The sequence below is a fragment of the Phalacrocorax carbo genome (assembly GCF_963921805.1).
Source record: "Phalacrocorax carbo chromosome 31 unlocalized genomic scaffold, bPhaCar2.1 SUPER_31_unloc_1, whole genome shotgun sequence".
In the NCBI taxonomy this organism is placed as follows: Eukaryota; Metazoa; Chordata; class Aves; order Suliformes; family Phalacrocoracidae; genus Phalacrocorax; species Phalacrocorax carbo.
The window spans coordinates 1,907-133,583 of NW_026990239.1; the positions used below are offsets into that span (position 1 = coordinate 1,907).

Sequence of the window (131,677 nt, forward strand, 5' to 3'; positions counted from 1 at the left end):
GCCCCCCCCTTGCTTTTGGGGGGGGGATTGTTATGTCGAATCAACCAGTTTTAGGGTTTAATTATTAATTTGGGGGGGGGTTTTATACCTTAAAGGGGTTGGGTTTTTTTTCCTCAATAAAGGGAGTTGTGAACCACCCTCTGGGGGGGGGCTCAGGATTCTTGGGGTCGGTGGGGGGGCACCCCAAAAGCGCCTGGGTTGGGGGGCTGATGGGCTCAAACCGTGGGGGGGAGCTGTTTGGGGCTGGGGACCCCCCCCAAGCCTGGATGAGGCCCCTTTTTGGGGAGGGATGTGGTGAAATTGGGTGCCCAGGGCCCTGTAGGTGTTGGGGGGGGGCGGGGGGAGGGCACTCCTGCATGTGTCACACCCCCCCCCCCCCCCAGCACCCCAATCTGCAAGGACAAACCCCACAGGTGGGGGGGGGGAATTGGGGTCCCCTCCATCTCCTGGGGAGAGCTGGGGTGTCGGGGGGTGGGGGGGTTGGGGTTAGAACTGTCCCTGTTTAAGGGGGGGGGGGGGGGGAGGGGAGGCCTGAACCTTGCTCCCCGCGGCCCCACCCCAAATATTGGGGCGCCACCCAGGGCAAGGTCCCCCCCAGACCCCGCCCCCACCCCCATAAAAGCTGGGGAGGCCGGGGTGAGGCCGCAGCCGCTCCCCCGCCCCCCCCCCCCGCCATGGACAAGCAGCACCACAAGGAGCCGGGCAAGAAGCACAAGGTGAGGGGCTGCGTGGGCCCCCCCGGGACCCCCGAACCCCTGGGACATCCCCCTGCCCCCCCCGGCCTGGGGGCCCCGGGACCCCCACACCCCTGGGACATCCCCTCCCCCCCCCCCAGCCTGGGGGCCCCCGGGACCCCCACACCCCTGCGACATCCCCCTCCCCCCCCCGGCCTGGGGACCCCTGGAACCCCCAAACTCCTGAGACCCACACCCCCCCAGCCCTGGCACCCCATAGCCTTGGGTGCCCCAATACCCCCCCCCCCCCCCCAACCTGGGGACCCCCATGCCCTGGAACCCCAAACACTGGCACCCCATATCCCTGGGACTCCCTGCCCCCCCCACCCCGGCCTGGGGACCCCCACATGCTGACACCCCAAAATTCCACGACCCCCCCCACCCTGAAACCCCAAAATCATGGGACACCCCCCTCCCGGCACCCCAAAACCCCTGGACCCCCTCTGCTCTAGGGGTACCCATGACATCAGGGACCCCCCTTCCTGCTCTGGTGACCCCCCCCAAGGTCCCATGGGACCCCTCAGCTCGGGGGGGGCACCCCAGGGCCCCCCCAACTTCCCCCCTCCCCCCCCAGGACGGCCACTCGTCCGACAGCTCCAGCTCCAGCTCCGACAATGAGGGCAAGGTAAGGACAGAGCCCCCCCCCCCGCCGCCCCCCCATGTCCCCTGCACCCCAAAACCCTCCCGGGCTGGCCCCTGTGCCCCCCCCCGCACCCCATTAACCCCCTGCACCCCATTAACCCCCCCCAGCACCACGAGCACAAGAAAAAGGACAAACTGCCCAAGAAATCCAAGGAGAAGAAGAAGGAGGAGAAGAAAAGTCACTGAGGGGGGGTGAAAAGGGGGTGACAAGGGGTGACAACACCCCCCCCATGGGGTGACAACACCCCCCCCATGGGGTGACAACACCCCCCCCGCCCCCCCCCCATGGGGTGTCACCCCCCCTCCCCTCCCCCTCCCCGCTAATAAAGAGCTCAAAGGCATCACCGGAGCGAAGTCCGTGGGTGGGGACGCGGGTGACAACGCTCTGGGGGTGGCCCCCCCGCACCCCAAAACCGGGGAGGGGGGGGGGGTGACACAGCAGCTCCCCAAGGGGGAGGGGCTGGAAGGAGACCCCAAAACCTGGTGGATTTAATTTGGGGGGGGAACACCCCCAAAACCGCTTCTTCCCACACCCCAATGGACTCTGCACCCCTAAACACAACTGCTGTGACACTGGGGAGGGGCTCCCCGCTGTCCCACCCCCACCCCAAGTGGGGGCGTGCCCCCCCCAAAAAAAGTGGGGCAACACCCCCAAAAACGGGGTAATACACCCCAAAAAAACAGGGTGCAGAGGCCAGGCGTGCTCCCCGGGCAGCGTTTATTGAAGCAGCTGCGGGCAAAGGGAGGGTTGGGGAGGGGGGTAAAGGCGGGGGGGGTTTGGGGGGGTTTGGGGGGGGGTTTGGGGGAGCGGGGGGGGTTTGGGGGCCCCCCCCTCACCTGAGCAGGTGGTAGGTGAGCCAGTACATGAGGAGGGGCTGGGCGGCGGCGATGGCCACGGTCAGGTACATCCGCAGCCGGTTTTTGGACCCTCGCACCAGCACCCCCTCGGCCGCCGCCTCCGAGAGCAGCTTCAGCCGCAGCGTCTTGATCTGGGGAGGGGGGACAGAAAAAAGGCGGTGAACCCCCCCCCCCAAAAACCACACAGCCCCCCCCGCCCTTTTTCCCCCCCTTTTTCGCTCTATTTTTTACCATAAACACGAAAATGCTGAGGCAGCACCAGCTCAGCACCACGTAGTAACCGCTGCGGCCGAAAACGAGCCCGGCGATGAGGCCCAGATTCATCCTGCCGGGAACAAGGGTGGGGGGATTATTGGGGTGCAAACCCCCCCCCCCTTTTTCTAACCCACCCCCCCTAAAAAAACCAACCCTCTCACCCCACATATTTGTAGCCGCCGAAGGCGATGAGGTCGATGGTGGTGAGGTCGGTGTTGACGGCGAGGAGGTAGAGGCTGAGGAGGATGGCCAGAACCTCCACGATGAGCCAGGCCAGCGCCGAGCTCGCCTGCAAGCCCAGGCTGTCGGGGGAGAACCTGGGGGGGGGCCGCGCCCCAAATTGGGTGGGGGGTGCCCCACAGCCTTGCCTGCACCCCCCACCCTTCGTTTTTAGGGTAGGGACCCGCCCCCCCCCCCCCGGCTGCCCCAGGGCGGGGAGAAGGGCCTGACCTGTTTTGGGTGCCCAGCGCCAAGCCGGCGACGAGGATGTAGGTGATGAAGGCCATCGCTGCGGGGGGGGACACGGGGATGTCATTGGGGGGGGTCCCCCGGGGGGGAAATGGGGGGCTGGGGGGGGAAATGGGGGTCCCCCGGGAGGGAAATGGGGGGCTGGGGGGGCGGGACGTACTTGGGATGTAGAGATCGGGGGCGTTGACGTCGAAGCGGGGGGCGACGGGGGTGTCCTGCTGGTACCGCACCTGCCAGTCCTGGGGGGGGAGACCCACTGTTAGGGACCCCCCCGCGCCCAATACCAGACCCCCAGCCCCCCCAGTACTGCACCCCAAAACCCCCAAACCGGCCCCCCACGCCCCAATACTGCCCCCCCGACCCGCAATACCAGCCCCCCTACGCCAGTAGGAGCCCCCCAGGCTCCCATAGCACACCCCAAACCCCCAATACCGGCCCCCCCGACCCCCAAATCCCCAAAACCGGCCCCCCAGACCCCCACCCTCCAACCCCATAGAAGACCCCCGACACCGGACCCCCCCCCCGCCCCCGATACCGGGGCCCCCCCTCACCTGATGCGCGAAGGGAAAGATGAGAAGCCCCAGTTTCCTCCCCACGTACGCGGTGTCCACGGCGAAATAATACTTCAGCCGCCCCACGGGGATGAACCGGTCGAGCTACAGGCGGCGGAGAGTTAAAGGGCCGTGAGGGGTCCCGGTAACCGGCCACGGAGCCCCCCCGTGTCGCGTCCCCCCCCCACTCACGTTACGGTCCATGATGTCGCGGCCCTGGCTGGCCAAGCTGCTCCCGTAGGCCATGGCCAGGCTGGACACCGGCTCGCCCAGGAAGGCCGCGGCCGGTGGGTACGGGGAGGAGGCGGCGGCGGCGGCCGGGGGAGCCCCGTAACCCCGGCCCGGTTGGGCCCCGCCGCCCCCCGCCGCGCTGGTATCATCGAAGAGAGGGTGTGGATCCGCCATACGAGGCGCCGTGGCCGGTAACCGGCGTTTGGGGGCTGCGGGGAGAGGAGGGGAGAGGAGGGGTGAGGGCGGGTGGGGGAGAGCGGCGGCGGGACCGGGGCCGGCACCGATCGCCCCCCCCTCCCCCGCCGCGCTCACGGTGCCGTGTCGCCCCGTCGGGCTCCATCTCCACGTCTCCTACTTCCGCTTCCGCGTCACGTGGCTCCCCGCAGCCGCCGCCACGATTGGCCAACTCGCCGGAAGTCGCTGGCGCGCCGCCCGAATGATTGGCAGGTGACCGGAAGCGAGGGGGCTGGAAAGGGGGAGGAGACGAGGCCGCTGTGCCCAGTCTTAAGATGGCGTCGCCTGCCCGGCCTGGTGTTGCCATGGCGACGGAGGAGGCCCGGGCGGGGCCTGGTGTCATGGCCACGGGGACCGCGGTGTCCCCAGAGCCGCGGTGTCACAGCCATGGGGCTGGCTGTGGTGGCCATGGTGTCCCCAGGGTGTCCCCAGGGCCATGGTGTCACAGCCATGGGGCTGGCTGTGGTGGCCATGGTGTCCCCAGGGTGTCCCCAGGGCCGTGGTGTCACAGCCATGGGGCTGGCTGTGGTGGCCATGGTGTCCCCAGGGTGTCCCCAGGGCCGCGGTGTCACAGCCATGGGCTGGTCGTGGTGGCCATGGTGTCCCCAGGGTGTCCCCAGGGCCGTGGTGTCACAGCCATGGGGCTGGCTGTGGTGGCCATGGTGTCCCCAGGGTGTCCCCAGGGCCGTGGTGTCACAGCCATGGGGCTGGCTGTGGTGGCCATGGTGTCCCCAGGGTGTCCCCAGGGCCATGGTGTTACAGCCATGGGCTGGTCATGGTGGCCATGGTGTCCCCACGGTGTCCCCAGGGCCGTGGTGTCACAGCCATGGGGCTGGCTGTGGTGGCCATGGTGTCCCCAGGGTGTCCCCAGGGCCACGGTGTCACAGCCATGGGCTGGTCACGGTGGCCATGGTGTCCCCAGGGTGTCCCCAGGGCCGTGGTGTCACAGCCATGGGCTGGTCATGGTGGCCATGGTGTCCCCAGGGTGTCCCCAGGGCCATGGTGTCACAGCCATGGGGCTGGCTGTGGTGGCCATGGTGTCCCCAGGGTGTCCCCAGGGGTGAACCCAGGGATGTCCCCGGGGTGTCCCCAGGGATGTCCCCAGGACCATGGGGCTGGTCGTGGTGGCCATGGTGTCCCCAGGGTGTCCCCAGGGCCATGGGGGTGTCTGTGGTGACTGGGGCATCCCCAGGGTGTCCCCATGGGTGTCCCCATGGCCAGGGTGTCACGGCCACGGGCCTGGCCATGGTGTCCCCATGACCACGAGGACCCCACGGTGTCCCCACAGCCACGGTGTCCCAGGTCAGGCCCTGGGGGGGGTCCCTGGTGTCCCCCTGTGTCATCGTCCCCGTCCCTGCACCCCACGGAACCCCAGGGGGGCCAGGCGGGGTCTGCCACATCCCCATCGCCCCCCCGGCGGGACCCCCCGTGGGTGTCACCCTCGTGTGTCCCCCCATCTGTGCCCCCCCGTGGGTGTCACCCCCGTGCCCCCCCCCCCCGCAGACGTCACCAGGGTGGCCACGGCAGGAACCCGCGGGTCCCGTGGGAGCGCGTGACGGTCCCGTGACTGATACGGGGGGGGACGGACAAACAGACACCCCATCTGTCCGTCCGTCCCTGGGGGGGGGCCCGCCTTGGCCTGGGACCTGCTGACCAGCCACCCCAGTTGCACCCCGGTACTGGGCACCCCACTAGGACCCCAATTTCACAGTTGTCCCCCAGTACCAGCCACCCCAGTTGCTCCCCAAGTTCCCAGTTACCCCCGTTACTGGTCACCCCAGTTGCCCCCTGTTACTGGTCACCCCAGTTGCACCCCCCCGTTACTGGTCTCCCCAGTTGCCCCCCCGTTACTGGTCACCCCAGTTGCCCCCGTTACTGGTCACCCCAGTTACCCCCCCCGTTACTGGTCACCCCAGTTACCCCCCGTTACTGGTCACCCCAGTTGCACACCCCCGTTACTGGTCTCCCCAGTTACCCCCCGTTACTGGTCACCCCAGTTGCCCCCGTTACTGGTCTCCCCAGTTACCCCCCCGTAACTGGTTTCCCCAGTTACCCCCCGTTACTGGTCACCCCAGTTACCCCCCCGTTACTGGTCTCCCCAGTTACCCGCCCGTTACTGGTTTCCCCAGTTACCCCCCGTTACTGGTCACCCCAGTTGCCCCCCATTTCCCGGCGGGGGCGGGGGCGCCGCCCTGCCCACCCCCCCTCCCGGTGCCGCCCCCCCGGGGCGGGTCCCGCTGCGCCCAGAGGGCGCGGGGGGGGCTGAGGCCGCGCTGAGGGGCGCGGGGGGGGCTGAGGCCGCGGTGTGGGGCGCGGGGGGGGCCATGGGGCGCGGTGCGGTGCTGGTGGCCGTCGCCTACGCGGGGCTGCTGCTCCTGGGCGCGCTGGGGCTGCGGGCGCTGGAGGGGAGCCCCGGGACCCCCCGAAACCCCGGGACCCCCAACGCCTCTGAGTGGGACCTCGCCACCGCCCTCCTCTTCGTCACCACCCTCCTCACCACCGTGGGTAAGGCCGGGCCCCCCCCCCCCCCCCGCCCCGGGACCCCCCCGGGACCCCCCGGAGGTCTGGGACCCCCCCAGGACCCCCCTCTGCACCCCAGGACCCCCGTGCACCTCCTGATCCCCAGAACCCCACCCCACACCCCAAACCCCCCCCTACACCCCAGGACTGCCCCCTGCACCCCAAACCACCCCCCTGCACCCCATGTACCCCAGGACCCACATGCAACCCCTGATCCCCAGGACCCCCCAAATCCCCAGGACCCCCCCGCACCCCAGGACCCCCTGATCCCCAGAACCCCCATGGACCCCAGGACCCCCAGAACCCCCAAATCCCCAGGACCCCCTCTGCACCCCAGGACCCCCAGGACCCCCTGATCCCCAGAACCCCCAAAATCCCCAGGACCCACATGGACCCCTCCAATCCCCAGGACCCCCTTCTGCACCCCAGGACCCCAAGGACCCCCTGATCCCCAGAACCCCCAAAATCCCCACGACCCCCACGAGTCCCCCTTCACCGCAGGACCCCCAAATCCCCAGGACCCCCAGGACCCCTCAAATCCCCAGGACCCCCAGGATCCCCTGATCCCCAGGATCCCCCAAATCCCCAGGACCCCCAGGACCCCCTTCTGCACCCCAGGACCCCCAGGACCCCCTGATCCCCAGGACCCCCAAAATCCCTATGACCCCTACGAGTCCCCCTTCACCCCACAACCCCCAAATCCCCACGACCCCCCTCTGCACCCCAGGAACCCCAGGACCCCCTGATCCCCAGGACCCCCAGGACCCCCTTCTGCACCCCAGGACCCCCAGGACCCCCTGATCCCCAGGACCCCCACAATCCCCCTTCACCCCAGAACCCCCCAAATCCCCAGCACCCCCCCCGCACCCCATCCCTCCCCTTACACCCCATCCCCCCCCATTCACCCCAGAATGCCCCCAACCCCCAAGCCTAGCCTGGGCATTGGGGTCCAGCAGGTTGAAAGGTGTCACCCCACTTCAAACCACCCCCCCCCCACCCCCCGCCCCCCAGGGTACGGCTCGGTGGCCCCCCTCTCGGCGGGGGGCAGAGCCTTCTGCGCCGCCTACGCCGCGGTGGGCGTCCCCGCCACCATGCTGACGTTGACGGCGGCGGTGGGACGCTTGACGGGTCCTTTGGTCGACCGCCCCCGGTTGTACCTCCAGGCGCGTTGGGGTTACAGCCGGCGGGGGGCCGCCCGCGCCCACTGCCTGGCGACGGCGGGGCTGGTTTTGGGGGGGCTGGTGCTTCTCCCCGCCGCCGGCTTCTACCTCGCCGAAGGCGACTGGACCTACTTGGACGCCGTCTACTTTTGCGTCATCTCCCTTTGCACCATCGGCTTGGGGGACCTCGTCCCGGCCGAGCGACCGGGTCACCCGTTGAGGCAACTCTACCAAATCGCCGTAGCCGGTGAGCGGAGTTTTGGGGCGCCCCCGTCACCCCCACCCCCACAAACCCTTCCGACGGGGCGTCGAGGCTGACCCCTTGCCACCCGCCGCCCCCACCCCGCCGCCAGCGTACCTGCTCTTGGGCTTGGTGGGCGTCTTGCTGTTGGCTCAAGCCTTCCGGCGGTTGGCCGAGCTCCACGGCGTCGCCGGCGTGTCGCCGCCGGCTGCCGGCGCCGGAGAAGGCGCCGCGTTGTTGGAGGGGGCGAGGGACGGGCTGAAAGCGGTTCGGGGCCGGGGGGCGGTCAACGGGTAGGACCGAAGGTACCCCCCCGCCCCCCCCACTGATGGGGTGGGGGGGGGGCACCGGGGGGCACCGCGAGGCACCGGGGGGCACCGGGGGGCACCGTGAGGCACCGGGGGCACTGGAGGGCACCGGGGGGCACTGGGGGGCACTGGGGGACACTGGGGGGCACTGGGGGACACCGTGAGGCCCAACGAGGGCTCGCAAGACACTGGGGGGCACTGGGGGACACAATGAGGCCCCACGAAGGCCTGCAAGACACTGGGGGGCACTGGGGGGACACTGGGGGGCACCGCAAGGCCCCACGAGACACTGGGGGGCACTGGGGGACACCGCGAGGCCCCACGAGACACTGGGGGGCACTGGGGGGGCACTGGGGGGCACCGCGAGGCCCCACGAGGCCCCACGCGACACTGGGGGGCACCGGGGGGCACCATGGGGTGGGGCTGGGGGGGCATTAAAAGGGCGCCCAAAGCACGTTGGCGTCACCCAATGGTTGGCTTTTCTTTGGGGGGGGGGGGGAGGGAAGGACCCGGGGGTCCGGTTTCCGATGGCGACCACCCATTTTTGGGGGGGTGGGAGGGGCGTGGGGTGGTATTTGGGGGGGGCCAGACTGAGGTGGGGGGCCCAATTCTATGATGGGGTGTCTCAGTGCTGGGGGGGGTGTCCCTAAACCCATGGGGGGGGTCTCAAGGCCATGGGGGGCATCCTAGTGCCAAGGGGGGTCCCAATCCCATGGGGGGGTCCGAAGGCCATGGGGGGGGTCCCCATCTTAAAGGGGGGGTCCCCAGTGCCAGGGGGGGTCGTAAACCCATCAGGGGGGTCCCTAATCCCATGGGGGGGTCCCAGTGTTGAGGGGGGTCCCAAGCCCATGGGGGGGGGTCCCAGGGCTGGGGCGGGGTCCCAGTCCCATTGGAGGGGGTCTAAATCCTAAGGGGGGGGTCCTAATCCCAAGGAGGGGGGGTCCTAGTCCCGACGGGGGGCACCAGTGCCGCATGAGACAACCCCACTGGGTCCAACACCCTTTGGGGGGGGGGGCGGTCCTGGGGGCACCCAAATACCCCCAAAAATGGAGGGGAGGGGCTAAAGACACCCCCCGCCCAGGCACCCTGATTTTATAGAAAACCTTTATTCTGTAAAAGTAGGTGGGGGGGGGTGTGTGTCCCCAAACCACGCCGCCCCCCCGGGGGTGGGGGCGATGCATTACCACGGCACCCCAGTGGGGTGGCGGGGCGGGGGGGGGGGGCGCGACACACAGCTGGGTGCCACTGAGCACCCATGGGTGCCCCCGCAGTGGTCCGGGAGGGGGGCAGGATGCCCCCCCGCCCCCTCCCCCCCCCCGGATCCTATATATATATATATATATATATACAGAGACAATAAATAGAGGCGGGGGTCCTCAGGCGCGGGGGGGCGCGGGCAGGCAGCGGGGGGGGGGCAGCGCCGGCGCGTGCCCGGGGGGGCAGAGGCAGCGGAAGGAGCCGGGGGTGTTCAGGCAGCGGCTGGGCAGGCACAGGGGGGCCTGCGAGCACTCGTCGATGTCTGGGGGGGGGTCGTGGGGGGGTGTTATGGGTGTGGGGTGGGGGGGGGTATGGGGAGGGGGAGGGCTGGGGAAGGGGGTTTGGGGCTGGGGAGGGGGTCTGGGGGCAGGGTAGGGGGTCGAGGTGCTGGGGAGGGGGTCTGGGGAGGGGGTCTGGGGGCAGGGTAGGGGGTCTGGGTGCCCAGGAGGGAGCCTGTGGGCAAGGAGGGGGTCTGGGGGCAGGGGAAAGGGTCAGGGTGCTGGGGAGGGGGTCTGGGGTCAGGGGAAGGGGTCAGGGTGCTGGGGAGGGGGTCTGGGGTCAGGGGAAGGGGTCAGGGTGCTGGGGGGGGGGGGTATGGGTGCAGGTGCGGGGTATCAGGGTGCAGGGGGTTCCGGGTGCAGGGTATCAGGGTGCTGGGTGTCATAAATTGAGACCACAATGGATCAGAATCCAATTAGAATTTTATTAATTGTAGCAAGTAGAATATGAGCAAATACAGCGCTGGACGGCAGGGGAGTCTGCGCTCCGCCAACTGCCGCACTGAGCAGTTCAAACAGTCTCTCTTTATACATCTTTACTTCCATGTTCAATGAGATAGTGGAGGTGCTCTTCGCATGCTTCAGTTGTTGTTAGGGGGTCGTTTCCTGCTTCCTGGTGAAATGGGGTTGCTTGTCCTATCTCTGTCGGTAAGTTTGGACATCTGATGGTTATCTTGCATAAGCACGCCTGGGAGGTATTCTTCGCATGCTTTACATTGAGCTTAACAGAAGTCTTAATAAACAATACCTTAGTTCAGTTTCTCACAATCCCCCCTTTTTCTTTTTATCCTATTATTGTTTATTAGACACTACTTTCATTTTCGGCACTGCAGGCAAATCTTCTTCCACAATCCCGACATTTATCATAACACTCACAAGGTAATATCTCACAATTACAATCATAGTTCTTATGTGGCATAACGCATTCACAACAATCGTCATCTTCATTAATAGATACACTCTTATATTTTGCCTCAGACTTCATAGTCAAAATAAGCAATTTAGCTGGGTCAAACCGTTCTTTAATAAAATGTAAAATACAGCGTAATATACAAGGTCCAAATATAAGTCCCAGAATCAACATAATAAGCGGTCCTGCTAAAGCAGACAACAAAGTGGTTAGCCAAGGTGAAGCATTAAACCAGCTTTCATACCATGACTTGCTTGCTTCACGATCTTTTTTACGTTGATCTAACCTTTTCCGGAGTTCAGACATGGTGTCTTGGACTACTCCCGTATGGTCAGCAAACGAACAACATTCTTCATTGAGAGCTATGCATAACCCTCCTTCCTTTAAGAACAATAGGTCTAATCCTCTCCTATTTTGCAGCACCACTTCTGATAAAGATTTTACTGAAGTGGCTAAATTTTGAATAGATTGCTCTATTTTTATTAAATCCTCATCTACAGCCACCTGCAAACTTTGTAACTCCTGACCTTTCACCAGGGAGGCTATGCCTGTACCTGCTCCAACTCCACCTGCTATCAGCAGTGTAGCTAGGGTTATCGCCGTAATTGGCTCTCGTTTTTGTCTATTCAGGTTTCCTTCAAAGTGGCGCAGCACCTCCTCAGAGGTGTGATAGATTAGGCGAGGAACAATAATCACCTGTATGCAAAACTGAGATTCATTAAACACGTTTAAGGATAGGCAAGGCGTTATTCCGATGTCTGAACAAACCCATTTAGCTCCTGGTGTCGGGATAGCCCATTTGTCCTTTTTATCTTTGTGTTTCTTTATATTGGTGTTAGTGACTGTTCGGCTGCACAAAGGCTGATACTTTTCGGGCACTGTGCCTATACATCTCCCCTGACCTGTTACTAATTGAATAGTAATTCCTTGCGTATGATTCCTCTGGTCATCCCATGGACATTCTCGTGGGTTTGAACCATTAGACCATTGAATCATACCTGGTTTTCCAACTGCCTCTAAATATGGTGGTCTAATATTATAACATAACCAGCATTCTTCAGTTAAATTTGGTTTGCTTTCATTAAGGGCACGATAAGAGGCTTGCATTAGATCCCATAAGGGGTCCCTGGATTCTGACAACTCTAGATCTCTGGATAAAGAGAATTCAGTCACAGCGTCATTAGTTGTTTTCAAAGGAGAGCCTGAGGAAGGGATTCTGACGATTACGGGGGCCATCTTTTCTTCAGAGGAAGTGGGCGGATTCAGGACCAAATTTGGTCCTATTGGCAAAGGATCGTGGGGCATCGGTTTCTTCATAATTTGAAAAATACCCCCTCTATCTACACCTTGTTCGTAATATCTAATTCCCCAAAATTTTCCTACAAGCCAGAAGTCCTGACTAGGATCTTTTATGGTTATATTAATGCCTGTACATCCAATATCTTTATGATTACATGCACCATTATAGTAACTATCTGCGTAGCTCCAATTTCTCCTTTGACATATTTGTGGTGACCATTTAATTTCTAGATTTTGATCTCCAGATGCAGACCATTCAGAGGCCCATGTTTCGCATCCCCAGTATGCACAATAATAATGGTCTGGAGGATTACAGTATGATTTACCAGGGTTCGATGCTGGGCATATATAAATTGGCTTGCAATTCTTATCCGTTTCTCCATCGATTAAGTAACGCAAACTTATATTGAAACTAACTGTTCCCCCCTCCATAATTTGTGCTTGGATTGGCTTATTTGGATATTGTATGTTTGTTATTGTCCAGTTCATGGGTTCATGAGGGTTTCCTTTTCCATTTGCTTGGGCTATTATCAATAATAAAACTAACGATATACCAGGAAAAAGGGTGTCTGTCAATTTTTCCAATTTAAGTACACTTTTACCAGTCTTGGGGAAGTTCGACCATAGCTGCTGTCGCGTCCCATTGTTCTGGCTCTTTTCTCCACAGTTTGTTCCTCCTCTGCCTCGCCCGTCGACTCGGTTGCTTCGAGCCACGGGGTGTACCATCTTCTCGGCAGCAAGGGAAATCTTCAGGAGAACAGCTGTTTCGGGTTTTCTGCCTGTTTATATAGGCCTCCCACTTTGCAGCTTTGACTAATGGGACAAAGCAAGACACAGTTAGTCCTTCCCTTCTGCACTTTGTAGCCAAAATTTCAACTACAAAGGGGACTGGTTCGTTGGAATGGTAACAATAATACTGAGGGTTTATTCCTTTGGCAAAACTTTCCACCATTCATGGGATCCTCGAATAATTTCTTGTTCCAACTCTAATTGTTTTTAATTTCCACTCAGTGAGAGTTCTTTGGATTTTCCAACACTGTGTGCAAACTCTTATCGGAGGGTATCCATATTCACAGCGTGTCCACCATTTATCCTGGCATACCTTACACTTGCAACAAGCAAATGGATAACAATCGCAGTTCAAATGATTGCATCTGATTCGTATATCTAGAGTGCTTATTAGCTTTTCCTCTATATTCAATATTGTGTTACTACATAAGTTTAGCAATTTCCTTCAACACACTTTGTACGCTTCCATATATAATAGATTAAAAAAAGATAATTATAGCAAATATAAACAGCAATATACACTTTATACCAAAAGGTAATGCGGCAAAATAATCAACTAAAGTTCTTATCATTACGTTATCTTTTCAGAGTTATCTTGGTGTCACCTGGAGTACTGATTACTTTCCAGTGGGGTCTCGTCACTGGGCCTTTAATGCGACTGGCATGAGTCCATCCACGCTCAGCAGTCCGGACAGCTGTTTCTGTTGTAAGCAAAACAAGATAAGGTCCCTCCCAATTGGGTTTTAGGGTTTCTTCTTTCCACGTTTTAACCAATATCCAGTCCCCAGGTTTAAAATTGTGAATTTTTAAGTCCAACGGGGGTCGTTGCACAATCAGTCCATGTTCCCAAAGCTTGTTACGATGTTCTGCTAATTGTGAAACATATTCATTAATCACATGATCTCGAATTAAAACATTTGTTTGTGGACTTTCGACTCTATAGGGCATTCCATACACCAGTTCAAACGCTGATATCCCTACATCTGCTCGGGGCCTGGTTCTGAGAATTAATAGTGCCATGGGTAGGCACTTAACCCATGATAATTTGGTTTCTATCATTAATTTAGTCAAAATAGTTTTGATTTCTCCGTTCATCCTTTCAACTTTTCCCGAGCTTTGTGGATGCCATGGTGTATGGTATTCCCACTTAATACCCAAACTTCCTGTTAGATCTCTAACAATTTTTGACACAAAGTGTGTTCCTCTGTCCGAGTCGATTACATATCGAGGTATAATATGTTCAAGTAATACCTTAGTAACTTGGTTAGCAGTTGCCTTAGAGGTAGGAAAAGCCTCAACATAATGTGTTAAATGATCCACCATTACTAATAAATATTTGTAACGCCCTACCCTGGGCAGTTCAGTAAAATCCACTTGTATGTGTGAGAAAGGTCTGTATGCTGGGGAGCGTCCTCCAAGAGGTTTTTGTCTCGTGTTGTTTCGATTAACCTTTTGACAGGTCTCGCAGGCTGCCGTGACTGCCTTTGCTATGTTATATACGCTTATACAGGCAAACTGTTGATTGAAATGATCAACTAACGCCTGGGTTCCCCAGTGTGTTTTACTGTGTATTTTTGAAAAGATTTCGAGTGCTATGCCCTTCGGCAAGACTTCTCTCCCATCTGGCAATATGTACTTACCATCTTGTTCCTTAGCTCCCATTTGTTCTAGTTTTTCCTTTTCTGCAGACTCAAAACTCAAATTATTACTAACAGGTACTTGTTGCATAGTCAAAATCGTACTATAATTGCCTGCTACTCGTTTTGCTTCTGTATCGGCTGCATTATTTCCTCTAACTTGATAACTCGTGCCTCGCTGGTGTCCCTTTATATGTACAACTGCTATTTTATTTGGCATTTTCAATGCCCCCAGAACTCGCCGAATTAATTCTGGGTGTATCAGTTCTTTTCCCTGTGAGTTAACAAATCCTCTTTCCTCCCATATTTTCCCAAAGGTATGTACTACTCCGAACGCATAGCGTGAGTCTGTATATATAGTTCCATCCTTTCCCTTCAGTGACACTAAGGCTTTCCACAATGCGTACAGCTCACAGGCTTGAGCCGACCAGCTGGCACTCAGGGGGCCCGATTCTATTGTCTTAAATTCTCCTTTCTCCAACTTAACGATGGCATCCCCTGACAATCGTTTACCTTCCACTATTCGAGATGACCCATCTATAAAAATTATTTCTCCATGTTGTAATTCCTCTTCTTCTAGATCTGGTCGAATTCGTGTTTGTTGTTCAATCGTTTGGAGACAATCGTGTATTAACTCAGTACTTTCCCCTGGGTATAGAAATTCTGCAGGGTTAACCGCTCCGACAGTCCTTAGGGACAGTTTTGGAGATTCTATGAGTATTCCCTCATACTTTAGCAGTCGGCTATCTGTAAGCCATTTTTCTGCTTTTTGTTGAAGCACCCCCCTTATGTTATGAGGCGCATATAGGACAACTTCTCCATTGAAGGTAATACGATTCGTTTCTTCAAGTAATAAGGCAGCAGCAACAATGATTTGTAAACAACTTGGCCAACCCCTGCTCACAGGATCTAACAGCTTTGATAAGTATGCCACCGGTTTCTTTTGTCCAGCCCATTCCTGAGTTAATACTCCGAATGCTGTTCCTTCATGTATGTTAACGAATAAATGGAATGGCCGCTTTAGATCTGGGAGGCTTAAAACCGGTGCTTGACTTAACTCCCTTTTGAGGCTGGCAAACTGCTCTTGATCCTGAGGGGTCCACTTGGGTATTTTGTCTTTAGACAGTTGTTCATACAAAAATTTAACTTTAAAGCTGTAATTCTCTATCCACTGCCTACAATACCCAAATAGCCCTAATGCTTGCCGAATTTGCCTCTTAGTGACAGGCATAGGTAATTCTAGAATTCCCTTAATGCGCTCCGGATCCAATATCTTCTTGCCGTTAAACAAATAATGCCCCAAATATTTCACTTTTTCCTCCACAAATTGTAACTTTTCTTGTGATACCCGTAGTCCCTGTTGTGCAAGAAAGTTTAGAAGTCGAATGGTTTCTTTTCTTACATCCTTCTTATTATTCCCTGCTATGAGCAGATCATCTACATACTGTAACAGCACATTTCCCGTTTGTACCCGGTATTCTTTTAAGAGCTCTTCCAGGGCCTGTCCAAACAGATTAGGGGACTCAGTGAACCCTTGGGGGAGCACCGTCCATCTTAATTGCTGTCTACGGCCTGTCTCTATGTCTTCCCATTCAAAGGCAAAATAATCACGGCATTCTTCTGCCAGTGGACAGGCCCAAAAGGCATCCTTTAAATCAATCACACTATACCAGGAGTTATGGGGTCCTAGCTTGCTTAGCAGTGTGTATGGATTTGCTACTACAGGGAACCGGGTGATAGTTCTTTTGTTTATTTCCCTTAAATCATGTACGAGCCGATATTTCCCATTTGGCTTTCTCACAGGCAAAATGGGAGTGTTAAAGGGTGACATACAAGGCTCTAAGATTCCTTGTGCTAACAATCGATCAATTTCTGGCTTTAATCCTCTCCGTCCTTCTAGGGATATGGGATATTGCCTTACCCTCACAGGTATGTGGGGTTCGGAAATTTGAATTTTAATCGGTGGGATTTCCAGTTTACTTATTGTGTCCGGAGAGTACCAGGCATCGGGGTTAATTTGTTTTTGATCATCCACGGTCAAAGGATAAGCAGACACCGTTAGCTCTTGATTTTTTACTTTAATTTCTAATTGCAATTCAACAATTAAATCCCGTCCTAACAGATTAAATTCTGCTTCAGGGACGAGCAAGAGTTCACCCATTCCAAATTTATTTTCAGTTTCGAACACTACATTTTTGATTTTGCTTACTTTAAAGGGTTCTCCTTTTGCCCCAATTACTTGTACTTTTTCAGGGGAAACTTTACATCCCTCAGGTATTTGCCTAATAGTCGATTTCTCAGCCCCAGTGTCTACTAAAAAGGTGAACTCTTGTTTATGGGGACCTATTTTTAATTTTATCAAGGGCTCATGATGACTCCGGTCCCCTAAGATATAGAGCCCCCGACTCTCCTATTCCGTTTTTAATATTTCCTCATCCCTGATCCTTTCTCTGCAATTCTTCTTTATATGTCCCTTCTTTCCACAGTAAAAACAACATCTCTGTTCCTTCTTTACTACTACATTCCCTTGTTTCGCTCCAGCAGATCTGTGTTCACCAGTCTGCCCTTTGCGATCCTCTCTGACTGCTGCTACCATCATTTTTACTTGTCGCTTGCTGCTCTCTTCTTCCCGCCTTACGTAGACTTTCTGAGCTTCTCTCAATAATTCATCCAACCCTCTATTCTGCCAGTCTTCTAACTTTTCAATCTTCTTTCTGATATCTTCCCATGATTTTGCCACAAACGGAGTTTTGAGGAGCGCTTGCCCTAAAGGGTCGTCTGGATTTACCCCAGAGTACAGCTGAAGGGCTTTCCTCAGTCGTTCCAGCCACTCAGTAGGGCTCTCATTTTTCTTTTGCATTTCATTAAATGCTTTATTGATATTCTGGCCACGGGGTACTGCTTCTCTAATCCCTTGAATTACTAGAGTTCTCAGGTCCTGCATATGAGTTCTATGCACCGGATCCTGATTATCCCAATTAGGTCTTTGGAGTGGCCATTTAATATCTGCTTGGGGTCCCTGGGCATGCTGAGCATCCCACAGTTTCATTCCTGCTCGTCTGATCATATCTCTTTCCTCGGTAGTAAATAATTGACCAAGGATAGATTGCATCTCATCCCAAGTATAAAGGTTTGGTCCCAAAAATTGATCTAATCTTTCTGCCACTCCGAGTGGGTCCTCAATTAGGTTTCCCATCTCGGTTCTTTTAAAATCTCGTAGGTCAGCCGAGCTTAGGGGTACAGAAATATATCCAATCACAGGTTGGGGTCCCCCCATGGGCATTTCCCTTAGAGGATACATCTGAGCTGCCCCTTTTTGACTCCTAGTCATGCGTCTAGGAGGAGGGGGAGACCCTTGTTCCGATTCTGGTGGGGGGGTGGGCGCTCTGGGGACCTCTGGAGGGGCTGTGGGAGCAGGAGGAGGAATGTAAGGAGGGGGGGTTAGAAGGGTTTCATCTAACTCTTCCTTCTTTTTCTTTTGTTCAGTTTTTACTTCATTCAGTGGATAAAGTCTAGCTCTCGGTCTTTCTAGCCACGCTTCCGCATACTGACTCTCTTCCGGGTTAAGGGGTTTTTTATTGTTAACCCAGAGGTTTAATTGTTGTCTGACCCAATCCTCTTCTGACCCATAGACTGGCCAAACGACATCTTTAGAAATCTTCTTCCCTCCCCATATCCTAGTACAATATTCTATCATTTTCTGTTTATCTCTCCCTAGGGTTCCAGGGAAATATCTCCAATTGTCTAGGATATATGCCAGAGGGGTATTCTTAGGTACAGTGGGTACCCTTCCCATGGGAGTCGAAGGCTTGCTGCCCTTCGCCCCCATCTTCTGGAATATCCACAAACATACACTCACTCGTTCCCCTTGTTCCTGGCCCAGTCCCTCGCGGGAGATGGGAAACGCAGTACTTAAGGGTCCGCACTCGCCTGGTTCAATATAGCGAACCTCTCACTTGTTATATTCCAGGAAACCCAATCCCGCCCGAACGGCAAACCCACGAACAAATTCGCCATATACTTACGCACCCTGCGTCTTCGTCCGGACTCCCGTGCACAGAATTTTTATGGGATTTTACCGGTTTCCCCTTTGCTCATCATTCTAGAATTTAGGTTCGTCGGTAAGGTTGAGGTAAGCTGTCGGTCGCGGGGCCGCGGATTGCCGCGGGGCGCCTCCCCGGAGGACAGAAGCTCACCGTTCCTTATCCGAGTCACGGCACCAAATTGTCATAAATTGAGACCACAACGGATCAGAATCCAATTAGAATTTTATTAATTGTAGCAAGTAGAATATGAGCAAATACAGCGCTGGACGGCAGGGGAGTCTGCGCTCCGCCAACTGCCGCACTGAGCAGTTCAAACAGTCTCTCTTTATACATCTTTACTTCCATGTTCAATGAGATAGTGGAGGTGCTCTTCGCATGCTTCAGTTGTTGTTAGGGGGTCGTTTCCTGCTTCCTGGTGAAATGGGGTTGCTTGTCCTATGTCTGTCGGTAAGTTTGGACATCTGATGGTTATCTTGCATAAGCACGCCTGGGAGGTATTCTTCGCATGCTTTACATTGAGCTTAACATAAGTCTTAATAAACAATACCTTAGTTCAGTTTCTCACACTGGGGGTGGGTCCGGGGGCGGGGGTCCGGGGGCGGGGGTCTCACCGACGCAGTCCAGCCGGGCGGGGTCCAGCCGATACCCCGCGTCGCAGTCGCAGGTGAAGCCGTCGGGCACCCGCACGCAGCGCCCGTGGTGGCACCCGCTGAGCACCCCGCACTCCTCCGCCCCCCCTGCGGCGGGGAGGGGGCGTCAGGGCGGGGGGTCGCCCCCTTCCCCCCCCCCCCGCGCCCCGAAAACTCACCAGCATCCTCCTCCTCCTCCTCCTCCTCCTCCTCCTCCTCCTCGCTGAACCCCCCCGTCCCGTGGGGTTGGTAGGACCAGGGGGAGCCGGGGGGGGGGGTCGGGGGGCTCGTAGCGGGGTCCCCGGGGTCGGTGGGCGAGGGGGCGCCGGGGGTCCTCGAAATCCTCGCCTTCATAGCGGGGGGGGGCGTAGAGAGCGTCCCCCCGGGGGTCGTAACCCCCCGCCAGCCCCCCGAAACCGTAAGGGTCGTAGTCGGAACGGAGAGCCGGGGGGGGCACGCGGGGCCCCCCGAAAACGTCGGGGCCGTAAGGGAGGCCGTAAGGGGGGGCGAAGTCGGGGGCGTATTCGTAGGAAGGGGGGGCGCGGGGGGGGCCGTAGCTGGGGGGGCGCAGCACGTTGCAGAGGAACTCGAAGTCATCGGGGGGGGGGTAAAAGGAGAAGGTGGTTTTGGGGGACCCCCCCCCGATGCAGGCTGCGGGGGGGATGGGGGTTCTCCATCACCTGGGACCCCCCCCCTCCAATAACCAGGGGGGGCTACAAGGGAAAACTTCCCCCCCCCATCCTTGTGGGGCTGTAGGGATGCAAAGGGGGCCCGTTATTGGGGGGCTACAAGGGGTCCCCCCATCACTGAGGGGCTACAAGGGGCCCCCCCCATCATTGAGGGGCTGTGGGGATACAGGGGGCCTCAATAATTGGGGGGGCTACGAGGGGTCCCCCCCATCCTCACGCCCCCCATTCCCATGGGGTCAATGGGGCTGCAGGAGGGTCTCCCATCACAGAGCTGCTGGGCGGGGGGGGTCCCACACTGCAGGGAGGGGGATGCCACCCCGGCACCCACCAGTATGGGGGTGGGGGGGGTTCTGGGGTGCGGGGGGGGTCACCTGAGTGGCGGGCGGGGCAGAGGGCGCAGTCCATGCCCCAGGCCTGCCCGTACAGGCAGCAGCACTCGGTGTAGGTGACCTGCCTGTCCAGCCGGGGTCTGCCGCACACCAGGTCGACCCCCACCTCCTGCCAACACACCGCCTGCGCAGCATCTGTTTCGGGGGGGAGGGAGGGGGGCACAGTCAGGCCGGGTCCCACAGACACCCCCCCACCCCCCCCAAAGCCCATCCCGTGGGTGGCAGCCTCACCCCGGTGGGTGTCGTTGGCGACGCAGCGGCGCTGGGAGCCGTCCAGGACCAGGGGCGGGGGGCACGAGCAGTAGTAGGAGCCCACCGTGTTGACGCAGCGACCCCCCACGCAGGGCTCGGCATCCTCCGCCCCACACTCGTCGTTATCTGGGGGGCAGCGGTCAGGGGCAGGCAGGGGTCGGGGGGCAGGCAGGGGGTCGGGGGGCAGGCAGGGGTCGGGGGGCAGGCAGGGGCTCAGGGGCAGGCAGGGGCTCAGGGGCAGGCAGGGGCAGGCAGGGACTTAGGGGCAGGCAGGGGCAGGCAGGGGCTCAGGGGCAGGCAGGGGCTCAGGGGCTCAGGGGCAGGCAGGGGCAGGCAGGGGCTCAGGGGCTCAGGGGCAGGCAGGGGCTCAGGGGCAGGCAGGGGCAGGCAGGGGCAGGCAGGGGCAGGCAGGGGCTCAGGGGCAGGCAGGGGCAGGCAGGGGCAGGCAGGGGCTCAGGGGCAGGCAGGGGCAGGCAGGGGCTCAGGGGCAGGCAGGGGCAGGCAGGCGCAGGCAGGGGCTCAGGGGCAGGCAGGGGCAGGCAGGGGCAGGCAGGGGCTCAGGGGCAGGCAGGGGCAGGCAGGGGCAGGCAGGGGCTCAGGGGCAGGCAGGGGCAGGCAGGGGCAGGCAGGGGCAGGCAGGGGCGCAGGGGCAGGCAGGGGCAGGCAGGGGCAGGCAGGGGCTCAGGGGCAGGCAGGGGCTCAGGGGCAGGCAGGGGCAGGCAGGGGCAGGCAGGGGCGCAGGGGCAGGCAGGGGCTCAGGGGCAGGCAGGGGCAGGCAGGGGCAGGCAGGGGCTCAGGGGCAGGCAGGGGCAGGCAGGGGCTCAGGGGCAGGCAGGGGCGCAGGGGCAGGCAGGGGCTCAGGGGCAGGCAGGGGCAGGCAGGGGCGCAGGGGCAGGCAGGGGCTCAGGGGCAGGCAGGGGCAGGCAGGGGCAGGCAGGGGGTCAGGGGCAGGCAGGGGCTCAGGGGCAGGCAGGGGCAGGCAGGGGCAGGCAGGGGCTCAGGGGCAGGCAGGGGCAGGCAGGGGCTCAGGGGCAGGCAGGGGCAGGCAGGGGCAGGCAGGGGCTCAAGGGCAGGCAGGGGCAGGCAGGGGCAGGCAGGGGCAGGCAGGGGCTCAGGGGCAGGCAGGGGCAGGCAGGGGCAGGCAGGGGCAGGCAGGGGCTCAGGGGCAGGCAGGGGCAGGCAGGGGCAGGCAGGGGCAGGCAGGGGCTCAGGGGCAGGCAGGGGCAGGCAGGGGCAGGCAGGGGCGCAGGGGCAGGCAGGGGCAGGCAGGGGCAGGCAGGGGCTCAGGGGCAGGCAGGGGCAGGCAGGGGCAGGCAGGGGCAGGCAGGGGCTCAGGGGCAGGCAGGGGCAGGCAGGGGCTCAGGGGCAGGCAGGGGCTCAGGGGTAGGCAGGGGCAGGCAGGGGCAGGCAGGGGCAGGCAGGGGCAGGCAGGGGCTCAGGGGCAGGCAGGGGCAGGCAGGGGCAGGCAGGGGCAGGCAGGGGCTCAGGGGCAGGCAGGGGCTCAGGGGCAGGCAGGGGCAGGCAGGGGCAGGCAGGGGCAGGCAGGGGCTCAGGGGCAGGCAGGGGCAGGCAGGGGCAGGCAGGGGCTCAGGGGCAGGCAGGGGCAGGCAGGGGCTCAGGGGCAGGCAGGGGCAGGCAGGGGCAGGCAGGGGCAGGCAGGGGCAGGCAGGGGCTCACCCACGCACTGCAGGTGCTCCTGCTCGTAGTAGTAGCCGCTGGGGCAGTAGCAGCTGAAGCCGGGGGCGGCGTTGAGGCAAACCCCCCCCCGGCAGAGCTGGGGCCCGAAGAGCTGGCACTCGTCCACGTCTGGGGGCACGGGGGGCGTCAGGGGGGCCCCGCGGGACGGGGGGCCCCGGGGGGACCCCGGCGGGCGCGGGGGGGCCGCGGCGGGCAGCACTCACCTGCCGGCGAGCCCTGGGGACCCTCGGCGGTGCGGCCCTGCCCGTGCGGGCAGATGGCGAGGTGGGCCTCTGGGGTGGGGGGCGTCAGCGACGGGGGTCCTGCCGGGGCCCCCCCGAACCCTGCCGGCGGCCCCCGACCCCCGCCGTGCACCCCAAGCCATCAAGGGGCACCCCAAACCCTGCCGGGGCACCCTGACCCCTGCCCATGCACCCCATACCCTGCCCATGCACCCCATACCCTGCCGGGGGCCCCCGACCCCCGCCGTGCACCCCAAGCCATCAAGGGGCACCACGACCCCCGCCGTGCACCCCATACCCTTAATGGGCACCCCAAACCCTGCTGGGGCACCCTGACCCCTGCCCATGCACCCCATACCCTGCCGGGGGCCCCCGACCCCCGCCGTGCAACCCAAACCCTCTCGGGGCACCCTGACCCCCACTGTGCACCCCAATCCCTGCCCGAGCACCCCAATCCCTGCCCGAGCACCCCAATCCCCGCCCAAGCACCCCAATCCCTGCCCGTGCCCCCCAATCCCTGCCCGAGCACCCCAAACCCTGCCCGTGACCCCCAACCCTGCCCGAGCACCCCAAACCCTGCCCGTACCCCCCAACCCTGCCCTAGCCCCCAACCCTGCCCGTGCCCTCCAATCCCCGCCCGTGCCCCCCAACCCTGCCCAAGCACCCCCAACCCTGCCCGAGCACCCCAATCCCTGCCCGTGCCCCCCAACCCTGCCCAAGCACCCCCAACCCTGCCCGAGCACCCCAATCCCCGCCCAAGCACCCCAATCCCTGCCCGTGCCCCCCAACCCTGCCCAAGCACCCCAACCCTGCCCGTGCCCCCCAACCCTGCCCAAGCACCCCCAACCCTGCCCGAGCACCCCAATCCCTGCCCGTGCCCCCCAACCCTGCCCAAGCACCCCAATCCCTGCCCATGCCCCCCAACCCTGCCCGTGCCCCCCAAACTCTCCCATGCACCCCCCAACCACGCCCGGGACCCCCCCCCCCGCGCACCCATACATAGGGCCGAACCCCCCGGAGGCGCGGGGGCCGCCCCGCGGAGGGGCCGGCTGGGTGCGGGGCGGGGGCGCGGGGGGGTCCCGTACCGGTGCCGGGGGTCGGGCAGGGCCGCGCGGGGCAGTGGGTGCCCCACGCCCAGCCCAGGCTGCAGCAGCAGCGCTCCCGGCTGACGTTGGGTGCCAGCACCCCGCAAGCCCTGCTGAAGCAGGCGGCGCCTTCGGGGGGGGCCCGCGGCGGGCTTTGGGGGGCCGGGGGGGTCACGCATCGCCCCGGCACGGGGTCGAACTCGTCGCGGGTGTCGGGGCAGAGGCAGAGGAAGGAGCCTTCCACGTTCTCGCACCGTTCGGCCCCGCAGACGCCCCGCAGCGTCTCGCACTCGTCCACATCTCCAAAAACGCATTGGGGGTTTCTGTTAATTTTTTCTCTTTTTTGGGGGGCGGGGGCGGGTTTTTGGGGGTCCCCCCCCGTTATAATTAATTTAGCCTTCAACGGCATTTCAATCAAAGTGTACAATTTATTGAGTAGAGACAAGCAAGCAGCGCTGGATGCACGGGGGATCCTTCCGCCTAACGCGCATCCCGTCATACAAAATTACAGGGTTTATATTCAGTTACTTAATTAATAACAATTAGTAAAAACACGCCTAAGTTTACGCTCACTGGTCAGTGATGAGCATCCCACTTGCCGTTGGGCAGCCGTAGTTAAATTAGCCACGCTTGCCATGTAGATTAGCCCGCGTGCTCTTTACGGGTGTGGGGGGCAAGTCTTTTTGGTCACCCCCCTTTGCAGCAGGGTGCCTCCGCTGTTAGTCCCTGAAGGTCAACTGAATTGTATCTTTTTGAGGAGGACGCCCTCCCGACCGGCCCAAGCACCATCTCAGGCGCCAGCCCCCCCAGTTATCTGATCAATTTTGGGTCGCGCTTTTGTCTTCACCATCAACCCAAACCGCCAGTCAACATTGCAACCACTCAGACAGGTAACAAGTCAATTGTCCGGCCCTCGGTTACACCAGCACCAACAGACCGGTCAGATGCTAGAGGGTCACACTTCCCCGTGTGACTCTAGCATTGCTCCATATTGACACGAATCAGATGAGCACATTTTACACCCCCCGCCCCCCAGGACCCGCCCGCACCCACGCAGCCGTGGCCGTGGCGGGCGCTCTCGTAGCCGGGGTCGCAGACGCACTGGAAGGAGCCCGGCAGGTTGCGGCAGGCGGCGTGAGCCCCGCACAGCGTCCCGTTGGAGCGCTCGTCCGCGTCTGTGGGGCACAAACGGGGGGGGGTTGGGGAGGGGGGGGTCCCCCGGGGGTGACACACACGCCCCCCGCCCCCCCCGCAACACCCCAAATACCCGCAACACCCCGCCCCGGCGCGGGGCTCCGGGCTCTCTGCTCTGCTGTGCGATGGGGCAGTGGGGGGCTGCGCCCTCCCCCCCTCCCCCCGACCCACGGACACCCCGTGCCCCACGGACCCCCCGCGACCCATGGACGCCCCATGGACGCCCCGCGCCCCAAGGACCCCCCTGCGCCCCCCGGCCCCTCCGCGCCCCCTGGCTCCCTTGAGACCCTCGGCCCCCTGCCCCCCCGGCCCCTCTGCGCCCCCCGTCTCCCCTGTGCCCCCGGCGCCTTTGCACCCCCCGGCCCCTCCACGCCCCCCGGCGCCTTTGCACCCCCCGGCCCCTCTACGACCCTCGACCCCTGCACCCCCCGGCCCCTTTGTGCCCCCCGGCTCCCTTGAGACCCTCGGCCCCCTGCCCCCCCGCGCCCCCCTGCAACCTCCAGCCCCTTTGTGCCCCCCGGCCCCTCTGCGCACAGCGCAGGCGTGCAACCGCGCGCGTGCACCGTCGCGTGCAGGCGTGCAACCGCACGCGTGCATCATGGCATGCCGACACGCCGCGGCGCGTGCTTGCACCCCCACACGCACTCAGCCTTCCGTGCGACCACACGCGTGTGCACACCCCGCCCTGCCCCCACCCGCTGAGACACCCACCCCCCCCCACCCCCCTGCCCCAAAACCCCCCCATACCTGGGCCTGGCCCCTCGCGGGGGGGCACGGTGGGGAGGGGGGCCAGCAGCCCCTGCGTGGGTCGTGGCACCACAATGACCTCGGGGGCGGGGGGGCCTCTCGGGGACCGACGGTGGCCTCTCGGGGACCAGCGCCCCAATGGACTCTGCACCCCTAAACACAGCCGCTGTGACACTGGGGAGGGGCTCCCCGCTGTCCCACCCCCACCCCAAGTGGGGGCGTGCCCCCCCCCCCCCAAAACCACACAGCCCCCCCCGCCCTTTTTCACTCTATTTTTTACCATAAACACGAAAATGCTGAGGCAGCACCAGCTCAGCACCACGTAGTAACCTCTGCGGCCGAAAACGAGCCCGGCGATGAGGCCCAGATTCATCCTGCCGGGAACAAGGGGGGGGGGATTATTGGGGTGCAAACCCCCCCCCTTTTTCTAACCCACCCCCCCTAAAAAAACCAATCCTCTCACCCCACATATTTGTAGCCGACGAAGGCGATGAGGTCGATGGTGGTGAGGCTGGTGTTGATGGCGAGGAGGTAGAGGCTGAGGAGGATGGCCAGAACCTCCACGATGAGCCAGGCCAGCGCCGAGCTCGCCTGCAAGCCCAGGCTGTCGGGGGAGAACCTGGGGGGGGGCCGCGCCCCAAATTGGGTGGGGGGGTGCCCCACAGCCTTGCCTGCACCCCCCACCCTTCGTTTTTAGGGTAGGGACCCGCCCCCCCCCCCCGGCTGCCCCAGGGCGGGGAGAAGGGCCTGACCTGTTTTGGGTGCCCAGCACCAAGCAGGCGACGAGGATGTAGGTGATGAAGGCCATCGCTGCGGGGGGGGACACGGGGATGTCATTGGGGGGGGTCCCCCGGGGGGGAAATGGGGGGCTGGGGGGGGAAATGGGGGTCCCCCGGGAGGGAAATGGGGGGCTGGGGGGGCGGGACGTACTTGGGATGTAGAGATCGGGGGCGTTGACGTCGAAGCGGGGGGCGACGGGGGTGTCCTGCTGGTACCGCACCTGCCAGTCCTGGGGGGGGAGACACACTGTTAGGGACCCCCCCGCGCCCAATACCAGACCCCCAGCCCCCCCAGTACTGCACCCCAAAACCCCCATACCGGCCCCCCACGCCCCAATACTGCCCCCCCGACCCGCAATACCAGCCCCCCTACTCCAGTAGGAGCCCCCCAGGCTCCCATAGCACACCCCAAACCCCCAATACCGGCCCCCCCGACCCCCAAATCCCCAAAACCGGCCCCCCAGACCCCCACCCTCCAACCCCATAGAAGACCCCCGACACCGGACCCCCCCCCCGCCCCCGATACCGGGGCCCCCCCTCACCTGATGCGCGAAGGGAAAGATGAGAAGCCCCAGTTTCCTCCCCACGTACGCGGTGTCCACGGCGAAATAATACTTCAGCCGCCCCACGGGGATGAACCGGTCGAGCAACAGGCGGCGGAGAGTTAAAGGGCCGTGAGGGGTCCCGGTAACCGGCCACGGAGCCCCCCCGTGTCGCGTCCCCCCCCCACTCACGTTACGGTCCATGATGTCGCGGGCCTGGCTGGCCAAGCTGCTCCCGTAGGCCATGGCCAGGCTGGACACCGGCTCGCCCAGGAAGGCCGCGGCCGGTGGGTCCCGGGAGGCGGCGGCGGCGGCCGGGGGAGCCCCGTAACCCCGGCCCGGTTGGGCCCCGCCGCCCCCCGCCGCGCTGGTATCACCGAAGAGAGGGTGTGGATCCGCCATACGAGGCGCCGTGGCCGGTAACCGGCGTTTGGGGGCTGCGGGGAGAGGAGGGGAGAGGAGGGGTGAGGGCGGGTGGGGGGGAGCGGCGGCGGGACCGGGGCCGGCACCGATCGCTACGCGCCGCGCCGCGCGCACGGTGCCGTGTCGCCCCGTCCGGCTCCATCTCCACGTCTCCTACTTCCGCTTCCGCGTCACGTGGCTCCCCGCAGCCGCCGCCACGATTGGCCACCTCGCCGGAAGTCGCTGGCGCGCCGCCCGAATGATTGGCAGGTGACCGGAAGCGAGGGGGCTGGAAAGGGGGAGGAGACGAGGCCGCTGTGCCCGGTCTTAAGATGGCGTCGCCTGCCCGGCCTGGTGTTGCCATGGCGACGGAGGAGGCCCGGGCGGGGCCTGGTGTCATGGCCACGGGGACCGCGGTGTCCCCAGAGCCGCGGTGTCACAGCCATGGGGCTGGCTGTGGTGGCCATGGTGTCCCCAGGGCCATGGTGTCACAGCCATGGGGCTGGCTGTGGTGGCCATGGTGTCCCCAGGGTGTCCCCAGGGCCATGGTGTCACAGCCATGGGGCTGGCTGTGGTGGCCATGGTGTCCCCAGGGTGTCCCCAGGGCCACGGTGTCACAGCCATGGGCTGGTCGTGGTGGCCATGGTGTCCCCAGGGTGTCCCCAGGGCCATGGTGTCACAGCCATGGGGCTGGCTGTGGTGGCCATGGTGTCCCCAGGGTGTCCCCAGGGCCATGGTGTCACAGCCATGGGCTGGTCGTGGTGGCCATGGTGTCCCCAGGGTGTCCCCAGGGCCGTGGTGTCACAGCCATGGGGCTGGCTGTGGTGGCCATGGTGTCCCCAGGGTGTCCCCAGGGCCATGGTGTCACAGCCATGGGCTGGTCATGGTGGCCATGATGTCCCCAGGGTGTCCCCAGGGCCATGGTGTCACAGCCATGGGGCTGGCTGTGGTGGCCATGGTGTCCCCAGGGTGTCCCCAGGGCCATGGTGTCACAGCCATGGGCTGGTCACGGTGGCCATGGTGTCCCCAGGGTGTCCCCAGGGCCATGGTGTCACAGCCATGGGGCTGGCTGTGGTGGCCATGGTGTCCCCAGGGTGTCCCCAGGGCCGCGGTGTCACAGCCATGGGGCTGGTCGTGGTGGCTATGGTGTCCCCAGGGTGTCCCCAGGGCCATGGGGGTGTCTGTGGTGACTGGGGCATCCCCAGGGTGTCCCCATGGGTGTCCCCATGGCCAGGGTGTCACGGCCACGGGCCTGGCCATGGTGTCCCCATGACCACGAGGACCCCACGGTGTCCCCACAGCCACGGTGTCCCAGGGCTGGCCCTGGGGGGGGGGTCCCTGGTGTCCCCCGGTGTCATCGTCCCCGTCCCTGCACCCCACGGAGCCCCAGGGGGGCCAGGCGGGGTCTGCCACATCCCCATCGCCCCCCCGGCGGGACCCCCCGTGGGTGTCACCCTCGTGTGTCCCCCCATCTGTGCCCCCCCGTGGGTGTCACCCCCGTGCCCCCCCCCCCCGCAGACGTCACCAGGGTGGCCACGGCAGGAACCCGCGGGTCCCGTGGGAGCGCGTGACGGTCCCGTGACTGATACGGGGGGGGACGGACAAACAGACACCCCATCTGTCCGTCCGTCCCGGGGGGGGGCCCGCCTTGGCCTGGGACCTGCTGACCAGCCACCCCAGTTGCACCCCGGTACTGGGCACCCCAGTTACCCGCCCCGTTACTGGTTTCCCCAGTTACCCCCCGTTACTGGTCACCCCAGTTAACCCCCGTTACTGGTCTCCCCAGTTACCCCCCCGTTACTGGTTTCCCCAGTTACCCCCCGTTACTGGTCACCCCAGTTGCCCCCCATTTCCCGGCGGGGGCGGGGGCGCCGCCCTGCCCACCCCCCCTCCCGGTGCCGCCCCCCCGGGGCGGGTCCCGCTGCGCCCAGAGGCTGCGGTGAGGGGCGCGGGGGGGGGGCTGAGGGGCGCGGGGGGGGCTGAGGCCGCGGTGTGGGGCGCGGGGGGGGCCCAGAGGCTGCGGTGTGGGGCGCGGGGGGGGCTGAGGGGCGCGGGGGGGGCTGAGGCCGCGGTGAGGGGCGCGGGGGGTGCTGAGGCCGCGGTGTGGGGCGCGGGGGGGGCCATGGGGCGCGGTGCGGTGCTGGTGGCCGTCGCCTACGCGGGGCTGCTGCTCCTGGGCGCGCTGGGGCTGCGGGCGCTGGAGGGGAGCCCCGGGACCCCCCGAAACCCCGGGACCCCCAACGCCTCTGAGTGGGACCTCGCCACCGCCCTCCTCTTCGTCACCACCCTCCTCACCACCGTGGGTAAGGCCGGGCCCCCCCCCCCGCCCCGGGACCCCCCCGGGACCCCCCGGAGGTCTGGGACCCCCCCAGGACTCCCCTCTGCACCCCAGGACCCCCGTGCACCTCCTGATCCCCAGAACCCCACCCCACACCCCAAACCCCCCCCTACACCCCAGGACTGCCCCCTGCACCCCAAACCACCCCCCTGCACCCCATGTACCCCAGGACCCACATGCAACCCCTGATCCCCAGGACCCCCCAAATCCCCAGGACCCCCCCGCACCCCAGGACCCCCAGGACCCCCTGATCCCCAGGACCCCCAAAATCCCTATGACCCCTACGAGTCCCCCTTCACCCCAGGACCCCCAAATCCCCACGACCCCCCTCTGCACACCAGGACCCCCATAGACCCCCTCATCCCCAGAACCCCCCAAATCCCCAGGACCCCCAGGACCCCCCAAATCCCCAGGACCCCCCCTCTGCACCCCAGGACCCACATGGACCCCCTGATCCCCAGAACCCCAAAATCCCCACAACCCCCACGAGTCCCCCTTCACCGCAGGACCCCCCAAATCCCCAGGACCCCCCCCGCACCCCAGGACCCACATGGACCCCCTGATCCCCAGGACCCCTCCAATCCCCAGGACCCCCAGCATCCCCTGATCCCCAGGATCCCCCAAATCCCCAGGACCCCCAAGACCCCCTGATCCCCAGAACCCCCAAAATCCCTATGAACCCCACGAGTCCCCCTTCACCCCACAACCCCCAAATCCCCACGACCCCCCTCTGCACCCCAGGAACCCCATGGACCCCCTGATCCCCAGAACCCCCAAATCCCCAGGACCCCCCCTCCGCACCCCAGGACCCCCAGGACCCCCTGATCCCCAGGACCCCCACAATCCCCAGGACCCCCAGGAGCCCCCAAATCCCCAGGACCCCCAGGACCCCCTGATCCCCAGAACCCCCAAAATCCCCAGGACCCCCAGGACCCCTCCAATCCCCAGGACCCCCTTCTGCACCCCAGGACCCCAAGGACCCCCTGATCCCCAGAACCCCCAAAATCCCCACGACCCCCACGAGTCCCCCTTCACCGCAGGACCCCCAAATCCCCAGGACCCCCAGGACCCCTCAAATCCCCAGGACCCCCAGGATCCCCTGATCCCCAGGATCCCCCAAATCCCCAGGACCCCCTTCTGCACCCCAGGACCCCCAGGACCCCCTGATCCCCAGGACCCCCAAAATCCCTATGACCCCTACGAGTCCCCCTTCACCCCACAACCCCCAAATCCCCACGACCCCCCTCTGCACCCCAGGAACCCCAGGACCCCCTGATCCCCAGGACCCCCAGGACCCCCTTCTGCACCCCAGGACCCCCAGGACCCCCTGATCCCCAGGACCCCCACAACCCCCAGAACCCCCACGATCCCCCTTCACCCCAGAACCCCCCAAATCCCCAGCACCCCCCCCGCACCCCATCCCTCCCCTTACACCCCATCCCCCCCCATTCACCCCAGAACGCCCCCAACCCCCAAGCCTAGCCTGGGCATTGGGGTCCAGCAGGTTGAAAGGTGTCACCCCACTTCAAACCACCCCCCCCCCACCCCCCGCCCCCCAGGGTACGGCTCGGTGGCCCCCCTCTCGGCGGGGGGCAGAGCCTTCTGCGCCGCCTACGCCGCGGTGGGCGTCCCCGCCACCATGCTGACGTTGACGGCGGCGGTGGGACGCTTGACGGGTCCTTTGGTCGACCGCCCCCGGTTGTACCTCCAGGCGCGTTGGGGTTACAGCCGGCGGGGGGCCGCCCGCGCCCACTGCCTGGCGACGGCGGGGCTGGTTTTGGGGGGGCTGGTGCTTCTCCCCGCCGCCGGCTTCTACCTCGCCGAAGGCGACTGGACCTACTTGGACGCCGTCTACTTTTGCGTCATCTCCCTTTGCACCATCGGCTTGGGGGACCTCGTCCCGGCCGAGCGACCGGGTCACCCGTTGAGGCAACTCTACCAAATCGCCATAGCCGGTGAGCGGAGTTTTGGGGCGCCCCCGTCACCCCCACCCCCACAAACCCTTCCGACGGGGCGTCGAGGCTGACCCCTTGCCACCCGCCGCCCCCACCCCGCCGCCAGCGTACCTGCTCTTGGGCTTGGTGGGCGTCTTGCTGTTGGCTCAAGCCTTCCGGCGGTTGGCCGAGCTCCACGGCGTCGCCGGCGTGTCGCCGCCGGCTGCCGGCGCCGGAGAAGGCGCCGCGTTGTTGGAGGGGGCGAGGGACGGGCTGAAAGCGGTTCGGGGCCGGGGGGCGGTCAACGGGTAGGACCGAAGGTACCCCCCCGCCCCCCCCACTGATGGGGTGGGGGGGGGCACCGCGAGGCACTGGGGGACACTGGGGGGCACTGGGGGACACCGTGAGGCCCAACGAGGGCTCGCAAGACACTGGGGGTCACTGGGGGACGCCATGAGGCCCCACGAAGGCCTGCAAGACACTGGGGGGCACTGGGGGGACACTGGGGGGCACCGCAAGGCCCCACGAGACACTGGGGGGCACAGGGGGGCACTGGGGGAGACCGCGAGGCCCCACGAGACACTGGGGGGCACTGGGGGGCACCGCGAGGCCCCACGAGACACTGGGGGGCACTGGGGGGGCACGGGGGGGCACCGCGAGGCCCCACGAGACACTGGGGGACACTGGGGGGGCACTTGGGGGGGCACTGGGGGGCACCGTGAGGCCCCACGAGACACTGGGGGAGCACTGGGGGGGCACTGGGGGGCACCGCGAGGCCCCACGAGACACTGGGGGGCACCGGGGGGCACCACAAGGCCCCATGAGACACTGGGGGGCACTGGGGGACACTGGGGGCACTGGGGGACACCGTGAGGCCCAACGAGGGCTCGCAAGACACTGGGGGTCACTGGGGGACGCCATGAGGCCCCACGAAGGCCTGCAAGACACTGGGGGGCACTGGGGGTCACTGGGGGGCACCGCAAGGCCCCACGAGACACTGGGGGGCACAGGGGGGCACTGGGGGACACCGCGAGGCCCCACGAGACACTGGGGGGCACTGGGGGGGCACTGGGGGGCACTGGGGGGCACCGCGAGGCCCCACGAGACACTGGGGGGGCACTGGGGGGCACTGGGGGGCACCGCGAGGCCCCACGAGACACTGGGGGGCACTGGGGGGCACTGGGGGGCACCGTGAGGCCCCACGAGACACTGGGGGGGCACTGGGGGGCACCGCGAGGCCCCACGAGACACTGGGGGGCACTGGGGGGCACCGCGAGGCCCCACGCGACACTGGGGGGCACCGGGGGGCACCATGGGGTGGGGCTGGGGGGGCATTAAAAGGGCGCCCAAAGCACGTTGGCGTCACCCAATGGTTGGCTTTTCTTTGGGGGGGGGGGGGGAGGGAAGGACCCAGGGGTCCGGTTTCCGATGGCGACCACCCATTTTTGGGGGGCTGGGAGGGGCGTGGGGTGGTATTTGGGGGGGCCAGACTGAGGTGGGGGGCCCAATTCTATGATGGGGTGTCTCAGTGCTGGGGGGGGGGTCGCTAAACCCATGGGGGGGTCTCAAGGCCGTGGGGGGCGTCCTAGTGCCAAGGGGGGTCCCAATCCCATGGGGGGGGTCCGAAGCCCATGGGGGGGTCCCCATCTTAAAGGGGGGGTCCCCAGTGCCAGGGGGGTTGTAAACCCATCAGGGGGGTCCCTAATCCCATGGGGGGGGTCCCAGTGTTGAGGGGGGTCCCAAGCCCATGGGGGGGGGGGTCCCAGGGCTGGGGGAGGGGTCCCAGTCCCATTGGAGGGGGTCTAAATTCTAAGGGGGGGGTCCTAATCCCAAGGAGGGGGGGTCCTAGTCCCGACGGGGGACACCAGTGCCGCATGAGACAACCCCACTGGGTCCAACACCCTTTGGGGGGGGCGGTCCTGGGGGCACCCAAATACCCCCAAAAATGGAGGGGAGGGGCTAAAGACACCCCCCGCCCAGGCACCCTGATTTTATAGAAAACCTTTATTCTGTAAAAGTAGGTGGGGGGGGGGGGGTGTGTCCCCAAACCACGCCGCCCCCCCGGGGGTGGGGGGGATGCATTACCACGGCACCCCAGTGGGGTGGCGGGGCGGGGGGGGGGCGCGACACACAGCTGGGTGCCACTGAGCACCCATGGGTGCCCCCGCAGTGGTCCGGGAGGGGGGCAGGATGCCCCCCCGCCCCCTCCCCCCCCCCCCGGATCATATATATATATATATATATATATATATATATATATATATATATATATACAGAGACAATAAATAGAGGCGGGGGCCCTCAGGCGCGGGGGGGCGCGGGCAGGCAGCGGGGGGGGGCAGCGCCGGCGCGTGCCCGGGGGGGCAGAGGCAGCGGAAGGAGCCGGGGGTGTTCAGGCAGCGGCCGGGCAGGCACAGGGGGGCCTGCGAGCACTCGTCGATGTCTGGGGGGGGGTCGTGGGGGGGTGTTATGGGTGTGGGGTGGGGGGGTATGGGGAGGGGGAGGGCTGGGGAAGGGGGTTTGGGGCTGGGGAGGGGGACTGGGGGCAGAGGAGGGGGGCTGGGGAGGGGGGCTGGGGGCAGGGGAGGGGGTCGAGGTGCTGGGGAGGGGGGCTGGGGGCAAGGGAGGGGGTCTGGGGGCAGGGGAAGGGGTCAGGGTGCTGGGGGGGGGGGGTACGGGTGCAGGTGCGGGGTATCAGGGTGGTGAGGGGGGGTCCGGGTGCGGGGTGGGGTGTCAGGGTGCTGGGGGGGGGTCCGGGGGCGGGGGTCCGGGGGCGGGGGGTCTCACCGACGCAGTCCAGCCGGGCGGGGTCCAGCCGATACCCCGCGTCGCAGTCGCAGGTGAAGCCGTCGGGCACCCGCACGCAGCGCCCGTGGTGGCACCCGCTGAGCACCCCGCACTCCTCCGCCCCCCCTGCGGCGGGGAGGGGGCGTCAGGGCGGGGGGTCGCCCCCTTCACCCCCCCCCCGCGCCCCGAAAACTCACCGGCATCCTCCTCCTCCTCCTCCTCCTCCTCCTCCTCCTCCTCCTCCTCGCTGAACCCCCCCGTCCCGTGGGGTTGGTAGGACCAGGGGGAGCCGGGGGGGGGGTCGGGGGGCTCGTAGCGGGGTCCCCGGGGTCGGTGGGCGAGGGGGCGCCGGGGGTCCTCGAAATCCTCGCCTTCATAGCGGGGGGGGGCGTAGAGAGCGTCCCCCCGGGGGTCGTAACCCCCCGCCAGCCCCCCGAAACCGTAAGGGTCGTAGTCGGAACGGAGAGCCGGGGGGGGCACGCGGGGCCCCCCGAAAACGTCGGGGCCGTAAGGGAGGCCGTAAGGGGGGGCGAAGTCGGGGGCGTATTCGTAGGAAGGGGGGGCGCGGGGGGGGCCGTAGCTGGGGGGGCGCAGCACGTTGCAGAGGAACTCGAAGTCATCGGGGGGGGGGTAAAAGGAGAAGGTGGTTTTGGGGGACCCCCCCCCGATGCAGGCTGCGGGGGGGATGGGGGTTCTCCATCACCTGGGACCCCCCCCCTCCAATAACCAGGGGGGGCTACAAGGGAAAACTTCCCCCCCCCATCCTTGTGGGGCTGTAGGGATGCAAAGGGGGCCCGTTATTGGGGGGCTACAAGGGGTCCCCCCATCACTGAGGGGCTACAAGGGGCCCCCCCCATCATTGAGGGGCTGTGGGGATACAGGGGGCCTCAATAATTGGGGGGGCTACGAGGGGTCCCCCCCATCCTCACGCCCCCCATTCCCATGGGGTCAATGGGGCTGCAGGAGGGTCTCCCATCACAGAGCTGCTGGGCGGGGGGGGTCCCACACTGCAGGGAGGGGGATGCCACCCCGGCACCCACCAGTATGGGGGTGGGGGGGGTTCTGGGGTGCGGGGGGGGTCACCTGAGTGGCGGGCGGGGCAGAGGGCGCAGTCCATGCCCCAGGCCTGCCCGTACAGGCAGCAGCACTCGGTGTAGGTGACCTGCCTGTCCAGCCGGGGTCTGCCGCACACCAGGTCGACCCCCACCTCCTGCCAACACACCGCCTGCGCAGCATCTGTTTCGGGGGGGAGGGAGGGGGGCACAGTCAGGCCGGGGCTCAGGGGCAGGCAGGGGCAGGCAGGGGCTCAGGGGCAGGCAGGGGCTCAGGGGCAGGCAGGGGCAGGCAGGGGCAGGCAGGGGCTCAGGGGCAGGCAGGGGCAGGCAGGGGCAGGCAGGGGCAGGCAGGGGCAGGCAGGGGCAGGCAGGGGCTCAGGGGCAGGCAGGGGCAGGCAGGGGCTCAGGGGCAGGCAGGGGCAGGCAGGGGCAGGCAGGGGCAGGCAGGGGCTCAGGGGCTCAGGGGCAGGCAGGGGCTCAGGGGCAGGCAGGGGCAGGCAGGGGCAGGCAGGGGCAGGCAGGGGCTCACCCACGCACTGCAGGTGCTCCTGCTCGTAGTAGTAGCCGCTGGGGCAGTAGCAGCTGAAGCCGGGGGCGGCGTTGAGGCAAACCCCCCCCCGGCAGAGCTGGGGCCCGAAGAGCTGGCACTCGTCCACGTCTGGGGGCACGGGGGGCGTCAGGGGGGCCCCGCGGGACGGGGGGCCCCGGGGGGACCCCGGCGGGCGCGGGGGGGCCGCGGCGGGCAGCACTCACCTGCCGGCGAGCCCTGGGGACCCTCGGCGGTGCGGCCCTGCCCGTGCGGGCAGATGGCGAGGTGGGCCTCTGGGGTGGGGGGCGTCAGCGACGGGGGTCCTGCCGGGGCCCCCCCGAACCCTGCCGGCGGCCCCCGACCCCCGCCGTGCACCCCAAGCCATCAAGGGGCACCCCAAACCCTGCCGGGGCACCCTGACCCCTGCCCATGCACCCCATACCCTGCCCATGCACCCCATACCCTGCCGGGGGCCCCCGACCCCCGCCGTGCACCCCAAGCCATCAAGGGGCACCACGACCCCCGCCGTGCACCCCATACCCTTAATGGGCACCCCAAACCCTGCTGGGGCACCCTGACCCCTGCCCATGCACCCCATACCCTGCCGGGGGCCCCCGACCCCCGCCGTGCACCCCAAACCCTCTCGGGGCACCCTGACCCCCACTGTGCACCCCAATCCCCGCCCGAGCACCCCAATCCCCACCCGAGCACCCCAATCCCCGCCCAAGCACCCCAATCCCTGCCCGTGCCCCCCAATCCCTGCCCGAGCACCCCAAACCCTGCCCGTGACCCCCAACCCTGCCCGAGCACCCCAAACCCTGCCCGTACCCCCCAACCCTGCCCTAGCCCCCAACCCTGCCCGTGCCCTCCAATCCTGCCCGTGCCCCCCAACCCTGCCCAAGCACCCCCAACCCTGCCCGAGCACCCCAATCCCTGCCCGTGCCCCCCAACCCTGCCCAAGCACCCCAACCCTGCCCGTGCCCCCCAAACTCTCCCATGCACCCCCCAACCACGCCCGGGACCCCCCCCCCGCGCACCCATACATAGGGCCGAACCCCCCGGAGGCGCAGGGGCCGCCCCGCGGAGGGGCCGGCTGGGTGCGGGGCGGGGGCGCGGGGGGGTCCCGTACCGGTGCCGGGGGTCGGGCAGGGCCGCGCGGGGCAGTGGGTGCCCCACGCCCAGCCCAGGCTGCAGCAGCAGCGCTCCCGGCTGACGTTGGGTGCCAGCACCCCGCAAGCCCTGCTGAAGCAGGCGGCGCCTTCGGGGGGGGCCCGCGGCGGGCTTTGGGGGGCCGGGGGGGTCACGCATCGCCCCGGCACGGGGTCGAACTCGTCGCGGGTGTCGGGGCAGAGGCAGAGGAAGGAGCCTTCCACGTTCTCGCACCGTTCGGCCCCGCAGACGCCCCGCAGCGTCTCGCACTCGTCCACATCTCCAAAAACGCATCGGGGGTTTCTGTTAATTTTTTCTCTTTTTTGGGGGGCGGGGGCGGGTTTTTGGGGGTCCCCCCCCGCTATAATTAATTTAGCCTTCAACGGCATTTCAATCAAAGTGTACAATTTATTGAGTAGAGACAAGCAAGCAGCGCTGGATGCACGGGGGATCCTTCCGCCTAACGCGCATCCCGTCATACAAAATTACAGGGTTTATATTCAGTTACTTAATTAATAACAATTAGTAAAAACACGCCTAAGTTTACGCTCACTGGTCAGTGATGAGCATCCCACTTGCCGTTGGGCAGCCGTAGTTAAATTAGCCACGCTTGCCATGTAGATTAGCCCGCGTGCTCTTTACGGGTGTGGGGGGCAAGTCTTTTTGGTCACCCCCCTTTGCAGCAGGGTGCCTCCGCTGTTAGTCCCTGAAGGTCAACTGAATTGTATCTTTTTGAGGAGGACGCCCTCCCGACCGGCCCAAGCACCATCTCAGGCGCCAGCCCCCCCAGTTATCTGATCAATTTTGGGTCGCGCTTTTGTCTTCACCATCAACCCAAACCGCCAGTCAACACTGCAACCACTCAGACAGGTAACAAGTCAATTGTCCGGCCCTCGGTTACACCAGCACCAACAGACCGGTCAGATGCTAGAGGGTCACACTTCCCCGTGTGACTCTAGCATTGCTCCATATTGACACGAATCAGATGAGCACATTTTACACCCCCCGCCCCCCAGGACCCGCCCGCACCCACGCAGCCGTGGCCGTGGCGGGCGCTCTCGTAGCCGGGGTCGCAGACGCACTGGAAGGAGCCCGGCAGGTTGCGGCAGGCGGCGTGAGCCCCGCACAGCGTCCCGTTGGAGCACTCGTCCGCGTCTGTGGGGCACAAACGGGGGGGGGTTGGGGAGGGGGGGGTCCCCCGGGGGTGACACACACGCCCCCCGCCCCCCCCGCAACACCCCAAATACCCGCAACACCCCGCCCCGGCGCGGGGCTCCGGGCTCTCTGCTCTGCTGTGCGATGGGGCAGTGGGGGGCTGCGCCCTCCCCCCCTCCCCCCAACCCACGGACACCCCGTGCCCCACGGACCCCCCGCGACCCATGGACGCCCCATGGACGCCCCGCGCCCCAAGGACCCCCCTGCGCCCCCTGGCTCCCTTGAGACCCTCGGCCCCCTGCCCCCCCGGCCCCTCTGCGCCCCCCGTCTCCCCTGTGCCCCCGGCGCCTTTGCACCCCCCGGCCCCTCCACGCCCCCCGGCGCCTTTGCACCCCCCAGCCCCTCTACGACCCTCGACCCCTGCACCCCCCGGCCCCTTTGTGCCCCCCGGCTCCCTTGAGACCCTCGGCCCCCTGCCCACCCGCGCCCCCCTGCAACCTCCAGCCCCTTTGTGCCCCCCGGCCCCTCTGCGCACAGCGCAGGCGTGCAACCGCGCGCGTGCACCGTCGCGTGCAGGCGTGCAACCGCACGCGTGCATCATGGCATGCCGACACGCCGCGGCGCGTGCTTGCACCCCCACACGCACTCAGCCTTCCGTGCGACCACACGCGTGTGCACACCCCGCCCCGCCCCCACCCGCTGAGACACCCACCCCCCCCCAACCCCCTGCCCCAAAACCCCCCATACCTGGGCCTGGCCCCTCGTGGGGGGGCACGGTGGGGAGGGGGGCCAGCAGCCCCTGCGTGGGTCGTGGCGCCACAATGACCTCAGGGGCGGGGGGGCCTCTCGGGGACCGACGGTGGCCTCTCGGGGACCAGCGCCCCAATGGACTCTGCACCCCTAAACACAGCCGCTGTGACACTGGGGAGGGGCTCCCCGCTGTCCCACCCCCACCCCAAGTGGGGGCGTGCCCCCCCCCCCCAAAACCACACAGCCCCCCCCGCCCTTTTATTCCCCCCTTTTTCACTCTAGTTTTTACCATAAACACGAAAATGCTGAGGCAGCACCAGCTCAGCACCACGTAGTAAGCGCTGCGGCCGAAAACGAGCCCGGCGATGAGGCCCAGATTCATCCTGCCGGGAACAAGGGGGGGGGGATTATTGGGGTGCAACCCCCCCCCCTTTTTCTAACCCACCCCCCCTAAAAAAACCAACCCTCTCACCCCACATATTTGTAGCCGCCGAAGGCGATGAGGTCGATGGTGGTGAGGTCGGTGTTGACGGCGAGGAGGTAGAGGCTGAGGAGGATGGCCAGAACCTCCACGATGAGCCAGGCCAGCGCCGAGCTCGCCTGCAAGCCCAGGCTGTCGGGGGAGAACCTGGGGGGGGGCCGCGCCCCAAATTGGGTGGGGGGTGCCCCACAGCCTTGCCTGCACCCCCCACCCTTCGTTTTTAGGGTAGGGACCCGCCCCCCCCCCGGCTGCCCCAGGGCGGGGAGAAGGGCCTGACCTGTTTTGGGTGCCCAGCACCAAGCAGGCGACGAGGATGTAGGTGATGAAGGCCATCGCTGCGGGGGGGGACACGGGGATGTCATTGGGGGGGGTCCCCCGGGGGGGAAATGGGGGGCTGGGGGGGGAAATGGGGGTCCCCCGGGAGGGAAATGGGGGGCTGGGGGGGCGGGACGTACTTGGGATGTAGAGATCGGGGGCGTTGACGTCGAAGCGGGGGGCGACGGGGGTGTCCTGCTGGTACCGCACCTGCCAGTCCTGGGGGGGGAGACACACTGTTAGGGACCCCCCACGCCCAACACCAGAGCCCCAGCCCCCCCAGTACTGCACCCCAAAACCCCCATACCGGCCCCCCACGTCCCAATACTGCCCCCCCGACCCGCAATACCAGCCCCCCTACTCCAGTAGGAGCCCCCCAGGCTCCCATAGCACACCCCAAACCCCCAATACCGGCCCCCCCGACCCCCAAATCCCCAAAACCGGCCCCCCAGACCCCCACCCTCCAACCCCATAGAAGACCCCCGACACCGGACGCCCCCCCCGCCCCCGATACCGGGGCCCCCCCCTCACCTGATGCGCGAAGGGAAAGATGAGAAGCCCCAGTTTCCTCCCCACGTACGCGGTGTCCACGGCGAAATAATACTTCAGCCGCCCCACGGGGATGAACCGGTCGAGCTACAGGCGGCGGAGAGTTAAAGGGCCGTGAGGGGTCCCGGTAACCGGCCACGGAGCCCCCCCGTGTCGCGTCCCCCCCCACTCACGTTACGGTCCATGATGTCGCGGCCCTGGCTGGCCAAGCTGCTCCCGTAGGCCATGGCCAGGCTGGACACCGGCTCGCCCAGGAAGGCCGCGGCCGGTGGGTACGGGGAGGAGGCGGCGGCGGCGGCCGGGGGAGCCCCGTAACCCCGGCCCGGTTGGGCCCCGCCGCCCCCCGCCGCGCTGGTATCACCGAAGAGAGGGTGTGGATCCGCCATACGAGGCGCCGTGGCCGGTAACCGGCGTTTGGGGGCTGCGGGGAGAGGAGGGGAGAGGAGGGGTGAGGGCGGGTGGGGGGGAGCGGCGGCGGGACCGGGGCCGGCACCGATCGCTACGCGCCGCGCCGCGCGCACGGTGCCGTGTCGCCCCGTCCGGCTCCATCTCCACGTCTCCTACTTCCGCTTCCGCGTCACGTGGCTCCCCGCAGCCGCCGCCACGATTGGCCACCTCGCCGGAAGTCGCTGGCGCGCCGCCCGAATGATTGGCAGGTGACCGGAAGCGAGGGGGCTGGAAAGGGGGAGGAGACGAGGCCGCTGTGCCCGGTCTTAAGATGGCGTCGCCTGCCCGGCCTGGTGTTGCCATGGCGACGGAGGAGGCCCGGGCGGGGCCTGGTGTCATGGCCACGGGGACCGCGGTGTCCCCAGAGCCGCGGTGTCACAGCCATGGGGCTGGCTGTGGTGGCCATGGTGTCCCCAGGGTGTCCCCAGGGCCATGGTGTCACAGCCATGGGGCTGGCTGTGGTGGCCATGGTGTCCCCAGGGTGTCCCCAGGGCCACGGTGTCACAGCCATGGGCTGGCTGTGGTGGCCATGGTGTCCCCAGGGTGTCCCCAGGGCCATGGTGTCACAGCCATGGGGCTGGCTGTGGTGGCCATGGTGTCCCCAGGGTGTCCCCAGGGCCATGGTGTCACAGCCATGGGGCTGGCTGTGGTGGCCATGGTGTCCCCAGGGTGTCCCCAGGGCCATGGTGTCACAGCCATGGGCTGGTCATGGTGGCCATGGTGTCCCCAGGGTGTCCCCAGGGCCATGGTGTCACAGCCATGGGCTGGTCATGGTGGCCATGATGTCCCCAGGGTGTCCCCAGGGCCATGGTGTCACAGCCATGGGGCTGGCTGTGGTGGCCATGGTGTCCCCAGGGTGTCCCCAGGGCCATGGTGTCACAGCCATGGGCTGGTCACGGTGGCCATGGTGTCCCCAGGGTGTCCCCAGGGCCGTGGTGTCACAGCCATGGGGCTGGCTGTGGTGGCCATGGTGTCCCCAGGGTGTCCCCAGGGCCATGGTGTCACAGCCATGGGGCTGGCTGTGGTGGCCATGGTGTCCCCAGGGTGTCCCCAGGGGTGAACCCAGGGATGTCCCCGGGGTGTCCCCAGGGATGTCCCCAGGGCCATGGGGCTGGTCGTGGTGGCCATGGTGTCCCCAGGGTGTCCCCAGGGCCATGGGGGTGTCTGTGGTGACTGGGGCATCCCCAGGGTGTCCCCATGGGTGTCCCCATGGCCAGGGTGACACGGCCACGGGCCTGGCCATGGTGTCCCCATGACCACGAGGACCCCACGGTGTCCCCACAGCCACGGTGTCCCAGGGCAGGCCCTGGGGGGGGTCCCTGGTGTCCCCCTGTGTCATCGTCCCCGTCCCTGCACCCCACGGAGCCCCAGGGGGGCCAGGCGGGGTCTGCCACATCCCCATCGCCCCCCCGGCGGGACCCCCCGTGGGTGTCACCCTCGTGTGTCCCCCCATCTGTGCCCCCCCGTGGGTGTCACCCCCGTGCCCCCCCCCCCCCCGCAGACGTCACCAGGGTGGCCACGGCAGGAACCCGCGGGTCCCGTGGGAGCGCGTGACGGTCCCGTGACTGATACGGGGGGGGACGGACAAACAGACACCCCATCTGTCCGTCCGTCCCTGGGGGGGGGCCCGCCTTGGCCTGGGACCTGCTGACCAGCCACCCCAGTTGCACCCCGGTACTGGGCACCCCACTAGGACCCCAATTTCCCAGTTGTCCCCCAGTACCAGCCACCCCAGTTGCTCCCCAAGTTCCCAGTTACCCCCGTTACTGGTCACCCCAGTTGCTCCCCGTTACTGGTCACCCCAGTTGCACCCCCCGTTACTGGTCTCCCCAGTTGCCCCCTGTTACTGGTCACCCCAGTTGCACCCCCCCGTTACTGGACTCCCCAGTTGCACCCCCCCGTTACTGGTCACCCCAGTTGCCCCCGTTACTGGTCACCCCAGTTACCCCCCGTTACTGGTCACCCCAGTTGCACCCCCCCGTTACTGGTCTCCCCAGTTACCACCCGTTACTGGTCACCCCAGTTGCCCCCGTTACTGGTCTCCCCAGTTACCACCCGTTACTGGTCACCCCAGTTGCCCCCGTTACTGGTCACCCCAGTTGCACCCCCCCGTTACTGGACTCCCCAGTTGCCCCCCCGTTACTGGTCACCCCAGTTGCCCCCGTTACTGGTCACCCCAGTTACCCCCCGTTACTGGTCACCCCAGTTACCCCCCCGTTACTGGTCACCCCAGTTGCACCCCCCCGTTACTGGTCTCCCCAGTTACCCCCCGTTACTGGTCACCCCAGTTACCCCCCCGTTACTGGTCTCCCCAGTTACCCCCCGTTACTGGTCACCCCAGTTACCCCCCCGTTACTGGTCTCCCCAGTTACCCCCCATTACTGGTCACCCCAGTTACCCCTGTTACTGGTCTCCCCAGTTACCCCCCCGTTACTGGTTTCCCCAGTTACCCCCCGTTACTGGTCACCCCAGTTGCACCCCCCCGTTACTGGTCTCCCCAGTTACCCCCCGTTACTGGTCACCCCAGTTAACCCCCGTTACTGGTCTCCCCAGTTACCCCCCCGTTACTGGTCACCCCAGTTGCCCCCCATTTCCCGGCGGGGGCGGGGGCGCCGCCCTGCCCACCCCCCCTCCCGGTGCCGCCCCCCCGGGGCGGGTCCCGCTGCGCCCAGAGGCTGCGGTGAGGGGCGCGGGGGGGGCTGAGGGGCGCGGGGGGGGCTGAGGCTGCGGTGAGGGGCGCGGGGGGGGGCGCTGAGGGGCGCGGGGGGGCGCTGAGGGGCGCGCTGGGGGGTGCTGAGGCCGCGGTGAGGGGCGCGGGGGGGGGGCTGAGGGGCGCGGGGGGGGGCTGAGGCTGCGGTGAGGGGCGCGGGGGGCGCCCAGAGGCCGCGGTGTGGGGCGCGGGGGGGCCATGGGGCGCGGTGCGGTGCTGGTGGCCGTCGCCTACGCGGGGCTGCTGCTCCTGGGCGCGCTGGGGCTGCGGGCGCTGGAGGGGAGCCCCGGGACCCCCCGAAACCCCGGGACCCCCAACGCCTCTGAGTGGGACCTCGCCACCGCCCTCCTCTTCGTCACCACCCTCCTCACCACCGTGGGTAAGGCCGGGGCCCCCCCCCCGCCCCGGGACCCCCCCGGGACCCCCCGGAGGTCTGGGACCCCCCCAGGACTCCCCTCTGCACCCCAGGACCCCCGTGCACCTCCTGATCCCCAGAACCCCACCCCACACCCCAAACCCCCCCTACACCCCAGGACTGCCCCCTGCACCCCAAACCACCCCCCTGCACCCCATGTACCCCAGGACCCACATGCAACCCCTGATCCCCAGGACCCCCCAAATCCCCAGGACCCCCCCGCACCCCAGGACCCCCAGGACCCCCTGATCCCCAGGACCCCCAAAATCCCTATGACCCCTACGAGTCCCCCTTCACCCCAGGACCCCCAAATCCCCACGACCCCCCTCTGCACCCCAGGACCCCCATAGACCCCCTCATCCCCAGAACCCCCCAAATCCCCAGGACCCCCAGGACCCCCCAAATCCCCAGGACCCCCCCTCTGCACCCCAGGACCCACATGGACCCCCTGATCCCCAGAACCCCAAAATCCCCACAACCCCCACGAGTCCCCCTTCACCGCAGGACCCCCCAAATCCCCAGGACCCCCCCCGCACCCCAGGACCCACATGCACCCCCTGATCCCCAGGACCCCCAAAATCCCTATGACCCCTACGAGTCCCCCTTCACCCCACAACCCCCAAATCCCCACGACCCCCCTCTGCACCCCAGGAACCCCGTGCAGCCCCTGATCCCCAGAACCCCCAAACCCCCAGGACCCCCCCTCCGCACCCCAGGACCCCCAGGACCCCCTGATCCCCAGGACCCCCACAATCCCCCTTCACCCCAGAACCCCCCAAATCCCCAGCACCCCCCCCGCACCCCATCCCTCCCCTTACACCCCATCCCCCCCCATTCACCCCAGAACGCCCCCAACCCCCAAGCCTAGCCTGGGCATTGGGGTCCAGCAGGTTGAAAGGTGTCACCCCACTTCAAACCACCCCCCCCCACCCCCCGCCCCCCAGGGTACGGCTCGGTGGCCCCCCTCTCGGCGGGGGGCAGAGCCTTCTGCGCCGCCTACGCCGCGGTGGGCGTCCCCGCCACCATGCTGACGTTGACGGCGGCGGTGGGACGCTTGACGGGTCCTTTGGTCGACCGCCCCCGGTTGTACCTCCAGGCGCGTTGGGGTTACAGCCGGCGGGGGGCCGCCCGCGCCCACTGCCTGGCGACGGCGGGGCTGGTTTTGGGGGGGCTGGTGCTTCTCCCCGCCGCCGGCTTCTACCTCGCCGAAGGCGACTGGACCTACTTGGACGCCGTCTACTTTTGCGTCATCTCCCTTTGCACCATCGGCTTGGGGGACCTCGTCCCGGCCGAGCGACCGGGTCACCCGTTGAGGCAACTCTACCAAATCGCCGTAGCCGGTGAGCGGAGTTTTGGGGCGCCCCCGTCACCCCCACCCCCACAAACCCTTCCGACGGGGCGTCGAGGCTGACCCCTTGCCACCCGCCGCCCCCACCCCGCCGCCAGCGTACCTGCTCTTGGGCTTGGTGGGCGTCTTGCTGTTGGCTCAAGCCTTCCGGCGGTTGGCCGAGCTCCACGGCGTCGCCGGCGTGTCGCCGCCGGCTGCCGGCGCCGGAGAAGGCGCCGCGTTGTTGGAGGGGGCGAGGGACGGGCTGAAAGCGGTTCGGGGCCGGGGGGCGGTCAACGGGTAGGACCGAAGGTACCCCCCCGCCCCCCCCACTGATGGGGTGGGGGGGGGCACCGCGAGGCACTGGGGGACACTGGGGGGCACTGGGGGACACCGTGAGGCCCAACGAGGGCTCGCAAGACACTGGGGGTCACTGGGGGACGCCATGAGGCCCCACGAAGGCCTGCAAGACACTGGGGGGCACTGGGGGGACACTGGGGGGCACCGCAAGGCCCCACGAGACACTGGGGGGCACAGGGGGACACTGGGGGACACCGCGAGGCCCCACGAGACACTGGGGGACACTGGGGGGGCACTGGGGGGCACTGGGGGGCACCGCGAGGCCCCACGAGACACTGGGGGGCACTGGGGGGGCACTGGGGGGCACCGCGAGGCCCCACGAGGCCCCACGCGACACTGGGGGGCACCGGGGGGCACCATGGGGTGGGGCTGGGGGGGCATTAAAAGGGCGCCCAAAGCACGTTGGCGTCACCCAATGGTTGGCTTTTCTTTGGGGGGGGGGGGAGGGAAGGACCCAGGGGTCCGGTTTCCGATGGCGACCACCCATTTTTGGGGGGGTGGGAGGGGCGTGGGGTGGTATTTGGGGGGGGCCAGACTGAGGTGGGGGGCCCAATTCTATGATGGGGTGTCTCAGTGCTGGGGGGGGTGTCCCTAAACCCATGGGGGGGGTCTCAAGGCCATGGGGGGCATCCTAGTGCCAAGGGGGGTCCCAATCCCATGGGGGGGTCCGAAGCCCATGGGGGGGGTCCCCATCTTAAAGGGGGGGTCCCCAGTGCCAGGGGGGGTCGTAAACCCATCAGGGGGGTCCCTAATCCCATGGGGGGGTCCCAGTGTTGAGGGGGGTCCCAAGCCCATGGGGGGGGGTCCCAGGGCTGGGGCGGGGTCCCAGTCCCATTGGAGGGGGTCTAAATCCTAAGGGGGGGGTCCTAATCCCAAGGAGGGGGGGTCCTAGTCCCGACGGGGGACACCAGTGCCGCATGAGACAACCCCACTGGGTCCAACACCCTTTGGGGGGGGGGGGCGGTCCTGGGGGCACCCAAATACCCCCAAAAATGGAGGGGAGGGGCTAAAGACACCCCCCGCCCAGGCACCCTGATTTTATAGAAAACCTTTATTCTGTAAAAGTAGGTGGGGGGGGGGGGGTGTGTCCCCAAACCACGCCGCCCCCCCGGGGGTGGGGGGGATGCATTACCACGGCACCCCAGTGGGGTGGCGGGGCGGGGGGGGGGGCGCGACACACAGCTGGGTGCCACTGAGCACCCATGGGTGCCCCCGCAGTGGTCCGGGAGGGGGGCAGGATGCCCCCCCGCCCCCTCCCCCCCCCCGGATCCTATATATATATATATATATATATACAGAGACAATAAATAGAGGCGGGGGTCCTCAGGCGCGGGGGGGCGCGGGCAGGCAGCGGGGGGGGGGCAGCGCCGGCGCGTGCCCGGGGGGGCACAGGCAGCGGAAGGAGCCGGGGGTGTTCAGGCAGCGGCCGGGCAGGCACAGGGGGGCCTGCGAGCACTCGTCGATGTCTGGGGGGGGGTCGTGGGGGGGTGTTATGGGTGTGGGGTGGGGGGGGGTATGGGGAGGGGGAGGGCTGGGGAAGGGGGTTTGGGGCTGGGGAGGGGGTCTGGGGGCAGAGGAGGGGGGCTGGGGAGGGGGTCTGGGGGCAGGGTAGGGGGTCGAGGTGCTGGGGAGGGGGTCTGGGGAGGGGGTCTGGGGGCAGGGTAGGGGGTCTGGGGGCAGGGGAAGGGGTCAGGGTGCTGGGGGGGGGGTATGGGTGCAGGTGCGGGGTATCAGGGTGCAGGGGGTTCCGGGTGCAGGGTATCAGGGTGCTGGGTGTCATAAATTGAGACCACAATGGATCAGAATCCAATTAGAATTTTATTAATTGTAGCAAGTAGAATATGAGCAAATACAGCGCTGGACGGCAGGGGAGTCTGCGCTCCGCCAACTGCCGCACTGAGCAGTTCAAACAGTCTCTCTTTATACATCTTTACTTCCATGTTCAATGAGATAGTGGAGGTGCTCTTCGCATGCTTCAGTTGTTGTTAGGGGGTCGTTTCCTGCTTCCTGGTGAAATGGGGTTGCTTGTCCTATGTCTGTCGGTAAGTTTGGACATCTGATGGTTATCTTGCATAAGCACGCCTGGGAGGTATTCTTCGCATGCTTTACATTGAGCTTAACATAAGTCTTAATAAACAATACCTTAGTTCAGTTTCTCACAATCCCCCCTTTTTCTTTTTATCCTATTATTGTTTATTAGACACTACTTTCATTTTCGGCACTGCAGGCAAATCTTCTTCCACAATCCCGACATTTATCATAACACTCACAAGGTAATATCTCACAATTACAATCATAGTTCTTATGTGGCATAACGCATTCACAACAATCGTCATCTTCATTAATAGATACACTCTTATATTTTGCCTCAGACTTCATAGTCAAAATAAGCAATTTAGCTGGGTCAAACCGTTCTTTAATAAAATGTAAAATACAGCGTAATATACAAGGTCCAAATATAAGTCCCAGAATCAACATAATAAGCGGTCCTGCTAAAGCAGACAACAAAGTGGTTAGCCAAGGTGAAGCATTAAACCAGCTTTCATACCATGACTTGCTTGCTTCACGATCTTTTTTACGTTGATCTAACCTTTTCCGGAGTTCAGACATGGTGTCTTGGACTACTCCCGTATGGTCAGCAAACGAACAACATTCTTCATTGAGAGCTATGCATAACCCTCCTTCCTTTAAGAACAATAGGTCTAATCCTCTCCTATTTTGCAGCACCACTTCTGATAAAGATTTTACTGAAGTGGCTAAATTTTGAATAGATTGCTCTATTTTTATTAAATCCTCATCTACAGCCACCTGCAAACTTTGTAACTCCTGACCTTTCACCAGGGAGGCTATGCCTGTACCTGCTCCAACTCCACCCGCTATCAGCAGTGTAGCTAGGGTTATCGCCGTAATTGGCTCTCGTTTTTGTCTATTCAGGTTTCCTTCAAAGTGGCGCAGCACCTCCTCAGAGGTGTGATAGATTAGGCGAGGAACAATAATCACCTGTATGCAAAACTGAGATTCATTAAACACGTTTAAGGATAGGCAAGGCGTTATTCCGATGTCTGAACAAACCCATTTAGCTCCTGGTGTCGGGATAGCCCATTTGTCCTTTTTATCTTTGTGTTTCTTTATATTGGTGTTAGTGACTGTTCGGCTGCACAAAGGCTGATACTTTTCGGGCACTGTGCCTATACATCTCCCCTGACCTGTTACTAATTGAATAGTAATTCCTTGCGTATGATTCCTCTGGTCATCCCATGGACATTCTCGTGGGTTTGAACCATTAGACCATTGAATCATACCTGGTTTTCCAACTGCCTCTAAATATGGTGGTCTAATATTATAACATAACCAGCATTCTTCAGTTAAATTTGGTTTGCTTTCATTAAGGGCACGATAAGAGGCTTGCATTAGATCCCATAAGGGGTCCCTGGATTCTGACAACTCTAGATCTCTGGATAAAGAGAATTCAGTCACAGCGTCATTAGTTGTTTTCAAAGGAGAGCCTGAGGAAGGGATTCTGACGATTACGGGGGCCATCTTTTCTTCAGAGGAAGTGGGCGGATTCAGGACCAAATTTGGTCCTATTGGCAAAGGATCGTGGGGCATCGGTTTCTTCATAATTTGAAAAATACCCCCTCTATCTACACCTTGTTCGTAATATCTAATTCCCCAAAATTTTCCTACAAGCCAGAAGTCCTGACTAGGATCTTTTATGGTTATATTAATGCCTGTACATCCAATATCTTTATGATTACATGCACCATTATAGTAACTATCTGCGTAGCTCCAATTTCTCCTTTGACATATTTGTGGTGACCATTTAATTTCTAGATTTTGATCTCCAGATGCAGACCATTCAGAGGCCCATGTTTCGCATCCCCAGTATGCACAATAATAATGGTCTGGAGGATTACAGTATGATTTACCAGGGTTCGATGCTGGGCATATATAAATTGGCTTGCAATTCTTATCCGTTTCTCCATCGATTAAGTAACGCAAACTTATATTGAAACTAACTGTTCCCCCCTCCATAATTTGTGCTTGGATTGGCTTATTTGGATATTGTATGTTTGTTATTGTCCAGTTCATGGGTTCATGAGGGTTTCCTTTTCCATTTGCTTGGGCTATTATCAATAATAAAACTAACGATATACCAGGAAAAAGGGTGTCTGTCAATTTTTCCAATTTAAGTACACTTTTACCAGTCTTGGGGAAGTTCGACCATAGCTGCTGTCGCGTCCCATTGTTCTGGCTCTTTTCTCCACAGTTTGTTCCTCCTCTGCCTCGCCCGTCGACTCGGTTGCTTCGAGCCACGGGGTGTACCATCTTCTCGGCAGCAAGGGAAATCTTCAGGAGAACAGCTGTTTCGGGTTTTCTGCCTGTTTATATAGGCCTCCCACTTTGCAGCTTTGACTAATGGGACAAAGCAAGACACAGTTAGTCCTTCCCTTCTGCACTTTGTAGCCAAAATTTCAACTACAAAGGGGACTGGTTCGTTGGAATGGTAACAATAATACTGAGGGTTTATTCCTTTGGCAAAACTTTCCACCATTCATGGGATCCTCGAATAATTTCTTGTTCCAACTCTAATTGTTTTTAATTTCCACTCAGTGAGAGTTCTTTGGATTTTCCAACACTGTGTGCAAACTCTTATCGGAGGGTATCCATATTCACAGCGTGTCCACCATTTATCCTGGCATACCTTACACTTGCAACAAGCAAATGGATAACAATCGCAGTTCAAATGATTGCATCTGATTCGTATATCTAGAGTGCTTATTAGCTTTTCCTCTATATTCAATATTGTGTTACTACATAAGTTTAGCAATTTCCTTCAACACACTTTGTACGCTTCCATATATAATAGATTAAAAAAAGATAATTATAGCAAATATAAACAGCAATATACACTTTATACCAAAAGGTAATGCGGCAAAATAATCAACTAAAGTTCTTATCATTACGTTATCTTTTCAGAGTTATCTTGGTGTCACCTGGAGTACTGATTACTTTCCAGTGGGGTCTCGTCACTGGGCCTTTAATGCGACTGGCATGAGTCCATCCACGCTCAGCAGTCCGGACAGCTGTTTCTGTTGTAAGCAAAACAAGATAAGGTCCCTCCCAATTGGGTTTTAGGGTTTCTTCTTTCCACGTTTTAACCAATATCCAGTCCCCAGGTTTAAAATTGTGAATTTTTAAGTCCAACGGGGGTCGTTGCACAATCAGTCCATGTTCCCAAAGCTTGTTATGATGTTCTGCTAATTGTGAAACATATTCATTAATCACATGATCTCGAATTAAAACATTTGTTTGTGGACTTTCGACTCTATAGGGCATTCCATACACCAGTTCAAATGCTGATATCCCTACATCTGCTCGGGGCCTGGTTCTGAGAATTAATAGTGCCATGGGTAGGCACTTAACCCATGATAATTTGGTTTCTATCATTAATTTAGTCAAAATAGTTTTGATTTCTCCGTTCATCCTTTCAACTTTTCCCGAGCTTTGTGGATGCCATGGTGTATGGTATTCCCACTTAATACCCAAACTTCCTGTTAGATCTCTAACAATTTTTGACACAAAGTGTGTTCCTCTGTCCGAGTCGATTACATATCGAGGTATAATATGTTCAAGTAATACCTTAGTAACTTGGTTAGCAGTTGCCTTAGAGGTAGGAAAAGCCTCAACATAATGTGTTAAATGATCCACCATTACTAATAAATATTTGTAACGCCCTACCCTGGGCAGTTCAGTAAAATCCACTTGTATGTGTGAGAAAGGTCTGTATGCTGGGGAGCGTCCTCCAAGAGGTTTTTGTCTCGTGTTGTTTCGATTAACCTTTTGACAGGTCTCGCAGGCTGCCGTGACTGCCTTTGCTATGTTATATACGCTTATACAGGCAAACTGTTGATTGAAATGATCAACTAACGCCTGGGTTCCCCAGTGTGTTTTACTGTGTATTTTTGAAAAGATTTCGAGTGCTATGCCCTTCGGCAAGACTTCTCTCCCATCTGGCAATATGTACTTACCATCTTGTTCCTTAGCTCCCATTTGTTCTAGTTTTTCCTTTTCTGCAGACTCAAAACTCAAATTATTACTAACAGGTACTTGTTGCATAGTCAAAATCGTACTATAATTGCCTGCTACTTGTTTTGCTTCTGTATCGGCTGCATTATTTCCTCTAACTTGATAACTCGTGCCTCGCTGGTGTCCCTTTATATGTACAACTGCTATTTTATTTGGCATTTTCAATGCCCCCAGAACTCGCCGAATTAATTCTGGGTGTATCAGTTCTTTTCCCTGTGAGTTAACAAATCCTCTTTCCTCCCATATTTTCCCAAAGGTATGTACTACTCCGAACGCATAGCGTGAGTCTGTATATATAGTTCCATCCTTTCCCTTCAGTGACACTAAGGCTTTCCACAATGCGTACAGCTCACAGGCTTGAGCCGACCAGCTGGCACTCAGGGGGCCCGATTCTATTGTCTTAAATTCTCCTTTCTCCAACTTAACGATGGCATCCCCTGACAATCGTTTACCTTCCACTATTTGAGATGACCCATCTATAAAAATTATTTCTCCATGTTGTAATTCCTCTTCTTCTAGATCTGGTCAAATTCGTGTTTGTTGTTCAATCGTTTGGAGACAATCGTGTATTAACTCAGTACTTTCCCCTGGGTATAGAAATTCTGCAGGGTTAACCGCTCCGACAGTCCTTAGGGACAGTTTTGGAGATTCTATGAGTATTCCCTCATACTTTAGCAGTCGGCTATCTGTAAGCCATTTTTCTGCTTTTTGTTGAAGCACCCCCCTTATGTTATGAGGCGCATATAGGACAACTTCTCCATTGAAGGTAATACGATTCGTTTCTTCAAGTAATAAGGCAGCAGCAACAATGATTTGTAAACAACTTGGCCAACCCCTGCTCACAGGATCTAACAGCTTTGATAAGTATGCCACCGGTTTCTTTTGTCCAGCCCATTCCTGAGTTAATACTCCGAATGCTGTTCCTTCATGTATGTTAACGAATAAATGGAATGGCCGCTTTAGATCTGGGAGGCTTAAAACCGGTGCTTGACTTAACTCCCTTTTGAGGCTGGCAAACTGCTCTTGATCCTGAGGGGTCCACTTGGGTATTTTGTCTTTAGACAGTTGTTCATACAAAAATTTAACTTTAAAGCTGTAATTCTCTATCCACTGCCTACAATACCCAAATAGCCCTAATGCTTGCCGAATTTGCCTCTTAGTGACAGGCATAGGTAATTCTAGAATTCCCTTAATGCGCTCCGGATCCAATATCTTCTTGCCGTTAAACAAATAATGCCCCAAATATTTCACTTTTTCCTCCACAAATTGTAACTTTTCTTGTGATACCCGTAGTCCCTGTTGTGCAAGAAAGTTTAGAAGTCGAATGGTTTCTTTTCTTACATCCTTCTTATTATTCCCTGCTATGAGCAGATCATCTACATACTGTAACAGCACATTTCCCGTTTGTACCCGGTATTCTTTTAAGAGCTCTTCCAGGGCCTGTCCAAACAGATTAGGGGACTCAGTGAACCCTTGGGGGAGCACCGTCCATCTTAATTGCTGTCTACGGCCTGTCTCTATGTCTTCCCATTCAAAGGCAAAATAATCACGGCATTCTTCTGCCAGTGGACAGGCCCAAAAGGCATCCTTTAAATCAATCACACTATACCAGGAGTTATGGGGTCCTAGCTTGCTTAGCAGTGTGTATGGATTTGCTACTACAGGGAACCGGGTGATAGTTCTTTTGTTTATTTCCCTTAAATCATGTACGAGCCGATATTTCCCATTTGGCTTTCTCACAGGCAAAATGGGAGTGTTAAAGGGTGACATACAAGGCTCTAAGATTCCTTGTGCTAACAATCGATCAATTTCTGGCTTTAATCCTCTCCGTCCTTCTAGGGATATGGGATATTGCCTTACCCTCACAGGTATGTGGGGTTCGGAAATTTGAATTTTAATCGGTGGGATTTCCAGTTTACTTATTGTGTCCGGAGAGTACCAGGCATCGGGGTTAATTTGTTTTTGATCATCCACGGTCAAAGGATAAGCAGACACCGTTAGCTCTTGATTTTTTACTTTAATTTCTAATTGCAATTCAACAATTAAATCCCGTCCTAACAGATTAAATTCTGCTTCAGGGACGAGCAAGAGTTCACCCATTCCAAATTTATTTTCAGTTTCGAACACTACATTTTTGATTTTGCTTACTTTAAAGGGTTCTCCTTTTGCCCCAATTACTTGTACTTTTTCAGGGGAAACTTTACATCCCTCAGGTATTTGCCTAATAGTCGATTTCTCAGCCCCAGTGTCTACTAAAAAGGTGAACTCTTGTTTATGGGGACCTATTTTTAATTTTATCAAGGGCTCATGATGACTCCGGTCCCCTAAGATATAGAGCCCCCGACTCTCCTATTCCGTTTTTAATATTTCCTCATCCCTGATCCTTTCTCTGCAATTCTTCTTTATATGTCCCTTCTTTCCACAGTAAAAACAACATCTCTGTTCCTTCTTTACTACCACGTTCCCTTGTTTCGCTCCAGCAGATCTGTGTTCACCAGTCTGCCCTTTGCGATCCTCTCTGACTGCTGCTACCATCATTTTTACTTGTCGCTTGCTGCTCTCTTCTTCCCGCCTTACGTAGACTTTCTGAGCTTCCCTCAATAATTCATCCAACCCTCTATTCTGCCAGTCTTCTAACTTTTCAATCTTCTTTCTGATATCTTCCCATGATTTTGCCACAAACGGAGTTTTGAGGAGCGCTTGCCCTAAAGGGTCGTCTGGATTTACCCCAGAGTACAGCTGAAGGGCTTTCCTCAGTCGTTCCAGCCACTCAGTAGGGCTCTCATTTTTCTTTTGCATTTCATTAAATGCTTTATTGATATTCTGGCCACGGGGTACTGCTTCTCTAATCCCTTGAATTACTAGAGTTCTCAGGTCCTGCATATGAGTTCTATGCACCGGATCCTGATTATCCCAATTAGGTCTTTGGAGTGGCCATTTAATATCTGCTTGGGGTCCCTGGGCATGCTGAGCATCCCACAGTTTCATTCCTGCTCGTCTGATCATATCTCTTTCCTCGGTAGTAAATAATTGACCAAGGATAGATTGCATCTCATCTCAAGTATAAAGGTTTGGTCCCAAAAATTGATCTAATCTTTCTGCCACTCCGAGTGGGTCCTCAATTAGGTTTCCCATCTCGGTTCTTTTAAAATCTCGTAGGTCAGCCGAGCTTAGGGGTACAGAAATATATCCAATCACAGGTTGGGGTCCCCCCATGGGCATTTCCCTTAGAGGATACATCTGAGCTGCCCCTTTTTGACTCCTAGTCATGCGTCTAGGAGGAGGGGGAGACCCTTGTTCCGATTCTGGTGGGGGGGTGGGCGCTCTGGGGACCTCTGGAGGGGCTGTGGGAGCAGGAGGAGGAATGTAAGGAGGGGGGGTTAGAAGGGTTTCATCTAACTCTTCCTTCTTTTTCTTTTGTTCAGTTTTTACTTCATTCAGTGGATAAAGTCTAGCTCTCGGTCTTTCTAGCCACGCTTCCGCATACTGACTCTCTTCCGGGTTAAGGGGTTTTTTATTGTTAACCCAGAGGTTTAATTGTTGTCTGACCCAGTCTTTTTCTGACCCATAGACTGGCCAAACGACATCTTTAGAAATCTTCTTCCCTCCCCATATCCTAGTACAATATTCTATCATTTTCTGTTTATCTCTCCCTAGGGTTCCAGGGAAATATCTCCAATTGTCTAGGATATATGCCAGAGGGGTATTCTTAGGTACAGTGGGTACCCTTCCCATGGGAGTCGAAGGCTTGCTGCCCTTCGCCCCCATCTTCTGGAATATCCACAAACATACACTCACTCGTTCCCCTTGTTCCTGGCCCAGTCCCTCGCGGGAGATGGGAAACGCAGTACTTAAGGGTCCGCACTCGCCTGGTTCAATATAGCGAACCTCTCACTTGTTATATTCCAGGAAACCCAATCCCGCCCGAACGGCAAACCCGCGAACAAATTCGCCATATACTTACGCACCCTGCGTCTTCGTCCGGACTCCCGTGCACAGAATTTTTATGGGATTTTACCGGTTTCCCCTTTGCTCATCATTCTAGAATTTAGGTTCGTCGGTAAGGTTGAGGTAAGCTGTCGGTCGCGGGGCCGCGGATTGCCGCGGGGCGCCTCCCCGGAGGACAGAAGCTCACCGTTCCTTATCCGAGTCACGGCACCAAATTGTCATAAATTGAGACCAGAATGGATCAGAATCCAATTAGAATTTTATTAATTGTAGCAAGTAGAATATGAGCAAATACAGCGCTGGACGGCAGGGGAGTCTGCGCTCCGCCAACTGCCGCACTGAGCAGTTCAAACAGTCTCTCTTTATACATCTTTACTTCCATGTTCAATGAGATAGTGGAGGTGCTCTTCGCATGCTTCAGTTGTTGTTAGGGGGTCGTTTCCTGCTTCCTGGTGATATGGGGTTGCTTGTCCTATGTCTGTCGGTAAGTTTGGACATCTGATGGTTATCTTGCATAAGCACGCCTGGGAGGTATTCTTCGCATGCTTTACATTGAGCTTAACATAAGTCTTAATAAACAATACCTTAGTTCAGTTTCTCACACTGGGGGTGGATCCGGGGGCGGGGGTCCGGGGGCGGGGGTCTCACCGACGCAGTCCAGCCGGGCGGGGTCCAGCCGATACCCCGCGTCGCAGTCGCAGGTGAAGCCGTCGGGCACCCGCACGCAGCGCCCGTGGTGGCACCCGCTGAGCACCCCGCACTCCTCCGCCCCCCCTGCGGCGGGGAGGGGGCGTCAGGGCGGGGGGTCGCCCCCTTCACCCCCCCCCCGCGCCCCGAAAACTCACCAGCATCCTCCTCCTCCTCCTCCTCCTCCTCCTCCTCCTCCTCCTCCTCCTCCTCGCTGAACCCCCCCGTCCCGTGGGGTTGGTAGGACCAGGGGGAGCCGGGGGGGGGGTCGGGGGGCTCGTAGCGGGGTCCCCGGGGTCGGTGGGCGAGGGGGCGCCGGGGGTCCTCGAAATCCTCGCCTTCATAGCGGGGGGGGGCGTAGAGAGCGTCCCCCCGGGGGTCGTAACCCCCCGCCAGCCCCCCGAAACCGTAAGGGTCGTAGTCGGAACGGAGAGCCGGGGGGGGCACGCGGGGCCCCCCGAAAACGTCAGGGCCGTAAGGGAGGCCGTAAGGGGGGGCGAAGTCGGGAGCGTATTCGTAGGAAGGGGGGGCGCGGGGGGGGCCGTAGCTGGGGGGGCGCAGCACGTTGCAGAGGAACTCGAAGTCATCTGGGGGGGGGGTAAAAGGAGAAGGTGGTTTTGGGGGACCCCCCCCCGATGCAGGCTGCGGGGGGGATGGGGGTTCTCCATCACCTGGGACCCCCCCCCTCCAATAACCGGGGGGGGCTACAAGGGAAAACTTCCCCCCCCATCCTTGTGGGGCTGTAGGGATGCAAAGGGGGCCCGTTATTGGGGGGCTACAAGGGGTCCCCCCATCACTGAGGGGCTACAAGGGGCCCCCCCCCATCATTGAGGGGCTGTGGGGATACAGGGGGCCTCAATAATTGGGGGGGCTACGAGGGGTCCCCCCCATCATTGAGGGGATGTGGGGATACAGGGGGGCCTCAATAATTGGGGGGGCTACGAGGGGTCCCCCCCATCACTGAGGGGCTACAAGGGACCCCCCCCCATCATTGAGGGGCTGTGGGGATACAGGGGGGCCTCAATAATTGGGGGGGGCTACGAGGGGTCCCCCCCATCCTCACGCCCCCCATTCCCATGGGGTCAATGGGGCTGCAGGAAGGTCTCCCATCACAGAGCTGCTGGGCGGGGGGGGTCCCACACTGCAGGGAGGGGGATGCCACCCCGGCACCCACCAGTATGGGGGTGGGGGGGGTTCTGGGGTGCGGGGGGGGTCACCTGAGTGGCGGGCGGGGCAGAGGGCGCAGTCCATGCCCCAGGCCTGCCCGTACAGGCAGCAGCACTCGGTGTAGGTGACCTGCCTGTCCAGCCGGGGTCTGCCGCACACCAGGTCGACCCCCACCTCCTGCCAACACACCGCCTGCGCAGCATCTGTTTCGGGGGGGAGGGAGGGGGGCACAGTCAGGCCGGGTCCCACAGACACCCCCCCACCCCCCCCAAAGCCCACCCCGTGGGTGGCAGCCTCACCCCGGTGGGTGTCGTTGGCGACGCAGCGGCGCTGGGAGCCGTCCAGGACCAGGGGCGGGGGGCACGAGCAGTAGTAGGAGCCCACCGTGTTGACGCAGCGACCCCCCACGCAGGGCTCGGCATCCTCCGCCCCACACTCGTCGTTATCTGGGGGGCAGCGGTCAGGGGCAGGCAGGGGTCGGGGGGCAGGCAGGGGGTCGGGGGGCAGGCAGGGGTCGGGGGGCAGGCAGGGGCTCAGGGGCAGGCAGGGGCAGGCAGGGGCAGGCAGGGGCAGGCAGGGGCTCAGGGGCAGGCAGGGGCTCAGGGGCTCAGGGGCAGGCAGGGGCTCAGGGGCAGGCAGGGGCAGGCAGGGGCAGGCAGGGGCAGGCAGGGGCAGGCAGGGGCTCAGGGGCAGGCAGGGGCAGGCAGGGGCAGGCAGGGGCTCAGGGGCTCAGGGGCTCAGGGGCAGGCAGGGGCAGGCAGGGGCTCAGGGGCAGGCAGGGGCAGGCAGGGGCTCAGGGGCTCAGGGGCAGGCAGGGGCAGGCAGGGGCTCAGGGGCAGGCAGGGGCAGGCAGGGGCAGGCAGGGGCAGGCAGGGGCAGGCAGGGGCAGGCAGGGGCTCAGGGGCAGGCAGGGGCAGGCAGGGGCAGGCAGGGGCAGGCAGGGGCTCAGGGGCAGGCAGGGGCAGGCAGGGGCAGGCAGGGGCAGGCAGGGGCTCAGGGGCAGGCAGGGGCTCAGGGGCTCAGGGGCAGGCAGGGGCAGGCAGGGGCAGGCAGGGGCAGGCAGGGGCAGGCAGGGGCTCACCCACGCACTGCAGGTGCTCCTGCTCGTAGTAGTAGCCGCTGGGGCAGTAGCAGCTGAAGCCGGGGGCGGCGTTGAGGCAACCCCCCCCCCGGCAGAGCTGGGGCCCGAAGAGCTGGCACTCGTCCACGTCTGGGGGCACGGGGGGCGTCAGGGGGGCCCCGCGGGACGGGGGGCCCCGGGGGGACCCCGGCGGGCGCGGGGGGGCCGCGGCGGGCAGCACTCACCTGCCGGCGAGCCCTGGGGACCCTCGGCGGTGCGGCCCTGCCCGTGCGGGCAGATGGCGAGGTGGGCCTCTGGGGTGGGGGGCGTCAGCGACGGGGGTCCTGCCGGGGCCCCCCCGAACCCTGCCGGCGGCCCCCGACCCCCGCCGTGCACCCCAAGCCATCAAGGGGCACCCCAAACCCTGCCGGGGCACCCCGACCCCTGCCCATGCACCCCATACCCTGCCCATGCACCCCATACCCTGCCGGGGGCCCCCGACCCCCGCCGTGCACCCCAAGCCATCAAGGGGCACCACGACCCCCGCCGTGCACCCCATACCCTTAATGGGCACCCCAAACCCTGCTGGGGCACCCTGACCCCTGCCCATGCACCCCATACCCTGCCGGGGGCCCCCGACCCCCGCCGTGCACCCCAAACCCTCTCGGGGCACCCTGACCCCCACTGTGCACACCAATCCCTGCCCGAGCACCCCAATCCCCACCCGAGCACCCCAATCCCCGCCCAAGCACCCCAATCCCTGCCCGTGCCCCCCAATCCCTGCCCGAGCACCCCAAACCCTGCCCGTGACCCCCAACCCTGCCCGAGCACCCCAAACCCTGCCCGTACCCCCCAACCCTGCCCGAGCCCCCAACCCTGCCCGTGCCCTCCAATCCTGCCCGTGCCCCCCAACCCTGCCCAAGCACCCCCAACCCTGCCCGAGCACCCCAATCCCTGCCCGTGCCCCCCAACCCTGCCCGTGCCCCCCAATCCCTGCCCATGCCCCCCAACCCTGCCCGTGCCCCCCAAACTCTCCCATGCACCCCCCAACCACGCCCGGGACCCCCCCCCCCGCGCACCCATACATAGGGCCGAACCCCCCGGAGGCGCGGGGGCCGCCCCGCGGAGGGGCCGGCTGGGTGCGGGGCGGGGGCGCAGGGGGGTCCCGTACCGGTGCCGGGGGTCGGGCAGGGCCGCGCGGGGCAGTGGGTGCCCCACGCCCAGCCCAGGCTGCAGCAGCAGCGCTCCCGGCTGACGTTGGGTGCCAGCACCCCGCAAGCCCTGCTGAAGCAGGCGGCGCCTTCGGGGGGGGCCCGCGGCGGGTTTTGGGGGGCCGGGGGGGTCACGCATCGCCCCGGCACGGGGTCGAACTCGTCGCGGGTGTCGGGGCAGAGGCAGAGGAAGGAGCCTTCCACGTTCTCGCACCGTTCGGCCCCGCAGACGCCCCGCAGCGTCTCGCACTCGTCCACATCTCCAAAAACGCATCGGGGGTTTCTGTTAATTTTTTCTCTTTTTTGGGGGGCGGGGGCGGGATTTTGGGGGTCCCCCCCCGTTATAATTAATTTAGCCTTCAACGGCATTTCAATCAAAGTGTACAATTTATTGAGTAGAGACAAGCAAGCAGCGCTGGATGCACGGGGGATCCTTCCGCCTAACGCGCATCCCGTCATACAAAATTACAGGGTTTATATTCAGTTACTTAATTAATAACAATTAGTAAAAACACGCCTAAGTTTACGCTCACTGGTCAGTGATGAGCATCCCACTTGCCGTTGGGCAGCCGTAGTTAAATTAGCCACGCTTGCCATGTAGATTAGCCCGCGTGCTCTTTACGGGTGTGGGGGGCAAGTCTTTTTGGTCACCCCCCTTTGCAGCAGGGTGCCTCCGCTGTTAGTCCCTGAAGGTCAACTGAATTGTATCTTTTTGAGGAGGACGCCCTCCCGACCGGCCCAAGCACCATCTCAGGCGCCAGCCCCCCCAGTTATCTGATCAATTTTGGGTCGCGCTTTTGTCTTCACCATCAACCCAAACCGCCAGTCAACACTGCAACCACTCAGACAGGTAACAAGTCAATTGTCCGGCCCTCGGTTACACCAGCACCAACAGACCGGTCAGATGCTAGAGGGTCACACTTCCCCGTGTGACTCTAGCATTGCTCCATATTGACACGAATCAGATGAGCACATTTTACACCCCCCGCCCCCCAGGACCCGCCCGCACCCACGCAGCCGTGGCCGTGGCGGGCGCTCTCGTAGCCGGGGTCGCAGACGCACTGGAAGGAGCCCGGCAGGTTGCGGCAGGCGGCGTGAGCCCCGCACAGCGTCCCGTTGGAGCACTCGTCCGCGTCTGTGGGGCACAAACGGGGGGGGGTTGGGGAGGGGGGGGTCCCCCGGGGGTGACACACACGCCCCCTGCCCCCCCCGCAACACCCCAAATACCCGCAACACCCCAAATACCCGCAACACCCCGCCCCGGCGCGGGGCTCCGGGCTCTCTGCTCTGCTGTGCGATGGGGCAGTGGGGGGCTGCGCCCTCCCCCCCTCCCCCCGACCCACGGACACCCCGTGCCCCACGGACCCCCCGCGTCCCATGGACGCCCCATGGACGCCCCGCGCCCCAAGGACCCCCCTGCGCCCCCCGGCCCCTCCGCGCCCCCTGGCTCCCTTGAGACCCTCGGCCCCCTGCCCCCCCGGCCCCTCTGCGCCCCCCGTCTCCCCTGTGCCCCCGGCGCCTTTGCACCCCCCGGCCCCTCCACGCCCCCCGGCGCCTTTGCACCCCCCGGCCCCTCTACGACCCTCGACCCCTGCACCCCCCGGCCCCTTTGTGCCCCCCGGCTCCCTTGAGACCCTCGGCCCCCTGCCCCCCCGCGCCCCCCTGCAACCTCCAGCCCCTTTGTGCCCCCCGGCCCCTCTGCGCACAGCACAGGCGTGCAACCGCGCGCGTGCACCGTCGCGTGCAGGCGTGCAACCGCACGCGTGCATCATGGCATGCCGACACGCCGCGGCGCGTGCTTGCACCCCCACACGCACTCAGCCTTCCGTGCGACCACACGCGTGTGCACACCCCGCCCCGCCCCCACCCCCCTGCCCCAAAACCCCCCCATACCTGGGCCTGGCCCCTCGCGGGGGGGCACGGTGGGGAGGGGGGCCAGCAGCCCCTGCGTGGGTCGTGGCGCCACAATGACCTCGGGGGCGGGGGGGCCTCTCGGGGACCGACGGTGGCCTCTCGGGGACCAGCGCCCCAATGGACTCTGCACCCCTAAACACAGCCGCTGTGACACTGGGGAGGGGCTCCCCGCTGTCCCACCCCCACCCCAAGTGGGGGCGTGCCCCCCCCCCCAAAAACCACACAGCCCCCCCCGCCCTTTTTTTCCCCCTTTTTCACTCTATTTTTTACCATAAACACGAAAATGCTGAGGCAGCACCAGCTCAGCACCACGTAGTAACCGCTGCGGCCGAAAACGAGCCCGGCGATGAGGCCCAGATTCATCCTGCCGGGAACAAGGGGGGGGGGATTATTGGGGTGCAAACCCCCCCCCCTTTTTCTAACCCACCCCCCCTAAAAAAACCAACCCTCTCACCCCACATATTTGTAGCCGATGAAGGCGATGAGGTCGATGGTGGTGAGGCTGGTGTTGACGGCGAGGAGGTAGAGGCTGAGGAGGATGGCCAGAACCTCCACGATGAGCCAGGCCAGCGCCGAGCTCGCCTGCAAGCCCAGGCTGTCGGGGGAGAACCTGGGGGGGGGGCCGCGCCCCAAATTGGGTGGGGGGTGCCCCACAACCTTGCCTGCACCCCCCACCCTTCGTTTTTAGGGTAGGGACCCGCCCACCCCCCGGCTGCCCCAGGGCGGGGAGAAGGGCCTGACCTGTTTTGGGTGCCCAGCACCAAGCAGGCGACGAGGATGTAGGTGATGAAGGCCATCGCTGCGGGGGGGGACACGGGGATGTCATTGGGGGGGGTCCCCCGGGGGGGAAATGGGGGGCTGGGGGGGGAAATGGGGGTCCCCCGGGAGGGAAATGGGGGGCTGGGGGGGCGGGACGTACTTGGGATGTAGAGATCGGGGGCGTTGACGTCGAAGCGGGGGGCGACGGGGGTGTCCTGCTGGTACCGCACCTGCCAGTCCTGGGGGGGGAGACACACTGTTAGGGACCCCCCCGCGCCCAATACCAGACCCCCAGCCCCCCCAGTACTGCACCCCAAAACCCCCATACCGGCCCCCCACGCCCCAATACTGCCCCCCCGACCCGCAATACCAGCCCCCCTACTCCAGTAGGAGCCCCCCAGGCTCCCATAGCACACCCCAAACCCCCAATACCGGCCCCCCCGACCCCCAAATCCCCAAAACCGGCCCCCCAGACCCCCACCCTCCAACCCCATAGAAGACCCCCGACACCGGACCCCCCCCCCGCCCCCGATACCGGGGCCCCCCCTCACCTGATGCGCGAAGGGAAAGATGAGAATCCCCAGTTTCCTCCCCACGTACGCGGTGTCCACGGCGAAATAATACTTCAGCCGCCCCACGGGGATGAACCGGTCGAGCAACAGGCGGCGGAGAGTTAAAGGGCCGTGAGGGGTCCCGGTAACCGGCCACGGAGCCCCCCCGTGTCGCGTCCCCCCCCCACTCACGTTACGGTCCATGATGTCGCGGCCCTGGCTGGCCAAGCTGCTCCCGTAGGCCATGGCCAGGCTGGACACCGGCTCGCCCAGGAAGGCCGCGGCCGGTGGGTACGGGGAGGAGGCGGCGGCGGCGGCCGGGGGAGCCCCGTAACCCCGGCCCGGTTGGGCCCCGCCGCCCCCCGCCGCGCTGGTATCACCGAAGAGAGGGTGCGGATCCGCCATACGAGGCGCCGTGGCCGGTAACCGGCGTTTGGGGGCTGCGGGGAGAGGAGGGGAGAGGAGGGGTGAGGGCGGGTGGGGGGGAGCGGCGGCGGGACCGGGGCCGGCACCGATCGCTACGCGCCGCGCCGCGCGCACGGTGCCGTGTCGCCCCGTCCGGCTCCATCTCCACGTCTCCTACTTCCGCTTCCGCGTCACGTGGCTCCCCGCAGCCGCCGCCACGATTGGCCACCTCGCCGGAAGTCGCTGGCGCGCCGCCCGAATGATTGGCAGGTGACCGGAAGCGAGGGGGCTGGAAAGGGGGAGGAGACGAGGCCGCTGTGCCCGGTCTTAAGATGGCGTCGCCTGCCCGGCCTGGTGTTGCCATGGCGACGGAGGAGGCCCGGGCGGGGCCTGGTGTCATGGCCACGGGGACCGCGGTGTCCCCAGAGCCGCGGTGTCACAGCCATGGGGCTGGCTGTGGTGGCCATGGTGTCCCCAGGGTGTCCCCAGGGCCATGGTGTCACAGCCATGGGGCTGGCTGTGGTGGCCATGGTGTCCCCAGGGTGTCCCCAGGGCCACGGTGTCACAGCCATGGGCTGGTCGTGGTGGCCATGGTGTCCCCAGGGTGTCCCCAGGGCCATGGTGTCACAGCCATGGGGCTGGCTGGGGTGGCCATGGTGTCCCCAGGGTGTCCCCAGGGCCATGGTGTCACAGCCATGGGGCTGGCTGTGGTGGCCATGGTGTCCCCAGGGTGTCCCCAGGGCCATGGTGTCACAGCCATGGGCTGGTCATGGTGGCCATGGTGTCCCCAGGGTGTCCCCAGGGCCATGGTGTCACAGCCATGGGCTGGTCATGGTGGCCATGATGTCCCCAGGGTGTCCCCAGGGCCATGGTGTCACAGCCATGGGGCTGGCTGTGGTGGCCATGGTGTCCCCAGGGTGTCCCCAGGGCCATGGTGTCACAGCCATGGGCTGGTCACGGTGGCCATGGTGTCCCCAGGGTGTCCCCAGGGCCGTGGTGTCACAGCCATGGGGCTGGCTGTGGTGGCCATGGTGTCCCCAGGGTGTCCCCAGGGCCGCGGTGTCACAGCCATGGGGCTGGCTGTGGTGGCCATGGTGTCCCCAGGGTGTCCCCAGGGGTGAACCCAGGGATGTCCCCGGGGTGTCCCCAGGGATGTCCCCAGGACCATGGGGCTGGTCGTGGTGGCCATGGTGTCCCCAGGGTGTCCCCAGGGCCATGGGGGTGTCTGTGGTGACTGGGGCATCCCCAGGGTGTCCCCATGGGTGTCCCCATGGCCAGGGTGTCACGGCCACGGGCCTGGCCATGGTGTCCCCATGACCACGAGGACCCCACGGTGTCCCCACAGCCACGGTGTCCCAGGGCAGGCCCTGGGGGGGGTCCCTGGTGTCCCCCTGTGTCATCGTCCCCGTCCCTGCACCCCACGGAGCCCCAGGGGGGCCAGGCGGGGTCTGCCACATCCCCATCGCCCCCCCGGCGGGACCCCCCGTGGGTGTCACCCTCGTGTGTCCCCCCATCTGTGCCCCCCCGTGGGTGTCACCCCCGTGCCCCCCCCCCCGCAGACGTCACCAGGGTGGCCACGGCAGGAACCCGCGGGTCCCGTGGGAGCGCGTGACGGTCCCGTGACTGATACGGGGGGGGACGGACAAACAGACACCCCATCTGTCCGTCCGTCCCGGGGGGGGCCCACCTTGGCCTGGGACCTGCTGACCAGCCACCCCAGTTGCACCCCGGTACTGGGCACCCCACTAGGACCCCAATTTCCCAGTTGTCCCCCAGTACCAGCCACCCCAGTTGCTCCCCAAGTTCCCAGTTACCCCCGTTACTGGTCACCCCAGTTGCTCCCCGTTACTGGTCACCCCAGTTGCACCCCCCGTTACTGGTCTCCCCAGTTGCCCCCTGTTACTGGTCACCCCAGTTGCACCCCCCCGTTACTGGTCTCCCCAGTTGCCCCCCCGTTACTGGTCACCCCAGTTGCCCCCGTTACTGGTCACCCCAGTTACCCCCCGTTACTGGTCACCCCAGTTGCACCCCCCCGTTACTGCTCTCCCCAGTTACCACCCGTTACTGGTCACCCCAGTTGCCCCCGTTACTGGTCTCCCCAGTTACCACCCGTTACTGGTCACCCCAGTTGCCCCCGTTACTGGTCACCCCAGTTGCACCCCCCCGTTACTGGACTCCCCAGTTGCCCCCCCGTTACTGGTCACCCCAGTTGCCCCCGTTACTGGTCACCCCAGTTACCCCCCGTTACTGGTCACCCCAGTTACCCCCCCGTTACTGGTCACCCCAGTTGCACACCCCCGTTACTGGTCTCCCCAGTTACCCCCCGTTACTGGTCACCCCAGTTACCCCCCCGTTACTGGTCTCCCCAGTTACCCCCCGTTACTGGTCACCCCAGTTACCCCCCCGTTACTGGTCTCCCCAGTTACCCCCGTTACTGGTCTCCCCAGTTACCCCCCCGTTACTGGTCTCCCCAGTTACCCCCCATTACTGGTCACCCCAGTTACCCCTGTTACTGGTCTCCCCAGTTACCCCCCCCGTTACTGGTTTCCCCAGTTACCCCCCGTTACTGGTCACCCCAGTTGCACCCCCCCGTTACTGGTCTCCCCAGTTACCCCCCGTTACTGGTCACCCCAGTTAACCCCCGTTACTGGTCTCCCCAGTTACCCCCCGTTACTGGTCACCCCAGTTACCCCCCCGTTACTGGTCACCCCAGTTGCCCCCCATTTCCCGGCGGGGGCGGGGGCGCCGCCTTGCCCACCCCCCCTCCCGGTGCCGCCCCCCCGGGGCGGGTCCCGCTGCGCCCAGAGGCTGCGGTGAGGGGCGCGGGGGGGGCTGAGGCCGCGGTGAGGGGCGCGGGGGGGCTGAGGGGCGCGGGGGGGGCTGAGGGGCGCGGGGGGGCGCTGAGGGGCGCGGGGGGCGCTGAGGCCGCGGTGAGGGGCGCGGGGGGGGGGCTGAGGGGCGCGGGGGGGGGCTGAGGCTGCGGTGAGGGGCGCGGGGGGCGCCCAGAGGCCGCGGTGTGGGGCGCGGGGGGGGCCATGGGGCGCGGTGCGGTGCTGGTGGCCGTCGCCTACGCGGGGCTGCTGCTCCTGGGCGCGCTGGGGCTGCGGGCGCTGGAGGGGAGCCCCGGGACCCCCCGAAACCCCGGGACCCCCAGCGCCTCTGAGTGGGACCTCGCCACCGCCCTCCTCTTCGTCACCACCCTCCTCACCACCGTGGGTAAGGCCGGGCCCCCCCCCCCCGCCCCGGGACCCCCCCGGGACCCCCCGGAGGTCTGGGACCCCCCCAGGACTCCCCTCTGCACCCCAGGACCCCCGTGCACCTCCTGATCCCCAGAACCCCACCCCACACCCCAAACCCCCCCCTACACCCCAGGACTGCCCCCTGCACCCCAAACCACCCCCCTGCACCCCATGTACCCCAGGACCCACATGCAACCCCTGATCCCCAGGACCCCCCAAATCCCCAGGACCCCCCCGCACCCCAGGACCCCCAGAACCCCCTGATCCCCAGGACCCCCAAAATCCCTATGACCCCTACGAGTCCCCCTTCACCCCAGGACCCCCAAATCCCCACGACCCCCCTCTGCACCCCAGGACCCCCATAGACCCCCTCATCCCCAGAACCCCCCAAATCCCCAGGACCCCCAGGACCCCCCAAATCCCCAGGACCCCCCCTCTGCACCCCAGGACCCACATGGACCCCCTGATCCCCAGAACCCCAAAATCCCCACAACCCCCACGAGTCCCCCTTCACCGCAGGACCCCCCAAATCCCCAGGACCCCCCCCGCACCCCAGGACCCACATGCACCCCCTGATCCCCAGGACCCCCAAAATCCCTATGACCCCTACGAGTCCCCCTTCACCCCACAACCCCCAAATCCCCACGACCCCCCTCTGCACCCCAGGAACCCCGTGCAGCCCCTGATCCCCAGAACCCCCAAACCCCCAGGACCCCCCCTCCGCACCCCAGGACCCCCAGGACCCCCTGATCCCCAGGACCCCCACAATCCCCCTTCACCCCAGAACCCCCCAAATCCCCAGCACCCCCCCCGCACCCCATCCCTCCCCTTACACCCCATCCCCCCCCATTCACCCCAGAACGCCCCCAACCCCCAAGCCTAGCCTGGGCATTGGGGTCCAGCAGGTTGAAAGGTGTCACCCCACTTCAAACCACCCCCCCCCCACCCCCCGCCCCCCAGGGTACGGCTCGGTGGCCCCCCTCTCGGCGGGGGGCAGAGCCTTCTGCGCCGCCTACGCCGCGGTGGGCGTCCCCGCCACCATGCTGACGTTGACGGCGGCGGTGGGACGCTTGACGGGTCCTTTGGTCGACCGCCCCCGGTTGTACCTCCAGGCGCGTTGGGGTTACAGCCGGCGGGGGGCCGCCCGCGCCCACTGCCTGGCGACGGCGGGGCTGGTTTTGGGGGGGCTGGTGCTTCTCCCCGCCGCCGGCTTCTACCTCGCCGAAGGCGACTGGACCTACTTGGACGCCGTCTACTTTTGCGTCATCTCCCTTTGCACCATCGGCTTGGGGGACCTCGTCCCGGCCGAGCGACCGGGTCACCCGTTGAGGCAACTCTACCAAATCGCCGTAGCCGGTGAGCGGAGTTTTGGGGCGCCCCCGTCACCCCCACCCCCACAAACCCTTCCGACGGGGCGTCGAGGCTGACCCCTTGCCACCCGCCGCCCCCACCCCGCCGCCAGCGTACCTGCTCTTGGGCTTGGTGGGCGTCTTGCTGTTGGCTCAAGCCTTCCGGCGGTTGGCCGAGCTCCACGGCGTCGCCGGCGTGTCGCCGCCGGCTGCCGGCGCCGGAGAAGGCGCCGCGTTGTTGGAGGGGGCGAGGGACGGGCTGAAAGCGGTTCGGGGCCGGGGGGCGGTCAACGGGTAGGACCGAAGGTACCCCCCCGCCCCCCCCACTGATGGGGTGGGGGGGGGGCACCGCGAGGCACCGCAAGGCACCCGGGGGGCACCGCGAGGCACCGGGGGGCACTGGGGGGCACCGGGGGGCACCACAAGGCCCCATGATACACTGGGGGGCACTGGGGGACACTGGGGGGCACTGGGGGACACCGTGAGGCCCAACGAGGGCTCGCAAGACACTGGGGGTCACTGGGGGACGCCATGAGGCCCCACGAAGGCCTGCAAGACACTGGGGGGCACTGGGGGGACACTGGGGGACACCGCGAGGCCCCACGAGACACTGGGGGACACTGGGGGGCACTGGGGGGGCACTGGGGGGCACCGCGAGGCCCCACGAGGCCCCACACGACACTGGGGGGCACCGGGGGGCACCATGGGGTGGGGCTGGGGGGGCATTAAAAGGGCGCCCAAAGCACGTTGGCGTCACCCAATGGTTGGCTTTTCTTTGGGGGGGGGGGGGAGGGAAGGACCCAGGGGTCCGGTTTCCGATGGCGACCACCCATTTTTGGGGGGGTGGGAGGGGCGTGGGGTGGTATTTGGGGGGGCCAGACTGAGGTGGGGGGCCCAATTCTATGATGGGGTGTCTCAGTGCTGGGGGGGGGGTCCCTAAACCCATGGGGGGGTCTCAAGGCCATGAGGGGCGTCCTAGTGCCAAGGCGGGTCCCAATCCCATGGGGGGGTCCGAAGGCCATGGGGGGGGTCCCCATCTTAAAGGGGGGGTCTCCAGTGCCAGGGCGGGTCGTAAACCCATCAGGGGGGTCCCTAATCCCATGGGGGGGGTCCCAGTGTTGAGGGGGGTCCCAAGCCCATGGGGGGGGGTCCCAGGGCTGGGGGGGGGGTCCCAGTCCCATTGGAGGGGGTCTAAATTCTAAGGGGGGGGTCCTAATCCCAAGGAGGGGGGGTCCTAGTCCCGACAGGGGGCACCAGTGCCGCATGAGACAACCCCACTGGGTCCAACACCCTTTGGGGGGGGGGGGCGGTCCTGGGGGCACCCAAATACCCCCAAAAATGGAGGGGAGGGGCTAAAGACACCCCCCGCCCAGGCACCCTGATTTTATAGAAAACCTTTATTCTGTAAAAGTAGGTGGGGGGGGGTCCCCAAACCACGCCGCCCCCCCGGGGGTGGGGGGGATGCATTACCACGGCACCCCAGTGGGGTGGCGGGGCGGGGGGGGGGCGCGACACACAGCTGGGTGCCACTGAGCACCCATGGGTGCCCCCGCAGTGGTCCGGGAGGGGGGCAGGATGCCCCCCCGCCCCCTCCCCCCCCCCCCCGGATCATATATATATATATATATATATATATATATATACAGAGACAATAAATAGAGGCGGGGGTCCTCAGGCGCGGGGGGGGCGCGGGCAGGCAGCGGGGGGGGGGCAGCGCCGGCGCGTGCCCGGGGGGGCACAGGCAGCGGAAGGAGCCGGGGGTGTTCAGGCAGCGGCCGGGCAGGCACAGGGGGGCCTGCGAGCACTCGTCGATGTCTGGGGGGGGGTCGTGGGGGGGTGTTATGGGTGTGGGGTGGGGGGGTATGGGGAGGGGGAGGGCTGGGGAAGGGGGTTTGGGGCTGGGGAGGGGGACTGGGGGCAGAGGAGGGGGGCTGGGGAGGGGGGCTGGGGGCAGGGGAGGGGGTCGAGGTGCTGGGGAGGGGGGCTGGGGGCAAGGGAGGGGGTCTGGGGGCAGGGGAAGGGGTCAGGGTGCTGGGGGGGGGGGGTACGGGTGCAGGTGCGGGGTATCAGGGTGGTGAGGGGGGGTCCGGGTGCGGGGTGGGGTGTCAGGGTGCTGGGGGGGGGTCCGGGGGCGGGGGTCCGGGGGCGGGGGTCTCACCGACGCAGTCCAGCCGGGCGGGGTCCAGCCGATACCCCGCGTCGCAGTCGCAGGTGAAGCCGTCGGGCACCCGCACGCAGCGCCCGTGGTGGCACCCGCTGAGCACCCCGCACTCCTCCGCCCCCCCTGCGGCGGGGAGGGGGCGTCAGGGCGGGGGGTCGCCCCCTTCACCCCCCCCCCCGCGCCCCGAAAACTCACCGGCATCCTCCTCCTCCTCCTCCTCCTCCTCCTCCTCCTCCTCCTCCTCCTCCTCCTCCTCGCTGAACCCCCCCGTCCCGTGGGGTTGGTAGGACCAGGGGGAGCCGGGGGGGGGGTCGGGGGGCTCGTAGCGGGGTCCCCGGGGTCGGTGGGCGAGGGGGCGCCGGGGGTCCTCGAAATCCTCGCCTTCATAGCGGGGGGGGGCGTAGAGAGCGTCCCCCCGGGGGTCGTAACCCCCCGCCAGCCCCCCGAAACCGTAAGGGTCGTAGTCGGAACGGAGAGCCGGGGGGGGCACGCGGGGCCCCCCGAAAACGTCGGGGCCGTAAGGGAGGCCGTAAGGGGGGGCGAAGTCGGGGGCGTATTCGTAGGAAGGGGGGGCGCGGGGGGGGCCGTAGCTGGGGGGGCGCAGCACGTTGCAGAGGAACTCGAAGTCATCGGGGGGGGGGTAAAAGGAGAAGGTGGTTTTGGGGGACCCCCCCCCGATGCAGGCTGCGGGGGGGATGGGGGTTCTCCATCACCTGGGACCCCCCCCCTCCAATAACCAGGGGGGGCTACAAGGGAAAACTTCCCCCCCCATCCTTGTGGGGCTGTAGGGATGCAAAGGGGGCCCGTTATTGGGGGGCTACAAGGGGTCCCCCCATCACTGAGGGGCTACAAGGGGCCCCCCCCATCATTGAGGGGCTGTGGGGATACAGGGGGCCTCAATAATTGGGGGGGCTACGAGGGGTCCCCCCCATCATTGAGGGGATGTGGGGATACAGGGGGGCCTCAATAATTGGGGGGGCTACGAGGGGTCCCCCCATCACTGAGGGGCTACAAGGGACCCCCCCCCATCATTGAGGGGCTGTGGGGATACAGGGGGGCCTCAATAATTGGGGGGGGCTACGAGGGGTCCCCCCCATCCTCACGCCCCCCATTCCCATGGGGTCAATGGGGCTGCAGGAGGGTCTCCCATCACAGAGCTGCTGGGCGGGGGGGGTCCCACACTGCAGGGAGGGGGATGCCACCCCGGCACCCACCAGTATGGGGGTGGGGGGGGTTCTGGGGTGCGGGGGGGGTCACCTGAGTGGCGGGCGGGGCAGAGGGCGCAGTCCATGCCCCAGGCCTGCCCGTACAGGCAGCAGCACTCGGTGTAGGTGACCTGCCTGTCCAGCCGGGGTCTGCCGCACACCAGGTCGACCCCCACCTCCTGCCAACACACCGCCTGCGCAGCATCTGTTTCGGGGGGGAGGGAGGGGGGCACAGTCAGGCCGGGGCTCAGGGGCAGGCAGGGGCAGGCAGGGGCTCAGGGGCAGGCAGGGGCTCAGGGGCAGGCAGGGGCAGGCAGGGGCAGGCAGGGGCAGGCAGGGGCAGGCAGGGGCTCAGGGGCTCAGGGGCAGGCAGGGGCAGGCAGGGGCAGGCAGGGACAGGCAGGGGCTCAGGGGCAGGCAGGGGCAGGCAGGGGCAGGCAGGGGCAGGCAGGGGCTCAGGGGCAGGCAGGGGCTCAGGGGCAGGCAGGGGCAGGCAGGGGCTCAGGGGCAGGCAGGGGCTCAGGGGCAGGCAGGGGCAGGCAGGGGCAGGCAGGGGCAGGCAGGGGCTCAGGGGCAGGCAGGGGCTCAGGGGCAGGCAGGGGCTCAGGGGCAGGCAGGGGCAGGCAGGGGCTCAGGGGCAGGCAGGGGCTCAGGGGCAGGCAGGGGCTCAGGGGCAGGCAGGGGCAGGCAGGGGCTCAGGGGCAGGCAGGGGCTCAGGGGCAGGCAGGGGCAGGCAGGGGCAGGCAGGGGCAGGCAGGGGCTCAGGGGCAGGCAGGGGCTCAGGGGCAGGCAGGGGCAGGCAGGGGCAGGCAGGGGCTCACCCACGCACTGCAGGTGCTCCTGCTCGTAGTAGTAGCCGCTGGGGCAGTAGCAGCTGAAGCCGGGGGCGGCGTTGAGGCAAACCCCCCCCCGGCAGAGCTGGGGCCCGAAGAGCTGGCACTCGTCCACGTCTGGGGGCACGGGGGGCGTCAGGGGGGCCCCGCGGGACGGGGGGCCCCGGGGGGACCCCGGCGGGCGCGGGGGGGCCGCGGCGGGCAGCACTCACCTGCCGGCGAGCCCTGGGGACCCTCGGCGGTGCGGCCCTGCCCGTGCGGGCAGATGGCGAGGTGGGCCTCTGGGGTGGGGGGCGTCAGCGACGGGGGTCCTGCCGGGGCCCCCCCGAACCCTGCCGGCGGCCCCCGACCCCCGCCGTGCACCCCAAGCCATCAAGGGGCACCCCAAACCCTGCCGGGGCACCCCGACCCCTGCCCATGCACCCCATACCCTGCCCATGCACCCCATACCCTGCCGGGGGCCCCCGACCCCCGCCGTGCAACCCAAACCCTCTCGGGGCACCCTGACCCCCACTGTGCACCCCAATCCCTGCCCGAGCACCCCAATCCCTGCCCGAGCACCCCAATCCCCGCCCAAGCACCCCAATCCCTGCCCGTGCCCCCCAATCCCTGCCCGAGCACCCCAAACCCTGCCCGTGACCCCCAACCCTGCCCGAGCACCCCAAACCCTGCCCGTACCCCCCAACCCTGCCCTAGCCCCCAACCCTGCCCGTGCCCTCCAATCCTGCCCGTGCCCCCCAACCCTGCCCAAGCACCCCCAACCCTGCCCGAGCACCCCAATCCCTGCCCGTGCCCCCCAACCCTGCCCAAGCACCCCCAACCCTGCCCGAGCACCCCAATCCCCGCCCAAGCACCCCAATCCCTGCCCGTGCCCCCCAACCCTGCCCAAGCACCCCAACCCTGCCCGTGCCCCCCAACCCTGCCCAAGCACCCCCAACCCTGCCCGAGCACCCCAATCCCTGCCCGTGCCCCCCAACCCTGCCCAAGCACCCCAATCCCTGCCCATGCCCCCCAACCCTGCCCGTGCCCCCCAAACTCTCCCATGCACCCCCCAACCACGCCCGGGACCCCCCCCCCGCGCACCCATACATAGGGCCGAACCCCCCGGAGGCGCGGGGGCCGCCCCGCGGAGGGGCCGGCTGGGTGCGGGGCGGGGGCGCGGGGGGGTCCCGTACCGGTGCCGGGGGTCGGGCAGGGCCGCGCGGGGCAGTGGGTGCCCCACGCCCAGCCCAGGCTGCAGCAGCAGCGCTCCCGGCTGACGTTGGGTGCCAGCACCCCGCAAGCCCTGCTGAAGCAGGCGGCGCCTTCGGGGGGGGCCCGCGGCGGGCTTTGGGGGGCCGGGGGGGTCACGCATCGCCCCGGCACGGGGTCGAACTCGTCGCGGGTGTCGGGGCAGAGGCAGAGGAAGGAGCCTTCCACGTTCTCGCACCGTTCGGCCCCGCAGACGCCCCGCAGCGTCTCGCACTCGTCCACATCTCCAAAAACGCATCGGGGGTTTCTGTTAATTTTTTCTCTTTTTTGGGGGGCGGGGGCGGGTTTTTGGGGGTCCCCCCCCGTTATAATTAATTTAGCCTTCAACGGCATTTCAATCAAAGTGTACAATTTATTGAGTAGAGACAAGCAAGCAGCGCTGGATGCACGGGGGATCCTTCCGCCTAACGCGCATCCCGTCATACAAAATTACAGGGTTTATATTCAGTTACTTAATTAATAACAATTAGTAAAAACACGCCTAAGTTTACGCTCACTGGTCAGTGATGAGCATCCCACTTGCCGTTGGGCAGCCGTAGTTAAATTAGCCACGCTTGCCATGTAGATTAGCCCGCGTGCTCTTTACGGGTGTGGGGGGCAAGTCTTTTTGGTCACCCCCCTTTGCAGCAGGGTGCCTCCGCTGTTAGTCCCTGAAGGTCAACTGAATTGTATCTTTTTGAGGAGGACGCCCTCCCGACCGGCCCAAGCACCATCTCAGGCGCCAGCCCCCCCAGTTATCTGATCAATTTTGGGTCGCGCTTTTGTCTTCACCATCAACCCAAACCGCCAGTCAACACTGCAACCACTCAGACAGGTAACAAGTCAATTGTCCGGCCCTCGGTTACACCAGCACCAACAGACCGGTCAGATGCTAGAGGGTCACACTTCCCCGTGTGACTCTAGCATTGCTCCATATTGACACGAATCAGATGAGCACATTTTACACCCCCCGCCCCCCAGGACCCGCCCGCACCCACGCAGCCGTGGCCGTGGCGGGCGCTCTCGTAGCCGGGGTCGCAGACGCACTGGAAGGAGCCCGGCAGGTTGCGGCAGGCGGCGTGAGCCCCGCACAGCGTCCCGTTGGAGCACTCGTCCGCGTCTGTGGGGCACAAACGGGGGGGGGGTTGGGGAGGGGGGGGTCCCCCGGGGGTGACACACACGCCCCCCGCCCCCCCCGCAACACCCCAAATACCCGCAACACCCCGCCCCGGCGCGGGGCTCCGGGCTCTCTGCTCTGCTGTGCGATGGGGCAGTGGGGGGCTGCGCCCTCCCCCCCTCCCCCCAACCCACGGACACCCCGTGCCCCACGGACCCCCCGCGACCCATGGAACCCCTGCGCCCCACGGACCCCCCGCACCCCACGGCTCCCCTGCACCCTCCAGCCCCTTTGTGCCCCCCGGCCCCTCTGCGCCCCCCGGCCCCTCTGCGCACAGCGCAGGCGTGCAACCGCGCGCGTGCACCGTCGCGTGCAGGCGTGCAACCGCGCGCGTGCATCATGGCATGCCGACACGCCGCGGCGCGTGCTTGCACCCCCCACACGCACTCAGCCTTCCGTGCGACCACACGCGTGTGCACACCCCGCCCCGCCCCCACCCGCTGAGACACCCACCCCCCCCCACCCCCCTGCCCCAAAACCCCCCATACCTGGGCCTGGCCCCTCGCGGGGGGGCACGGTGGGGAGGGGGGCCAGCAGCCCCTGCGTGGGTCGTGGCACCACAATGACCTCGGGGGCGGGGGGGCCTCTCGGGGACCGACGGTGGCCTCTCGGGGACCAGCGCCCCAATGGACTCTGCACCCCTAAACACAGCCGCTGTGACACTGGGGAGGGGCTCCCCGCTGTCCCACCCCCACCCCAAGTGGGGGCGTGCCCCCCCCCCCAAAAACCACACAGCCCCCCCCGCCCTTTTTTTCCCCCTTTTTCGCTCTAGTTTTTACCATAAACACGAAAATGCTGAGGCAGCACCAGCTCAGCACCACGTAGTAACCGCTGCGGCCGAAAACGAGCCCGGCGATGAGGCCCAGATTCATCCTGCCGGGAACAAGGGGGGGGGGATTATTGGGGTGCAAACCCCCCCCCCTTTTTCTAACCCACCCCCCCTAAAAAAACCAACCCTCTCACCCCACATATTTGTAGCCGACGAAGGCGATGAGGTCGATGGTGGTGAGGCTGGTGTTGACGGCGAGGAGGTAGAGGCTGAGGAGGATGGCCAGAACCTCCACGATGAGCCAGGCCAGCGCCGAGCTCGCCTGCAAGCCCAGGCTGTCGGGGGAGAACCTGGGGGGGGGCCGCGCCCCAAATTGGGTGGGGGGTGCCCCACAGCCTTGCCTGCACCCCCCACCCTTCGTTTTTAGGGTAGGGACCCGCCCCCCCCCGGCTGCCACCCCAGGGCGGGGAGAAGGGCCTGACCTGTTTTGGGTGCCCAGCACCAAGCAGGCGACGAGGATGTAGGTGATGAAGGCCATCGCTGCGGGGGGGGACACGGGGATGTCATTGGGGGGGGTCCCCCGGGGGGGAAATGGGGGGCTGGGGGGGGAAATGGGGGTCCCCCGGGAGGGAAATGGGGGGCTGGGGGGGCGGGACGTACTTGGGATGTAGAGATCGGGGGCGTTGACGTCGAAGCGGGGGGCGACGGGGGTGTCCTGCTGGTACCGCACCTGCCAGTCCTGGGGGGGGAGACACACTGTTAGGGACCCCCCCGCGCCCAATACCAGACCCCCAGCCCCCCCAGTACTGCACCCCAAAACCCCCATACCGGCCCCCCACGCCCCAATACTGCCCCCCCGACCCGCAATACCAGCCCCCCTACTCCAGTAGGAGCCCCCCAGGCTCCCATAGCACACCCCAAACCCCCAATACCGGCCCCCCCGACCCCCAAATCCCCAAAACCGGCCCCCCAGACCCCCACCCTCCAACCCCATAGAAGACCCCCGACACCGGACACCCCCCCCCGCCCCCGATACCGGGGCCCCCCCTCACCTGATGCGCGAAGGGAAAGATGAGAAGCCCCAGTTTCCTCCCCACGTACGCGGTGTCCACGGCGAAATAATACTTCAGCCGCCCCACGGGGATGAACCGGTCGAGCAACAGGCGGCGGAGAGTTAAAGGGCCGTGAGGGGTCCCGGTAACCGGCCACGGAGCCCCCCCGTGTCGCGTCCCCCCCCCACTCACGTTACGGTCCATGATGTCGCGGCCCTGGCTGGCCAAGCTGCTCCCGTAGGCCATGGCCAGGCTGGACACCGGCTCGCCCAGGAAGGCCGCGGCCGGTGGGTCCCGGGAGGCGGCGGCGGCGGCCGGGGGAGCCCCGTAACCCCGGCCCGGTTGGGCCCCGCCGCCCCCCGCCGCGCTGGTATCACCGAAGAGAGGGTGTGGATCCGCCATACGAGGCGCCGTGGCCGGTAACCGGCGTTTGGGGGCTGCGGGGAGAGGAGGGGAGAGGAGGGGTGAGGGCGGGTGGGGGGGAGCGGCGGCGGGACCGGGGCCGGCACCGATCGCTACGCGCCGCGCCGCGCGCACGGTGCCGTGTCGCCCCGTCCGGCTCCATCTCCACGTCTCCTACTTCCGCTTCCGCGTCACGTGGCTCCCCGCAGCCGCCGCCACGATTGGCCACCTCGCCGGAAGTCGCTGGCGCGCCGCCCGAATGATTGGCAGGTGACCGGAAGCGAGGGGGCTGGAAAGGGGGAGGAGACGAGGCCGCTGTGCCCGGTCTTAAGATGGCGTCGCCTGCCCGGCCTGGTGTTGCCATGGCGACGGAGGAGGCCCGGGCGGGGCCTGGTGTCATGGCCACGGGGACCGCGGTGTCCCCAGAGCCGCGGTGTCACAGCCATGGGGCTGGCTGTGGTGGCCATGGTGTCCCCAGGGTGTCCCCAGGGCCATGGTGTCACAGCCATGGGGCTGGCTGTGGTGGCCATGGTGTCCCCAGGGTGTCCCCAGGGCCATGGTGTCACAGCCATGGGGCTGGTCACGGTGGCCATGGTGTCCCCAGGGTGTCCCCAGGGCCACGGTGTCACAGCCATGGGCTGGTCGTGGTGGCCATGGTGTCCCCAGGGTGTCCCCAGGGCCATGGTGTCACAGCCATGGGGCTGGCTGTGGTGGCCATGGTGTCCCCAGGGTGTCCCCAGGGCCATGGTGTCACAGCCATGGGGCTGGCTGTGGTGGCCATGGTGTCCCCAGGGTGTCCCCAGGGCCATGGTGTCACAGCCATGGGCTGGTCATGGTGGCCATGGTGTCCCCAGGGTGTCCCCAGGGCCATGGTGTCACAGCCATGGGCTGGTCATGGTGGCCATGATGTCCCCAGGGTGTCCCCAGGGCCATGGTGTCACAGCCATGGGGCTGGCTGTGGTGGCCATGGTGTCCCCAGGGTGTCCCCAGGGCCATGGTGTCACAGCCATGGGCTGGTCACGGTGGCCATGGTGTCCCCAGGGTGTCCCCAGGGCCGCGGTGTCACAGCCATGGGGCTGGCTGTGGTGGCCATGGTGTCCCCAGGGTGTCCCCAGGGGTGAACCCAGGGATGTCCCCGGGGTGTCCCCAGGGATGTCCCCAGGACCATGGGGCTGGTCGTGGTGGCCATGGTGTCCCCAGGGTGTCCCCAGGGCCATGGGGGTGTCTGTGGTGACTGGGGCATCCCCAGGGTGTCCCCATGGGTGTCCCCATGGCCAGGGTGTCACGGCCACGGGCCTGGCCATGGTGTCCCCATGACCACGAGGACCCCACGGTGTCCCCACAGCCACGGTGTCCCAGGGCAGGCCCTGGGGGGGGTCCCTGGTGTCCCCCTGTGTCATCGTCCCCGTCCCTGCACCCCACGGAGCCCCAGGGGGGCCAGGCGGGGTCTGCCACATCCCCATCGCCCCCCCGGCGGGACCCCCCGTGGGTGTCACCCTCGTGTGTCCCCCCATCTGTGCCCCCCCGTGGGTGTCACCCCCGTGCCCCCCCCCCCCGCAGACGTCACCAGGGTGGCCACGGCAGGAACCCGCGGGTCCCGTGGGAGCGCGTGACGGTCCCGTGACTGATACGGGGGGGGACGGACAAACAGACACCCCATCTGTCCGTCCGTCCCGGGGGGGGCCCACCTTGGCCTGGGACCTGCTGACCAGCCACCCCAGTTGCACCCCGGTACTGGGCACCCCACTAGGACCCCAATTTCCCAGTTGTCCCCCAGTACCAGCCACCCCAGTTGCTCCCCAAGTTCCCAGTTACCCCCGTTACTGGTCACCCCAGTTGCTCCCCGTCACTGGTCACCCCAGTTGCACCCCCCGTTACTGGTCTCCCCAGTTGCCCCCTGTTACTGGTCACCCCAGTTGCACCCCCCCGTTACTGGTCTCCCCAGTTGCCCCCCCGTTACTGGTCACCCCAGTTGCCCCCGTTACTGGTCACCCCAGTTACCCCCCGTTACTGGTCACCCCAGTTGCACCCCCCCGTTACTGGTCTCCCCAGTTACCACCCGTTACTGGTCACCCCAGTTGCCCCCGTTACTGGTCTCCCCAGTTACCACCCGTTACTGGTCACCCCAGTTGCCCCCGTTACTGGTCACCCCAGTTGCACCCCCCCGTTACTGGACTCCCCAGTTGCCCCCCCGTTACTGGTCACCCCAGTTGCCCCCGTTACTGGTCACCCCAGTTACCCCCCGTTACTGGTCACCCCAGTTACCCCCCCGTTACTGGTCACCCCAGTTGCACACCCCCGTTACTGGTCTCCCCAGTTACCCCCCGTTACTGGTCACCCCAGTTACCCCCCCGTTACTGGTCTCCCCAGTTACCCCCCGTTACTGGTCACCCCAGTTACCCCCCCGTTACTGGTCTCCCCAGTTACCCCCCGTTACTGGTCTCCCCAGTTACCCCCGTTACTGGTCTCCCCAGTTACCCCCCCGTTACTGGTCTCCCCAGTTACCCCCCATTACTGGTCACCCCAGTTACCCCTGTTACTGGTCTCCCCAGTTACCCCCCCCGTTACTGGTTTCCCCAGTTACCCCCCGTTACTGGTCACCCCAGTTGCACCCCCCCGTTACTGGTCTCCCCAGTTACCCCCCGTTACTGGTCACCCCAGTTAACCCCCGTTACTGGTCTCCCCAGTTACCCCCCGTTACTGGTCACCCCAGTTAACCCCCGTTACTGGTCTCCCCAGTTACCCCCCGTTACTGGTCACCCCAGTTACCCCCCCGTTACTGGTCACCCCAGTTGCCCCCCATTTCCCGGCGGGGGCGGGGGCGCCGCCCTGCCCACCCCCCCTCCCGGTGCCGCCCCCCCGGGGCGGGTCCCGCTGCGCCCAGAGGCTGCGGTGAGGGGCGCGGGGGGGGCTGAGGGGCGCGGGGGGGCGCTGAGGGGCGCGGGGGGGGGGCTGAGGGGCGCGGGGGGGGCTGAGGCCGCGGTGTGGGGCGCGGGGGGGGCCATGGGGCGCGGTGCGGTGCTGGTGGCCGTCGCCTACGCGGGGCTGCTGCTCCTGGGCGCGCTGGGGCTGCGGGCGCTGGAGGGGAGCCCCGGGACCCCCAGCGCCTCTGAGTGGGACCTCGCCACCGCCCTCCTCTTCGTCACCACCCTCCTCACCACCGTGGGTAAGGCCGGGCCCCCCCCCCCCGCCCCGGGACCCCCCCGGGACCCCCCGGAGGTCTGGGACCCCCCCAGGACTCCCCTCTGCACCCCAGGACCCCCGTGCACCTCCTGATCCCCAGAACCCCACCCCACACCCCAAACCCCCCCCTACACCCCAGGACTGCCCCCTGCACCCCAAACCACCCCCCTGCACCCCATGTACCCCAGGACCCACATGCAACCCCTGATCCCCAGGACCCCCCAAATCCCCAGGACCCCCCCGCACCCCAGGACCCCCAGAACCCCCTGATCCCCAGGACCCCCAAAATCCCTATGACCCCTACGAGTCCCCCTTCACCCCAGGACCCCCAAATCCCCACGACCCCCCTCTGCACCCCAGGACCCCCATAGACCCCCTCATCCCCAGAACCCCCCAAATCCCCAGGACCCCCCCTCTGCACCCCAGGACCCACATGGACCCCCTGATCCCCAGAACCCCAAAATCCCCACAACCCCCACGAGTCCCCCTTCACCGCAGGACCCCCCAAATCCCCAGGACCCCCCCCGCACCCCAGGACCCACATGCACCCCCTGATCCCCAGGACCCCCAAAATCCCTATGACCCCTACGAGTCCCCCTTCACCCCACAACCCCCAAATCCCCACGACCCCCCTCTGCACCCCAGGAACCCCGTGCAGCCCCTGATCCCCAGAACCCCCAAACCCCCAGGACCCCCCCTCCGCACCCCAGGACCCCCAGGACCCCCTGATCCCCAGGACCCCCACAATCCCCCTTCACCCCAGAACCCCCCAAATCCCCAGCACCCCCCCCGCACCCCATCCCTCCCCTTACACCCCATCCCCCCCCATTCACCCCAGAACGCCCCCAACCCCCAAGCCTAGCCTGGGCATTGGGGTCCAGCAGGTTGAAAGGTGTCACCCCACTTCAAACCACCCCCCCCCCACCCCCCGCCCCCCAGGGTACGGCTCGGTGGCCCCCCTCTCGGCGGGGGGCAGAGCCTTCTGCGCCACCTACGCCGCGGTGGGCGTCCCCGCCACCATGCTGACGTTGACGGCGGCGGTGGGACGCTTGACGGGTCCTTTGGTCGACCGCCCCCGGTTGTACCTCCAGGCGCGTTGGGGTTACAGCCGGCGGGGGGCCGCCCGCGCCCACTGCCTGGCGACGGCGGGGCTGGTTTTGGGGGGGCTGGTGCTTCTCCCCGCCGCCGGCTTCTACCTCGCCGAAGGCGACTGGACCTACTTGGACGCCGTCTACTTTTGCGTCATCTCCCTTTGCACCATCGGCTTGGGGGACCTCGTCCCGGCCGAGCGACCGGGTCACCCGTTGAGGCAACTCTACCAAATCGCCGTAGCCGGTGAGCGGAGTTTTGGGGCGCCCCCGTCACCCCCACCCCCACAAACCCTTCCGACGGGGCGTCGAGGCTGACCCCTTGCCACCCGCCGCCCCCACCCCGCCGCCAGCGTACCTGCTCTTGGGCTTGGTGGGCGTCTTGCTGTTGGCTCAAGCCTTCCGGCGGTTGGCCGAGCTCCACGGCGTCGCCGGCGTGTCGCCGCCGGCTGCCGGCGCCGGAGAAGGCGCCGCGTTGTTGGAGGGGGCGAGGGACGGGCTGAAAGCGGTTCGGGGCCGGGGGGCGGTCAACGGGTAGGACCGAAGGTACCCCCCCGCCCCCCCCACTGATGGGGTGGGGGGGGGCACCGCGAGGCACTGGGGGACACTGGGGGGCACTGGGGGACACCGTGAGGCCCAACGAGGGCTCGCAAGACACTGGGGGTCACTGGGGGACGCCATGAGGCCCCACGAAGTCCTGCAAGACACTGGGGGGCACTGGGGGGACACTGGGGGGCACCGCAAGGCCCCACAAGACACTGGGGGGCACAGGGGGACACTGGGGGACACCGCGAGGCCCCACGAGACACTGGGGGACACTGGGGGGGCACTGGGGGGCACTGGGGGGCACCGCGAGGCCCCACGAGACACTGGGGGGCACTGGGGGGGCACTGGGGGGCACCGCGAGGCCCCACGAGGCCCCACGCGACACTGGGGGGCACCGGGGGGCACCATGGGGTGGGGCTGGGGGGGCATTAAAAGGGCGCCCAAAGCACGTTGGCGTCACCCAATGGTTGGCTTTTCTTTGGGGGGGGGGGGGAGGGAAGGACCCAGGGGTCCGGTTTCCGATGGCGACCACCCATTTTTGGGGGGGTGGGAGGGGCGTGGGGTGGTATTTGGGGGGGGCCAGACTGAGGTGGGGGGCCCAATTCTATGATGGGGTGTCTCAGTGCTGGGGGGGGTGTCCCTAAACCCATGGGGGGGGTCTCAAGGCCATGGGGGGCATCCTAGTGCCAAGGGGGGTCCCAATCCCATGGGGGGGTCCGAAGCCCATGGGGGGGGTCCCCATCTTAAAGGGGGGGTCCCCAGTGCCAGGGGGGGTCGTAAACCCATCAGGGGGGTCCCTAATCCCATGGGGGGGTCCCAGTGTTGAGGGGGGTCCCAAGCCCATGGGGGGGGGTCCCAGGGCTGGGGCGGGGTCCCAGTCCCATTGGAGGGGGTCTAAATCCTAAGGGGGGGGTCCTAATCCCAAGGAGGGGGGGTCCTAGTCCCGACGGGGGGCACCAGTGCCGCATGAGACAACCCCACTGGGTCCAACACCCTTTGGGGGGGGGGGCGGTCCTGGGGGCACCCAAATACCCCCAAAAATGGAGGGGAGGGGCTAAAGACACCCCCCGCCCAGGCACCCTGATTTTATAGAAAACCTTTATTCTGTAAAAGTAGGTGGGGGGGGGTGTGTGTCCCCAAACCACGCCGCCCCCCCGGGGGTGGGGGGGATGCATTACCACGGCACCCCAGTGGGGTGGCGGGGCGGGGGGGGGGGGCGCGACACACAGCTGGGTGCCACTGAGCACCCATGGGTGCCCCCGCAGTGGTCCGGGAGGGGGGCAGGATGCCCCCCCGCCCCCTCCCCCCCCCCGGATCCTATATATATATATATATATATATACAGAGACAATAAATAGAGGCGGGGGTCCTCAGGCGCGGGGGGGCGCGGGCAGGCAGCGGGGGGGGGGCAGCGCCGGCGCGTGCCCGGGGGGGCACAGGCAGCGGAAGGAGCCGGGGGTGTTCAGGCAGCGGCCGGGCAGGCACAGGGGGGCCTGCGAGCACTCGTCGATGTCTGGGGGGGGGTCGTGGGGGGGTGTTATGGGTGTGGGGTGGGGGGGGGTATGGGGAGGGGGAGGGCTGGGGAAGGGGGTTTGGGGCTGGGGAGGGGGTCTGGGGGCAGAGGAGGGGGGCTGGGGAGGGGGTCTGGGGGCAGGGTAGGGGGTCGAGGTGCTGGGGAGGGGGTATGGGGAGGGGGTCTGGGGGCAGGGTAGGGGGTCTGGGTGCCCAGGAGGGAGCCTGTGGGCAAGGAGGGGGTCTGGGGGCAGGGGAAAGGGTCAGGGTGCTGGGGAGGGGGTCTGGGGGCAGGGGAAGGGGTCAGGGTGCTGGGGGGGGGGGTATGGGTGCAGGTGCGGGGTATCAGGGTGCAGGGGGTTCCGGGTGCAGGGTATCAGGGTGCTGGGTGTCATAAATTGAGACCACAATGGATCAGAATCCAATTAGAATTTTATTAATTGTAGCAAGTAGAATATGAGCAAATACAGCGCTGGACGGCAGGGGAGTCTGCGCTCCGCCAACTGCCGCACTGAGCAGTTCAAACAGTCTCTCTTTATACATCTTTACTTCCATGTTCAATGAGATAGTGGAGGTGCTCTTCGCATGCTTCAGTTGTTGTTAGGGGGTCGTTTCCTGCTTCCTGGTGAAATGGGGTTGCTTGTCCTATGTCTGTCGGTAAGTTTGGACATCTGATGGTTATCTTGCATAAGCACGCCTGGGAGGTATTCTTCGCATGCTTTACATTGAGCTTAACATAAGTCTTAATAAACAATACCTTAGTTCAGTTTCTCACAATCCCCCCTTTTTCTTTTTATCCTATTATTGTTTATTAGACACTACTTTCATTTTCGGCACTGCAGGCAAATCTTCTTCCACAATCCCGACATTTATCATAACACTCACAAGGTAATATCTCACAATTACAATCATAGTTCTTATGTGGCATAACGCATTCACAACAATCGTCATCTTCATTAATAGATACACTCTTATATTTTGCCTCAGACTTCATAGTCAAAATAAGCAATTTAGCTGGGTCAAACCGTTCTTTAATAAAATGTAAAATACAGCGTAATATACAAGGTCCAAATATAAGTCCCAGAATCAACATAATAAGCGGTCCTGCTAAAGCAGACAACAAAGTGGTTAGCCAAGGTGAAGCATTAAACCAGCTTTCATACCATGACTTGCTTGCTTCACGATCTTTTTTACGTTGATCTAACCTTTTCCGGAGTTCAGACATGGTGTCTTGGACTACTCCCGTATGGTCAGCAAACGAACAACATTCTTCATTGAGAGCTACGCATAACCCTCCTTCCTTTAAGAACAATAGGTCTAATCCTCTCCTATTTTGCAGCACCACTTCTGATAAAGATTTTACTGAAGTGGCTAAATTTTGAATAGATTGCTCTATTTTTATTAAATCCTCATCTACAGCCACCTGCAAACTTTGTAACTCCTGACCTTTCACCAGGGAGGCTATGCCTGTACCTGCTCCAACTCCACCCGCTATCAGCAGTGTAGCTAGGGTTATCGCCGTAATTGGCTCTCGTTTTTGTCTATTCAGGTTTCCTTCAAAGTGGCGCAGCACCTCCTCAGAGGTGTGATAGATTAGGCGAGGAACAATAATCACCTGTATGCAAAACTGAGATTCATTAAACACGTTTAAGGATAGGCAAGGCGTTATTCCGATGTCTGAACAAACCCATTTAGCTCCTGGTGTCGGGATAGCCCATTTGTCCTTTTTATCTTTGTGTTTCTTTATATTGGTGTTAGTGACTGTTCGGCTGCACAAAGGCTGATACTTTTCGGGCACTGTGCCTATACATCTCCCCTGACCTGTTACTAATTGAATAGTAATTCCTTGCGTATGATTCCTCTGGTCATCCCATGGACATTCTCGTGGGTTTGAACCATTAGACCATTGAATCATACCTGGTTTTCCAACTGCCTCAAAATATGGTGGTCTAATATTATAACATAACCAGCATTCTTCAGTTAAATTTGGTTTGCTTTCATTAAGGGCACGATAAGAGGCTTGCATTAGATCCCATAAGGGGTCCCTGGATTCTGACAACTCTAGATCTCTGGATAAAGAGAATTCAGTCACAGCGTCATTAGTTGTTTTCAAAGGAGAGCCTGAGGAAGGGATTCTGACGATTACGGGGGCCATCTTTTCTTCAGAGGAAGTGGGCGGATTCAGGACCAAATTTGGTCCTATTGGCAAAGGATCGTGGGGCATCGGTTTCTTCATAATTTGAAAAATACCCCCTCTATCTACACCTTGTTCGTAATATCTAATTCCCCAAAATTTTCCTACAAGCCAGAAGTCCTGACTAGGATCTTTTATGGTTATATTAATGCCTGTACATCCAATATCTTTATGATTACATGCACCATTATAGTAACTATCTGCGTAGCTCCAATTTCTCCTTTGACATATTTGTGGTGACCATTTAATTTCTAGATTTTGATCTCCAGATGCAGACCATTCAGAGGCCCATGTTTCGCATCCCCAGTATGCACAATAATAATGGTCTGGAGGATTACAGTATGATTTACCAGGGTTCGATGCTGGGCATATATAAATTGGCTTGCAATTCTTATCCGTTTCTCCATCGATTAAGTAACGCAAACTTATATTGAAACTAACTGTTCCCCCCTCCATAATTTGTGCTTGGATTGGCTTATTTGGATATTGTATGTTTGTTATTGTCCAGTTCATGGGTTCATGAGGGTTTCCTTTTCCATTTGCTTGGGCTATTATCAATAATAAAACTAACGATATACCAGGAAAAAGGGTGTCTGTCAATTTTTCCAATTTAAGTACACTTTTACCAGTCTTGGGGAAGTTCGACCATAGCTGCTGTCGCGTCCCATTGTTCTGGCTCTTTTCTCCACAGTTTGTTCCTCCTCTGCCTCGCCCGTCGACTCGGTTGCTTCGAGCCACGGGGTGTACCATCTTCTCGGCAGCAAGGGAAATCTTCAGGAGAACAGCTGTTTCGGGTTTTCTGCCTGTTTATATAGGCCTCCCACTTTGCAGCTTTGACTAATGGGACAAAGCAAGACACAGTTAGTCCTTCCCTTCTGCACTTTGTAGCCAAAATTTCAACTACAAAGGGGACTGGTTCGTTGGAATGGTAACAATAATACTGAGGGTTTATTCCTTTGGCAAAACTTTCCACCATTCATGGGATCCTCGAATAATTTCTTGTTCCAACTCTAATTGTTTTTAATTTCCACTCAGTGAGAGTTCTTTGGATTTTCCAACACTGTGTGCAAACTCCTATCGGAGGGTATCCATATTCACAGCGTGTCCACCATTTATCCTGGCATACCTTACACTTGCAACAAGCAAATGGATAACAATCGCAGTTCAAATGATTGCATCTGATTCGTATATCTAGAGTGCTTATTAGCTTTTCCTCTATATTCAATATTGTGTTACTACATAAGTTTAGCAATTTCCTTCAACACACTTTGTACGCTTCCATATATAATAGATTAAAAAAAGATAATTATAGCAAATATAAACAGCAATATACACTTTATACCAAAAGGTAATGCGGCAAAATAATCAACTAAAGTTCTTATCATTACGTTATCTTTTCAGAGTTATCTTGGTGTCACCTGGAGTACTGATTACTTTCCAGTGGGGTCTCGTCACTGGGCCTTTAATGCGACTGGCATGAGTCCATCCACGCTCAGCAGTCCGGACAGCTGTTTCTGTTGTAAGCAAAACAAGATAAGGTCCCTCCCAATTGGGTTTTAGGGTTTCTTCTTTCCACGTTTTAACCAATATCCAGTCCCCAGGTTTAAAATTGTGAATTTTTAAGTCCAACGGGGGTCGTTGCACAATCAGTCCATGTTCCCAAAGCTTGTTACGATGTTCTGCTAATTGTGAAACATATTCATTAATCACATGATCTCGAATTAAAACATTTGTTTGTGGACTTTCGACTCTATAGGGCATTCCATACACCAGTTCAAACGCTGATATCCCTACATCTGCTCGGGGCCTGGTTCTGAGAATTAATAGTGCCATGGGTAGGCACTTAACCCATGATAATTTGGTTTCTATCATTAATTTAGTCAAAATAGTTTTGATTTCTCCGTTCATCCTTTCAACTTTTCCCGAGCTTTGTGGATGCCATGGTGTATGGTATTCCCACTTAATACCCAAACTTCCTGTTAGATCTCTAACAATTTTTGACACAAAGTGTGTTCCTCTGTCCGAGTCGATTACATATCGAGGTATAATATGTTCAAGTAATACCTTAGTAACTTGGTTAGCAGTTGCCTTAGAGGTAGGAAAAGCCTCAACATAATGTGTTAAATGATCCACCATTACTAATAAATATTTGTAACGCCCTACCCTGGGCAGTTCAGTAAAATCCACTTGTATGTGTGAGAAAGGTCTGTATGCTGGGGAGCGTCCTCCAAGAGGTTTTTGTCTCGTGTTGTTTCGATTAACCTTTTGACAGGTCTCGCAGGCTGCCGTGACTGCCTTTGCTATGTTATATACGCTTATACAGGCAAACTGTTGATTGAAATGATCAACTAACGCCTGGGTTCCCCAGTGTGTTTTACTGTGTATTTTTGAAAAGATTTCGAGTGCTATGCCCTTCGGCAAGACTTCTCTCCCATCTGGCAATATGTACTTACCATCTTGTTCCTTAGCTCCCATTTGTTCTAGTTTTTCCTTTTCTGCAGACTCAAAACTCAAATTATTACTAACAGGTACTTGTTGCATAGTCAAAATCGTACTATAATTGCCTGCTACTTGTTTTGCTTCTGTATCGGCTGCATTATTTCCTCTAACTTGATAACTCGTGCCTCGCTGGTGTCCCTTTATATGTACAACTGCTATTTTATTTGGCATTTTCAATGCCCCCAGAACTCGCCGAATTAATTCTGGGTGTATCAGTTCTTTTCCCTGTGAGTTAACAAATCCTCTTTCCTCCCATATTTTCCCAAAGGTATGTACTACTCCGAACGCATAGCGTGAGTCTGTATATATAGTTCCATCCTTTCCCTTCAGTGACACTAAGGCTTTCCACAATGCGTACAGCTCACAGGCTTGAGCCGACCAGCTGGCACTCAGGGGGCCCGATTCTATTGTCTTAAATTCTCCTTTCTCCAACTTAACGATGGCATCCCCTGACAATCGTTTACCTTCCACTATTCGAGATGACCCATCTATAAAAATTATTTCTCCATGTTGTAATTCCTCTTCTTCTAGATCTGGTCAAATTCGTGTTTGTTGTTCAATCGTTTGGAGACAATCGTGTATTAACTCAGTACTTTCCCCTGGGTATAGAAATTCTGCAGGGTTAACCGCTCCGACAGTCCTTAGGGACAGTTTTGGAGATTCTATGAGTATTCCCTCATACTTTAGCAGTCGGCTATCTGTAAGCCATTTTTCTGCTTTTTGTTGAAGCACCCCCCTTATGTTATGAGGCGCATATAGGACAACTTCTCCATTGAAGGTAATACGATTCGTTTCTTCAAGTAATAAGGCAGCAGCAACAATGATTTGTAAACAACTTGGCCAACCCCTGCTCACAGGATCTAACAGCTTTGATAAGTATGCCACCGGTTTCTTTTGTCCAGCCCATTCCTGAGTTAATACTCCGAATGCTGTTCCTTCATGTATGTTAACGAATAAATGGAATGGCCGCTTTAGATCTGGGAGGCTTAAAACCGGTGCTTGACTTAACTCCCTTTTGAGGCTGGCAAACTGCTCTTGATCCTGAGGGGTCCACTTGGGTATTTTGTCTTTAGACAGTTGTTCATACAAAAATTTAACTTTAAAGCTGTAATTCTCTATCCACTGCCTACAATACCCAAATAGCCCTAATGCTTGCCGAATTTGCCTCTTAGTGACAGGCATAGGTAATTCTAGAATTCCCTTAATGCGCTCCGGATCCAATATCTTCTTGCCGTTAAACAAATAATGCCCCAAATATTTCACTTTTTCCTCCACAAATTGTAACTTTTCTTGTGATACCCGTAGTCCCTGTTGTGCAAGAAAGTTTAGAAGTCGAATGGTTTCTTTTCTTACATCCTTCTTATTATTCCCTGCTATGAGCAGATCATCTACATACTGTAACAGCACATTTCCCGTTTGTACCCGGTATTCTTTTAAGAGCTCTTCCAGGGCCTGTCCAAACAGATTAGGGGACTCAGTGAACCCTTGGGGGAGCACCGTCCATCTTAATTGCTGTCTACGGCCTGTCTCTATGTCTTCCCATTCAAAGGCAAAATAATCACGGCATTCTTCTGCCAGTGGACAGGCCCAAAAGGCATCCTTTAAATCAATCACACTATACCAGGAGTTATGGGGTCCTAGCTTGCTTAGCAGTGTGTATGGATTTGCTACTACAGGGAACCGGGTGATAGTTCTTTTGTTTATTTCCCTTAAATCATGTACGAGCCGATATTTCCCATTTGGCTTTCTCACAGGCAAAATGGGAGTGTTAAAGGGTGACATACAAGGCTCTAAGATTCCTTGTGCTAACAATCGATCAATTTCTGGCTTTAATCCTCTCCGTCCTTCTAGGGATATGGGATATTGCCTTACCCTCACAGGTATGTGGGGTTCGGAAATTTGAATTTTAATCGGTGGGATTTCCAGTTTACTTATTGTGTCCGGAGAGTACCAGGCATCGGGGTTAATTTGTTTTTGATCATCCACGGTCAAAGGATAAGCAGACACCGTTAGCTCTTGATTTTTTACTTTAATTTCTAATTGCAATTCAACAATTAAATCCCGTCCTAACAGATTAAATTCTGCTTCAGGGACGAGCAAGAGTTCACCCATTCCAAATTTATTTTCAGTTTCGAACACTACATTTTTGATTTTGCTTACTTTAAAGGGTTCTCCTTTTGCCCCAATTACTTGTACTTTTTCAGGGGAAACTTTACATCCCTCAGGTATTTGCCTAATAGTCGATTTCTCAGCCCCAGTGTCTACTAAAAAGGTGAACTCTTGTTTATGGGGACCTATTTTTAATTTTATCAAGGGCTCATGATGACTCCGGTCCCCTAAGATATAGAGCCCCCGACTCTCCTATTCCGTTTTTAATATTTCCTCATCCCTGATCCTTTCTCTGCAATTCTTCTTTATATGTCCCTTCTTTCCACAGTAAAAACAACATCTCTGTTCCTTCTTTACTACTACATTCCCTTGTTTCGCTCCAGCAGATCTGTGTTCACCAGTCCGCCCTTTGCGATCCTCTCTGACTGCTGCTACCATCATTTTTACTTGTCGCTTGCTGCTCTCTTCTTCCCGCCTTACGTAGACTTTCTGAGCTTCTCTCAATAATTCATCCAACCCTCTATTCTGCCAGTCTTCTAACTTTTCAATCTTCTTTCTGATATCTTCCCATGATTTTGCCACAAACGGAGTTTTGAGGAGCGCTTGCCCTAAAGGGTCGTCTGGATTTACCCCAGAGTACAGCTGAAGGGCTTTCCTCAGTCGTTCCAGCCACTCAGTAGGGCTCTCATTTTTCTTTTGCATTTCATTAAATGCTTTATTGATATTCTGGCCACGGGGTACTGCTTCTCTAATCCCTTGAATTACTAGAGTTCTCAGGTCCTGCATATGAGTTCTATGCACCGGATCCTGATTATCCCAATTAGGTCTTTGGAGTGGCCATTTAATATCTGCTTGGGGTCCCTGGGCATGCTGAGCATCCCACAGTCTCATTCCTGCTCGTCTGATCATATCTCTTTCCTCGGTAGTAAATAATTGACCAAGGATAGATTGCATCTCATCCCAAGTATAAAGGTTTGGTCCCAAAAATTGATCTAATCTTTCTGCCACTCCGAGTGGGTCCTCAATTAGGTTTCCCATCTCGGTTCTTTTAAAATCTCGTAGGTCAGCCGAGCTTAGGGGTACAGAAATATATCCAATCACAGGTTGGGGTCCCCCCATGGGCATTTCCCTTAGAGGATACATCTGAGCTGCCCCTTTTTGACTCCTAGTCATGCGTCTAGGAGGAGGGGGAGACCCTTGTTCCGATTCTGGTGGGGGGGTGGGCGCTCTGGGGACCTCTGGAGGGGCTGTGGGAGCAGGAGGAGGAATGTAAGGAGGGGGGGTTAGAAGGGTTTCATCTAACTCTTCCTTCTTTTTCTTTTGTTCAGTTTTTACTTCATTCAGTGGATAAAGTCTAGCTCTCGGTCTTTCTAGCCACGCTTCCGCATACTGACTCTCTTCCGGGTTAAGGGGTTTTTTATTGTTAACCCAGAGGTTTAATTGTTGTCTGACCCAGTCTTTTTCTGACCCATAGACTGGCCAAACGACATCTTTAGAAATCTTCTTCCCTCCCCATATCCTAGTACAATATTCTATCATTTTCTGTTTATCTCTCCCTAGGGTTCCAGGGAAATATCTCCAATTGTCTAGGATATATGCCAGAGGGGTATTCTTAGGTACAGTGGGTACCCTTCCCATGGGAGTCGAAGGCTTGCTGCCCTTCGCCCCCATCTTCTGGAATATCCACAAACATACACTCACTCGTTCCCCTTGTTCCTGGCCCAGTCCCTCGCGGGAGATGGGAAACGCAGTACTTAAGGGTCCGCACTCGCCTGGTTCAATATAGCGAACCTCTCACTTGTTATATTCCAGGAAACCCAATCCCGCCCGAACGGCAAACCCGCGAACAAATTCGCCATATACTTACGCACCCTGCGTCTTCGTCCGGACTCCCGTGCACAGAATTTTTATGGGATTTTACCGGTTTCCCCTTTGCTCATCATTCTAGAATTTAGGTTCGTCGGTAAGGTTGAGGTAAGCTGTCGGTCGCGGGGCCGCGGATTGCCGCGGGGCGCCTCCCCGGAGGACAGAAGCTCACCGTTCCTTATCCGAGTCACGGCACCAAATTGTCATAAATTGAGACCACAATGGATCAGAATCCAATTAGAATTTTATTAATTGTAGCAAGTAGAATATGAGCAAATACAGCGCTGGACGGCAGGGGAGTCTGCGCTCCGCCAACTGCCGCACTGAGCAGTTCAAACAGTCTCTCTTTATACATCTTTACTTCCATGTTCAATGAGATAGTGGAGGTGCTCTTCGCATGCTTCAGTTGTTGTTAGGGGGTCGTTTCCTGCTTCCTGGTGAAATGGGGTTGCTTGTCCTATGTCTGTCGGTAAGTTTGGACATCTGATGGTTATCTTGCATAAGCACGCCTGGGAGGTATTCTTCGCATGCTTTACATTGAGCTTAACATAAGTCTTAATAAACAATACCTTAGTTCAGTTTCTCACACTGGGGGTGGATCCGGGGGCGGGGGTCCGGGGGCGGGGGTCTCACCGACGCAGTCCAGCCGGGCGGGGTCCAGCCGATACCCCGCGTCGCAGTCGCAGGTGAAGCCGTCGGGCACCCGCACGCAGCGCCCGTGGTGGCACCCGCTGAGCACCCCGCACTCCTCCGCCCCCCCTGCGGCGGGGAGGGGGCGTCAGGGCGGGGGGTCGCCCCCTTCACCCCCCCCCCGCGCCCCGAAAACTCACCAGCATCCTCCTCCTCCTCCTCCTCCTCCTCCTCCTCCTCCTCCTCCTCCTCGCTGAACCCCCCCGTCCCGTGGGGTTGGTAGGACCAGGGGGAGCCGGGGGGGGGGTCGGGGGGCTCGTAGCGGGGTCCCCGGGGTCGGTGGGCGAGGGGGCGCCGGGGGTCCTCAAAATCCTCGCCTTCATAGCGGGGGGGGGCGTAGAGAGCGTCCCCCCGGGGGTCGTAACCCCCCGCCAGCCCCCCGAAACCGTAAGGGTCGTAGTCGGAACGGAGAGCCGGGGGGGGCACGCGGGGCCCCCCGAAAACGTCAGGGCCGTAAGGGAGGCCGTAAGGGGGGGCGAAGTCGGGAGCGTATTCGTAGGAAGGGGGGGCGCGGGGGGGGCCGTAGCTGGGGGGGCGCAGCACGTTGCAGAGGAACTCGAAGTCATCTGGGGGGGGGGTAAAAGGAGAAGGTGGTTTTGGGGGACCCCCCCCCGATGCAGGCTGCGGGGGGGATGGGGGTTCTCCATCACCTGGGACCCCCCCCCTCCAATAACCGGGGGGGGCTACAAGGGAAAACTTCCCCCCCCCTCCTTGTGGGGCTGTAGGGATGCAAAGGGGGCCCGTTATTGGGGGGCTACAAGGGGTCCCCCCATCACTGAGGGGCTACAAGGGGCCCCCCCCATCATTGAGGGGCTGTGGGGATACAGGGGGCCTCAATAATTGGGGGGGCTACGAGGGGTCCCCCCCATCATTGAGGGGATGTGGGGATACAGGGGGGCCTCAATAATTGGGGGGGCTACGAGGGGTCCCCCCCATCACTGAGGGGCTACAAGGGACCCCCCCCCATCATTGAGGGGCTGTGGGGATACAGGGGGGCCTCAATAATTGGGGGGGGCTACGAGGGGTCCCCCCCATCCTCACGCCCCCCATTCCCATGGGGTCAATGGGGCTGCAGGAAGGTCTCCCATCACAGAGCTGCTGGGCGGGGGGGGTCCCACACTGCAGGGAGGGGGATGCCACCCCGGCACCCACCAGTATGGGGGTGGGGGGGGTTCTGGGGTGCGGGGGGGGGTCACCTGAGTGGCGGGCGGGGCAGAGGGCGCAGTCCATGCCCCAGGCCTGCCCGTACAGGCAGCAGCACTCGGTGTAGGTGACCTGCCTGTCCAGCCGGGGTCTGCCGCACACCAGGTCGACCCCCACCTCCTGCCAACACACCGCCTGCGCAGCATCTGTTTCGGGGGGGAGGGAGGGGGGCACAGTCAGGCCGGGTCCCACAGACACCCCCCCACCCCCCCCAAAGCCCACCCCGTGGGTGGCAGCCTCACCCCGGTGGGTGTCGTTGGCGACGCAGCGGCGCTGGGAGCCGTCCAGGACCAGGGGCGGGGGGCACGAGCAGTAGTAGGAGCCCACCGTGTTGACGCAGCGACCCCCCACGCAGGGCTCGGCATCCTCCGCCCCACACTCGTCGTTATCTGGGGGGCAGCGGTCAGGGGCAGGCAGGGGTCGGGGGGCAGGCAGGGGGTCGGGGGGCAGGCAGGGGTCGGGGGGCAGGCAGGGGCTCAGGGGCAGGCAGGGGCAGGCAGGGGCAGGCAGGGGCAGGCAGGGGCTCAGGGGCAGGCAGGGGCTCAGGGGCTCAGGGGCAGGCAGGGGCTCAGGGGCAGGCAGGGGCAGGCAGGGGCAGGCAGGGGCAGGCAGGGGCAGGCAGGGGCTCAGGGGCAGGCAGGGGCAGGCAGGGGCAGGCAGGGGCAGGCAGGGGCTCAGGGGCAGGCAGGGGCAGGCAGGGGCAGGCAGGGGCTCAGGGGCTCAGGGGCTCAGGGGCAGGCAGGGGCAGGCAGGGGCTCAGGGGCAGGCAGGGGCAGGCAGGGGCTCAGGGGCTCAGGGGCAGGCAGGGGCAGGCAGGGGCTCAGGGGCAGGCAGGGGCTCAGGGGCAGGCAGGGGCAGGCAGGGGCTCAGGGGCAGGCAGGGGCAGGCAGGGGCAGGCAGGGGCAGGCAGGGGCTCAGGGGCAGGCAGGGGCAGGCAGGGGCAGGCAGGGGCTCAGGGGCAGGCAGGGGCAGGCAGGGGCTCAGGGGCAGGCAGGGGCAGGCAGGGGCAGGCAGGGGCTCAGGGGCTCAGGGGCAGGCAGGGGCAGGCAGGGGCTCAGGGGCAGGCAGGGGCAGGCAGGGGCAGGCAGGGGCAGGCAGGGGCTCAGGGGCAGGCAGGGGCAGGCAGGGGCAGGCAGGGGCTCAGGGGCAGGCAGGGGCAGGCAGGGGCAGGCAGGGGCAGGCAGGGGCTCAGGGGCAGGCAGGGGCAGGCAGGGGCAGGCAGGGGCTCAGGGGCAGGCAGGGGCAGGCAGGGGCTCAGGGGCAGGCAGGGGCAGGCAGGGGCAGGCAGGGGCAGGCAGGGGCTCACCCACGCACTGCAGGTGCTCCTGCTCGTAGTAGTAGCCGCTGGGGCAGTAGCAGCTGAAGCCGGGGGCGGCGTTGAGGCAAACCCCCCCCCGGCAGAGCTGGGGCCCGAAGAGCTGGCACTCGTCCACGTCTGGGGGCACGGGGGGCGTCAGGGGGGCCCCGCGGGACGGGGGGCCCCGGGGGGACCCCGGCGGGCGCGGGGGGGCCGCGGCGGGCAGCACTCACCTGCCGGCGAGCCCTGGGGACCCTCGGCGGTGCGGCCCTGCCCGTGCGGGCAGATGGCGAGGTGGGCCTCTGGGGTGGGGGGCGTCAGCGACGGGGGTCCTGCCGGGGCCCCCCCGAACCCTGCCGGCGGCCCCCGACCCCCGCCGTGCACCCCAAGCCATCAAGGGGCACCCCAAACCCTGCCGGGGCACCCCGACCCCTGCCCATGCACCCCATACCCTGCCCATGCACCCCATACCCTGCCGGGGGCCCCCGACCCCCGCCGTGCACCCCAAGCCATCAAGGGGCACCACGACCCCCGCCGTGCACCCCATACCCTTAATGGGCACCCCAAACCCTGCTGGGGCACCCTGACCCCTGCCCATGCACCCCATACCCTGCCGGGGGCCCCCGACCCCCGCCGTGCACCCCAAACCCTCTCGGGGCACCCTGACCCCCACTGTGCACCCCAATCCCCGCCCGAGCACCCCAATCCCCACCCGAGCACCCCAATCCCCGCCCAAGCACCCCAATCCCTGCCCGTGCCCCCCAATCCCTGCCCGAGCACCCCAACCCTGCCCGAGCACCCCAAACCCTGCCCGTGCACCCCAACCCTGCCCGAGCACCCCAATCCCTGCCCGTGCCCCCCAACCCTGCCCGTGCCCCCCAATCCCTGCCCATGCCCCCCAACCCTGCCCGTGCCCCCCAAACTCTCCCATGCACCCCCCAACCACGCCCGGGACCCCCCCCCCGCGCACCCATACATAGGGCCGAACCCCCCGGAGGCGCGGGGGCCGCCCCGCGGAGGGGCCGGCTGGGTGCGGGGCGGGGGCGCGGGGGGGTCCCGTACCGGTGCCGGGGGTCGGGCAGGGCCGCGCGGGGCAGTGGGTGCCCCACGCCCAGCCCAGGCTGCAGCAGCAGCGCTCCCGGCTGACGTTGGGTGCCAGCACCCCGCAAGCCCTGCTGAAGCAGGCGGCGCCTTCGGGGGGGGCCCGCGGCGGGCTTTGGGGGGCCGGGGGGGTCACGCATCGCCCCGTCACGGGGTCGAACTCGTCGCGGGTGTCGGGGCAGAGGCAGAGGAAGGAGCCTTCCACGTTCTCGCACCGTTCGGCCCCGCAGACGCCCCGCAGCGTCTCGCACTCGTCCACATCTCCAAAAACGCATCGGGGGTTTCTGTTAATTTTTTCTCTTTTTTGGGGGGCGGGATTTTGGGGGTCCCCCCCCGCCCCCCAGGACCCGCCCGCACCCACGCAGCCGTGGCCGTGGCGGGCGCTCTCGTAGCCGGGGTCGCAGACGCACTGGAAGGAGCCCGGCAGGTTGCGGCAGGCGGCGTGAGCCCCGCACAGCGTCCCGTTGGAGCGCTCGTCCGCGTCTGTGGGGCACAAACGGGGGGGGGTTGGGGAGGGGGGGGTCCCCCGGGGGTGACACACACGCCCCCCGCCCCCCCCGCAACACCCCAAATACCCGCAACACCCCGCCCCGGCGCGGGGCTCCGGGCTCTCTGCTCTGCTGTGCGATGGGGCAGTGGGGGGCTGCGCCCTCCCCCCCTCCCCCCGACCCACGGACACCCCGTGCCCCACGGACCCCCCGCGACCCATGGAACCCCTGCGCCCCACGGACCCCCCTGCGCCCCCCGGCCCCTCTGCGCCCCCCGGCTCCCCTGCACCCTCCAGCCCCTTTGAGCCCCCCGGCCACTCTGCGCCCCCCGGCTCCCCTGCGACCCTCGGCCCCCCGGCGACCCTTGGCCCCCTGTGCCCCAAGGATCCCCCTGCACCCCCAGGACCCCCCTGCACCCCCCAGCCCCTTTGCGCCCCCCGGCTCCCCTGCGACCCTCGGCCCCCCGGCGACCCTTGGCCCCCTGTGCCCCCAGGACCCCCCTGCACCCCCCGGCCCCTCTGCGCCCCCCAGCCCCCCCTGCACCCCCCGGCCCCTCTGCGCCCCCCAGCCCCTCTGCGCCCCCCGGCCCCTCTGCGCCCCCCAGCCCCTTTGCGCCCCCCGGCTCCCCTGCGCCCCCCGGCCCCTCTGCGCCCCCCGGCCCCCCTGAGCCCCCCGGCCCCTTTGCGCACAGCGCAGGCGTGCAACCGCGGGCGTGCATCCTCGTGTGCAGGCGTGCAACGGTGTGCATGCATCATTGTGTGCAGGCGTGCAACCGCGGGCGTGCACCGTCGTGCGCAGGCGTGCAACCGCGGGCGTGCATCATTGTGTGCAACGATGTGCATGCACCTTCGTGTGCAGGTGTGCAACCGCGTGCATGCATCATTGTGTGCAGGCGTGCAACCATGTGCATGCATCGTGGTCTGCAGGCATGCACCATTGTGTGCATCGTCGTGTGCAGGTGTGCAACCGCGTGCGTGCATCGTTGCGTGCACACGTGCAATCACGTGCGTGCATCGTTGTGTGCAACTGTGTGCATGCATCATTGTGTGCAGGCGTGCAACCGCGTGCGTGCACCGTCGCGTGCAGGCGTGCAACCGCGCGCGTGCATCATGGCATGCCGACACGCCGCGGCGCGTGCTTGCACCCCCACACGCACTCAGCCTTCCGTGCGACCACACGCGTGTGCACACCCCGCCCCGCCCCCACCCCCCTGCCCCAAACCCCCCCATACCTGGGCCTGGCCCCTCGCGGGGGGGCACGGTGGGGAGGGGGGCCAGCAGCCCCTGCGTGGGTCGTGGCGCCACAATGACCTCGGGGGCGGGGGGGCCTCTCGGGGACCGACGGTGGCCTCTCGGGGACCAGCGCCCCAATGGACTCTGCACCCCTAAACACAGCCGCTGTGACACTGGGGAGGGGCTCCCCGCTGTCCCACCCCCACCCCAAGTGGGGGCGTGCCCCCCCCCCAAAAAGTGGGGTAACACCCCCAAAAACGGGGTAATACACCCCAAAAAAACAGGGTGCGGAGGCCAGGCGTGCTCCCCGGGCAGCGTTTATTGAAGCAGCTGCGGGCAAAGGGAGGGTTGGGGAGGGGGGTAAAGGCGGGGGGGGTTTGGGGGGGTTTGGGGGGGGGTTTGGGGGAGCGGGGGGGGTTTGGGGGCCCCCCCCCTCACCTGAGCAGGTGGTAGGTGAGCCAGTACATGAGGAGGGGCTGGGCGGCGGCGATGGCCACGGTCAGGTACATCCGCAGCCGGTTTTTGGACCCTCGCACCAGCAACCCCTCGGACACCACCTTCGAGAGCAGCTTCAGCCGCAGCGTCTTGATCTGGGGAGGGGGGACAGAAAAAAGGTGGTGAACCCCCCCCCCAAAAACCACACAGCCCCCCCCGCCCTTTTTTTCCCCCTTTTTCGCTCTATTTTTTACCATAAACACGAAAATGCTGAGGCAGCACCAGCTCAGCACCACGTAGTAAGCGCTGCGGCCGAAAACGAGCCCGGCGATGAGGCCCAGATTCATCCTGCCGGGAACAAGGGGGGGGGGATTATTGGGGTGCAACCCCCCCCCCCTTTTTCTAACCCACCCCCCCTAAAAAAACCAACCCTCTCACCCCACATATTTGTAGCCGCCGAAGGCGATGAGGTCGATGGTGGTGAGGCTGGTGTTGATGGCGAGGAGGTAGAGGCTGAGGAGGATGGCCAGAACCTCCACGATGAGCCAGGCCAGCGCCGAGCTCGCCTGCAAGCCCAGGCTGTCGGGGGAGAACCTGGGGGGGGGCCGCGCCCCAAATTGGGTGGGGGGGGGCCCCACAGCCTTGCCTGCACCCCTCACCCTTCGTTTTTAGGGTAGGGACCCGCCCCCCCCCGGCTGCCACCCCAGGGCGGGGAGAAGGGCCTGACCTGTTTTGGGTGCCCAGCACCAAGCAGGCGACAAGGATGTAGGTGATGAAGGCCATCGCTGCGGGGGGGGACACGGGGATGTCATTGGGGGGGGTCCCCCGGGGGGGAAATGGGGGGCTGGGGGGGGAAATGGGGGGCAACGGGGGCGGGACGTACTTGGGATGTAGAGATCGGGGGCGTTGACGTCGAAGCGGGGGGCGACGGGGGTGTCCTGCCGGTACCGCACCTGCCAGTCCTGGGGGGGGAGACACACTGTTAGGGACCCCCCCACGCCCAATACCAGACCCCCAGCCCCCCCAGTACTGCACCCCAAAACCCCCAAACCGGCCCCCCACGCCCCAATACTGCCCCCCCGACCCGCAATACCAGCCCCCCTACTCCAGTAGGAGCCCCCCAGGCTCCCATAGCACACCCCAAACCCCCAATACCGGCCCCCCCGACCCCCAAATCCCCAAAACCGGCCCCCCAGACCCCCACCCTCCAACCCCATAGAAGACCCCCGACACCGGACCCCCCCCCCCCGCCCCCGATACCGGGGCCCCCCCTCACCTGATGCGCGAAGGGAAAGATGAGAAGCCCCAGTTTCCTCCCCACGTACGCGGTGTCCACGGCGAAATAATACTTCAGCCGCCCCACGGGGATGAACCGGTCGAGCAACAGGCGGCGGAGAGTTAAAGGGCCGTGAGGGGTCCCGGTAACCGGCCACGGAGCCCCCCCGTGTCGCGTCCCCCCCCCACTCACGTTACGGTCCATGATGTCGCGGCCCTGGCTGGCCAAGCTGCTCCCGTAGGCCATGGCCAGGCTGGACACCGGCTCGCCCAGGAAGGCCGCGGCCGGTGGGTCCCGGGAGGCGGCGGCGGCGGCCGGGGGAGCCCCGTAACCCCGGCCCGGTTGGGCCCCGCCGCCCCCCGCCGCGCTGGTATCACCGAAGAGAGGGTGCGGATCCGCCATACGAGGCGCCGTGGCCGGTAACCGGGCCCGAATGATTGGCAGGTAACGGGCAGGGGGGGGCTGCAACGGGGACGGGACGGGGCCGCTGCGCCCGCTCTTAGGCCGGCGTCGCCCGCCCGGCCTGGTGTTGCCATGGCGACGGAGGAGGCCCGGGCGGGGCCTGGTGTCATGGCCACGGGGACCGCGGTGTGCCCAGGGCCGCGGTGTGACAGCCATGGGGCTGGCTGTGGTGGCCATGGTGTCCCCAGGGTGTCCCCAGGGCCATGGTGTCACAGCCATGGGGCTGGCTGTGGTGGCCATGGTGTCCCCAGGGTGTCCCCAGGGCCGCGGTGTGACAGCCATGGGGCTGGCTGTGGTGGCCATGGTGTCCCCAGGGTGTCCCCAGGGCCATGGTGTCACAGCCATGGGTCTGGCTGTGGTGGCCATGGTGTCCCCAGGGTGTCCCCAGGGCCGCGGTGTCACAGCCATGGGCTGGCTGTGGTGGCCATGGTGTCCCCAGGGTGTCCCCAGGGCCATGGTGTCACAGCCATGGGGCTGGCTGTGGTGGCCATGGTGTCCCCAGGGTGTCCCCAGGGCCATGGTGTCACAGCCATGGGGCTGTTCGTGGTGCCCATGGTGTCCCCAGGGTGTCCCCAGGGCCATGGTGTCACAGCCATGGGGCTGGTCACGGTGGCCATGGTGTCCCCAGGGTGTCCCCAGGGCCGCGGTGTCACAGCCATGGGGCTGGCTGTGGTGGCCATGGTGTCCCCAGGGTGTCCCCAGGGCCGTGGTGTCACAGCCATGGGGCTGGCTGTGGTGGCCATGGTGTCCCCAGGGTGTCCCAGGGCCGTGGTGTCACAGCCATGGGCTGGTCACGGTGGCCATGGTGTCCCCAGGGTGTCCCCAGGGCCATGGTGTCACAGCCATGGGGCTGGCTGTGGTGGCCATGGTGTCCCCAGGGTGTCCCCAGGGCCATGGTGTCACAGCCATGGGCAGGTCACGGTGGCCATGGTGTCCCCAGGGTGTCCCCAGGGCCATGGTGTCACAGCCATGGGGCTGGTCACGGTGGCCATGGTGTCCCCAGGGTGTCCCCAGGGCCATGGTGTCACAGCCATGGACTGGTCACGGTGGCCATGGTGTCCCCAGGGTGTCCCCAGGGCCATGGTGTCACAGCCATGGGGCTGGCTGTGGTGGCCATGGTGTCCCCAGGGTGTCCCCAGGGCCGCGGTGTCACAGCCATGGGGCTGGCTGTGGTGGCCATGGTGTCCCCAGGGTGTCCCCAGGGCCGTGGTGTCACAGCCATGGGGCTGGCTGTGGTGGCCATGGTGTCCCCAGGGTGTCCCCAGGGCCATGGTGTCACAGCCATGGGGCTGGCTGTGGTGGCCATGGTGTCCCCAGGGTGTCCCCAGGGCCATGGTGTCACAGCCATGGGTCTGGCTGTGGTGGCCATGGTGTCCCCAGGGTGTCCCCAGGGCCATGGTGTCACAGCCATGGGGCTGGCTGTGGTGGCCATGGTGTCCCCAGGGTGTCCCCAGATCCGCGGTGTCACAGCCATGGGGCTGGCTGTGGTGGCCATGGTGTCCCCAGGGTGTCCCCAGGGCCGCGGTGTCACAGCCATGGGGCTGGCTGTGATGGCCATGGTGTCCCCAGAGTGTCCCCAGGGCCATGGTGTCACAGCCATGGGTCTGGCTGTGGTGGCCATGGTGTCCCCAGGGTGTCCCCAGGGCCATGGTGTCACAGCCATGGGCTTGCTGTGGTGGCCATGGTGTCCCCAGGGTGTCCCCAGGGCCATGGTGTCACAGCCATGGGCTGGTCACGGTGGCCATGGTGTCCCCAGGGTGTCCCCAGGGCCATGGTGTCACAGCCATGGGGCTGGCTGTGGTGGCCATGGTGTCCCCAGGGTGTCCCCAGGGCCATGGTGTCACAGCCATGGGGCTGTTCGTGGTGCCCATGGTGTCCCCAGGGTGTCCCCAGGGCCATGGTGTCACAGCCATGGGGCTGGCTGTGGTGGCCATGGTGTCCCCAGGGTGTCCCCAGGGCCGTGGTGTCACAGCCATGGGGCTGGCTGTGGTGGCCATGGTGTCCCCAGGGTATCCCCAGGGCCATGGTGTCACAGCCATGGGCTGGTCACGGTGGCCATGGTGTCCCCAGGGTGTCCCCAGGGCTGCGGTGTCACAGCCATGGGGCTGGCTGTGGTGGCCATGGTGTCCCCAGGGTGTCCCCAGGGCCGTGGTGTCACAGCCATGGGGCTGGTCACGGTGGCCATGGTGTCCCCAGGGTGTCCCCAGGGCCGTGGTGTCACAGCCATGGGGCTGGCTGTGGTGGCCATGGTGTCCCCAGGGTGTCCCCAGGGCCGTGGTGTCACAGCCATGGGGCTGGCTGTGGTGGCCATGGTGTCCCCAGGGTGTCCCCAGGGCCGTGGTGTCACAGCCATGGGGCTGGCTGTGGTGGCCATGGTGTCCCCAGGGTGTCCCCAGGGCCATGGTGTCACAGCCATGGGGCTGGCTGTGGTGGCCATGGTGTCCCCAGGGTGTCCCCAGGGCCATGGTGTCACAGCCATGGGTCTGGCTGTGGTGGCCATGGTGTCCCCAGGGTGTCCCCAGGGCCATGGTGTCACAGCCATGGGGCTGGCTGTGGTGGCCATGGTGTCCCCAGGGTGTCCCCAGATCCGCGGTGTCACAGCCATGGGGCTGGCTGTGGTGGCCATGGTGTCCCCAGGGTGTCCCCAGGGCCGCGGTGTCACAGCCATGGGGCTGGCTGTGGTGGCCATGGTGTCCCCAGGGTGTCCCCAGGGCCATGGTGTCACAGCCATGGGTCTGGCTGTGGTGGCCATGGTGTCCCCAGGGTGTCCCCAGGGCCATGGTGTCACAGCCATGGGCTTGCTGTGGTGGCCATGGTGTCCCCAGGGTGTCCCCAGGGCCATGGTGTCACAGCCATGGGCTGGTCACGGTGGCCATGGTGTCCCCAGGGTGTCCCCAGGGCCATGGTGTCACAGCCATGGGGCTGGCTGTGGTGGCCATGGTGTCCCCAGGGTGTCCCCAGGGCCATGGTGTCACAGCCATGGGGCTGTTCGTGGTGCCCATGGTGTCCCCAGGGTGTCCCCAGGGCCATGGTGTCACAGCCATGGGGCTGGCTGTGGTGGCCATGGTGTCCCCAGGGTGTCCCCAGGGCCGTGGTGTCACAGCCATGGGGCTGGCTGTGGTGGCCATGGTGTCCCCAGGGTATCCCCAGGGCCATGGTGTCACAGCCATGGGCTGGTCACGGTGGCCATGGTGTCCCCAGGGTGTCCCCAGGGCTGCGGTGTCACAGCCATGGGGCTGGCTGTGGTGGCCATGGTGTCCCCAGGGTGTCCCCAGGGCCGTGGTGTCACAGCCATGGGGCTGGTCACGGTGGCCATGGTGTCCCCAGGGTGTCCCCAGGGCCGTGGTGTCACAGCCATGGGGCTGGCTGTGGTGGCCATGGTGTCCCCAGGGTGTCCCCAGGGCCGCGGTGTCACAGCCATGGGGCTGGCTGTGATGGCCATGGTGTCCCCAGGGTGTCCCCAGGGCCATGGTGTCACAGCCATGGGGCTGGCTGTGGTGGCCATGGTGTCCCCAGGGTGTCCCCAGGGCCGCGGTGTCACAGCCATGGGGCTGGCTGTGGTGGCCATGGTGTCCCCAGGGTGTCCCCAGGGCCGTGGTGTCACAGCCATGGGGCTGTTCGTGGTGGCCATGGTGTCCCCAGGGTGTCCCCAGGGCCGTGGTGTCACAGCCATGGGGCTGGCTGTGGTGGCCATGGTGTCCCCAGGGTGTCCCCAGGGCCGTGGTGTCACAGCCATGGGGCTGGCTGTGGTGGCCATGGTGTCCCCAGGGTGTCCCCAGGGCCGTGGTATCACAGCCATGGGGCTGGCTGTGGTGGCCATGGTGTCCCCAGGGTGTCCCCAGGGCCGTGGTGTCACAGCCATGGGGCTGGCTGTGGTGGCCATGGTGTCCCCAGGGTGTCCCAGGGCCGTGGTGTCACAGCCATGGGGCTGGCTGTGGTGGCCATGGTGTCCCCAGGGTGTCCCCAGGGCCGCGGTGTCACAGCCATGGGGCTGGCTGTGGTGGCCATGGTGTCCCCAGGGTGTCCCCAGGGCCATGGTGTCACAGCCATGGGGCTGGCTGTGGTGGCCATGGTGTCCCCAGGGTGTCCCCAGGGCCATGGTGTCACAGCCATGGGCTGGTCACGGTGGCCATGGTGTCCCCAGGGTGTCCCCAGGGCCATGGTGTCACAGCCATGGGGCTGGCTGTGGTGGCCATGGTGTCCCCAGGGTGTCCCCAGGGCCATGGTGTCACAGCCATGGGCTGGTCACGGTGGCCATGGTGTCCCCAGGGTGTCCCCAGGGCCATGGTGTCACAGCCATGGGGCTGGTCACGGTGGCCATGGTGTCCCCAGGGTGTCCCCAGGGCCATGGTGTCACAGCCATGGACTGGTCACGGTGGCCATGGTGTCCCCAGGGTGTCCCCAGGGCCATGGTGTCACAGCCATGGGGCTGGCTGTGGTGGCCATGGTGTCCCCAGGGTGTCCCCAGGGCCGCGGTGTCACAGCCATGGGGCTGGCTGTGGTGGCCATGGTGTCCCCAGGGTGTCCCCAGGGCCGTGGTGTCACAGCCATGGGTCTGGCTGTGGTGGCCATGGTGTCCCCAGGGTGTCCCCAGGGCCGTGGTGTCACAGCCATGGGGCTGGCTGTGGTGGCCATGGTGTCCCCAGGGTGTCCCCAGGGCCGTGGTGTCACAGCCATGGGGCTGGCTGTGGTGGCCATGGTGTCCCCAGGGTGTCCCCAGGGCCATGGTGTCACAGCCATGGGGCTGGCTGTGGTGGCCATGGTGTCCCCAGGGTGTCCCCAGGGCCATGGTGTCACAGCCATGGGTCTGGCTGTGGTGGCCATGGTGTCCCCAGGGTGTCCCCAGGGCCATGGTGTCACAGCCATGGGGCTGGCTGTGGTGGCCATGGTGTCCCCAGGGTGTCCCCAGATCCGCGGTGTCACAGCCATGGGGCTGGCTGTGGTGGCCATGGTGTCCCCAGGGTGTCCCCAGGGCCGCGGTGTCACAGCCATGGGGCTGGCTGTGGTGGCCATGGTGTCCCCAGGGTGTCCCCAGGGCCATGGTGTCACAGCCATGGGTCTGGCTGTGGTGGCCATGGTGTCCCCAGGGTGTCCCCAGGGCCATGGTGTCACAGCCATGGGGCTGGCTGTGGTGGCCATGGTGTCCCCAGGGTGTCCCCAGGGCCATGGTGTCACAGCCATGGGCTGGTCACGGTGGCCATGGTGTCCCCAGGGTGTCCCCAGGGCCGCGGTGTCACAGCCATGGGGCTGGCTGTGGTGGCCATGGTGTCCCCAGGGTGTCCCCAGGGCCATGGTGTCACAGCCATGGGGCTGTTCGTGGTGCCCATGGTGTCCCCAGGGTGTCCCCAGGGCCATGGTGTCACAGCCATGGGGCTGGTCACGGTGGCCATGGTGTCCCCAGGGTGTCCCCAGGGCCGTGGTGTCACAGCCATGGGGCTGGCTGTGGTGGCCATGGTGTCCCCAGGGTATCCCCAGGGCCATGGTGTCACAGCCATGGGCTGGTCACGGTGGCCATGGTGTCCCCAGGGTGTCCCCAGGGCTGCGGTGTCACAGCCATGGGGCTGGCTGTGGTGGCCATGGTGTCCCCAGGGTGTCCCCAGGGCCGTGGTGTCACAGCCATGGGGCTGGTCACGGTGGCCATGGTGTCCCCAGGGTGTCCCCAGGGCCGTGGTGTCACAGCCATGGGGCTGGCTGTGGTGGCCATGGTGTCCCCAGGGTGTCCCCAGGGCCGCGGTGTCACAGCCATGGGGCTGGCTGTGATGGCCATGGTGTCCCCAGGGTGTCCCCAGGGCCATGGTGTCACAGCCATGGGTCTGGCTGTGGTGGCCATGGTGTCCCCAGGGTGTCCCCAGGGCCGCGGTGTCACAGCCATGGGGCTGGCTGTGGTGGCCATGGTGTCCCCAGGGTGTCCCCAGGGCCGTGGTGTCACAGCCATGGGGCTGTTCGTGGTGGCCATGGTGTCCCCAGGGTGTCCCCAGGGCCGTGGTGTCACAGCCATGGGGCTGGCTGTGGTGGCCATGGTGTCCCCAGGGTGTCCCCAGGGCCGTGGTGTCACAGCCATGGGGCTGGCTGTGGTGGCCATGGTGTCCCCAGGGTGTCCCCAGGGCCGTGGTGTCACAGCCATGGGGCTGGCTGTGGTGGCCATGGTGTCCCCAGGGTGTCCCCAGGGCCATGGTGTCACAGCCATGGGCTGGTCGTGGTGGCCATGGTGTCCCCAGGGTGTCCCCAGGGCCATGGTGTCACAGCCATGGGGCTGGCTGTGGTGGCCATGGTGTCCCCAGGGTGTCCCCAGAGCCATGGTGTCACAGCCATGGGGCTGTTCGTGGTGCCCATGGTGTCCCCAGGGTGTCCCCAGGGTGTCCCCAGGGCCGTGGTGTCACAGCCATGGGCTGGTCACGGTGGCCATGGTGTCCCCAGGGTGTCCCCAGGGCCGCGGTGTCACAGCCATGGGGCTGGCTGTGGTGGCCATGGTGTCCCCAGGGTGTCCCCAGGGCTATGGTGTCCCAGCCATGGGGCTGGCTGTGGTGGCCATGGTGTCCCCAGGGTGTCCCCAGGGCCATGGTGTCACAGCCATGGGGCTGGCTCTGGTGGCCATGGTGTCCCCAGGGTGTCCCCAGGGCCGTGGTGTCATGGCCATGGGGCTGGCTGTGGTGGCCATGGTGTCCCCAGGGTGTCCCCAGGGCCATGGTGTCACAGCCATGGGTCTGGCTGTGGTGGCCATGGTGTCCCCAGGGTGTCCCCAGGGCCATGGTGTCACAGCCATGGGGCTAGCTGTGGTGGCCATGGTGTCCCCAGGGTGTCCCCAGGGCCATGGTGTCACAGCCATGGGGCTGGCTGTGGTGGCCATGGTGTCCCCAGGGTGTCCCCAGATCCGCGGTGTCACAGCCATGGGGCTGGCTGTGGTGGCCATGGTGTCCCCAGGGTGTCCCCAGGGCCGCGGTGTCACAGCCATGGGGCTGGCTGTGGTGGCCATGGTGTCCCCAGGGTGTCCCCAGGGCCATGGTGTCACAGCCATGGGGCTGGCTGTGGTGGCCATGGTGTCCCCAGGGTGTCCCCAGGGCCATGGTGTCACAGCCATGGGCTTGCTGTGGTGGCCATGGTGTCCCCAGGGTGTCCCCAGGGCCATGGTGTCACAGCCATGGGCTGGTCATGGTGGCCATGGTGTCCCGAGGGTGTCCCCAGGGCCATGGTGTCACAGCCATGGGGCTGGCTGTGGTGGCCATGGTGTCCCCAGGGTGTCCCCAGAGCCATGGTGTCAGAGCCATGGACTGTTCGTGGTGGCCAAGGTGTCCCCAGAGTGTCCCCAGGGCTACGGTGTCACAGCCATGGGCTGGTCATGGTGGCCATGGTGTCCCCAGGGTGTCCCCAGGGCCATGGTGTCACAGCCATGGGGCTGGCTGTGGTGGCCATGGTGTCCCCAGGGTGTCCCCAGGGCCATGGTGTCACAGCCATGGGGCTGTTCGTGGTGCCCATGGTGTCCCCAGGGTGTCCCCAGGGCCATGGTGTCACAGCCATGGGGCTGGTCACGGTGGCCATGGTGTCCCCAGGGTGTCCCCAGGGCCGTGGTGTCACAGCCATGGGGCTGGCTGTGGTGGCCATGGTGTCCCCAGGGTATCCCCAGGGCCATGGTGTCACAGCCATGGGCTGGTCACGGTGGCCATGGTGTCCCCAGGGTGTCCCCAGGGCCGCGGTGTCACAGCCATGGGGCTGGCTGTGGTGGCCATGGTGTCCCCAGGGTGTCCCCAGGGCCGTGGTGTCACAGCCATGGGGCTGGTCACGGTGGCCATGGTGTCCCCAGGGTGTCCCCAGGGCCGTGGTGTCACAGCCATGGGGCTGGCTGTGGTGGCCATGGTGTCCCCAGGGTGTCCCCAGGGCCGCGGTGTCACAGCCATGGGGCTGGCTGTGATGGCCATGGTGTCCCCAGGGTGTCCCCAGGGCCATGGTGTCACAGCCATGGGGCTGGCTGTGGTGGCCATGGTGTCCCCAGGGTGTCCCCAGGGCCGCGGTGTCACAGCCATGGGGCTGGCTGTGGTGGCCATGGTGTCCCCAGGGTGTCCCCAGGGCCGTGGTGTCACAGCCATGGGGCTGGCTGTGGTGGCCATGGTGTCCCCAGGGTGTCCCCAGGGCCGTGGTGTCACAGCCATGGGGCTGGCTGTGGTGGCCATGGTGTCCCCAGGGTGTCCCCAGGGCCGTGGTGTCACAGCCATGGGTCTGGCTGTGGTGGCCATGGTGTCCCCAGGGTGTCCCCAGGGCTATGGTGTCACAGCCATGGGGCTGTTCGTGGTGGCCAAGGTGTCCCCAGAGTGTCCCCAGGGCTACGGTGTCACAGCCATGGGCTGGTCATGGTGGCCATGGTGTCCCCAGGGTGTCCCCAGGGCCATGGTGTCACAGCCATGGGGCTGGCTGTGGTGGCCATGGTGTCCCCAGGGTGTCCCCAGGGCCATGGTGTCACAGCCATGGGGCTGTTCGTGGTGCCCATGGTGTCCCCAGGGTGTCCCCAGGGCCATGGTGTCACAGCCATGGGGCTGGTCACGGTGGCCATGGTGTCCCCAGGGTGTCCCCAGGGCCGTGGTGTCACAGCCATGGGGCTGGCTGTGGTGGCCATGGTGTCCCCAGGGTGTCCCCAGGGCCATGGTGTCACAGCCATGGGCTGGTCACGGTGGCCATGGTGTCCCCAGGGTGTCCCCAGAGCCATGGTGTCACAGCCATGGGGCTGGCTGTGGTGGCCATGGTGTCCCCAGGGTGTCCCCAGGGCCGTGGTGTCACAGCCATGGGGCTGGTCACGGTGGCCATGGTGTCCCCAGGGTGTCCCCAGGGCCGTGGTGTCACAGCCATGGGGCTGGCTGTGGTGGCCATGGTGTCCCCAGGGTGTCCCCAGGGCCGCGGTGTCACAGCCATGGGGCTGGCTGTGATGGCCATGGTGTCCCCAGGGTGTCCCCAGGGCCATGGTGTCACAGCCATGGGGCTGGCTGTGGTGGCCATGGTGTCCCCAGGGTGTCCCCAGGGCCGCGGTGTCACAGCCATGGGGCTGGCTGTGGTGGCCATGGTGTCCCCAGGGTGTCCCCAGGGCCGTGGTGTCACAGCCATGGGGCTGGCTGTGGTGGCCATGGTGTCCCCAGGGTGTCCCCAGGGCCGTGGTGTCACAGCCATGGGGCTGGCTGTGGTGGCCATGGTGTCCCCAGGGTGTCCCCAGGGCCGTGGTGTCACAGCCATGGGGCTGGCTGTGGTGGCCATGGTGTCCCCAGGGTGTCCCCAGGGCCATGGTGTCACAGCCATGGGGCTGTTCGTGGTGGCCATGGTGTCCCCAGGGTGTCCCCAGGGCCATGGTGTCACAGCCATGGGGCTGGTCACGGTGGCCATGGTGTCCCCAGGGTGTCCCCAGGGCCATGGTGTCACAGCCATGGACTGGTCACGGTGGCCATGGTGTCCCCAGGGTGTCCCCAGGGCCATGGTGTCCCAGCCATGGGGCTGGCTGTGGTGGCCATGGTGTCCCCAGGGTGTCCCCAGGGCTGCGGTGTCACAGCCATGGGGCTGGCTGTGGTGGCCATGGTGTCCCCAGGGTGTCCCCTGGGCCGTGGTGTCACAGCCATGGGTCTGACTGTGGTGGCCATGGTGTCCCCAGGGTGTCCCCAGGGCCGTGGTGTCACAGCCATGGGGCTGGCTGTGGTGGCCATGGTGTCCCCAGGGTGTCCCCAGGGCCGTGGTGTCACAGCCATGGGGCTGGCTGTGGTGGCCATGGTGTCCCCAGGGTGTCCCCAGGGCCATGGTGTCACAGCCATGGGGCTGGCTGTGGTGGCCATGGTGTCCCCAGGGTGTCCCCAGGGCCATGGTGTCACAGCCATGGGGCTGTTCGTGGTGCCCATGGTGTCCCCAGGGTGTCCCCAGGGCCATGGTGTCACAGCCATGGGGCTGGCTGTGGTGGCCATGGTGTCCCCAGGGTGTCCCCAGGGCCGTGGTGTCACAGCCATGGGGCTGGCTGTGGTGGCCATGGTGTCCCCAGGGTGTCCCCAGGGCCGCGGTGTCACAGCCATGGGGCTGGCTGTGGTGGCCATGGTGTCCCCAGGGTGTCCCCAGGGCCATGGTGTCACAGCCATGGGGCTGGCTGTGGTGGCCATGGTGTCCCCAGGGTGTCCCCAGGGCCATGGTGTCACAGCCATGGGGCTGGTCACAGTGGCCATGGTGTCCCCAGGGTGTCCCCAGGGCTATGGTGTCACAGCCATGGGCTGGTCATGGTGGCCATGGTGTCCCCAGGGTGTCCCCAGGGCCATGGTGTCACAGCCATGGGGCTGGCTGTGGTGGCCATGGTGTCCCCAGGGTGTCCCCAGGGCCATGGTGTCACAGCCATGGGGCTGTTCGTGGTGCCCATGGTGTCCCCAGGGTGTCCCCAGGGCCATGGTGTCACAGCCATGGGGCTGGTCACGGTGGCCATGGTGTCCCCAGGGTGTCCCCAGGGCCATGGTGTCACAGCCATGGGGCTGGCTGTGGTGGCCATGGTGTCCCCAGGGTATCCCCAGGGCCATGGTGTCACAGCCATGGGCTGGTCACGGTGGCCATGGTGTCCCCAGGGTGTCCCCAGGGCTGCGGTGTCACAGCCATGGGGCTGGCTGTGGTGGCCATGGTGTCCCCAGCGTGTCCCCAGGGCCGTGGTGTCACAGCCATGGGGCTGGCTGTGGTGGCCATGGTGTCCCCAGGGTGTCCCCAGGGCCGTGGTGTCACAGCCATGGGGCTGGCTGTGGTGGCCATGGTGTCCCCAGGGTGTCCCCAGGGCCGCGGTGTCACAGCCATGGGGCTGGCTGTGATGGCCATGGTGTCCCCAGGGTGTCCCCAGGGCCATGGTGTCACAGCCATGGGGCTGGCTGTGGTGGCCATGGTGTCCCCAGGGTGTCCCCAGGGCCATGGTGTCACAGCCATGGGTCTGGCTGTGGTGGCCATGGTGTCCCCAGGGTGTCCCCAGGGCCGTGGTGTCACAGCCATGGGGCTGGCTGTGGTGGCCATGGTGTCCCCAGGGTGTCCCCAGGGCCGTGGTGTCACAGCCTTGGGGCTGGCTGTGGTGGCCATGGTGTCCCCAGGGTGTCCCCAGGGCCGTGGTGTCACAGCCATGGGGCTGGCTGTGGTGGTCATGGTGTCCCCAGGGTGTCCCCAGGGCCGCGGTGTCACAGCCATGGGGCTGGCTGTGATGGCCATGGTGTCCCCAGGGTGTCCCCAGATCCGCGGTGTCACAGCCATGGGGCTGGCTGTGGTGGCCATGGTGTCCCCAGGGTGTCCCCAGGGCCGCGGTGTCACAGCCATGGGGCTGGCTGTGGTGGCCATGGTGTCCCCAGGGTGTCCCCAGAGCCATGGTGTCACAGCCATGGGGCTGTTCGTGGTGCCCATGGTGTCCCCATGGTGTCCCCAGGGTGTCCCCAGGGCCGTGGTGTCACAGCCATGGGCTGGTCACGGTGGCCATGGTGTGCCCAGGGTGTCCCCAGGGCCGCGGTGTCACAGCCATGGGGCTGGCTGTGGTGGCCATGGTGTCCCCAGGGTGTCCCCAGGGCTATGGTGTCCCAGCCATGGGGCTGGCTGTCGTGGCCATGGTGTCCCCAGGGTGTCCCCAGGGCCATGGTGTCACAGCCATGGGGCTGGCTGTGGTGGCCATGGTGTCCCCAGGGTGTCCCCAGGGCCGTGGTGTCATGGCCATGGGGCTGGCTGTGGTGGCCATGGTGTCCCCAGGGTGTCCCCAGGGCCATGGTGTCACAGCCATGGGGCTGGCTGTGGTGGCCATGGTGTCCCCAGGGTGTCCCCAGGGCCATGGTGTCACAGCCATGGGGCTAGCTGTGGTGGCCATGGTGTCCCCAGGGTGTCCTCAGGGCCATGGTGTCACAGCCATGGGGCTGGCTGTGGTGGCCATGGTGTCCCCAGGGTGTCCCCAGGGCCATGGTGTCACAGCCATGGGCTGGTCATGGTGGCCATGGTGTCCCCAGGGTGTCCCCAGGGCCGTGGTGTCACAGCCATGGGGCTGGCTGTGGTGGCCATGGTGTCCCCAGGGTGTCCCCAGGGCCGCGGTGTCACAGCCATGGGGCTGGCTGTGATGGCCATGGTGTCCCCAGGGTGTCCCCAGGGCCATGGTGTCACAGCCATGGGGCTGGCTGTGGTGGCCATGGTGTCCCCAGGGTGTCCCCAGGGCCGCGGTGTCACAGCCATGGGGCTGGCTGTGGTGGCCATGGTGTCCCCAGGGTGTCCCCAGGGCCGTGGTGTCACAGCCATGGGGCTGGCTGTGGTGGCCATGGTGTCCCCAGGGTGTCCCCAGGGCCGTGGTGTCACAGCCATGGGGCTGGCTGTGGTGGCCATGGTGTCCCCAGGGTGTCCCCAGGGCCGTGGTGTCACAGCCATGGGGCTGGCTGTGGTGGCCATGGTGTCCCCAGGGTGTCCCCAGGGCCGTGGTGTCACAGCCATGGGGCTGGCTGTGGTGGCCATGGTGTCCCCAGGGTGTCCCCAGGGCCATGGTGTCACAGCCATGGGCTGGTCGTGGTGGCCATGGTGTCCCCAGGGTGTCCCCAGGGCCATGGTATCACAGCCATGGGGCTGGCTGTGGTGGCCATGGTGTCCCCAGGGTGTCCCCAGGGCCATGGTGTCACAGCCATGGGGCTGTTCGTGGTGCCCATGGTGTCCCCAGGGTGTCCCCAGGGTGTCCCCAGGGCCGTGGTGTCACAGCCATGGGCTGGTCACGGTGGCCATGGTGTCCCCAGGGTGTCCCCAGGGCCGCGGTGTCACAGCCATGGGGCTGGTTGTGGTGGCCATGGTGTCCCCAGGGTGTCCCCAGGGCTATGGTGTCACAGCCATGGGGCTGGCTGTGGTGGCCATGGTGTCCCCAGGGTGTCCCCAGGGCCATGGTGTCACAGCCATGGGGCTGGCTCTGGTGGCCATGGTGTCCCCAGGGTGTCCCCAGGGCCGTGGTGTCATGGCCATGGGTCTGGCTGTGGTGGCCATGGTGTCCCCAGGGTGTCCCCAGGGCCATGGTGTCACAGCCATGGGTCTGGCTGTGGTGGCCATGGTGTCCCCAGGGTGTCCCCAGGGCCATGGTGTCACAGCCATGGGGCTGGCTGTGGTGGCCATGGTGTCCCCAGGGTGTCCCCAGGGCCATGGTGTCACAGCCATGGGGCTGGCTGTGGTGGCCATGGTGTCCCCAGGGTGTCCCCAGGGCCATGGTGTCACAGCCATGGGGCTGGCTGTGGTGGCCATGGTGTCCCCAGGGTGTCCCCAGGGCCATGGTGTCACAGCCATGGGGCTGGCTGTGGTGGCCATGGTGTCCCCAGGGTGTCCCCAGGGCCGTGGTGTCATGGCCATGGGGCTGGCTGTGGTGGCCATGGTGTCCCCAGGGTGTCCCCAGGGCCATGGTGTCACAGCCATGGGGCTGGCTGTGGTGGCCATGGTGTCCCCAGGGTGTCCCCAGGGCCATGGTGTCACAGCCATGGGGCTGGCTGTGGTGGCCATGGTGTCCCCAGGGTGTCCCCAGGGCCATGGTGTCACAGCCATGGGGCTGGCTGTGGTGGCCATGGTGTCCCCAGGGTGTCCCCAGGGCCATGGTGTCACAGCCATGGGGCTGGCTGTGGTGGCCATGGTGTCCCCAGGGTGTCCCCAGGGCCATGGTGTCACAGCCATGGGCTGGTCATGGTGGCCATGGTGTCCCCAGGGTGTCCCCAGGGCCGTGGTGTCACAGCCATGGGGCTGGCTGTGGTGGCCATGGTGTCCCCAGGGTGTCCCCAGGGCCGCGGTGTCACAGCCATGGGGCTGGCTGTGATGGCCATGGTGTCCCCAGGGTGTCCCCAGGGCCATGGTGTCACAGCCATGGGGCTGGCTGTGGTGGCCATGGTGTCCCCAGGGTGTCCCCAGGGCCGCGGTGTCACAGCCATGGGGCTGGCTGTGGTGGCCATGGTGTCCCCAGGGTGTCCCCAGGGCCGTGGTGTCACAGCCATGGGGCTGGCTGTGGTGGCCATGGTGTCCCCAGGGTGTCCCCAGGGCCGTGGTGTCACAGCCATGGGGCTGGCTGTGGTGGCCATGGTGTCCCCAGGGTGTCCCCAGGGCCGTGGTGTCACAGCCATGGGGCTGGCTGTGGTGGCCATGGTGTCCCCAGGGTGTCCCCAGGGCCGTGGTGTCACAGCCATGGGGCTGGCTGTGGTGGCCATGGTGTCCCCAGGGTGTCCCCAGGGCCATGGTGTCACAGCCATGGGCTGGTCGTGGTGGCCATGGTGTCCCCAGGGTGTCCCCAGGGCCATGGTATCACAGCCATGGGGCTGGCTGTGGTGGCCATGGTGTCCCCAGGGTGTCCCCAGGGCCATGGTGTCACAGCCATGGGGCTGTTCGTGGTGCCCATGGTGTCCCCAGGGTGTCCCCAGGGTGTCCCCAGGGCCGTGGTGTCACAGCCATGGGCTGGTCACGGTGGCCATGGTGTCCCCAGGGTGTCCCCAGGGCCGCGGTGTCACAGCCATGGGGCTGGTTGTGGTGGCCATGGTGTCCCCAGGGTGTCCCCAGGGCTATGGTGTCACAGCCATGGGGCTGGCTGTGGTGGCCATGGTGTCCCCAGGGTGTCCCCAGGGCCATGGTGTCACAGCCATGGGGCTGGCTCTGGTGGCCATGGTGTCCCCAGGGTGTCCCCAGGGCCGTGGTGTCATGGCCATGGGTCTGGCTGTGGTGGCCATGGTGTCCCCAGGGTGTCCCCAGGGCCATGGTGTCACAGCCATGGGTCTGGCTGTGGTGGCCATGGTGTCCCCAGGGTGTCCCCAGGGCCATGGTGTCACAGCCATGGGGCTGGCTGTGGTGGCCATGGTGTCCCCAGGGTGTCCCCAGGGCCATGGTGTCACAGCCATGGGGCTGGCTGTGGTGGCCATGGTGTCCCCAGGGTGTCCCCAGGGCCATGGTGTCACAGCCATGGGGCTGGCTGTGGTGGCCATGGTGTCCCCAGGGTGTCCCCAGGGCCATGGTGTCACAGCCATGGGGCTGGCTGTGGTGGCCATGGTGTCCCCAGGGTGTCCCCAGGGCCGTGGTGTCATGGCCATGGGGCTGGCTGTGGTGGCCATGGTGTCCCCAGGGTGTCCCCAGGGCCATGGTGTCACAGCCATGGGGCTGGCTGTGGTGGCCATGGTGTCCCCAGGGTGTCCCCAGGGCCATGGTGTCACAGCCATGGGGCTGGCTGTGGTGGCCATGGTGTCCCCAGGGTGTCCCCAGGGCCATGGTGTCACAGCCATGGGGCTGGCTGTGGTGGCCATGGTGTCCCCAGGGTGTCCCCAGGGCCATGGTGTCACAGCCATGGGGCTGGCTGTGGTGGCCATGGTGTCCCCAGGGTGTCCCCAGGGCCGCGGTGTCACAGCCATGGGCTGGCTGTGGTGGCCATGGTGTCCCCAGGGTGTCCCCAGGGCCATGGTGTCACAGCCATGGGTCTGGCTGTGGTGGCCATGGTGTCCCCAGGGTGTCCCCAGGGCCATGGTGTCACAGCCATGGGCTTGCTGTGGTGGCCATGGTGTCCCCAGGGTGTCCCCAGGGCCATGGTGTCACAGCCATGGGTCTGGCTGTGGTGGCCATGGTGTCCCCAGGGTGTCCCCAGGGCCATGGTGTCACAGCCATGGGGCTGGCTGTGGTGGCCATGGTGTCCCCAGGGTGTCCCCAGAGCCATGGTGTCACAGCCATGGACTGTTCGTGGTGGCCATGGTGTCCCCAGAGTGTCCCCAGGGCTATGGTGTCACAGCCATGGGCTGGTCATGGTGGCCATGGTGTCCCCAGGGTGTCCCCAGGGCCGTGGTGTCACAGCCATGGGCTGGTCACGGTGGCCATGGTGTCCCCAGGGTGTCCCCAGGGCCATGGTGTCACAGCCATGGGGCTGGCTGTGGTGGCCATGGTGTCCCCAGGGTGTCCCCAGGGCCATGGTGTCACAGCCATGGGGCTGTTCGTGGTGCCCATGGTGTCCCCAGGGTGTCCCCAGGGCCATGGTGTCACAGCCATGGGGCTGGTCACGGTGGCCATGGTGTCCCCAGGGTGTCCCCAGGGCCGTGGTGTCACAGCCATGGGGCTGGCTGTGGTGGCCATGGTGTCCCCAGGGTGTCTCCAGGGCCATGGTGTCACAGCCATGGGCTGGTCACGGTGGCCATGGTGTCCCCAGGGTGTCCCCAGGGCCATGGTGTCACAGCCATGGGGCTGACTGTGGTGGCCATGGTGTCCCCAGGGTGTCCCCAGGGCCGTGGTGTCCCAGCCATGGGGCTGGTCACGGTGGCCATGGTGTCCCCAGGGTGTCCCCAGGGCCGTGGTATCACAGCCATGGGGCTGGCTGTGGTGGCCATGGTGTCCCCAGGGTGTCCCCAGGGCCGCGGTGTCACAGCCATGGGGCTGGCTGTGATGGCCATGGTGTCCCCAGGGTGTCCCCAGGGCCATGGTGTCACAGCCATGGGGCTGGCTGTGGTGGCCATGGTGTCCCCAGGGTGTCCCCAGGGCCGCGGTGTCACAGCCATGGGGCTGGCTGTGGTGGCCATGGTGTCCCCAGGGTGTCCCCAGGGCCGTGGTGTCACAGCCATGGGGCTGGCTGTGGTGGCCATGGTGTCCCCAGGGTGTCCCCAGGGCCGTGGTGTCATGGCCATGGGGCTGGCTGTGGTGGCCATGGTGTCCCCCAGGGTGTCCCCAGGGCCATGGTGTCACAGCCATGGGGCTGGCTGTGGTGGCCATGGTGTCCCCAGGGTGTCCCCAGGGCCATGGTGTCACAGCCATGGGGCTAGCTGTGGTGGCCATGGTGTCCCCAGGGTGTCCTCAGGGCCATGGTGTCACAGCCATGGGGCTGGCTGTGGTGGCCATGGTGTCCCCAGGGTGTCCCCAGGGCCATGGTGTCACAGCCATGGGCTGGTCATGGTGGCCATGGTGTCCCCAGGGTGTCCCCAGGGCCGTGGTGTCACAGCCATGGGGCTGGCTGTGGTGGCCATGGTGTCCCCAGGGTGTCCCCAGGGCCGCGGTGTCACAGCCATGGGGCTGGCTGTGATGGCCATGGTGTCCCCAGGGTGTCCCCAGGGCCATGGTGTCACAGCCATGGGGCTGGCTGTGGTGGCCATGGTGTCCCCAGGGTGTCCCCAGGGCCGCGGTGTCACAGCCATGGGGCTGGCTGTGGTGGCCATGGTGTCCCCAGGGTGTCCCCAGGGCCGTGGTGTCACAGCCATGGGGCTGGCTGTGGTGGCCATGGTGTCCCCAGGGTGTCCCCAGGGCCGTGGTGTCACAGCCATGGGGCTGGCTGTGGTGGCCATGGTGTCCCCAGGGTGTCCCCAGGGCCGTGGTGTCACAGCCATGGGGCTGGCTGTGGTGGCCATGGTGTCCCCAGGGTGTCCCCAGGGCCGTGGTGTCACAGCCATGGGGCTGGCTGTGGTGGCCATGGTGTCCCCAGGGTGTCCCCAGGGCCGTGGTGTCACAGCCATGGGGCTGGCTCTGGTGGCCATGGTGTCCCCAGGGTGTCCCCAGGGCCGTGGTGTCATGGCCATGGGCTGGTCACGGTGGCCATGGTGTCCCCAGGGTGTCCCCAGGGCCGTGGTGTCACAGCCATGGGCTGGTCACGGTGGCCATGGTGTCCCCAGGGTGTCCCCAGGGCCGTGGTGTCCCAGCCATGGGGCTGGTCACGGTGGCCATGGTGTCCCCAGGGTGTCCCCAGGGCCGTGGTATCACAGCCATGGGGCTGGCTGTGGTGGCCATGGTGTCCCCAGGGTGTCCCCAGGGCCGCGGTGTCACAGCCATGGGGCTGGCTGTGATGGCCATGGTGTCCCCAGGGTGTCCCCAGGGCCATGGTGTCACAGCCATGGGGCTGGCTGTGGTGGCCATGGTGTCCCCAGGGTGTCCCCAGGGCCACGGTGTCACAGCCATGGGGCTGGCTGTGGTGGCCATGGTGTCCCCAGGGTGTCCCCAGGGCCGTGGTGTCATGGCCATGGGGCTGGCTGTGGTGGCCATGGTGTCCCCAGGGTGTCCCCAGGGCCATGGTGTCACAGCCATGGGGCTGGCTGTGGTGGCCATGGTGTCCCCAGGGTGTCCCCAGGGCCATGGTGTCACAGCCATGGGGCTGGCTGTGGTGGCCATGGTGTCCCCAGGGTGTCCCCAGGGCCATGGTGTCACAGCCATGGGGCTGGCTGTGGTGGCCATGGTGTCCCCAGGGTGTCCCCAGGGCCATGGTGTCACAGCCATGGGGCTGGCTGTGGTGGCCATGGTGTCCCCAGGGTGTCCCCAGGGCCGCGGTGTCACAGCCATGGGCTGGCTGTGGTGGCCATGGTGTCCCCAGGGTGTCCCCAGGGCCATGGTGTCACAGCCATGGGTCTGGCTGTGGTGGCCATGGTGTCCCCAGGGTGTCCCCAGGGCCATGGTGTCACAGCCATGGGCTTGCTGTGGTGGCCATGGTGTCCCCAGGGTGTCCCCAGGGCCATGGTGTCACAGCCATGGGCTGGTCATGGTGGCCATGGTGTCCCCAGGGTGTCCCCAGGGCCATGGTGTCACAGCCATGGGGCTGGCTGTGGTGGCCATGGTGTCCCCAGGGTGTCCCCAGAGCCATGGTGTCACAGCCATGGACTGTTCGTGGTGGCCATGGTGTCCCCAGAGTGTCCCCAGGGCTATGGTGTCACAGCCATGGGCTGGTCATGGTGGCCATGGTGTCCCCAGGGTGTCCCCAGGGCCGTGGTGTCACAGACATGGGCTGGTCACGGTGGCCATGGTGTCCCCAGGGTGTCCCCAGGGCCATGGTGTCACAGCCATGGGGCTGGCTGTGGTGGCCATGGTGTCCCCAGGGTGTCCCCAGGGCCATGGTGTCACAGCCATGGGGCTGTTCGTGGTGCCCATGGTGTCCCCAGGGTGTCCCCAGGGCCATGGTGTCACAGCCATGGAGCTGGTCACGGTGGCCATGGTGTCCCCAGGGTGTCCCCAGGGCCGTGGTGTCACAGCCATGGGGCTGGCTGTGGTGGCCATGGTGTCCCCAGGGTGTCTCCAGGGCCATGGTGTCACAGCCATGGGCTGGTCACGGTGGCCATGGTGTCCCCAGGGTGTCCCCAGGGCCATGGTGTCACAGCCATGGGCTTGCTGTGGTGGCCATGGTGTCCCCAGGGTGTCCCCAGGGCCATGGTGTCACAGCCATGGGCTGGTCATGGTGGCCATGGTGTCCCCAGGGTGTCCCCAGGGCCATGGTGTCACAGCCATGGGGCTGGCTGTGGTGGCCATGGTGTCCCCAGGGTGTCCCCAGAGCCATGGTGTCACAGCCATGGACTGTTCGTGGTGGCCATGGTGTCCCCAGAGTGTCCCCAGGGCTATGGTGTCACAGCCATGGGCTGGTCATGGTGGCCATGGTGTCCCCAGGGTGTCCCCAGGGCCGTGGTGTCACAGCCATGGGCTGGTCACGGTGGCCATGGTGTCCCCAGGGTGTCCCCAGGGCCATGGTGTCACAGCCATGGGGCTGGCTGTGGTGGCCATGGTGTCCCCAGGGTGTCCCCAGGGCCATGGTGTCACAGCCATGGGGCTGTTCGTGGTGCCCATGGTGTCCCCAGGGTGTCCCCAGGGCCATGGTGTCACAGCCATGGAGCTGGTCACGGTGGCCATGGTGTCCCCAGGGTGTCCCCAGGGCCGTGGTGTCACAGCCATGGGGCTGGCTGTGGTGGCCATGGTGTCCCCAGGGTGTCTCCAGGGCCATGGTGTCACAGCCATGGGCTGGTCACGGTGGCCATGGTGTCCCCAGGGTGTCCCCAGGGCCATGGTGTCACAGCCATGGGGCTGGCTGTGGTGGCCATGGTGTCCCCAGGGTGTCCCCAGGGCCGTGGTGTCCCAGCCATGGGGCTGGTCACGGTGGCCATGGTGTCCCCAGGGTGTCCCCAGGGCCGTGGTATCACAGCCATGGGGCTGGCTGTGGTGGCCATGGTGTCCCCAGGGTGTCCCCAGGGCCGCGGTGTCACAGCCATGGGGCTGGCTGTGATGGCCATGGTGTCCCCAGGGTGTCCCCAGGGCCATGGTGTCACAGCCATGGGGCTGGCTGTGGTGGCCATGGTGTCCCCAGGGTGTCCCCAGGGCCACGGTTTCACAGCCATGGGGCTGGCTGTGGTGGCCATGGTGTCCCCAGGGTGTCCCCAGGGCCGTGGTGTCATGGCCATGGGGCTGGCTGTGGTGGCCATGGTGTCCCCAGGGTGTCCCCAGGGCCATGGTGTCACAGCCATGGGGCTGGCTGTGGTGGCCATGGTGTCCCCAGGGTGTCCCCAGGGCCATGGTGTCACAGCCATGGGGCTGGCTGTGGTGGCCATGGTGTCCCCAGGGTGTCCCCAGGGCCATGGTGTCACAGCCATGGGGCTGGCTGTGGTGGCCATGGTGTCCCCAGGGTGTCCCCAGGGCCATGGTGTCACAGCCATGGGGCTGGCTGTGGTGGCCATGGTGTCCCCAGGGTGTCCCCAGGGCCGCGGTGTCACAGCCATGGGCTGGCTGTGGTGGCCATGGTGTCCCCAGGGTGTCCCCAGGGCCATGGTGTCACAGCCATGGGTCTGGCTGTGGTGGCCATGGTGTCCCCAGGGTGTCCCCAGGGCCATGGTGTCACAGCCATGGGCTTGCTGTGGTGGCCATGGTGTCCCCAGGGTGTCCCCAGGGCCATGGTGTCACAGCCATGGGCTGGTCATGGTGGCCATGGTGTCCCCAGGGTGTCCCCAGGGCCATGGTGTCACAGCCATGGGGCTGGCTGTGGTGGCCATGGTGTCCCCAGGGTGTCCCCAGAGCCATGGTGTCACAGCCATGGACTGTTCGTGGTGGCCATGGTGTCCCCAGAGTGTCCCCAGGGCTATGGTGTCACAGCCATGGGCTGGTCATGGTGGCCATGGTGTCCCCAGGGTGTCCCCAGGGCCGTGGTGTCACAGCCATGGGCTGGTCACGGTGGCCATGGTGTCCCCAGGGTGTCCCCAGGGCCATGGTGTCACAGCCATGGGGCTGGCTGTGGTGGCCATGGTGTCCCCAGGGTGTCCCCAGGGCCATGGTGTCACAGCCATGGGGCTGTTCGTGGTGCCCATGGTGTCCCCAGGGTGTCCCCAGGGCCATGGTGTCACAGCCATGGAGCTGGTCACGGTGGCCATGGTGTCCCCAGGGTGTCCCCAGGGCCGTGGTGTCACAGCCATGGGGCTGGCTGTGGTGGCCATGGTGTCCCCAGGGTGTCTCCAGGGCCATGGTGTCACAGCCATGGGCTGGTCACGGTGGCCATGGTGTCCCCAGGGTGTCCCCAGGGCCATGGTGTCACAGCCATGGGGCTGGCTGTGGTGGCCATGGTGTCCCCAGGGTGTCCCCAGGGCCGTGGTGTCCCAGCCATGGGGCTGGTCACGGTGGCCATGGTGTCCCCAGGGTGTCCCCAGGGCCGTGGTATCACAGCCATGGGGCTGGCTGTGGTGGCCATGGTGTCCCCAGGGTGTCCCCAGGGCCGCGGTGTCACAGCCATGGGGCTGGCTGTGATGGCCATGGTGTCCCCAGGGTGTCCCCAGGGCCATGGTGTCACAGCCATGGGGCTGGCTGTGGTGGCCATGGTGTCCCCAGGGTGTCCCCAGGGCCACGGTGTCACAGCCATGGGGCTGGCTGTGGTGGCCATGGTGTCCCCAGGGTGTCCCCAGGGCCGTGGTGTCACAGCCATGGGGCTGGCTGTGGTGGCCATGGTGTCCCCAGGGTGTCCCCAGGGCCGTGGTGTCACAGCCATGGGGCTGGCTGTGGTGGCCATGGTGTCCCCAGGGTGTCCCCAGGGCCATGGTGTCACAGCCATGGGGCTGGCTGTGGTGGCCATGGTGTCCCCAGGGTGTCCCCAGGGCCGTGGTGTCACAGCCATGGGGCTGGCTGTGGTGGCCATGGTGTCCCCAGGGTGTCCCCAGGGCCATGGTGTCACAGCCATGGGCTGGTCGTGGTGGCCATGGTGTCCCCAGGGTGTCCCCAGGGCCATGGTGTCACAGCCATGGGTCTGGCTGTGGTGGCCATGGTGTCCCCAGGGTGTCCCCAGGGCCATGGTGTCACAGCCATGGGGCTGTTCGTGGTGCCCATGGTGTCCCCAGGGTGTCCCCAGGGTGTCCCCAGGGCCGTGGTGTCACAGCCATGGGCTGGTCACGGTGGCCCTGGTGTCCCCAGGGTGTCCCCAGGGCCGCGGTGTCACAGCCATGGGGCTGGCTGTGGTGGCCATGGTGTCCCCAGGGTGTCCCCAGGGCTATGGTGTCCCAGCTATGGGGCTGGCTGTGGTGGCCATGGTGTCCCCAGGGTGTCCCCAGGGCCATGGTGTCACAGCCATGGGGCTGGCTCTGGTGGCCATGGTGTCCCCAGGGTGTCCCCAGGGCCGTGGTGTCATGGCCATGGGGCTGGCTGTGGTGGCCATGGTGTCCCCAGGGTGTCCCCAGGGCCATGGTGTCACAGCCATGGGGCTGGCTGTGGTGGCCATGGTGTCCCCAGGGTGTCCCCAGGGCCATGGTGTCACAGCCATGGGGCTAGCTGTGGTGGCCATGGTGTCCCCAGGGTGTCCCCAGGGCCATGGTGTCACAGCCATGGGGCTGGCTGTGGTGGCCATGGTGTCCCCAGGGTGTCCCCAGGGCCATGGTGTCACAGCCATGGGGCTGGCTGTGGTGGCCATGGTGTTTCCAGGGTGTCCCCAGGGCCATGGTGTCACAGCCATGGGGCTGGCTCTGGTGGCCATGGTGTCCCCAGGGTGTCCCCAGTGCCGTGGTGTCATGGCCATGGGGCTGGCTGTGGTGGCCATGGTGTCCCCAGGGTGTCCCCAGGGCCATGGTGTCACAGCCATGGGGCTGGCTGTGGTGGCCATGGTGTCCCCAGGGTGTCCCCAGGGCCATGGTGTCACAGCCATGGGGCTAGCTGTGGTGGCCATGGTGTCCCCAGGGTGTCCCCAGGGCCATGGTGTCACAGCCATGGGGCTGGCTGTGGTGGCCATGGTGTCCCCAGGGTGTCCCCAGGGCCATGGTGTCACAGCCATGGGGCTGGCTGTGGTGGCCATGGTGTCCCCAGGGTGCCCCAGGGCCATGGTGTCACAGCCATGGGGCTGGCTGTGGTGGCCATGGTGTCCCCAGGGTGTCCCCAGGGCCATGGTGTCACAGCCATGGGCTGGTCACGGTGGCCATGGTGTCCCCAGGGTGTCCCCAGACTAATGGTGTCACGGCCATGGGCTGGTGACGGTGGCCATGTTGTCCCCAGGGTGTCCCCAGGGCCGTGGTGTAACAGCCATAGGCTGGCTGTGGTGGCCATGGTGTCCCCAGGGTGTCCCCAGGGCCATGGTGTCACAGCCATGTGCTGGTCACGGTGGCGATGGTGTCCCCAGGGTGTCCCCAGGGCCATGGTGTCACAGCCATGGGGCTGGTCGTGGTGGCCATGGTGTCCCCAGGGTGTCCCCACGGCCATGGTGTCAGAGCCATGGGCTGGTCATGGTGGCTGCGGTGTCCCCAGGGGTGTCCCCATGGCCATGGTGTCCCCAGGGTGTCCCCAGGGCCATGGTGTCACAGCCATGGGCTGGTCACGGTGGCCATGGTGTCCCCAGGGTGTCCCCAGGGCCATGGTGTCACAGCCATGGGGCTGGCTGTGGTGGCCAGGGTGTCCCCAGGGTGTCCCCAGGGCCATGGTGTCACAGCCATGGGCTGGTCACGGTGGCCATGGTGTCCCCAGGGTGTCCCCAGGGCCGTGGTGTCACAGCCATGGGGCTGGCTGTGGTGGCCATGGTGTCCCCAGGGTGTCCCCAGGGCCATGGTGTCACAGCCATGGGCTGGTCACGGTGGCGATGTTGTCCCCAGGGTGTCCCTAGGGTCGTGGTGTCACAGCCATGGGGCTGGCTGTGGTGGCCATGGTGTCCCCAGGGTGTCCCCAGGGCCGTGGTGTCACAGCCATGGGGCTGGCTGTGGTGGCCATGGTGTCCCCAGGGTGTCCCCAGGGCCGTGGTGTCACAGCCATGGGCTGGTCACGGTGGCCATGGTGTCCCCAGGGTGTCCCCAGGGCCATGGTGTCACAGCCATGGGGCTGGCTGTGGTGGCCATGGTGTCCCCAGGGTGTCCCCAGGGCCATGGTGTCACAGCCATGGGGCTGGCTGTGGTGGCCATGGTGTCCCCAGGGTGTCCCCAGGGCCATGGTGTCACAGCCATGGGGCTGTTCGTGGTGCCCATGGTGTCCCCAGGGTGTCCCCAGGGTGTCCCCAGGGCCATGGTGTCACAGCCATGGGGCTGGTCACGGTGGCCATGGTGTGCCCAGGGTGTCCCCAGGGCCATGGTGTCACAGCCATGGGGCTAGCTGTGGTGGCCATGGTGTCCCCAGGGTGTCCCCAGGGCCGTGGTGTCACAGCCATGGGCTGGCTGTGGTGGCCATGGTGTCCCCAGGGTGTCCCCAGGGCCATGGTGTCACAGACATGGGCTGGTCGTGGTGGCCATGGTGTCCCCAGGGTGTCCCCAGGGCCGTGGTGTCACAGCCATGGGGCTGGCTGTGGTGGCCATGGTGTCCCCAGGGTGTCCCCAGGGCCATGGTGTCACAGCCATGGGCTGGTCACGGTGGCCATGGTGTCCCCAGGGTGTCCCCAGGGCCATGGTGTCACAGCCATGGGGCTGGCTGTGGAGGCCATGGTGTCCCCAGGGTGTCCCTATGGCCATGGTGTCACAGCCATGGGGCTGGCTGTGGTGGCCATGGTGTCCCCAGGGTGTCCCCAGGGCCATGGTGTCACAGCCATGGGGCTGGCTGTGGTGGCCATGGTGTCCCCAGGGTGTCCCCAGGGCCATGGTGTCACAGCCATGGGGCTGGCTGTGGTGGCCATGGTGTCCCCAGGGTGTCACCAGGACCATGGTGTCACAGCCATGGGGCTGGCTGTGGTGGCCATGGTGTCCCCAGGGTGTCCCCAGGGCCATGGTGTCACAGCCATGGGTCTGGCTGTGGTGGCCATGGTGTCCCCAGGGTGTCCCCAGGGCCATGGTGTCACAGCCATGGGGCTGGCTGTGGTGGCGATGGTGTCCCCAGGGTGTCCCCAGGGCCGTGGTGTCACAGCCATGGGCTGGTCACGGTGGCCATGGTGTCCCCAGGGTGTCCCCAGGGCCATGGTGTCACAGCCATGGGCTAGTCATGGTGTCCCCAGGGTGTTTCCAGGGTGTCCCCAGGGCCATGGTGTCACAGCCATGGGGCTGGCTGTGGTGGCCATGGTGTCCCCAGGGTGTCCCCAGGGCCATGGTGTCACAGCCATGGGGTTGGCTGTGGTGGCCATGGTGTCCCCAGGGTGTCCCCAGGGCCATGGTGTCACAGCCATGGGCTGGTCACGGTGGCCATGGTGTCCCCAGGGTGTCCCCAGGGCTATGGTGTCACAGCCATGGGCTGGTCATGGTGTCCCCAGGGTGTTTCCAGGGTGTCCCCAGGGCCATGGTGTCACAGCCATGGGCTTGCTGTGGTGGCCATGGTGTCCCCAGGGTGTCCCCAGGGCCATGGTGTCACAGCCATGGGGCTGGTCGTGGTGGCCATGGTGTCCCCAGGGTGTCCCCAGGGCCATGGTGTCACAGCCATGGGCTGGTCACGGTGGCCATGGTGTCCCCAGGGTGTCTCCAGGGTGTCCCCAGGGCCATGGTGTCACAGCAATGGGGCTGGCTGTGGTGGCCATGGTGTCCCCAGGGTGTTTCCAGGGTGTCCCCAGGGCCATGGTGTCACAGCCATGGGCTGGCTGTGGTGGCCGTGGTGTCCCCAGGGTGTCCCCAGGGCCATGGTGTCACAGCCATGGGCTGGTCACAGTGGCCATGGTGTCCCCAGGGTGTCCCCAGGGCCATGGTGTCACAGCCATGGGGCTGGCTGTGGTGGCCATGGTGTCCCCAGGGTGTCCCCAGGGCCGTGGTGTCACAGCCATGGGCTGGTCACGGTGGCCATGGTGTCCCCAGGGTGTCCCCAGGGCCATGGTGTCACAGCCATGGGGCTGGCTGTGGTGGCCATGGTGTCCCCAGGGTGTCCCCAGGGCCATGGTGTCACAGCCATGGGCTGGTCACGGTGGCCATGGTGTCCCCAGGGTGTCCCCAGGGCCATGGTGTCACAACCATGGGCTGATCACGGTGGCCATGGTGTCCCCAGGGTGTCCCCAGTGCCGTGGTGTCACAGCCATGGGCTGGTCGTGGTGGCCATGGTGTCCCCAGGGTGTCCCCAGGGCCATGGTGTCACAGCCATGGGCTGGTCACGGTGGCCATGGTGTCCCCAGGGTGTCCCCAGGGCCATGGTGTCACAGCCATGGGGCTGGTCGTGGTGGCCATGGTGTCTCCAGGGTGTCCCCAGGGCCATGGTGTCACAGCCATGGGGCTGGCTGTGGTGGCCATGGTGTCCCCAGGGTGTCCCCAGGGCCATGGTGTCACAGCCATGGGCTGGCTGTGGTGGCCATGGTGTCCCCAGGGTGTCCCCAGGGCCATGGTGTCACAGCCATGGGCTGGTCACGGTGGCCATGGTGTCCCCAGGGTGTCCCCAGGGTGTCCCCAGGGCCATGGTGTCACAGCCATGGGGCTGGCTGTGGTGGCCATGGTGTCCCCAGGGTGTCCCCAGGGCCATGGTGTCACAGCCATGGGGCTGGCTGTGGTGGCCATGGTGTCCCCAGGGTGTCCCCAGGGCCGTGGTGTCACAGCCATGGGCTGGTCACGGTGGCCATGGTCTCCCCAGGGTGTCCCCAGGGCCGTGGTGTCACAGCAATGGGGCTGGCTGTGGTGGCCATGGTGTCCCCAGGGTGTCCCCAGGGCCGTGGTGTCACAGCCATGGGGCTGGCTGTGGTGGCCATGGTGTCCCCAGGGTGTCCCCAGGGCCATGGTGTCACAGCCATGGGCTGGTCACGGTGGCCATGGTGTCCCCAGGGTGTCCCCAGGGCCGTGGTGTCACAGCCACGGGGCTGGTCACTGTGGCCATGGTGTCCCCAGGGTGTCCCCAGGGCCGTGGTGTCACAGCCATGGGGCTGGCTGTGGTGGCCATGGTGTGCCCAGGGTGTCCCCTGGGCCGCGGTGTCACAGCCATGGGCTGGTCACGGTGGCCATGGTGTCCCCAGGGTGTCCCCAGGGCCGTGGTGTCACAGCCACGGGGCTCGTCACGGTGGCCATGGTGTCCCCAGGGTGTCCCCAGGGCCATGGTGTCACAGCCATGGGGCTGGCTGTGGTGGCCATGGTGTCCCCAGGGTGTCCCCAGGGCCATGGTGTCACAGCCATGGGCTGGTCACGGTGGCCATGGTGTCCCCAGGGTGTCCACAGGGCCGTGGTGTCACAGCCATGGGGCTGGCTGTGGTGGCCATTGTGTCCCCAGGGTGTCCCCAGGGCCATGGTGTCACAGCCACAGGACTGGTCACGGTGGCCATGGTGTCCCCAGGGTGTCCCCAGGGCCGTGGTGCCACAGCCATGGGGCTGGCTGTGGTGGCCATGGTGTCCCCAGGGTGTCCCCAGGGCCATGGTGTCACAGCCATGGGCTGGTTGTGGTGGCCATGGTGTCCCCAGTGTGTCCCAAGGGCTATGCTGTCACAACCATGGGCTGGTCATGGTGGCCATGGTGTCCCCAGGGTGTCCCCAGGGCCATGGTGTCACAGCCACGGGTTGGCTGTGGTGGCCATGATGTCCCCAGGGTGTCCCCAGGGCCATGGTGTCACAGCCATGGGCTGTTCGTGGTGGCCATGGTGTCCCCAGGGTGTCCCCAGGGCCATGGTGTCACAGCCATGGGCTGGTAACGGTGGCCATGGTGTCCCCAGGGTGTCCCCAGGGCCGTGGTGTCACAGCCATGGGCTGGTCACGGTGGCCATGGTGTCCCCAGGGCCGTGGTGTCACAGCCATGGGCTGTTCACGGTGGCCATGGTGTCCCCAGGGTGTCCCCAGGGCCATGGTGTCACAGCCATGGGGCTGGCTGTGGTGGCCATGGTGTCCCCAGGGTGTCCCCAGGGCCATGGTGTCACAGCCATGGGGCTGGCTGTGGTGGCCATGGTGTCCCCAGGGTGTCCCCAGGGCCGTGGTGTCACAGCCATGGGCTGGTCATGGTGGCCATGGTGTCCCCAGGGTGTCCCCAGGGCCATGGTGTCACAGCCATGGGCTGGTCGTGGTGGCCATGGTGTCCCCAGGGTGTCCCCAGGGCCGTGGTGTCACAGCCATGGGGCTGGCTGTGGTGGCCATGGTGTCCCCAGGGTGTCCCCAGGGCCGTGGTGTCACAGCCATGGGCTGGTCACGGTGGCCATGGTGTCCCCAGGGTGTCCCCAGGGCCGTGGTGTCACAGCCATGGGCTGGTCACAGTGGCCATGGTGTCCCCAGGGTGTCCCCAGGGCCATGGTGTCACAGCCATGGGCTGGTCACGGTGGCCATGGTGTCCCCAGGGTGTCCCCAGGGCCGTGGTGTCACAGCCATGGGCTGGTCACGGTGGCCATGGTGTCCCCAGGGCCGTGGTGTCACAGCCATGGGCTGTTCACGGTGGCCATGGTGTCCCCAGGGTGTCCCCAGGGCCATGGTGTCACAGCCATGGGGCTGGCTGTGGTGGCCATGGTGTCCCCAGGGTGTCCCCAGGGCCATGGTGTCACAGCCATGGGCTGGCTGTGGTGGCCATGGTGTCCCCAGGGTGTCCCCAGGGCCGTGGTGTCACAGCCATGGGCTGGTCACGGTGGCCATGGTGTCCCCAGGGTGTCCCCAGGGCCGTGGTGTCACAGCCATGGGGCTGGCTGTGGTGGCCATGGTGTCCCCAGGGTGTCCCCAGGGCCGTGGTGTCACAGCCATGGGCTGGTCACGGTGGCCATGGTGTCCCCAGGGTGTCCCCAGGGCCATGGTGTCACAGCCATGGGGCTGGCTGTGGTGGCCATGGTATCACCAGGGTGTCCCCAGGGCCATGGTGTCACAGCCATGGGGCTGGCTGTGGTGGCCATGGTGTCCCCAGGGTGTCCCCAGGGCCATGGTGTCACAGCCATGGGGCTGGCTGTGGTGGCCATGGTGTCCCCAGGGTGTCCCCAGGGCCGTGGTGTCACAGCCATGGGCTGGTCATGGTGGCCATGGTGTCCCCAGGGTGTCCCCAGGGCCGTGGTGTCACAGCCATGGGCTGGTCATGGTGGCCATGGTGTCCCCAGGGTGTCCCCAGGGCCATGGTGTCACAGCCATGGGGCTGGCTGTGGTGGCCATGGTATCACCAGGGTGTCCCCAGGGCCATGGTGTCACAGCCATGGGGCTGGCTGTGGTGGCCATGGTGTCCCCAGGGTGTCCCCAGGGCCATGGTGTCACAGCCATGGGGCTGGCTGTGGTGGCCATGGTGTCCCCAGGGTGTCCCCAGGGCCGTGGTGTCACAGCCATGGGCTGGTCATGGTGGCCATGGTGTCCCCAGGGTGTCCCCAGGGCCATGGTGTCACAGCCATGGGCTGGTCACAGTGGCCATGGTGTCCCCAGGGTGTCCCCAGGGCCGTGATGTCACAGCCATGGGGCTGGCTGTGGTGGCCATGGTGTCCCCAGGGTGTCCCCAGGGCCGTGGTGTCACAGCCATGGGCTGGTCACGGTGGCCATGGTGTCCCCAGGGTGTCCCCAGGGCCGTGGTGTCACAGCCATGGGCTGGTCACAGTGGCCATGGTGTCCCCAGGGTGTCCCCAGGGCCATGGTGTCACAGCCATGGGCTGGTCACGGTGGCCATGGTGTCCCCAGGGTGTCCCCAGGTCCGTGGTGTCACAGCCATGGGCTGGTCACGGTGGCCATGGTGTCCCCAGGGACGTGGTGTCACAGCCATGGGCTGTTCACGGTGGCCATGGTGTCCCCAGGGTGTCCCCAGGGCCATGGTGTCACAGCCATGGGGCTGGTCACGGTGGCCATGGTGTCCCCAGGGTGTCCCCAGGGCCATGGTGTCACAGCCATGGGTCTGGCTGTGGTGGCCATGGTGTCCCCAGGGTGTCCCCAGGGCCGTGGTGTCACAGCCATGGGCTGGTCACGGTGGCCATGGTGTCCCCAGGGTGTCCCCAGGGCCATGGTGTCACAGCTATGGGCTGGTCGTGGTGGCCATGGTGTCCCCAGGGTGTCCCCAGGGCCGTGGTGTCACAGCCATGGGGCTGGCTGTGGTGGCCATGGTGTCCCCAGGGTGTCCCCAGGGCCGTGGTGTCACAGCCATGGGCTGGTCACGGTGGCCATGGTGTCCCCAGGGTGTCCCCAGGGCCATGGTGTCACAGCCATGGGTTGGTCACGGTGGCCATGGTGGCCCCAGGGTGTCCCCAGGGCCATGGTGTCACAGCCATGGGCTGGTCACGGTGGCCATGGTGTCCCCAGGGTGTCCCCAGGGCCGTGGTGTCACAGCCATGGGCTGGTCACGGTGGCCATGGTGTCCCCAGGGTGTCCCCAGGGCCATGGTGTCACAGCCATGGGGCTGGCTGTGGTGGCCATGGTGTCTCCAGGGTGTCCCCAGGGCTGTGGTGTCACAGCCATGGGCTGGTCACGGTGGCCATGGTGTCCCCAGGGTGTCCCCAGGGCCATGGTGTCACAGCCATGGGCTGGTCGTGGTGGCCATGGTGTCCCCAGGGTGTCCCCAGGGCCGTGGTGTCACAGCCATGGGGCTGGCTGTGGTGGCCATGGTGTCCCCAGGGTGTCCCCAGGGCCATAGTGTCACAGCCATGGGCTGGTCACGGTGGCCATGGTGTCCCCAGGGTGTCCCCAGGGCCGTGGTGTCACAGCCATGGGCTGGTCACGGTGGCCATGGTGTCCCCAGGGTGTCCCCAGGGCCGTGGTGTCACAGCCATGGGGCTGGCTGTGGTGGCCATGGTGTCCCCAGGGTGTCCCCAGGGCCGTGGTGTCACAGCCATGGGCTGGTCACGGTGGCCATGGTGTCCCCAGGGTGTCCCCAGGGCCATGGTGTCACAGCCATGGGGCTGGCTGTGGTGGCCATGGTGTCCCCAGGGTGTCCCCAGGGCCGTGGTGTCACAGCCATGGGCTGGTCATGGTGGCCATGGTGTCCCCAGGGTGTCCCCAGGGCCATGGTGTCACAGCCATGGGCTGGTCGTGGTGGCCATGGTGTCCCCAGGGTGTCCCCAGGGCCGTGGTGTCACAGCCATGGGGCTGGCTGTGGTGGCCATGGTGTCCCCAGGGTGTCCCCAGGGCCGTGGTGTCACAGCCATGGGCTGTTCACGGTGGCCATGGTGTCCCCAGGGTGTCCCCAGGTCCGTGGTGTCACAGCCATGGGCTGGTCACAGTGGCCATGGTGTCCCCAGGGTGTCCCCAGGGCCATGGTGTCACAGCCATGGGCTGGTCACGGTGGCCATGGTGTCCCCAGGGTGTCCCCAGGGCCGTGGTGTCACAGCCATGGGCTGGCTGTGGTGGCCATGGTGTCCCCAGGGCCATGGTGTCACAGCCATGGGCTGTTCACGGTGGCCATGGTGTCCCCAGGGTGTCCCCAGGGCCATGGTGTCACAGCCATGGGGCTGGTCACGGTGGCCATGGTGTCCCCAGGGTGTCCCCAGGGCCATGGTGTCACAGCCATGGGTCTGGCTGTGGTGGCCATGGTGTCCCCAGGGTGTCCCCAGGGCCGTGGTGTCACAGCCATGGGCTGGTCATGGTGGCCATGGTGTCCCCAGGGTGTCCCCAGGGCCATGGTGTCACAGCCATGGGCTGGTCGTGGTGGCCATGGTGTCCCCAGGGTGTCCCCAGGGCCGTGGTGTCACAGCCATGGGGCTGGCTGTGGTGGCCATGGTGTCCCCAGGGTGTCCCCAGGGCCGTGGTGTCACAGCCATGGGCTGGTCACGGTGGCCATGGTGTCCCCAGGGTGTCCCCAGGGCCGTGGTGTCACAGCCATGGGCTGGTCACAGTGGCCATGGTGTCCCCAGGGTGTCCCCAGGGCCATGGTGTTACAGCCATGGGATGGCTGTGGTAGCCATGGTGTCCCCAGGACCATGGTGTCACAGCCATGGGTCTGGCTGTGGTGGCCATGGTGTCCCCAGGGCCATGGTGTCACAGCCATGGGCTGGTCACGGTGGCCATGGTGTCCCCAGGGTGTCCCCAGGGCCATGGT

The 131,677-nt window shown here is 64.5% G+C and overlaps 15 protein-coding genes and 2 long non-coding RNA genes across 17 annotated transcripts in view; 7 read left to right on the forward strand and 10 right to left on the reverse strand.

Moving 5' to 3' along the window:
• SPINT2 (serine peptidase inhibitor, Kunitz type 2) overlaps positions 1-138 on the forward strand; it is a gene marked incomplete at its 5' end in the record, with an annotated part of 1,279 nt that extends 1,141 nt beyond the window's left edge. Inside the window, one exon of the mRNA XM_064439715.1 lies at positions 1-138. This exon is cut by the window's left edge and continues 573 nt beyond it.
• Positions 139-480: 342 nt separating this feature from the next.
• Positions 481-1,720, forward strand: LOC135310755 (uncharacterized). The gene is made up of 3 exons (XR_010370802.1): positions 481-716; positions 1,309-1,359; positions 1,485-1,720. It is a non-coding gene; the product is annotated as an uncharacterized LOC135310755 (long non-coding RNA).
• A 361-nt stretch (positions 1,721-2,081) lies between these two features.
• On the reverse strand, positions 2,082-4,152 carry YIF1B (Yip1 interacting factor homolog B, membrane trafficking protein). The gene is made up of 8 exons (XM_064439713.1): positions 4,052-4,152; positions 3,701-3,948; positions 3,509-3,613; positions 3,118-3,196; positions 2,940-2,997; positions 2,651-2,806; positions 2,466-2,559; positions 2,082-2,365 (listed from the first exon to the last, which is right to left on the reverse strand). Exons 1-8 carry the CDS (start codon positions 4,077-4,079, stop codon positions 2,210-2,212), a joined length of 924 nt encoding a protein of 307 aa, XP_064295783.1. The 5' UTR covers positions 4,080-4,152; the 3' UTR covers positions 2,082-2,209.
• Positions 4,153-6,284: 2,132 nt separating this feature from the next.
• Positions 6,285-8,212, forward strand: LOC135310750 (potassium channel subfamily K member 6-like). Its single transcript, XM_064439710.1, has 3 exons — positions 6,285-6,478; positions 7,505-7,900; positions 8,007-8,212. Exons 1-3 carry the CDS (start codon positions 6,298-6,300, stop codon positions 8,189-8,191), a joined length of 762 nt encoding a protein of 253 aa, XP_064295780.1. The 5' UTR covers positions 6,285-6,297; the 3' UTR covers positions 8,192-8,212.
• Positions 8,213-19,934: 11,722 nt separating this feature from the next.
• LOC135310757 (latent-transforming growth factor beta-binding protein 4-like) lies at positions 19,935-22,420 on the reverse strand (the record flags this gene model as incomplete). Its single annotated transcript, XM_064439716.1, has 4 exons — positions 19,935-20,260; positions 20,357-20,503; positions 22,055-22,183; positions 22,279-22,420. Coding segments are annotated over 4 exons (729 nt in total), but the record flags the coding sequence as incomplete, so codon positions are not given.
• Positions 22,421-25,220: 2,800 nt separating this feature from the next.
• Positions 25,221-27,460, reverse strand: LOC135310758 (protein YIF1B-B-like). Its single transcript, XM_064439717.1, has 8 exons — positions 27,181-27,460; positions 26,644-27,080; positions 26,253-26,331; positions 26,075-26,132; positions 25,786-25,941; positions 25,569-25,696; positions 25,323-25,475; positions 25,221-25,225 (listed from the first exon to the last, which is right to left on the reverse strand). The coding sequence occupies exons 1-8, from the start codon at positions 27,443-27,445 to the stop codon at positions 25,221-25,223; spliced, it is 1,281 nt and encodes a 426-aa protein (XP_064295787.1). The 5' UTR covers positions 27,446-27,460.
• A 1,694-nt stretch (positions 27,461-29,154) lies between these two features.
• LOC135310759 (potassium channel subfamily K member 6-like) lies at positions 29,155-31,629 on the forward strand. The gene is made up of 3 exons (XM_064439718.1): positions 29,155-29,348; positions 30,943-31,338; positions 31,490-31,629. Exons 1-3 carry the CDS (start codon positions 29,168-29,170, stop codon positions 31,627-31,629), a joined length of 717 nt encoding a protein of 238 aa, XP_064295788.1. The 5' UTR covers positions 29,155-29,167.
• Positions 31,630-34,960: 3,331 nt separating this feature from the next.
• LOC135310760 (uncharacterized) lies at positions 34,961-40,886 on the reverse strand. Its single transcript, XM_064439719.1, has 14 exons — positions 40,609-40,886; positions 40,261-40,508; positions 40,070-40,174; positions 39,679-39,757; positions 39,501-39,558; positions 39,215-39,370; positions 39,032-39,125; positions 38,819-38,892; positions 37,867-38,126; positions 36,818-37,117; positions 35,913-35,981; positions 35,689-35,817; positions 35,188-35,340; positions 34,961-34,971 (listed from the first exon to the last, which is right to left on the reverse strand). Exons 1-14 carry the CDS (start codon positions 40,871-40,873, stop codon positions 34,961-34,963), a joined length of 2,001 nt encoding a protein of 666 aa, XP_064295789.1. The 5' UTR covers positions 40,874-40,886.
• A 2,553-nt stretch (positions 40,887-43,439) lies between these two features.
• LOC135310751 (potassium channel subfamily K member 6-like) lies at positions 43,440-45,311 on the forward strand. Its single transcript, XM_064439711.1, has 3 exons — positions 43,440-43,623; positions 44,604-44,999; positions 45,106-45,311. Exons 1-3 carry the CDS (start codon positions 43,443-43,445, stop codon positions 45,288-45,290), a joined length of 762 nt encoding a protein of 253 aa, XP_064295781.1. The 5' UTR covers positions 43,440-43,442; the 3' UTR covers positions 45,291-45,311.
• A 10,901-nt stretch (positions 45,312-56,212) lies between these two features.
• LOC135310761 (latent-transforming growth factor beta-binding protein 4-like) lies at positions 56,213-61,786 on the reverse strand (the record flags this gene model as incomplete). The annotated part of the gene is made up of 8 exons (XM_064439720.1): positions 61,722-61,786; positions 60,519-60,709; positions 59,470-59,769; positions 58,544-58,612; positions 58,320-58,448; positions 57,538-57,684; positions 57,289-57,441; positions 56,213-56,658 (listed from the first exon to the last, which is right to left on the reverse strand). Coding segments are annotated over exons 1-8 (1,500 nt in total), but the record flags the coding sequence as incomplete, so codon positions are not given.
• A 50-nt stretch (positions 61,787-61,836) lies between these two features.
• On the reverse strand, positions 61,837-63,548 carry LOC135310752 (protein YIF1B-like). Its single transcript, XM_064439712.1, has 5 exons — positions 63,274-63,548; positions 62,734-63,173; positions 62,343-62,421; positions 62,165-62,222; positions 61,837-62,033 (listed from the first exon to the last, which is right to left on the reverse strand). Exons 1-5 carry the CDS (start codon positions 63,536-63,538, stop codon positions 61,874-61,876), a joined length of 1,002 nt encoding a protein of 333 aa, XP_064295782.1. The 5' UTR covers positions 63,539-63,548; the 3' UTR covers positions 61,837-61,873.
• A 2,625-nt stretch (positions 63,549-66,173) lies between these two features.
• Positions 66,174-68,045, forward strand: LOC135310762 (potassium channel subfamily K member 6-like). The gene is made up of 3 exons (XM_064439722.1): positions 66,174-66,354; positions 67,338-67,733; positions 67,840-68,045. The coding sequence occupies exons 1-3, from the start codon at positions 66,174-66,176 to the stop codon at positions 68,022-68,024; spliced, it is 762 nt and encodes a 253-aa protein (XP_064295792.1). The 3' UTR covers positions 68,025-68,045.
• Positions 68,046-71,918: 3,873 nt separating this feature from the next.
• LOC135310753 (uncharacterized) lies at positions 71,919-74,283 on the reverse strand. The gene is made up of 4 exons (XR_010370801.1): positions 74,150-74,283; positions 73,101-73,400; positions 72,138-72,206; positions 71,919-72,042 (listed from the first exon to the last, which is right to left on the reverse strand). It is a non-coding gene; the product is annotated as an uncharacterized LOC135310753 (long non-coding RNA).
• Positions 74,284-74,973: 690 nt separating this feature from the next.
• Positions 74,974-76,970, reverse strand: LOC135310763 (protein YIF1B-like). The gene is made up of 6 exons (XM_064439723.1): positions 76,691-76,970; positions 76,154-76,590; positions 75,762-75,840; positions 75,584-75,641; positions 75,296-75,451; positions 74,974-75,205 (listed from the first exon to the last, which is right to left on the reverse strand). The coding sequence occupies exons 1-6, from the start codon at positions 76,953-76,955 to the stop codon at positions 74,974-74,976; spliced, it is 1,227 nt and encodes a 408-aa protein (XP_064295793.1). The 5' UTR covers positions 76,956-76,970.
• Positions 76,971-79,558: 2,588 nt separating this feature from the next.
• Positions 79,559-81,385, forward strand: LOC135310764 (potassium channel subfamily K member 6-like). Its single transcript, XM_064439724.1, has 4 exons — positions 79,559-79,568; positions 79,660-79,721; positions 80,830-81,073; positions 81,180-81,385. Exons 1-4 carry the CDS (start codon positions 79,559-79,561, stop codon positions 81,362-81,364), a joined length of 501 nt encoding a protein of 166 aa, XP_064295794.1. The 3' UTR covers positions 81,365-81,385.
• A 10,980-nt stretch (positions 81,386-92,365) lies between these two features.
• LOC135310765 (latent-transforming growth factor beta-binding protein 4-like) lies at positions 92,366-97,345 on the reverse strand (the record flags this gene model as incomplete). The annotated part of the gene is made up of 8 exons (XM_064439725.1): positions 97,336-97,345; positions 96,201-96,326; positions 95,805-96,104; positions 94,976-95,044; positions 94,752-94,880; positions 93,688-93,834; positions 93,439-93,591; positions 92,366-92,808 (listed from the first exon to the last, which is right to left on the reverse strand). Coding segments are annotated over exons 1-8 (1,377 nt in total), but the record flags the coding sequence as incomplete, so codon positions are not given.
• A 523-nt stretch (positions 97,346-97,868) lies between these two features.
• On the reverse strand, positions 97,869-99,913 carry LOC135310766 (protein YIF1B-B-like). The gene is made up of 6 exons (XM_064439726.1): positions 99,275-99,913; positions 98,882-98,960; positions 98,726-98,783; positions 98,437-98,592; positions 98,253-98,346; positions 97,869-98,153 (listed from the first exon to the last, which is right to left on the reverse strand). The coding sequence occupies exons 1-6, from the start codon at positions 99,911-99,913 to the stop codon at positions 97,998-98,000; spliced, it is 1,182 nt and encodes a 393-aa protein (XP_064295796.1). The 3' UTR covers positions 97,869-97,997.
• Positions 99,914-131,677: the final 31,764 nt, after the last annotated feature.

What these genes read in the sequence shown, in the direction of transcription:
- LOC135310762 (XM_064439722.1), top strand. Translation starts at nt 66,174, where the DNA reads ATGGGGCGCGGTGCGGTGCTGGTGGCCGTCGCCTACGCGGGGCTGCTG. An exon ending in CACCCTCCTCACCACCGTGG is followed by an intron (nt 66,355 to 67,337) that starts GTAAGGCCGGGC and finishes CCCGCCCCCCAG; the next exon opens with GGTACGGCTCGGTGGCCCCC. An exon ending in CTACCAAATCGCCGTAGCCG is followed by an intron (nt 67,734 to 67,839) that starts GTGAGCGGAGTT and finishes CCCCGCCGCCAG; the next exon opens with CGTACCTGCTCTTGGGCTTG.
- LOC135310759 (XM_064439718.1), top strand. Translation starts at nt 29,168, where the DNA reads ATGGGGCGCGGTGCGGTGCTGGTGGCCGTCGCCTACGCGGGGCTGCTG. An exon ending in CACCCTCCTCACCACCGTGG is followed by an intron (nt 29,349 to 30,942) that starts GTAAGGCCGGGC and finishes CCCGCCCCCCAG; the next exon opens with GGTACGGCTCGGTGGCCCCC. An exon ending in CTACCAAATCGCCATAGCCG is followed by an intron (nt 31,339 to 31,489) that starts GTGAGCGGAGTT and finishes TGTTGGCTCAAG; the next exon opens with CCTTCCGGCGGTTGGCCGAG.
- LOC135310764 (XM_064439724.1), top strand. An exon ending in CACCCTCCTCACCACCGTGG is followed by an intron (nt 79,722 to 80,829) that starts GTAAGGCCGGGC and finishes TTGTACCTCCAG; the next exon opens with GCGCGTTGGGGTTACAGCCG. An exon ending in CTACCAAATCGCCGTAGCCG is followed by an intron (nt 81,074 to 81,179) that starts GTGAGCGGAGTT and finishes CCCCGCCGCCAG; the next exon opens with CGTACCTGCTCTTGGGCTTG.
- LOC135310766 (XM_064439726.1), bottom strand. Translation starts at nt 99,913, where the DNA reads ATGGCCACCACAGCCAGCCCCATGGCTGTCACACCGCGGCCCTGGGCA. An exon ending in CCCCGATCTCTACATCCCAA is followed by an intron (nt 98,784 to 98,881) that starts GTACGTCCCGCC and finishes CCCCCCCCGCAG; the next exon opens with CGATGGCCTTCATCACCTAC. An exon ending in GGCGGCTACAAATATGTGGG is followed by an intron (nt 98,347 to 98,436) that starts GTGAGAGGGTTG and finishes TGTTCCCGGCAG; the next exon opens with GATGAATCTGGGCCTCATCG.
- LOC135310758 (XM_064439717.1), bottom strand. Translation starts at nt 27,445, where the DNA reads ATGACACCAGGCCCCGCCCGGGCCTCCTCCGTCGCCATGGCAACACCA. An exon ending in GTCGGCTACAAATATGTGGG is followed by an intron (nt 25,697 to 25,785) that starts GTGAGAGGATTG and finishes TGTTCCCGGCAG; the next exon opens with GATGAATCTGGGCCTCATCG. An exon ending in GAAAAAGGGCGGGGGGGGCT is followed by an intron (nt 25,476 to 25,568) that starts GTGTGGTTTTGG and finishes GGCTGTGTTTAG; the next exon opens with GGGTGCAGAGTCCATTGGGG.
- LOC135310751 (XM_064439711.1), top strand. Translation starts at nt 43,443, where the DNA reads ATGGGGCGCGGTGCGGTGCTGGTGGCCGTCGCCTACGCGGGGCTGCTG. An exon ending in CACCCTCCTCACCACCGTGG is followed by an intron (nt 43,624 to 44,603) that starts GTAAGGCCGGGG and finishes CCCGCCCCCCAG; the next exon opens with GGTACGGCTCGGTGGCCCCC. An exon ending in CTACCAAATCGCCGTAGCCG is followed by an intron (nt 45,000 to 45,105) that starts GTGAGCGGAGTT and finishes CCCCGCCGCCAG; the next exon opens with CGTACCTGCTCTTGGGCTTG.
- LOC135310760 (XM_064439719.1), bottom strand. Translation starts at nt 40,873, where the DNA reads ATGACACCAGGCCCCGCCCGGGCCTCCTCCGTCGCCATGGCAACACCA. An exon ending in TCTTTCCCTTCGCGCATCAG is followed by an intron (nt 39,758 to 40,069) that starts GTGAGGGGGGGG and finishes CTCCCCCCCCAG; the next exon opens with GACTGGCAGGTGCGGTACCA. An exon ending in CTGCCCGACCCCCGGCACCG is followed by an intron (nt 35,982 to 36,817) that starts GTACGGGACCCC and finishes CCCCCACCCCAG; the next exon opens with AGGCCCACCTCGCCATCTGC.
- LOC135310763 (XM_064439723.1), bottom strand. Translation starts at nt 76,955, where the DNA reads ATGACACCAGGCCCCGCCCGGGCCTCCTCCGTCGCCATGGCAACACCA. An exon ending in GTGCTGGGCACCCAAAACAG is followed by an intron (nt 75,452 to 75,583) that starts GTCAGGCCCTTC and finishes GCCCCCCCCCAG; the next exon opens with GTTCTCCCCCGACAGCCTGG. An exon ending in GTCGGCTACAAATATGTGGG is followed by an intron (nt 75,206 to 75,295) that starts GTGAGAGGGTTG and finishes TGTTCCCGGCAG; the next exon opens with GATGAATCTGGGCCTCATCG.
- LOC135310752 (XM_064439712.1), bottom strand. Translation starts at nt 63,538, where the DNA reads ATGACACCAGGCCCCGCCCGGGCCTCCTCCGTCGCCATGGCAACACCA. An exon ending in GGACGGGGCGACACGGCACC is followed by an intron (nt 63,174 to 63,273) that starts GTGCGCGCGGCG and finishes CTCTCCCCGCAG; the next exon opens with CCCCCAAACGCCGGTTACCG. An exon ending in GTGCTGGGCACCCAAAACAG is followed by an intron (nt 62,034 to 62,164) that starts GTCAGGCCCTTC and finishes CCCCCCCCCCAG; the next exon opens with GTTCTCCCCCGACAGCCTGG.
- YIF1B (XM_064439713.1), bottom strand. Translation starts at nt 4,079, where the DNA reads ATGGAGCCCGACGGGGCGACACGGCACC. An exon ending in CGACGGGGCGACACGGCACC is followed by an intron (nt 3,949 to 4,051) that starts GTGAGCGCGGCG and finishes CTCTCCCCGCAG; the next exon opens with CCCCCAAACGCCGGTTACCG. An exon ending in GCGACATCATGGACCGTAAC is followed by an intron (nt 3,614 to 3,700) that starts GTGAGTGGGGGG and finishes CGCCGCCTGTAG; the next exon opens with CTCGACCGGTTCATCCCCGT.
- LOC135310750 (XM_064439710.1), top strand. Translation starts at nt 6,298, where the DNA reads ATGGGGCGCGGTGCGGTGCTGGTGGCCGTCGCCTACGCGGGGCTGCTG. An exon ending in CACCCTCCTCACCACCGTGG is followed by an intron (nt 6,479 to 7,504) that starts GTAAGGCCGGGC and finishes CCCGCCCCCCAG; the next exon opens with GGTACGGCTCGGTGGCCCCC. An exon ending in CTACCAAATCGCCGTAGCCG is followed by an intron (nt 7,901 to 8,006) that starts GTGAGCGGAGTT and finishes CCCCGCCGCCAG; the next exon opens with CGTACCTGCTCTTGGGCTTG.